The 121,774-nt window shown below is 35.6% G+C and overlaps 3 protein-coding genes across 4 annotated transcripts; 1 reads left to right on the top strand and 2 right to left on the bottom strand.

The window, feature by feature from the left end:
• The first annotated feature begins 4,361 nt into the window (after nt 1-4,361).
• Nucleotides 4,362-5,520, top strand: LOC135693537 (heme-binding protein 1). Its single transcript, XM_065212065.2, has 2 exons — nt 4,362-4,629; nt 4,956-5,520. The coding sequence occupies exons 1-2, from the start codon at nt 4,362-4,364 to the stop codon at nt 5,381-5,383; spliced, it is 696 nt and encodes a 231-aa protein (XP_065068137.1). The 3' UTR covers nt 5,384-5,520.
• On the bottom strand, nt 4,981-31,047 carry LOC135693531 (putative N-acetylated-alpha-linked acidic dipeptidase). Its single transcript, XM_065212053.2, has 19 exons — nt 30,899-31,047; nt 29,511-29,579; nt 27,930-28,041; nt 24,337-24,622; nt 23,371-23,493; nt 22,179-22,356; nt 21,510-21,603; nt 20,985-21,059; nt 20,621-20,706; nt 19,784-19,903; nt 19,252-19,334; nt 18,606-18,669; nt 17,126-17,193; nt 16,546-16,628; nt 13,522-13,612; nt 11,561-11,816; nt 9,721-9,802; nt 8,381-8,473; nt 4,981-8,216 (listed from the first exon to the last, which is right to left on the bottom strand). Exons 1-19 carry the CDS (start codon nt 30,906-30,908, stop codon nt 8,027-8,029), a joined length of 2,163 nt encoding a protein of 720 aa, XP_065068125.2. The 5' UTR covers nt 30,909-31,047; the 3' UTR covers nt 4,981-8,026.
• Nucleotides 31,048-33,203: 2,156 nt separating this feature from the next.
• Nucleotides 33,204-115,728, bottom strand: LOC135693530 (E3 ubiquitin-protein ligase rnf213-alpha). Of its 2 annotated transcripts, none has more exons than XM_089111385.1 (85): nt 114,853-115,728; nt 102,289-103,466; nt 101,712-101,789; nt 100,898-101,142; nt 100,473-100,676; nt 99,507-99,709; nt 98,184-98,467; nt 97,523-97,779; nt 95,794-95,964; nt 95,411-95,591; nt 94,918-95,003; nt 94,482-94,734; nt 93,554-93,652; nt 91,111-91,242; nt 90,734-90,899; nt 88,745-89,062; nt 87,760-88,334; nt 87,471-87,630; nt 86,298-86,515; nt 85,484-85,837; nt 84,039-84,715; nt 82,737-82,861; nt 81,887-81,961; nt 81,477-81,580; nt 80,713-80,851; nt 80,280-80,493; nt 79,351-79,621; nt 78,671-78,814; nt 78,186-78,297; nt 77,349-77,520; nt 76,711-76,882; nt 76,409-76,491; nt 75,675-75,869; nt 74,734-74,856; nt 74,055-74,172; nt 72,525-72,766; nt 71,434-71,516; nt 70,485-70,618; nt 69,521-69,613; nt 68,984-69,166; nt 68,263-68,429; nt 66,899-67,121; nt 66,257-66,618; nt 65,786-65,944; nt 64,913-65,066; nt 64,564-64,652; nt 63,801-63,936; nt 63,520-63,627; nt 62,346-62,431; nt 61,202-61,375; nt 60,923-61,031; nt 60,289-60,483; nt 59,933-60,066; nt 58,387-58,946; nt 57,012-57,452; nt 56,259-56,410; nt 55,773-55,973; nt 55,230-55,429; nt 54,790-54,898; nt 54,112-54,221; nt 52,453-52,638; nt 51,591-51,833; nt 50,550-50,673; nt 49,189-49,584; nt 48,752-48,871; nt 48,434-48,541; nt 47,114-47,167; nt 46,697-46,894; nt 46,119-46,197; nt 45,339-45,373; nt 44,513-44,610; nt 43,040-43,193; nt 42,165-42,351; nt 41,758-41,846; nt 41,425-41,482; nt 40,528-40,727; nt 39,837-39,978; nt 39,580-39,663; nt 38,968-39,139; nt 38,045-38,249; nt 37,314-37,388; nt 36,135-36,332; nt 35,856-35,945; nt 35,267-35,421; nt 33,204-34,035 (listed from the first exon to the last, which is right to left on the bottom strand). In XM_089111385.1, exons 1-85 carry the CDS (start codon nt 114,968-114,970, stop codon nt 33,882-33,884), a joined length of 16,212 nt encoding a protein of 5,403 aa, XP_088967511.1. In that variant the 5' UTR covers nt 114,971-115,728; the 3' UTR covers nt 33,204-33,881. The 2 variants fall into 2 exon arrangements, with proteins under 2 accessions (XP_088967511.1, XP_065068124.2); XM_065212052.2 differs by lacking the exon at nt 114,853-115,728 and adding an exon at nt 109,273-110,817.
• Between the last annotated feature and the right edge of the window lie 6,046 nt (nt 115,729-121,774).

Genomic DNA, 121,774 nt, shown 5'->3' with positions numbered 1-121,774 from the left:
ATGCAGCGTAAATTGCTGGGGATTCCAAGTACTTTTGGCAGGCATTGTACTTCATGGAGAAGGTTATGTCGGAAAAGGGAAAGGGGAATCAGCAACGGGATTTGTTTTATAGTAGTCTGATGTGAAATGTAGACTGCACATGACGATGAAAAATGAAGGATGTTTGAAGTCTCGTCTTGTCACCTGGACGAACTTCGTCCTCAGTTTGCGTATGTTCTCATCCTTAGGAAATTTGTGAAGCGATAGACAATTACTGTTCACGGCCCCACATTTTCCAACTACGCATCGTTATGGCATCAAGAGCCCAAAAGTCTTTGGTGAATGTTTAGAACGATGCGAAATAGCATGAAATCAGCTGATACGAAGTTAGGCCAGGAGCAATGAGGTGGCCAGGAGGGCCAGGAGTGATGTGTTCATCCCGTGACGTCACGAGCAAGTGGCGTTCCGCGCGAAATGTTCCGGCCTTGACTGAACTTTAGAATTTAATTTCACTGTTAAGACCTGTGTTTTACGAAACAAAGTTGATCAACGTACTTACAACGGTCATTTCAAATGTTAGAAAGGTAAAACAGATCGTGTTACGCGCTATTGTTAAGTCAGTACATTTGGCAGCCCAGCCTCCCTGCTCCGCGGTGCCCAAGCATCTCCCTTCTAGTATCTTTTCCCAAATTACGCAATAAATATCATGTTGCCACAGAAATCATGGACGATACGCGTGAGAGTACCGAAGTTTATTATTTGCACCCGACAGATTTGGATCACATGTTAAGCAAGCGAGGCCTCACTGTTATGCAACAAACAAAATAGTCGACTGCAGAGAGATCGCTTTGCGTTTCGTTAAATATTTTCTTTTCATATGATTAATTCATTACATGTAATATTATATTATGTTGTATATTATTGATAAATTATAGGTGATATGAAAATGACTTGAAACATGAGAAGCAAATGTAAGTAAGATCTTTGAAAGGCTCAAATCAAATATCGGGTACAATAGGAGAAATGGAGGAATCTCCATTCTAGCAGTTAATCTAGATATCCCCTAACTACTTGCAACTATATAAAAAGCTTGCAGGGCAAAGTTTGACAGAGTTGAAGTTAACAGGGTAGGACCACAACATACTCGAGGTGAGTCTACTGAGAGTAAGTTTGATTGAATATATGGTCTTATTGGACAACGCTTAATTTAGTTTACTGTTACTTGATTTATATATTTCTTTAGTCTGTAGTATAAATCTAATCAGGAGTTACATAATACCAAGATTGTGATTTCTCCTCAAGTTTCGCAGGTTTGTCGTGGTATTCGATCTACCGAGTGTTGATTCTAAAAAGTCGTGAATATATTTACACTTACTTAGGCTAGCCCTTACCAGACCTGTCAACCTTAAATTTTAATACCTTGGGATTTTAGATTTTTCCTAAAGAAAAACAGGGAGATTTGGTCAAAAACAGGGAGATCATAGAAATTTGTTAAGGGAATAAACATACCTTTTAAAGTGTTGTGCTCCGCAAACAGTTTATGACACAAGTGATCAAGAGAAGTATCTTCATAATAACTTTTAGTGCTTTTTTGTTAATCAGTAAGCACTAACAAAAAAATTGTTGTCATGTGGAAGTCAATGTGACCATTATATCTTAATTATACCTCTGTAAAAAGAAAACATACACAATGGACCTGTCTTTGAAGCATGAGATGCGCAATTCATTCAAAATATTCGGTGAAGAATCTTCCTAGACATTCTGCTAGACACTTTTGAAACCGGGAGAAAAATTTTAAAAAACGGGAGACCGGAAGAAAGCAGTCAAAACCGGGAATTTTCCCGGCTGAACCGGGAGGGTTGACAGGTCTGCCTTACTTTTCTTGCATGTTCTTTAGCTTACCCGGGCGCACATTGCTGTTAGGATACAGGCCACACTGTTTTTCGAATGCTAGACCACGAAGAAACAGGTCAGAAGAATCAAGTACATTACAAACAAAAAATTTCGTCAGATATTTTTTCGGCGGATAAACTTCGTCGACAAAAATTGCGGACAACTTTTCAGAAGTCCGTCGTGACAAAACATCGTCGTGGATTTCAACACAAACAAAGCAACATATTACCAAAATCTTAAGAGGCAAAACCATACAGGTAGCTTTATATTCGATCCCATTGGTACCGGCTTTGTGGAGACTTGGGGGCTTGAGCACCCTTTAGGAATGGCTTATTTAAAAAGGGCGTGGCTTAATTTGTTTGGTTTGTCCCCCCCCCCCAGAGCTTAGTGGCTGGCGCCGCCAATGCACATGTTGATGTAACTGTGACTGCAGGGATGGTGCCATTTTATCATCTGTGAATCAGTGCTGCAAACATGTCGCTGCGCAGACGATGCACGGTGATGGAAATGTTGGATGAAATGTTGGGTGAAATGTTGGATGCGTTTGACCACCCGCTTAAAAATAACCACGAACTTTCTAATTTTTTGGGAATAAATATTGGATAAAATGTTGGATGCGTTTGACCGGGGCTTAAGAAACTGGCTATAAGAAAAGAGTACTGGACAGTCAGAAAAAATTAAGAAACTTCAGTACTCGAAGGAAAAAAATTTTCCTATGATTTTCAAACTGCCAATTTTCAAACAAAAGTTAGTCATAGGCGTTCCCTTCGGATAAAATTGGCGTTTTTGCGCCATTGTTGCGAACGATAGATGGTCGAAATTATATTATAGCGATTTATTAATGTATGTTTTGAGACCCTACAGTGGCTCTAAAGCTTACATTAACTACAAAAAATTTCGTTTTAAAAAAAATTCGGACAAATATTTTGATGAAATTTTCTTCGGCTAAATTCTAAAGGAGACGAAATTTTGTCACGACGAAATTTTTTGCATTTAAGATTTTGAGAATTCGCATAGAAAACCTATTACATGAGGTCAAGAATCAAATTTATCCGTTTGATGTATCCGTTTAATCCATTCAATGTCAATTACGTCATGCTACTCATTTACACCATCTTCATTATTATCTTTATTGTAGGCATCATAATCATCATTGTCAGTTTCTGAACTAACTTCTTTTCACCATCGTTCGATAAAAATAGTTCTAACTCAGTGACGTAGCGAGGGGGCGGACACCACCCCCAATGGCGAAAAATCTCTTTGGTTTGGTTGAAAAAGTGCGTTATCTTGTGTCCAAAAGGGTGAGGACCCCAATGTTCCTTGCACAAATAGCCCTTGTCCAACCCACCCCCCCCCTCCCAATTTTACTTCTCTAGCAATGCTAGTGTTCTAACTGTGTTTTCTCCACGGTTTCAAAGGATTTCACCTTTGTCTTTTTATACTTAAACTGTGCATTTTCTTTCATTATTTCAAGGTATTTGCACTTTTCAGCCCAAATTTTGAACCTACAGGAAGCACAATTACGAGAACAACTTCTCGTGCTGGTCTTATGCTTTCTGAATCTTATACTTTTATTCACACTTATACTTTTAATTATACTCTTTGAATGTTAAAAGCACCATTATTTACCCCAACCTTCATAGCCTATTCCAAGGTAAATAAGCTGCGGGGGCAAACCTCTGTTTACTTTAGGAGCAGTGGCGGCGCCAGGCATCAGAAAACGCCCTTTTACTAACAAGGTAAGCTAATTATATCTGAAGAGGACGCCTATGACTACCTTTTGGCTATGAAAATCATAGGATTACATCATAAAAAGTACTTTGCCAAAATATTACCCCTCCGCCCTCCCCCAAAATTTTCTCATCGGAACTGACGAATACAAAATTGATTCTGTTGAGAACTGGGGGGACGTGTCCCCCAATCCCCCCAATTGCCCCCCCCCCCCGTGGTGCCGCTAATGGCCGCAAAAATACTTCCCCAGCAAATTTTGGCAAGTGATTTTGACAACCCTGTTTCATTTTGACTATGTACCATGATTGTATCTAAGTCGACCTACAAAACTGGAGCAAGGCAATCTTTACCTTTCAGCTGTAAAATGTCAGGGAAATTGAAGTAAATCTTGAAACTGCCACATCCAAAATAAAAGGCTGACCATAGTCTTAATATTTAAAATTAAATATTAAGAAATTAAAAAATTAAATAAACTAAATATTTAAAAATTAATGACAACACGATGCACAAACACATAACATTATATCTTGGCATCAAAGGCTAACATTTTCCTTGTTTTTGTGCTAGAATCGAATCATTATTATACTCTTCAAATGAAGCATATCCCAAACACAGTTATATTGAATAATATCCAGGAATTAAACTGCAAAACAAAGTATTTTATCAAACCTGTTATTCCTAGGTATTATCTATTGTATTGCACAACACACAAGCTTGTATTGTATTTTTTTTACAGTCTTTCAAAAAGAAAAGGAAAAATGAGATTGATCTTTTTCACTTTACTGGCCTCGCTAGCTTTGGTCAAAGGAGACATATTTGGAATCAGCAAAAACATTTTGGGCAACATATTAAATACTGCAAACAAGCTTTTGGAAGGCTTTAAAGATGAAAAGCTATTGGATTCTATTTGCGGAAAATATGAATGCCCAACATACACTGTGAAGTTTAAAAAGCCAAAGTATGAATTGAGGTGCTATGAAAATGCCCATTGGGTGTCAGTTAAAAGTGACCACAGTCTCTCAAGAGGTAAGCAAGCTAGTTCTATGAAATGGTCAACAGCCCCTGTTGATTGATGAAACAAAACACAAATGTCTGTCTATTTACTCTATTTTATACTTTTCATACCAAAGTGATGCAAGATCTAGGGAAAATCTTACCCACGAGGTTATATGGCCAGCTATTAGGATGGCTTGGGATGTGCAATGCAGTTTAAAACTTAGTTCTTCTGATATGATATAAAAATAGACCATTCTTGAAATGTTCTATGTAAAAAAGTTTTTCTTTTTTATTACAACAATAGACATTTGCTTTACATTCAAAACAGTGTAAATTTACTATCTTACTTTTTGAAGGTGCTACACTTTTTGGAGGTGGCAGAAAAATGTTTAAACAGTTGTTTTCATACATTGATGGAGCAAACAGCTTGGGTGCAAAAATTAACATGACGGTCCCAGTTCTGCAGCAAATAAAGGATGATGGCACATCCTTTAAATTGAAAATGAGTTTCTACATTCCAAGAAAGTTTCAGACCAAGCCACCCAGCCCTACAAACCCAAATGTGATTGTAGAGTCAAACAAGTTTTGTGCATATGTTCACTCTTTTGGTGGCTATACCATACTGTATTCTCAGGTAGAGAAACATGTTGAAATGCTTGTGAAAGCTCTCAAAGAAGATGGATTGCAGGACACATATCAAAGCGGAACATACATATATGCAGGTTACAACAAGCCTACTACATTCTTCAGGAGACACAATGAAGTCATGCTTTTAAGAAAATAAGACATGAATTGAAGTTTTTCCTTGAAAAAGTTAATGAAACTGGATTATTTTTTAAAAATACTTTTGTAAGAATATAGTATGAACAGAAGTTTCACCTTTAAAAGTTAATAAAAGTTTTGTGATTTACTTTTTGTACATTTGACAATACTTTATTTGGCTGAATTCTTACTTTTTTAAATTTGATCAATTTATGGGAGTTTGGCTGATTTTAATTTCAATGGCAAGATGTTAAAATATCCGTGTCGCAGAATTTTATGTGAAACTATATGTTACTTAAATGCCAAAATGCAAAAAACCAATCATAGGCAGAGGGAGCCCGATTCATAAGGCTTAAGGGTGAAATATAATATTTTAGTCTATACCATTTATATTGTAGAAGATAGCCTTTCACCAACAACAAATGTCAGTCTTTCAAACAAGAATCACTAAAGGGCAAACTTTCAGTTGTAAATATGGAGATTCAAAATCATAGTATTTCATAACAAAAGGACTTTCCCAAATAATACTCCTACCCAAGTATTTTCTCATCAAATTTTAAACAAAATAAACCATGTCAAGAACTTGAGGATGTGTCCTCCCCGCATTCCTGTGAGGTAGTCATTGATCACTGATTATAGCTTGCAACTTATTTTCAAGTAATTCTGGTTGATATCAGTGCTTGACAGGGGGCTATTACAAGGGCCCAGAGGTGGATACCAAATGTCACTGATTGCATGAATGAATAGTCCTATATTAGATACAACTCTCATTAGGTGTACATGCTCTTCCTTAAACAATTATTTCAATATTTCTAAAACATTATTAATCAAAGTGAAATTGATCGCACATTTTCCTTAGTGTGATAAAGAAGGCTTGCTTTGCCCTGAAAAAGTTTGATCTTGTTCAAAATTCTGATAGTCATTCAACAATTTAGCCAAAGAACACTTGCAACACGTGTTGTGCTCATGATGCACAACAGGAAAGAAGAAAAATGCAAAACAAATGACAAGGTAAATCAAACGTTCCGGCGACCCTGGCTGAGACTCTTGAGTTGGGGTAGAAACGTTTAGGAGGGCAAGGTCTAAATCACCATTTAGCACCAGTCGTTAAAGGTGACTGAACCTAATGCAACTGCAAAATATAAATTTATATAAAGTGATTTCGATAATCAATTACTCATTTTAATTAAAAGATCACAGAAACCGTAATTTGAAATGTTATAAGCAACAAAATCAATACCTATTGACTGCTACTGCTTGCCTGTTTGAAAAATCTTCTAGTTACTTGATTTTCATGTTTAAAGGTTTTTCTTTGGCTATGTCAATAACATATTTATTGTTTTAATGTTTAACTGTGCCCCGTTCCGGCAATAAGACGTCTGAATCCATCAGCAGCTAACTACATAGTGACCAACTTTTCATGGCTTGAAATCAGTTTCACCTTCTGTGTTTTGGGTGCATGGTTTAATGAACAATCTGTCAACATCAGCAAACTTGCGCGCCAAAACGATAAAATTGAAGCCTCGTTTCCAGTGAGGATATACGTAGAATCTCGACACAAATCACGAGTACTCTACAACCCAGCACAAATATACTGGAACTGCAATTACTTTCAAGATAAGACAAAATTCTTCATATTTATTGCTTGATTCGGTTTATTTTTTCAGTGAAAAGTTTACCCCAGCCCCGGTGACTGTCCATTGCTTTAATAAATAGGGTATTTCCCCCCTCTTTATATAAACAAAGACTTGCCTCTGCAGCTAATTTACTTTCGAAATGCTATGACTGTTTAGCATAAAATGCTGGTTTGTGCTACTGACATGCAAATTTCAAATCCTGAAAAATATTTTACTTGAAAATGACAGGGAGTATATATATTTTTATGGAAAGCTCCTCCGATATATGCAAGCGTGAATTTCCCATCGGTTGTGGTCACAAAACATTTTCTTGCAAACTTTTCAATGTCCAATTTTTTTCCTATCAAGAGACATCAAGAGACATTAAAATTTGTCTACCCATTGCCAAAGCCAGATAAACAGTTCTCTATTCTTCTCGAGATTCCTCTTTATGCTTTAGATCATCGAGGCAGATCTTTGTGACTATTCCAAATTCTTTTTGATTCACTTTATAGGTTCTAATACAAAACATCGTGCCCTTTCCCACCCAATGCATAGATTCATGTCGCGCCCCTTTATCGAAAATGACATTCTTAGGAAATCTACTATTCTGTTTGTCGATTTAAATATGACAAATCGAATATCGGTTTTCTTACAAGCTGTATTCTCATAAAATAATGTAATAGCAAACATTTCGTAATTTCAATAAATCTTTAAAAAAAGCACAACAAGATAGCGTTTTGAAAAGAGTCAATAGGAGTTGTTGTATTCAGAAACCTCATCTTACTGATAAATTTGAAAGAATGGTCTGGAGGTGTTTGGCTATCATAAAATAAATAATCCTGAACATATTTCAACATGTCCTTTGCTTCAAACTTCAAAACATTGACTGCTAACAAAGCATGCTGTAAACTTTTCTACCGGACCAGGTCTTTGTTTACATATGTCTTTTCAAAACAACCAAAGATTCAAGACAAATGATTTTCTTGCTCAGCCTCCAGAAACTTTTTTTAAGCGATAACACCACACGAGCCGTTTAAATACAAGCGTTAAACTTTTGTGACATCCTGGACATGACGAACAGCCTGGTCTATCTTTGACATCAGTATGGACAACTGGATGTTGACACCGTCCCAATCAGGGTCAATCCCTTTGTATGCCCTGTAAATTGATTCTTTCAAGCCTGGAAATTTGTTGCTACCAACAATATAGAAGGCAGTTGTTCCAAGAATCATGTGTCTAGTAAAGATAAAGAAAAGATTCACTACTGCAATACAAATCTACAAACCAAATATTATCATACTAGTATTGACTGATAGCAAACCAAGACAAAACGTTGTTTCAAATTAGATTCAATTTAAAGCCAAATTGAAATAAAAACAGTTCGCTATTTTCCAACTAACCTGACATGTTTGTTTCCATGGTGACCAGGATCATGCAGAAACATTCTCTCAAAGTTCATCAGCTGGTCGTTGTAAATTCGAAGTTTCATAGCACTGCAATAGCAACATCTATTTAGCATGGCAATTTCGTAAAAATGCCCTTTATTGGGCAGCTAAAAGATTGGCACCAGTAGCGATTATGATTGTTATAATGATCATGTGATTAAATATAGCTTTCAGACAGTTCATTAATTGTTACATTCAATCATCTCAATTAGCTCGGATGAGACTCGAATGATGAACTAAGGTGTGCTCTTGTCTCTCTCTCCGTTGTATCCACGCAAACCGCATCTACACTTATTTGTTGAAAGAAACAAATATCGAAGTTGAGTATAACAATTTCTTGACGCTGTGGAAATTTCAATACTCGTTTTTTCTTAAGACTTTCTTAAACTTGACGTCATTAATTTTGACACTGACTCCCTACTTTCAATTTTTCACGCTAAGAAATTTCCCAAAAAATATGCTTGAAGGATTTTCGTCGCTGCAAATCGTCAATTTTTCTATTGTTTTCAAAGATATTCGCTTCCGTTCTTATGAACCCTGGGTACCCTGGGTACCCTGCATTCTTATTTCTGGTCTAGTGCGCCCCATTCTCGTTCGGGTGTGCTGATATTAACCAATCAGGAGCGAGTGTACAGATTTCTGTACGTTCAAAGGTCACAGCGAAACAATAAACGTAGCTCTGGTGTAAAGTTCTTTCAAATAAGTTCACCAGAACAAGAATGGGGCGCATTAGACCAAACTCTCTATTATATTACATAGTGAGTCGGGTACCCAGGGTAGTTCTTATGCTGTACATATATGAGGGAAGTGTATTTTTAGTCTCTGAGTCTCAAATTTTTTGCCAGCCAACCAATTATGATGATAAAATTTCACAAATTTACTTAAATTCTGGACTTTTTCACATTCCAATAGTTTGGTTTTTTTCGCATCGAGTATTGAAGTTTCTTAATTTTTTTCAGATTGCTCAGTACTTGTTTCTTTTAGTGAGTTTCTTATAGCGAGTTTCTTTAAAAGAAAATAAGTGCAAACACCACAGGTCTATTTTTACCGCTGGCATTTTTATAAGGTGGCATTTCAAAGAGAAAATACGATACTCGAGGGTTTTCGTCCCTATTTTCTACAGAAGGGAATTACCATCACGTGCATTGAATCGGAACTCGTGATCCCCATTCCCGCCATTTCTCTTGTGTAGAGCACAGCTCTTGGTTACATGAAACATAAAACCATATATCGTGACAGTATATAAAATCGAGACAATGACGTCAAGACTATAAACATTCATGCTACAGACTTACTCTGAGGTATCCAGGTTATCAAGACGTTTGTGGAAGTCCTTTGTTGCACTAACAAGCTGCTTGACTTTTTTTATAAGAAGATCTACAAAGATAGTTTGATATTTCAATGCAAATGTTCTTTATCAATATTCTAGTATTTTGCATAATTTGAGGGAGGGATGTTCTTAATATTGTTCTTATTTTAACATTAATTTCCAAATCTACATACTATTAATCGTTTATTAGAACTTTTCTTAACGCTCCGCGGTGCCTGCACTTCATAGCAGATTCGCATGTCATTTTTAGTAGCACGGATTATAAGCTGATAAAATCTGTTCTGAGTTTTTTTTACTGGATAGACAAATTTAAAACAACGTTGTTGTTTCCTCAAACTTTTCATTTTTATATCTGGGTATGTTTCTACGTGTCATTGTGTCGGGGCATGTTTTAGCAAATCGTTACTCTGTGATCTTCTAAAATATATTCTTATAAGTTAACGACTGTTTTTGCAACGTGACGTACAAGGACAAGCATGACCAGGCAGATTCTTCTCTACGTGGCAAAATGATTCTTATTCATACAACAAAGACCGCTATTTGACTAAAATAGTCATATAGAATTGCATAACGTGAAATTCAATAGTAGTAAGACACATAAATTTGTTTATATCCATATTGCATAACTATAATCGGAAGCCCCCGTAAAAGTGATGTAACAATTATGCAGTCGAAAGCCGCAATAACACCGACCAATCTGTTAACCATTGCCAAAAAAGATTTGTTTGAATTGAAAAAGGTGAAGTCATTGGGAAATAGAAATTGATTTCCAAATGTTACCGCTGTTCCCTACGTACCGAGATGCGTGTGCATGCGTGTTACAAAAGAAAAGAAAGTGCAACGATGAAGTGGCATAAATCTAATATATTCAAGAAGTAAAATTATAGATGAAAAAGGATTTGTTGTGAAACATGTAGGGGCCATATATGCATTCTTCAGATTTGTGCCGAAAAGTTTTGGCGTTAAATCTTCAAACAAAAAGACGACCTATTAGCTGCAATCGTCAAAATGCTCTGTTTTTTACTCATTTGCTTTAGACCTAACAAGAGATTATATGACTCATCTATGGAACAAAGGCGAGCTAGAGAGAGACTGAAATCTCCTCAGCTTGCTCGTGAAGGTTAAAGAGAAACGATTAACAATAATTTTTTCATCGTGTTTCAAATTGATTTTCAGTCTTCATCAACATGGAAAATATTGACTTTCCTCGTGCATATAGTTATAAAGAGACACTTGAAACGTTGATCTTATTATCATCTAAATATTGATATGATTTAATATAACTCGGAAATCAATTTCTTTAAAAAGGCACTTGCTGCCCCCTTGTCGCCCCCGCACCAACTACAATCCTTGCAAAAATTGTTGGAACACGTGCCCAAAGCTGATACCTTTTTAAAAAAAATCCTGCCCTACCCCCCATTACAATGTTGTTCAATTGGGCTATTTTGGTCCTGAAGGTAAAAATTTATTCGCTGAAAGCTGTATGAAAGTATTGAGAAAATAAATCAACATTGTACGGGGGGAGGGGTCGAAATTTTTTAAGCGGCATTGATATTTTGGTAAGGTGGTTTTAGACTTGCTTTGTTTATTTGCATCCTGCAATGGGAAGGCGTTCCAGTTATTTTTGGCAAGGATTGTAGGGCAACGGGGGCAGCTGTCCCCGCTGCCCTAGTGCAGCCTGTGGCTCCGGCGCCCCTGAGATACCTCCAAATACGTATTCGGCAAATTGTGAACAAATTAGCAGAAATTTTTATGCAGAAAATAGCTTTTTGCCAAAACAAAACCAGAAAGTTTTCAACTCATACCAAAATTGATTCCATGGGGATCCGTAATTGATGCGTGTGACTTCTTGAAAAATTTAGCAAATTCTAAAATTTTTTTTGCATAACGGTGGAGATTGAAAGGTAGAACTGTTGCATCAGCTAGCTTTAAGGCCATTTTTGCCCACATTCTTGCCACTGCCAAATGGTATTTGAAGTCTGGATCGATCCAAGTTGACATCAAATGGAAGTTATCGTGAATGGAATGGTAGGAAGAATATTGATCGGCTGTCATTTTTACCTAAAGTCAAACAATACTGTCATCTGTCAAAAGAGGTAATGCACTAAATCTTTGCATATAGAACCAAAGAAAATACAATAATCTAAAAGCTGTTTTTCTTAATTTATATTCATTTAATCAAGGGACTGTTCCGTTTAATAAAACACAATTTTCTTATTTCAATGGTTATGAAATCTTTTTTATGATCCTTATGGTCTCCCGAGCTCTTGAACAACAAAGAAAAATCAGGATAAAAGTTAAGTTGTACATATCAACATGATGCACGCACAGTTCAACTTCCAAATATTCTCTTAAGTAAATCCTAAGTTTAGTAAGAAATTAAAGCCAAGGAAACATTTATAAGCTGGAGGTAACAAAAAGCGTTATTTCACGGAGGGCACACCGGTAAGACATCTAAAGAGGGAACTTCTATGAAAAGGGGCATTTTGTCAAATTTTTATGGTACATGCTTCTAGTTCCCTCTCGTACATATGTCCTTATAAAAGACCTAAAGCAACAATTCATGTACTTTTTGTAATGTATATCTCCCTTTAAAAACGTGTTCTATACCCAGCACTGATCCTATTTGCTGTAATACAGTATGCTCTTATTGCCTATTTCCTAGTGTCCTAGACTAGATAGTTTTCGAGTTTTTTTGAAGAAAATACCAAATCAACGAATTAATCAACGTTTCAAGTCGTCGCCCCGACATACCTGTGACAAGCCTTTTGCTTACACGCTAATCTTAAGATTCAACATTCTACTTTAGTTAGTTACCTATATTATGCTAACCGCTTGTCCCCCGCGTTTCTATAGACCTGGCAAGAAAATGTATGAAAAACGAGGTATTTTTTGAATTGCGCGGGAATATGAACACTCTTTTTGAGTTCCAAGCATTTTGAAACTATCGTAAAGTGCGGGAGTTTGTACTTATAAGTATCTTTTGTGAAGATACTTGAATTTAAATTTTATGGAAAAGACTGTTTAGGTTGGTTTACGTTTGTTATCAATTTGGTTGAGGGGTTTTCCCGAGAAGGGACGAGAAGGCTGTTTCTATGAGAAAATTGGCATTTATCGGAAAAAAGATTGGAAATATCAGAAATTCTTTGCAAGCTTAATTACTTTCATGCTTAATTTTATAAAGATTACGTGCATTTTAAAGTCATCTGCTTGAACAAACATTTGAAACTGTCATTTATACGAACAGAAACAACAAAATACCATACGAAGAGAAACAATTCAGAGAATTTATTCAGAGATTACTGAGAAACAAGATTTTAGCCTGAGATGTGCAATGCCTTTTAGATAAAGATGTGATTTCACCATGCTAGCTAAAAATGACCCATCTTCCTTCCAAGCCACTATTGAGCTTCAAACGCACCAAATCTATTTAATGAGCAGGGAAATCGAAATCCCTTTTTTGTTGTCGCAGCTTCGTCTAAAATTGATAAAGTCATTCAAAAGCAAGGGCTTGTGGCCATTTGTGTAGTGCTATCAAAACATCAAGGGGCTCTTACACAAATGCCAAAAACAATAGCAAAAGTAGAAATTTGCCAATTTCCTGTTTTAACAAGGAGACTCTGACCCCTTGGGCCCCCTGGGCCCCCTGGGCCCCCTGGGCCCCCTGGGCCCCCTGAGCCCCCTGAGCTCCCTGAGCCCTTTAGCACTACTCTCCTGCTTGTGGCAAGTTTCATGACAAATAGGTTGGCTGGGCAAGCGTGCTTACCTTATCATAGAGGTATCGAATATCCAAGCATGGCACTCCCAGCATTTGCATGAATGGCTTGTAGTCACTTCCAGTCTGTACAACCGTGACGCTGTAAAACAGAATATAGACTGGTTTTTATTCAGAGTATCTCTTTAAGAGATTGATAATCAATTTAAAAAATCTTGGAAAAAACGAAGAATGATAACTCTGTACTGCAAAAGCTTGAAAAATTGATTATATGCACTGTAAAGGTTATGAGATTTGGTTCTTAAAATCTTTACAAAAATTCAGAGATTTGTAGAAAATAGCAAGAAATCCTATTCAAGAAATCTACTAACGAATAAAAAATCTCGAAGGAAAAATCCATATGACAAAAAATCCTAAGCAGAAATGAGTGGCAAATACTAATAAAAAAAGAAAAATGTATTTGTATTTCCTACTCATATCTGCTCAGGCATGGACAATAAATCAAAGCAATTTAAAGGTGTTGCTAAAATCCCAAGTTTCGCTTTTGGCATTGTGATTGCGTACATATACCTAATGGAACAAATATAAATTTGAGCTTCAAGCAACTGGGGCGAAATCAAAACAGACTGTTATCATCGACTACCGTAAATTCTCGTATTGCCCCCCTTCCCTCGAGAAATCCCCCCTCGAATTGCCCCCATCATTGCTTGAGCTACAGATTTTCAATAACCTTCCCTCGAATAAACCCCTACTAGTACCGTAAATTCTCGAATTGGCCCCCTCGATTTGTTGATTGTTGTCATCAGAGGTTGCCCTTGGTATTTTACTGAATTCCACAAAAATTTTTACTTTTGGTATTTACTAATTCAATGTTAATAAAGAAACTCCTACTAAAATATACGAGGTCTTTTAATGATGTCTTCTTGATGTCTACTATAATTTTATTTGCCCCCCTCAAATAACCACCATCCAAAAACATCAAAAGAAATAAGACCTCAAGGGGCTTTTTCAAGGATTTACGGTATACACTTTTGTATACCAACACAACTAACCTAGGTGCCAGAGCCTCATGAATCCGAAGATAAAGTATTATAAACAGCTACGGTGGCAAATTGCTCCCCGCTCAAAAAAATTTCAGTAACTATTTCTGTGACTATATGATGGAGACTGGTAACCGGGGTACGTAAAAACAAGTCCAGCCACATATAAAGAATAAAAGAAAATTACTCTCTACGTTAGAAAATTTTATCATCAAATTAGCGGTGCCACTAACAGTGTCATGTCGTTCTGTTTTTGTAGCTATGCAAAATTGAGAACAATCGAGATCAAATTATTAAAAAAATAAAGCAATTCTGCCCAGACAGAAGCTATCTTGCTATCATAAAAACAAATCTGCAATAAATAGGTTCAGCAGATAGTATGAAAAAAATCAATGAACGCTTAAATGTATTAATTAAGAAAGGGTAGCTTTTTCAAATATAGAGAATGTATCAGAGTATTTTAGGGCTAGAAATGATTGCATAGAAAAGATATGATTGTGTGATTGTCACCTCACAGAATATCCTGCCCTATACTACAAAATCAACAGAAAAATTGTCTCTTTGGTTATACAAAGTGTTACAGTAGAATGGAAAAGCCGTAACATCGCATCCTACAGTACCACCCATACGATACAATCAGCAATTGATAAAATTACCACAAAATCGACGTGAAATATAAAAATTAGAACTGATTTTTTGCGCGGGATGATTTCATTCTCGTGCTCATTTGCCAAACCATAGCTTTCAAACATAGTTTGAAGTTAATTTGAAGTGTTTCCCAATCTCTTTCTAATCGATGGCTGTCAACATTAAACAATCAGTAGAACAATAACGAAGAAAATGCTTTCTTGGATCTCTGGACCAAGATACCTGATCATGTTTGAGCTAAATTTTTATGAGAATGATTTTCTCAGATATGAATTTCAATTTTCATTATGAGACTTAATAAGGAATAAGGAAAACGATGCTAAGTAAAAGACTGTTCTTTTTCCCAGGAAAGATCACAAGATTCCAACATCTAATTCTAGGAAGAAAAGTTAAGAGGAAGACACGAAACAATCCTTGATTGTCTTAAATGCTTCAATGGTTGATATTCCATACTGATCCTTTGTCCGATTATTTGTGGTTTTGCGCACCGTCATTTAATATTGAAGACTTGTTATAAAATCTTTAAGAATGTTCAAGATCTCATATAGACTTCCCTTTTCTGCCACCATTAGCAATAATAGTACAGCAATTGTTTTCAGGGACCCAGGTTACTTTTTAAAATGTTTATAATGACCTTCTGGTTCGTATTCCAATCCCTCTCGTTCATTAGCGGAAGTCGTTGAATAAAAATTCTAATTATTTTTGCGATCTATATATTCAATATTTAAACTTGATGAAACTCCATTAGCTATTAGCACCCCTACTTATTAAAGCACACTTGATAATGAGCCATCCCTTCCTCTTATGCCTAACCTCCAAGCAAATCAGAATTTTCTTAGCAAAATTTACCAAATACCATACAAACAATTAAGTGCCTGAAATCACGGCCTTAAAGGAAAAGGTTATGTGTCCGGTTGATATCCACAGGCATCCCTATGCGTCGAAGCAACATATAGGCTATAGGCCAATGAATATTCCACATTAGTTGATGAATTTCAGAACTAAGATAGGTTGACTTTATTACTTATCTCAAAGCAAAATGTGTAAGGCTTTTTCATAGATTTTATGTCATTCTATCACTATCATATTTTTATTATGCTTTTTCTTTCGGCATAAGAATGTTACGTGTTATCTTGGCGATGTGGTTTTCTCTTTTGCGTGTGATTGTGTCATTGGCGTGGCGTGGAGTCAATTTGTTGTCTTGACGCCTTTATCCAGTAATTCTATAATTTAATTTAGTAATGTTTTGGCATTGAACGATTAAGATCAAGCTTGAGTCCATAAAAGTGTTATTCCTCTGCTCTAAGGCCTTGGGGCCTAAGCAAATGTATCTTGACGTGAAGTACTTGTACACGTTACAGAGCTAAAGAAGATTGAATCAACTTACTTGGGTTCGGAAGGATTAGTAAAACTTGGAAGTTTCTTTGTCCAGTCTGCATACAAGTCAAGTTCACTGTCTGGTGCAGGAAGCTGTAATGTCAGAATAGTTGGTTAGATAAAATTAAGGTCTAAGAGCTATGCTTCTTTAAGAAACACGGAAGTATGGTTTCTCGGAGGGCACTTGCTATTTAACTGTTAGAGTAAAATAGCATTGGCAAGACGGATACAGATAACTCTTCTCTTCCTATCATATTGACGTAATCTACAGATATTACATATGCTTATGTTTCGTGAATATTCAAAGGACGCAGTTCCTAGGTTACAATCCATAAAATCAACGAGTTTAAAAATATTGTGGCAGAGAAAGCATAGAAGGCATAGAAGGCAAAGCATTGAAGGCATAGTTGCAGAGAAAGTTTAAGTAGAGCAGTTACGTGAAATTGATTTTTATCCCAGTAAAAGCGAAAGAGCAAGCGTATTTCAAAATTTGAATAGATTAATAAAGATTCGCAATTTTGGCAGGCTACGCGTTTTGATTAAAAAAATATGTGAGAAAATTATAAATCGTGTAAAAGAATACTTAATACCTGTTTGGTGACGTCAAAAAAGGCATCTTCCATTTGAGGTGTGGTTTTGAATCGTACAGTGTAATTTCCTATCAAGAAGAAATAGGATTCAGTAAATGAACTACCTCATTCCCAAATTTACGCGTACAATCAAGTCAAGTAATCGCTTAGAGAAATTCTCCAACTCTCAAACAAGAAGCATTTTCAAATGCTATAAAAAAGATTCAAACAAATTTTTTATGTAATGTGAAATGTTGCTCTTTAATTGATGTTCACTTCTACAGACTTTCAATTCATTATTTTGCTCTTTGTAACTTGTACCATGGCTATTTCAAGACCTTCTGTGTCTACAACAGGCTGATAGTTGAAATAACACATGTCTTTGTCTTTCAATGAATGTAAATAAGGTTTTCCCTATATTTTAAGAATCAGAAATTTTATAAAAAGACGCTATTTACTAGACGAAACGTTGCCCAAATTATTTGATTAGTCAGATCCGGATCCTATCGTTCTTATTCAAGGATCCTACTAACCAGCGTAAGAAGCATGTTATCACCAAAGAGTTGTACAGAGACCAAAATTCAACTAAATCCGGCAATTCAGATACCCTTTATAGAACACTTTTTGTAAAATTAGCCTCTAGCCCTAAATGAGCAATCCCCCCCACCCCACCACCCAGTACACTCTAATTAGGGGTTTTACAAAAAGAACTAGTCCTTGATAAAATCTATTTCTTTTTATGATTAAATTCCTTCTGGTTTCTCGAAGACTTTATAGAGGACTTGCTGTATTTCACAAACTTGCTAATCTAAATATATATGTAAAGGACTTTGACCGACTGCTTCTGACGGCTGGGGCTTTCAAGCAAGTTGAGCAGTATAGGGTGCATGAGCAAATTAAAAGCTCTTGCAAGAAGCTCATTCTTTGTAAAAAAGGGCTGGGAACATTGCATGAACTTACGAGCTTGAAGCACAAGGGGCAAGTATCCCCCTCAATTTAAAAACAGGGGTAATGTACCTATTTGTACCAGTGGTGGCGCCAGGGGAGGGCCAAGGGGGCCTACAGCCCCTCCGTCGGAAGCATCTAGCCCCCCCCCCCATCGGATGAAATTTTAGGTTATTGTCAGAGCAAATTTGACAAAATATCGTACAAAAACTGCTTATTTTAGTCATTTTCGCCCCCCTGTCGGAAGCTCCAGCCCCTCTGTTGGAAGATTTCTGGCGCCACCACTGATTTGTACCTCATATTGGTTTTCTTTTTTAGCCTACAAATCGCCCTCAACTATTAGCATAGAATGCCACCCTTTCTATAGCTACGTGGGCCAGGATACGGTACTGGATTGCTGGTTGTATATTTCATGACTGGGTGTAGAAATAGGGATTTCGCTTTCGACAATCACCCTGCCGATTCATAGACAGAGGTATATTTGTGCCATTCGAAAATTTTGCAATAAACAAAAGATGTAAACATCTCTTTATGAAATATAAAAATCGTAACATACCTTCAACAGCAATATCTACGTTCAGATAGGCAATTGCTCTTTCTTTGATCATTTTCGCGTGATCCTAAAAATAGTCAGGCCATATCAACACCAGTATCGTATCCCTAGAGGCTAGAATGTTTTCCATTTAAACCCTATCCCGATGTTTAACCATAGCATCAGCAAGGTCGGCATGGCATCGTACGTAGACATCAGAACATTGGGCCGAAAACACGTAAGCCACTAAGCTGATACGGGAGATAACTTTACGCCAAAGGTATTCGGGCCTAGGTACATGGAATGTACACTAACCTATTTGGCATATGTGCACAGAAAGAACATACAGGTTAGCTTGAAATTTTTAAAGAATTATCGCAAAAACCTAGCACTTAGAGAGTTTTGTCCCAGAAAGACTCTTAATTTTCATGATGGAATGTTTAAAATAATATGGAAAAGAGATAATCATGCTTAAAGCTGCCTTTTCTGCCATTTGATCGAAAAAGCAAAAGAACAAACAAAAAATATTTAAATCTGTCAGAATGCCCGTCACCATATGGCTGTCGGCAAAAAGCTATGTCAAAGTCTTACCTATTTAACGAAATAAGAAGGAATTAGAGCGAGCTTGATTTAGGGGACATGCAATACACATGTATAAGTTTTCAATTACCTCTACCCACTCCCATGATCCCATCAGACCGTATTCTTCAGCATCCCAACTGCAAAGCATGATGGTTCTTCGTGGCCGCCAACCTATATGAATAGTAATTCAGCTGAATAATACTTGCAACATGCTGCAACATTTTGCTGCAACATGCTGCAACAACATGCTAACTCAGCTGCAACATGTTAGTAGTTTTCGATACTTCAAGTATAATAACATACCTTACATTAAATGTTGATCCAGATACAAGCTAACTAGATTTAGCAGAAGGTGTTTCTTTGAGACTGGAATACATATCTATTGAAAAGCTAATTTTCTAGCTGATAGCTAAGCATATCAAAAATGACGCTTACATGAAGTAATTCTGTTTTGCTTGAAAACAAGCTTTCCAGGCATAAGGTTCAGTTTTGAGATTTATATTACATCTCAGGCCTGAGGTAGGTTCCAGGGGCTGCTAAATGCAGCAGTAAAATTTAGAAGTAATTAATAAGTCAATTCTATATACGTCTGAAACATTCCGTTAAAACATATGAATGACCTCTTTTCAGCAAATCACCAAAGGCCCTTCCAATTTCCATCAGTGCAGCGCTACCGCTTGTGGCATCAGCAGCACCGAAATTCCATGAATCCCTGTGATTTCCCAGAATGACCAGACGGTCTGCAACAGAACAGTTTTTAATTAATGTTCCAATCATGAGGTTGCTCCAGCGTTCTATCTAGACATATTACCTCTAATTAGCCCCCTGAGGGCTTATTTATTTTTGATATTTTTGGACGGGGGCTTATTCGAGAGGGAGGCTTATACGAGGGGGAAGGCTTATGAAATTATTGTAGACAATAAGAAAATATTATTAAGAGAACTTGTTTATTTTAGTAGAAATTTCTTTATGAGCATTTAATTAATTACTACCAAAAGTACGAATTTGTCGTGGTTATTCAATAAAACGCCATAGGCAACCTCAGATGGCAAAAACCGTCAAACTTAGGGGTCCAATTCGAAAATATACGGTAGCAGTTGGGGCTTATTCGAGGAAGGGGATTATAGACAGTTTGTAGTTTTAGAGTGGGGGCTTATTCGAAGGGAGGGCTTTTTGAGGGGGGGGGGGCAGCAATTCGAGGATTTACGGTATAGAAATAATGATTTCCTTTTTTACAATGGGTTGAAATAATAGGTTGCTGTTGATACGTTGATGGAAAGCTTTTTCTTTAAATTGGCAATAAGTGTTTATTTTGATAATACGTATCATGCCGTTACGAGTATTGTAGTGACATATGTTAACTATCATTATGTGTTACCATAACAATATTCGAAAGCAATAATGCTTGACAACAAAGAAGCAATGAGCAATGAGATGAAATATCAAAAAAACTATACCAGGCTCAACATTTCCATAAATTTTTCCGCATACATTGAAAACTGGTTTTGTTACAAGTTTTGTGTGAACACTTAGTCTTACTCTCCTGAAACAAGGAAATTTAGGTGAGCTTAGTTAATCTGAAGGGTTTTGAGGAAAAATGGTTTGTAAATCATAAAAGCATATGGAGGAAAAAGATGGGGAAAAATATGGAGGCCATCTGCAAGTAGAAACGAGAAAAGCTAAGATGATGATTACAATAATAACACAAACAACAAAACTTACGAGTTATGGTATGAAGTTATTTTGTCTTGAAAAGGGTCCTTGTGTTACGGATCCTTTAGAACTGTTATCGTTACATGGAAACTACTTAGTGAAACTCACTTTGTTCCGTTTATGTTGTATTTGAAGTCAAATGATCCTTGCCATTCTTTAGGGGCAGCAACCCCATCCATTTCCCTAATAAAGATTTTAAAGAAGGTCACTTTGAAAGAAAATTTTAAACTGTTTTTTCCAATAAAGTGTTTAAAGCCTGCAAAGAGTTTTAAGGCAGGTTATTTGCTTAGAGACAGAATCAATATTGTGAATGTTTGAAAGGTGCTTCAGTCATATTGCATAGTACTATCTATGGTATCAGGATGCTAATAACATTTTGTATGTTTTCAAAGTCATAAAAAATGCCGAAGCAAAATCTTTAAGAGTACGCATCAAGTTGAGAGGAACCCCAAAATGTTATAACAAAAATTTCCGCAACTATCTCAGTTGTAATGACGTCATCTTGTGCTCCATCTTTCTTCTTGTTCCCACCAAAAAGGCATTAGAAATGCTCAGCAAGCTTGAAGAGAAAATCTTGGTTTAGCAGGGAAAAACTAAATGTTTGCTTATAGTTTTACGTAAAATTCAACATACCCAAGAATCTTTTTTGCATAGTTGAAAGGAATTGGTTGCGAGGGGATCTTTGGCAAAACTGTCGCTTTTGAAACGTTCATACGGAAGTAGCCCTCTGCAAATTATAAGAATCATGGTATAGGCTCATTTTGTTAGATATACTAAATGACAAGACGTGAGGATGAATGGCCATTTCAAAGGTTTGCGAAAAATTGAACATAGAATTATAGTTTAATGAGTTAAGATAGATAATTACAGAGTATTGAAGATGGCTGTTTAACTGTCTGTCGCAGGCTGCACAATGCTGTGTAAACAGAGCTACAAGTAACTTTGATGTGCATAGCAGGTCTGTTCAACTTATGGATGCCAATATTCCCCACCAAAAAATGTAATCAAATCAGAGGTTCCGAGGCTCGAACTAAGACAAGTACTAAAAGTAGGATAAGAATCAAGCTGTTAGAACGTCACCCATTTTTCCACATGAAGTGCTTTATAAGAATTTTCCACTCCTAAACATACTAAACTATATTAATATTATAAGTATTTTTGCCAAAGCAGAAATGTTCATCTAAAATTTTTACTGCTGTCATGCTCTTTACACCTAACAGTGTATAGTTCTGACCATGCAGTTATCTTTATTATATTCTCGCTAAATGCAGCATCTACTTAAATAAAAACAGCAAACTGTACCTTTAGAGGGATACTCTTCTGACAAGACATCCCCTTGATACCTAATGATAGTTCCGATCTGCAATCCGGTTCCGGGCAATTCCCAACCTTTAGGGTAAAACGCCTTGAACGGACTCCAGTCCACAGGGTCCGAATACAGGATCGCACCGAGAGCACCTCGCTGTTGAGCTCTTTCCACCTTGAAAATAGGTGCAAAAACTGACATATCTCATCAGACAGGTATTTTACATGGCACGTCCTAGAAGAGGCAGGGGCGGGGACCTTGCCCCAAACCATTTCGCTAAATATAAGGAATAAATAAGGCGAAAATTTTATATGGATAAATCTGTAGATTATTACAAATACAATGAACCAGGACTCGTAAGTAAACAGTGTCAGTAAAAACTAAGCAACAGCGGGAACCAATAGAACAGATGAAAATTTATCTACACTGCTGGCACCAAGTTCAGAATCAGTGACCTGGGCCTAGCTTGATTTTGCAACTGGTTTTCAGTCAGAAAAGTTGACTATTTTTGTATAGCAATGGGACCATCTCTAAAAGAAGAAAACCTCCTAAGAAATTTCATGATTTGGTTAAACATTAATTGGTGGACTTGAAATAATGAGAAAGTTTCCTGATGATCGCATTTCGCGTGAAACTCGGAGTTGCAACTTAGAATGACTTTCTTCTACACACCAAAACAAATACCCGCATATGTATTTTCAAAGATATCTAGCAAAAGTATTTTGTAATGTATCGAAATCTATCTTTTATTAAAGGTTTTCTTTAGATATGCTCGTTTTCAAAATGCCACTAGATATATTTTGAAACTGTATAATGCATCATGTTTGTTTGAATCAAGTTTGAAACTATTTTTTTTTACATCAAGCATGTTATAACGATAGTAAAAATAAATTTCTCAGTTGGATTTAACAGATAGATGCAATTCATTTTTGTAGAAAACAAAGTAGAAAACAAAAAACTAGAAGCCGCACACGATCTCATTATAAAGTCTAGCATTTTTCCTTATATGCATTAGCCACTTTGTTTCGGTAGAAAAGCTTTGTTACCTCTTGCTCCGATTTTTCTTGCAGGATACAAATAATTCAACATTGTTTCACCTAGTTAATAAATGTGAATAGCCAGGTAGCATAGAATGATAACAAATAACATCTTCTATACCTAACACTACATAATGCTGAATGTTTTTACCTTGGAGGATCGTGAGACTTTCGAATACCGCATGATTACAATAGCTCCGCTCACACTTATTCCCATTTTCTCAAGTAGGCCATAGTCCTCTTCGCGGCCATAATTGACATAAACCAATGGACCCTAGTACAAAAAGTTGAAAAATTTTCATTATGGACGCTTAAGATTCATCCGATGGACGCTAAAAAACATTTACCGGCAAGTTTTGGAAATAAAACACTTTTATCTTTATTCATTCACAATCTTAATGGCCTTAGCAATTATTTAAGATAAGCTAGTCATGATATTTCAGTTTATGTTTCGAGATTTCTTGATTATTGATGCCCTGAATTATAGAACACATAAACTGGATTTTAAGTTTTAATGCAACTTATTTATGAGATAATAGCGGGACAGTAAAGTTGGTAATATGAATGCACTAGCATACAGTGGCATAGATAGGAAAATTAATAAGAGAGTTAGAGAAGTTTAGATTTTCCGAAAAAATCTATAAACAATGTATTTTTTCATAAATTTGGATATAACATAGCATTATAAGAACATGCTTTCAATATGCAAAATGTTTGCAATAAAAAGTCACGAATTTGTCACCAAAATGCTTGCTGTCATCCTCTCGAAATAAGTGTACTCAGTTGACAAGTCTTTGCAAAAAGGTAAACTTTGAGTATTTTATGTCTTAGTTTTGGTCTAAAACTTCAGAGAGTGTATTTTTTCAGATTTGAAGGGTATGGTCAGGATTGTTAAGGTTTTACCAGTTAAGTTAGTCGATAGAAAGGAAATGTCCCTAGATCGGCCAAACAGTGGGTATTGTGATCTCAGCACTAGTTGTGCTGAGAATTTTATATATATTGCAAGAAAGACGGCTAAGGTGAAGTCAAAATCGATTAATTTTACTACGCAAAAAAGGAGTATTCTATCCACATAAATCATGACATCAGATTTATAGAAAATGTGTAAAGAGCTCACCTCAACTGTTCCCCCTGGTGAATATGCATTAAAAGGCAAAACAGTTCTTGGGTCCTTTGGATCTCCGTTTAAAAGAGGCTCTCTGTCTATTTCGAATTTTTTCACTCTGTCCCCCTCTTTGTCATACAAAGAAATTGTTCCAGGTTTCTTTGGAAGAGATAAGAGCACATCATAATCGTATCTCTTCACTTTGTCAAATCCAAAGTCTTGCCACATCTTTTTGGTCCATTCAGCTTGAATTTTCGCTTCTTTCAAACCGGCAGTTGATGGCATACTCGTTAGGAATCTTCAAAGCAATGAAAATTGTACTGGTCACCGCAGAACATAATTCCAATGCTAGTTAGACCAATGCTAACAGGGGCGAAGCCAAGAAAATTGTTTGGAGGGGTGAAGAGGCGATTTTTGCCGAAGAAATAGGATGTGTCTCACTCTTTAAGGGTGTGGTTAAGAGATAAATACTCTTACATGCTGCTGTTATGCGTGTCTGTGTCAAAGTTTATACTCAGTGGCATACTCTGAAAGTTCAACTACTCAGAAATGTTAATATGTTACAATTGTTGCAAAAAGGTTACAGAATGAGCACAAAAATTCCATTTTGCCCGGCAAAAATCCTTAATGTGCCGACGAACAAGATGTTGGGGGGGGGGGGGGGGTACCACACGAGCCCTTTGGCGACGCCCCTGAATCCTAATAGTATCTGTTATTTGCAGTCTTTGAGTAAATATGTATCGGGAACATCAAAATTAATCGATGGCATGATGAACTCATACACTGGCGTCAGTTTGGTTTAAGGTTCAGTGTACCGTGAAACCTCTGGCAAAATTTCTCCAGAAGAATTTCCTTGATTTGATCAAATTCAGGACCCGATTTAGTTTTGGATAAATCGTCGCGGTCGCTGGTTGGTAAAAAGCAAAAGAACCAATCAATCGCGTCTATCTTCATCTCACGTTACTTTCGATCCAACCCTGGATATAAATTTTCAACTTTACCCTACGTTTATACTCTAAACAATTTCGGATAATAAGAACAAAGCGGTACCAAGAATGTATTTAGTAAAAAAATATCCTAGGGGAGCAGGAGTGTTTCCAAAAAACATGGAAAAATTGTGAGACTAAAATAAAAAATTATGAATTCTCCTAGTTCGGAACGGGTCTTTTGTGTAGAATTGTTTGGTTGTAAAAAAACAATCAAAACAATAACAAATTACATTTTATAAGTTTCTGCGTTAAAAGCGATATATTTTAGATCATGTTTAAAAATATCTTGTCTCCAGAAGACAAGAAAGTAATAACTGTAGTTTTTGGAAAAGCTTTCAACAATTTGGATACTTCAAATCAGTCTTTCCATTAATTTCTCACTAATCAAAAATATTAAAGAACGTAAACAAGAAAGGTGATTTTCGACAATAGAGTTGACAAGCTAGAGAGCCCTTTGGCAATCAGCAAAGATAGTTAAAGTACAATGTATAACATCAATCCCTTTTAGGCCAGTTTATGGAAGTCTGCAAAACACGGCCAACGGTGCTGCTAGATTACAAATTAATTACTAAAACCCATGGATGCTGTCCTAAAATGATAGTAGTGTATAAGGAACACAGCAACGCGACGAGAATAACAACAACAAACACACAAACCAGTGATGGCTAATATTTTGCCCCGGCATACGGGGCTTCATCAGAGCAAAAGTAAACCAACTAAAAATTTACAAATTTCAAAGAGGCGATGGTGGTGTCGGATTGGTTGATGTGGAATGGCTTGAATGCAGCGCAGCGGAGAGGAATAGGTAATAGGTGTGAAAGAGGGAAGGATGGCGAGTGCGAGAGTGTGGGTGATTGTGGTGAAATGAAAGTGTAATGAGGGTGGGTAGTGGTGATAACAATAAAAAGTTATGAAAGTATTAAATAATGGTGATGATAGTGACAATGGGGAATGTAGAGAGTAATGATAATGATTGTAAAATAGTAATGTATAGGTAAACTCTTTTTTTGTAAGAATAATTTTATAAGAACACGAGCCTCAAAACTGGTCAAAAGTGAAGAACAAATTAAGAACAAGCTGAGGCTGAGCTTCTGCAAAATGCAATTTTGAACAACGTTTTTTCTCAAAATCGAAGATTTTGGCGATGTGTGGGGGCTTTTCGGTGGATATTCAAATTTGTCAGCAAATGAAGGCTGTCTCACTCACTTTGTTCGAAAATGAGGCCTGAACACCCCCTTAGAGCGATATCACTGCTTACACCCTCTTAATTTAAGAACAAATTAAGAACAATCCAGCCTCAGATTTTCGACAAAATTAAGAACAGTCAGCCTGAACTTAAATTTACTGGTTCTTATAAAAAAAATTGTAGTAGAAAAAGTGGCGATGATGATGGTGTGTTGCTGTAAGATTAACGGTCAGTGGTTCGGTTCATGCCGTTTGGTGTGAGAGTGTTTGCCAACCCAATGAGGTATTGCTCTTTAGCTCGTCGAACACACTCTCGTTTGTCGTTAAGTTGCTGTGATTGTGTTATTGTAAGGTCATTGATGGTATGTTCTGGGCTGCAAAAGTGGGCATACTGGAAAAACCAGACCCTATGACCCCAGGACCCCTATGACCCCTAGGACCATTAACAACGAAGAACAAAAAAGGACGCTTAACTACTACATGATTTGCGGCTCCCCAAGAGCCATGCCTTTCAACTCATGACGCACACACCAATCCTAACGGACCAATGACAATGTTAAATGTTTGAGCCAAAGTCGGAATGCTTCCAAAGCTGTCAATATGATAGCATTAAAAAGCATGGCTCTGGGGGAGCCGCAAATCATGTAGTAGTTAAGGGTCCTTTTTTGTTTTTCATAGTTAATGGTCCTAGGGGTCATAGGGGTCATAGGGGTCCTGGGGTCATAGGGTCCGGTTTTTCCAGTATGCCGCAAAAGTGTTCTGCAACACCAGACTTGTCTACTTTTTGCTGATAATGTCTCGTCTGTGTTCGTTAAATCTTTCTTTCAATCGTCTGCTTGTTTGTCCGATGTATTGGCATTTCTTGTTTCCGTTAATTAAACATTATTAGAGTTGCAGTCCAGGCATTGTTCTATGTCGTAGTTTTTGCCAGTGCTAGTAAAATTAAATGTAGTAGTTTGTCTGTGATGTGTTGGCATGTTATGCAGTTACATCGCGAGTGGCATTTGTAAGTGCCTCTGGGATTACTGGGTGTGCCACTTTTTTTTCTGGCACAAACCAGTATACTCCGGAGGTCTTTAGGTCTGCGTTAGCTAAGTACAGGTACGTCAGGGAAGACCACTTTGCATGCCTTGGAGTTCTGTAATATGTTGATGTTTTGTTTGAGAACGGTATATAGTTCCTTAACATTATTGTGAATTTTAAAAAAGGTTGCCGAGTCCCCCTCCACAGAACCAATGGTAAAATCTAATGTTTTCATTAAGATTTTGTACTTATTATGCAGATAAAATATCTGCCATAAAGCCTCTTAACATTTCTTACAAAGAAACAAACTGCAAAATCTAGCCAATCACTATTTAGCAAAGCCACAGAATATGTACATGGTCTTCGGAGACATTTACATGTATAGAAAAGGCTAGAAAATAGGCTCACTTTAGGTACTTCCTGATCATCTTGGGGTTAAGTACCTCAAGAACGTCATCGTGATAATTGAATCGTTGTTTTTCTTCATCCACCTTTTTTCCAAGCAAATTTCCAGTTTGCTCTGCAAGATTAATGATAAAATATAGTCAACAGTTAACAGTTGAAGACTTAAAAGCCCCTAAGGAACATGTAATATATTTTTGATTTATCCAATCTTTGGGCTAGGCCTATAGTATTAAATATCCTATTTCCTCTAAAAACGTTGCGGCGTTTATTACAAACTCCAAATTCTAGATGGAGCGTTGAATAGAGGACGGCGTTTATTAGAGGGCGGCGTTCATTAGGGGAAATACTGTATTACAGACGCAGTCACGCAATCACTTTTGTGGATGCACATGATGATGTTCTCAAGCGGCAAAAAAAGAAATGTAATGAAAATACTCTTCTAATATTGAGAAAAGCAATAGCTTAGGCTTTTAATTTAAGTACCGAATGCAATTTAAACAGATTACACTTTGCATTTTTACACCAAACTGTCTAACCTCTGCCCGCGCTATATATTCCCCCGGCAAAAGGCAGATTTATATGCTCATATTTCTGGTGTTACAAGCTTGTTCTCATGGAGCAAAATTAATCATGAAATGATGAAATTTCACAAAGTTCTCCCCACACATATTTATGGGAGCATTTGTATTTATTGTATTCATATTATGTTCTATCTTTGTAGTCATTGAACCAATACAAGAAAGAAAGCAACAAAAAATTCAAATTTTATATATGACTACGCAACATGTTTGTCATTTAATTGTCTTTTTGACACTTTTCTTTTTGGAAGTGTTCTCTGGAGACTACTCCTAAAGGAGATAGACAACTTTCATAAATCCAAAAAAAGTACCAATTAATACCAAATAATACCAATCACAAAGTCCTACACCAGATGTTGCATAGGTTGGCATAAGTGCATTACATAGGTTACTTTTAAGTGTTATGCCACTCCAAGCAGTCAGTGCACAGATGTGCATTTTGTACACGCTTAACAGATAGTAAGAGGGGTGTCCTTTTGGATCTCAAATTTCTTTAGACCGTTTCGGCATTGGCATTGAAAGCTGTTCTTATAGAAACAAACAAATGGACAGAATATGCAACATAGATGCTGTCACAAAACATCTGTTGTCATAAATTGCTGCTTCAAAAGCATTTATATTTTCGATTTGCCAGATCAAAATACGTAGATGTTTGTAAAATCTTTTATAGTACAACTGCCAACTTGTGGAGACTGATTTTTAGATCAGAGTATGCCGTAACAGAATGGATTAGACTTTGAGAAAAAATGCCGTGTTTGTTTGTATTCATTTGTTAAAATGATGATGGACTTTAAATAGTTTGCTGGATTTTTCAGTTTTCACTTGTTTATGTACTAAAATATATCGTATGAACTAAATCGCATTTAAAGCACTTAGCAGCACGTTAGGCCATTCTAGTCACCGCTGAGGTGCCCTGAAAAGTTGAAACAATTTGAAAAAAGTTTCAGTGCATAAGACTTTGAATTTAGGAGATTTTGATAAAATTGATGTCAAATCTATTACATACCTGGCGTTTCCGTGGAGAGGCTGTTGACCAGCAAAATTGCATGACTCAGAACGAGAAATAGGCCAGATGCTAAGAAATATCGGGCAAATTATTTATGATATGCTCACGTTAAATCTTGTTAAGCATTTGAAACGGTTTGCGTATTTCAAACTCGATTTACAGAACTGCTGGGAACTGCTTCACGCAACGAAACATAACAATGTAAGGACATGTTATGTTGGACTTGCTACTTCTTTTGGGGTTTCAGAATCATTTGGGGTTTGCCTAAAGCAGTTCATTTATTATTCCAATAAAAGGTTTATTCAACAAACCTGTACGAAGGCTTTCTGTTGATTACACCCCTTTATAAAAGCCTGACGAGCTTTTCAAATTCACTGGGGAGAGCAGCTAAGTATGACAGGACAGTAAAATTTGATTTGGACTAGCTGAGAATGAGTCGTGCCAAGGAGGAATTTTAGATTTTCTTGGGACAAAAGATGACAATCTGCAAGGGAGGTGGGAAATGAAAATAACCCTGATCGCTCAATTTCTTAAAAAAGGGACTCGCTGGTTGCGAAATAGCTCCCCGGTGACGATATCATAGGCTTTGTTACACAAGAGTGTTCTATATGCCAGCACGTTTCAAGTTTTACAAGATGCCCTGATGGAAATTTAAAAACCTTGTAATTGTGCGTAAACCGGCGAGAATATTTCGTTGTGAAGTTTTGTTTGTAGTTCCCTTCCTGTGATTATCTATTTGAGATCTTATTGATTAGTTGCACCGTTGGTGTCAAGTCAACCTTCCAAACTTTCTGTTTGGCTGATTCCTAGACACTGATTCGCTAAAATGTTTCCAGAAAGTCAATTTAGACTCGTAATGAACGCATCTTTATCCACATACGAAAGGCGATGTCTTTATTGTTATCTAGTGCTCGTGACATTCTGTCAAGAAGTTCACTTTATATTGATTCTCTGTGTCTTAATTTTCAAACATTCAGTGTCGGTAGGTCGTCGCGAAATTTCTGCAAAATCATTTGCCTTTTTCGAATTTCAATTGTTTCTTAATTTTTTTCTTTGAGTAATGAAGTTTCTCATCTTTTCAAATTACCAAGTACTCGTTTTTTAAAGCGAGTTTCTTATAAAAATGATCATCGAAACACGTGCATTTTGCTATTTCTTTCCAAGTGTGATGTTTCTATGGAACATCAAAGCACGTTTTGATTCAGTCATTATAAAGCAGGATTTTAAGGAGAATAAAATTGGTGAGTCCGCTCAAGTATTGTCTTTTATGAATATATCACCAACATATTAAATATATTCTTTGAACGATCATCAGTTAATTCTATCAGCATGTTTAATTCTGATTTAGATAGAGCGGAAAGATAACTAGAGCACGTACTCGTACATACCTGTTCCCATATTGTCAGAAACTTGATTTCGTACTTATATAGCGTACACTAAATTTGTTTTCTGTTTACTTTGATTTATTTCAATAAACAAATACCACAGTTAACAGGTCAGCAATGGGTAGATATTGTCGGCCAGGCACGACTGGGTGGTATTCAAGTGCACTGGTATATTACAATGCCGACATGTGGCACTCTTTATTCGAATCACATGCATCATTACTTGGTAATTATATCTTCAACACCAGAAATCAGGCAAACTGTTGCTTATTCGTTGAGATCGCCGATACCTATTCTATACGTATCAATTTCGACCTTGTAACCGGTGAGTCACATCCGAGCTGAATCCAGACCAGTTTTACATCGATTACATATTACTAATGACGTAGAACAGATTTTACTAGAAGAGCATGCAATATTCTTCTCTCCAGTGTTCTGAATCCTCTAGCTTGAATATGCCTTGTTACAAGCAACCATAGTTTACAAGAAGATGAGAATTTTCCAACAGAGCTCATAATTAGGTCGTAATAGATATATTTTTTAAATTACTTGTACTTTTAACTTGAAAAATACAACAAAATACCTCTAAAATTGCAAAAACAGTTAAAGCGATTGAAAATTGACTATAATATAGCAATGAAAAAATTGATTGAGAAATATTGCTAATGGATTGCGGATGTTTCGGCCTGATGCATAGCTTTTAGAACCCAAACCTAACTATAATGATTTGACGGAGAAACGGTATCTAAAGCAAAGTATAACACATGCAATTGATTGTTTACATTTAGAGGTATTCAATATGCGCTTTTTAAATCAAACGATTCTAAAAATAGTTCTCATGATATCATAACCTAGAAATTCCATAGAATGTTGCATTTGATATACAATAAACAAGCAAAGAAGTGTAATTGCCTCAACTCAACAGTGATCTTTTTCATCAATATATATTTTAGAGTAATTGCTAAAGTTTCAACCTTCTTTAAGGTCTTAGTTTAAGTATTAGGAGAATTTACAAAATGATGCGTATTTACGTTTCTTTAATCTAATTTTCTTGAGAACATGATGTAAGCTGAACAGCACGTTTTAGGACATTCATTCAAAAAGCATAAGATTTCAAAACAGTTATTAATGGCTTTGAAAAATTAAACTTTTTGATTCATACTTAAGCTTTTCTTTAAAGTATAAAACGTCAGAACTTAGATCAAAACACTGCGTTAGGAAATATACATACCCAGTTGTGGATCGAAAATGGTTGCTTTGTTCAAAGCCATTTTAAATTTTGTATAACAAAAAGATTGTTTGCACAAAACAGTTGTTCTTTAGTAACAATTTATTTTTCAAGCATATTACACTGTTGGAAGCAATTTTTTTGATAAACTTGTATGTATAATAGCTTGGTTCCTAACGTTTAAAAAAATTAGTTTTACGTATACAATGTAATTGTACTCCTGTAACAACGACTGTACACACCTCAGATCCAAAAATCCCTGAGGCAACGGTTATAAAGATTTGTCTCAAATCTCAATGATCTACAAAGATTACTATTATACATGGAAGATGAAAATCTGTAGCGAATGCCTGATGTTTAAAATAAGCAGCAATGAACTCGAGAGATAAGACCCGAACGCAAAACAATTAGTGCTTTGTGCTTAATCGATTGCCAACTTCCAATTTAAATTGACAGTTTTTTTGTTTCTTGGCTTGATTTTAATCATTTTACTCCTTCTTTTTCAGTTTTGTGATTATCATCAATATATCTTTTGAACTTTCATCAGTATCTTAGAACTTCTCGTTTTTTAGATATTTTCAATTTCTTTTCCAAAATATTACTTCTACTGCTCCCTTCCCCCTAGAATAATATCGATACTTGGGGCAAATTCATACTAGAAAAAATTACATTCTAATTGCCTTCGTCGTTTTATAGAAACCAACACTGTTCGCAGGGGCGAAGGAAATGACTGAATTTGCTCTTGAAAAATGACTTAATTTCTTCAAGATTTTGGTAGAGACGTTAGAAACGCATTTCAGATTACAAACATATAAATTATCTCATCTTTTACCAAGCATTCAAGTAAGTGTCAAAAAGACAAATCAGATTCTGAAATTTTATAGCAAATTCATAAACATTTACGATGAAGGTCAAAGAAACATTGAAAATGACTAATTCTTGAACTAGATATAATGCATTAAAGCACTATAGCTAATAAAAACATGTTTATTTAGCTTTTCAACCAGCAACTGGTGTTTTGCTTGGATAATATTTGATGCAAATATAATTTGAAAAAATTAGCAGGAAGATCTAGTAGAATTCAAGCCATGTTTTGCATCAATATAAAAATATTGTACAAAACCTGCTTGTTATTATATAACACGGTTCAACATTAAAATCGAAAATTGTACTAAAACAGCAAAATATGTCTTCTACAAAGAATGGGTATATCCAAACTAAATAAAACGCAATACCTAGGTGACTATAATGTCGCTATTTACGACCTCCCAAAAGCACCAAGTAAGCACCATAGTCAAATTTCATCCATTAAACGGGTATTAAATATTGTATACTAGCTAATCAATCAAATATTACAGGCAAACTGTGTAGTAAATTATGCCGAATATCCCAATAATTCAACGGTGTATGCTATATTTCTACTTTCAAATAGCTTATCACCAAAAGGTGTTCTTTCATGCTTATATTAGCAACTAATTTTCATGACCCATATTGTGACAATGTGGGCTTGTAATGGGTCTTTCTTGAATCAAAAAGGTCGATAATGGATTTATAAAGCATATAACCGTTTTTTAAATGTTAGGTAGAAGGAAAATGGGTGCCAAATTAAACTGGTGCCAAACACGAATATGAATTTAATGCTAAGTGATGAAATTGGATCAAAGCCTATACTGAAATGCAAAACTGGCAATACTTCTTGAGTATTTATCTAGATATAGAAATAATCAATTATAACCAATATACGAAGATAAAATGCATTCAATTTTTTTGTTCCCTTCTTGCATTCGCAATTAACTTCCAAAAGGAGAAAATATGCTTTAAACACAAATTTTCAGGCAGATGGTCGATGCCTTTGATATTGCGATTTGATGTCTTTTTCTTGTCCAAAAAGTCCTCCAAACAGTTTTGCAAACTATAAAGGAGAATAAAACAAAATCAAAAGAAGCCTTGCATAAAACTGATATTTTGGCTAGGTAATTTCGTTAGAAAAAAGCTGATGTTTTACTCCACCTCTTCTTAAGTTGATACTTCTGGTATCAACGAGCGTATTCTAGAGGTTTTGCAAAATTGCTGTGCGCAGAAAAAAAAGACATTCACTATATGATGAGTTTAATGATCTTCATTGCTATTTGTCTGTGTATCATTCTAGGTATCAAGTAGAGCTACCTCCACAAGTTGCTAGAACACGAGAAAAGACTTGTACAAAAACGTTGGTAAAATGCAACTAAAAACCGTGATTGGTAATCAAACAATTTTCGACTTCAAGTGAGACGCTCAGGTTTATAGGAGAACCCCAATCACTGCCTGGAGCATTAAAATTGAAGCAGGGGAAATGGCAAAGGAGAGCCCGAGCGGCTGCAAGGCAAGGCTTTGGTTGAAGAACATTACAACAGAAAGCAAGTCCATTATAAATCATTTGGTGCTAAAGAATCCAGCGTGGAATGCTGTTGATAATGCCATTCTTGTTTGGTGTCAACAGTCAATCCCACCATTTTGGAGTTTAGACACTGCAATAGTCTTGCAAAAAATCTTGCAACAGAGGTTTGCATTAAGTAAAATTAAGCTATAATGATACTTAATGGAAGATAATGTAATAAAAGGTAAGAAAAATATTTATTCTTTCAAAATAAACGTACGAATGAATTTTTTTCATTTAAACAGACTTAGGACTTCAATAACCGAATGTGGTGTAAAATGCGACAGACGCTCAGCAGAAAGCCGCGAAAACATTTCAAAGCAAAAGTGAAACTACGAGTGTCTACCTTAATTTTATTTTATTTAGCTAACGATGAGATAGATGAATAAGGATTTGAAGAGATATACTTTAAGATTAAAAGTCATGTTATTGTAAAATAATAACAAAATGTTGATTCCAACAATAATTTTTCAGAAAAATTGATATATTTTCTTATTTGTCTCATTTTTCCTCACATTGCCCTACACTTCCATTAGCAAATCCATTAGCAAAAGATAAACCTTACGTAAGATACACAAAACGATCGATGTCTTTATGGAATGATAGCAGCTTGCTCCGGTTCAAGCCATTGATTGATAGAAAGTTTTTCAATTGGTAACCTATTAGCATCGATTTTGAAGATAATTCAGTGTCGTATCAAGGAGTAATATTACATTAAATGACTCACGGGTAGTCTAGAGCACTTTCGTCCCGTAATGGAACTTCTAACACAATGTACTCCGTTAGCTCTGCCAGAAGATGCTCAATATCAATGTGTCTCAAAAGTTGTTGATCAAAATCCATCACTTCTTCTCTGAACATATCTTTCAGGTCAAATGGATCCTACATCGTATAAAAAATTGAAAATAGCGATATTGTTTTTTTAAAAAACTTCATGAACTACTATAAACTCTCAAAAAAATTTATTAAAGGCATCGAGTCATGGTAAATAGGCATTTTCTATAGTAGGTCATTTTGTTTCAGCGTGAACGTTTCAGATTCATGTGATATCGGCATCCGTTGCTGACAAATTGCTATTGATGGCAACTGTTTTTTTAACAGCGCTAGGTGCGTTCATGTGCTCAATTCCAGGTCAACCAATAGCATTGCAGCACGGAAATCACGATTCAGCGGATTTGGGTATGCTTGGGCTTCACCACGAATCAATGCTATTAAGGGAATTTTCTTTAAGAGGCTATAGCAAAGTTTTACTAAAATATGCAAAGCTAAAACTGTCAAAATAGTCAATAAAAATTGTCAAAATAGAAGCAACATACCTCACCACTGACGTGAAGTCGAAATGCCCTTTCGACAGTGAGCATAATCCAAATAGAGCGAATATGGGCAAGCCTACATACGCTTTGCATCTAAAATAACAATACAGAATCGATAATTTATTATCTAGTTCACATACACTTGGTCGACAAAAGCATACTGCATGTTAAATTGCTGACCTGATAAAAAGCTCCATCGCAAATTATAGATGTTTCTTAATTCCACAACGAGATTATGATAATGTGCCTAAGATGCTGACAGCTAAATTAAGCTTGGCCTACCTTTACACTGGTCAAAAACTTATCTGCAGGCATACGAAGTACATCTTCGAGGTATTTTTTGAAGAAAACATTCGAATCTGCACCAGTTGTCGATAGCAGTCCGATGGTAATCTCTGTTGCTCGCAAGGAATCGCAAACTTCAGGAAGGGATTGAATTTCACTAGCCATCTTACGTTGCTCCATGAAGGGAATGTCCCGCTAGTGAGCAAAGGTTATCATAATCATAATTATATTTTGCTGTGATAATTTAAGGAAAACAATTTGGGATATTTTTTCAATCATTGAAGAATAATCCTTTTATCAGTCAGCAGATGCACCACAACCTCCTTAGCCACAAATGTATGGCAAAGAGTGTCTCGTATGTGACACGATGAAATTATGCAAGCCACTAAAAAGACTCATCATATTTTGGCGCATCAATCTGTACATTTGTACAAGGCTTCGCCGAAATTCAAAGATCACATTTTTGCAGGTAGTTTATAGCACAATTAAGCACAAAATAAGCATGAATAAATTGTTAAGATTCGAAATAGTATGCATCAAATTTGCAAATGCAGGTTACAAATGATTAAGATTGTAGTACAAAACTTTGAAAATAAACCATAAAATATTGTAATTCAGAAAACGGTTAATATTTTTTCAGTTTTCATTGATTGGGTTATGGCCATTCAAGAAATAAATTATTTGCAAAAGTCATTTATTGATAAAAGTCATTTAGTTATCCGTTGCTTTCTATTCATCCTACGAAGTTTGGTCGCCTATTTTACAGCGTATGTTCCATAGCTCGGTGACTAATGTAGAATTTAAAAAATACATATGGACTAATGAAAGAAAATAATACACATCGACATGATCATACTATTTTAACAATATGATATCTGACAGGAAAATGCTTCTGGCAATCGGAACACATATCTATGAATTTAAGGCTGTTAAAAAAATGTTAAATAGATAATGAGACATCATTAGTCATATTTTCGCATATATTAACATAAATCTAATGAAGATAACTGTTTACTGGAGAGGCATAGTAATAGATGCCCCCCCCCCCCGACCAACGAGAAAGTATACGCAGTAAAACGTTTGTAAGTAAGCAAGTTAAAAACAAGAAGTACCGTACAAACTAAAAAGTGATCGTATAGGTTGATAACTAAAAAGTACAATACAACGGTTGTTCACCTGTTCCACCCTCCTTTCCAGTTCCTCAAACTTCTCTAAACTATTGACATCATCAGCATACTTTACTGTGGTGACCTAGAAGTGAGTTACGAAATGAGGCGCTGGTGAAAGTGGGTGTTGTGTTTTAGTTGGTGGCCAAATAACTATCCGTTTAAAAACGCTCAAATCCACATATACATGCAACATCTTCCTAGGCTTCGTGTTAGTACACAGTTTGCTAGTGCATCAAAGTTTTTATCTTCCAAACCTTATTTGTACATAATCAGAAGTTTATGAAGCTATGAATCATCTTTCAACCCTTTTCTTGCAAATATTTATACCAGTGGGGACTAGCCTTTTGCAAGGGAAAAACCTTTTTAATGTTGATAAATGACCACAGCTTTATCTCAAAGTCCTAAAATGGGTTAAAGTGACCTTGTAGCTATCTTTTGTTATAGTGTACATATAAGTCAAGCCAGTTTAATTCTGATCCAGAGACGCTAGAAGTATTTCACAGTTGCAATAGCACCGTTAAACTTTGTCTCAGAAAAGGGACACTTCCAAATCAATTCTTCAAAAGGAATTTTTCAAAATGTTACGTTGGGACCTTAACCTCGGTGCACTCCTAGTTCCAACATTCCGGGTCGAGTCTTTAAAAAAGCGTATTTAGGAAAGAAGTGTGCCTATTCTCTGTTGAGAAGCATGAGTTCATACTTCACGGAATTATTATCATGGAGTGATTTCCCACTTACCGCCATATCTATTACTGGTTTGCCACTGATAAAAGTGTTCACAATCTGTCGTTCTAGTGCAGGAAAATTATAATCGACGATGGTTCCTTTCCCAATCTCCAGGGAGTAGTCACAGTGGGCGTACATGATGGGTACAAGGTCTTTATCGTAGTCGTAGGCAATAAGATTAAATTGGTTCGCCTCTTGAATGGAGACACGTTTAAGCCTGAGGGAATTCAAAAAGGATATATTACATAACATCATTAGAAAAATTCGATATTTCTCAACACTAGATTTTCTATCGATAAGAACAGAATCAACATATTTCTTGCAGATGATCAGGGTAGAGAAAAATATTTTCACTTTTTTGTTCATCATATTCTCACTGAAATTGTGTTTATCTTAAAGGCGTCTCAATGAAAATGTTCTGCAGCTTCACAGGAGGTGGACATATCCATGTCACGCGTTCATATGCAAACTAACTGATTTTAACAGGACATAAAACTGGCTCAAGTAAGCAAATGCTGTATTTAATGGATTCGATTATCTTGTAAATTTGATTTTCATATGCAGTTGAGTAATTCCTGGAAGGAATATTAAGATTTTTAACTAATGACGGTAAAACCGGGACTGGATAAAAACAGGATGGGTTATATTAAACTTCATTCGGTACATTTATCCGGTATTATCTGGTTCAGAAGGACCCGGCATATTTTTTTCAGTACAGCAGCTGCTGTCGAGTTGATTCTCCTTATGTTTCCAATTGCTGTTGGAAATAAATTAGCAAATATCTCACTCTATTGTGTTGACCACAACAAATATGGCGTTTTTGTTCTGAATAAGGGACAAGGGAACAAATCGAGCGAACAAACCATTGAATTTCAGTGTGAATTCCTGATAGAAGGGAAAACAGAAGCAGAAAGAGAAGCATAAATTATACAAACTCAGTCTTGTCTCCCTGGACATCTCTGCATTCATTTACGAGCGAATTGTGAGCTTCAGCCAAGCACTTCAGCAGAAGCAAAGCACGTTTTCCAGTATTGTTTAGTGACGGAAGTATATAAGCAATCGGAGAGCTGCTTGATAGCTCGAAATCATCAATTTTAAGAATTTCCCCTAAAAGAAATTTGGCGTATTCGATTGAAGACGGCTGAAGCAAGACCTTTTCACCTTACAAATACGAAAATATAGCATAGCATCAGGATAGCAACATAATCAGAATCGATCTACTTTGAATCACAAAGTTGCAAAAATGCAAAAAAACACACAGGAAAAACCACTTATAAATACGAAAATTACAAAAAGACGACGCAACGACTTCCGACGACAGAAGCACTATTAACTCGATTGGATAACATCACTTTAGCAGATACCGTCAATATCATCCGTCATATTATCAAATGTTGCGTGCTTCAAGAAAATTATCCTTTAAATTTAATAACATAGAAGGGCAGAGATGACTAGCGCCTTGATATAGGAAGATGCCCCTTGATTTATGGTAAAATTATTTTTTAACAAAAATATCAGTCTCAACAAAATATATGAATTTTACTAACCATAAGACAATAACGTTGGCTTCAGGGCTTTCCATGTTGTGTAATATACCTTGAGAAGGCGATTTACTGTTTCTCTCAATTCTCCTATTAAAAAATCAGGTACAAATATAATTCCATTATAAATCACTGCCTAGATATTGAATTTTGCAACATATGTTGGGCATTGTACAAAAGACAAATAAAAAATATTCAAGATAAGGGTACGTTGTAGCTTTGATTGTTAATATCATACTGAGAATTATAGAAAACCTATTTACCTTTGAAATAACCTTTGACAATATCCTTGATCTTCTTTGTTTTCGCAGTTTCACTGTCGATGCGTCTGCTAAGATTGCTTGACAAAATTCTTTGCAAAAGCATGATATCTGGCAATGCTTTTACGAACCTCAAAACGTCTTCCTAAGGAGGAAGCAGAAAGCGTATAATAATAAAAGATATAAGACTATGCTTTCAGCATAAATCAAATGTATTTTCAATTGAATTAAGCTAAATATAATTTATACTCGAATAAAATTCATAGAATTATTAAAGAGTTGCCTAGAGATATAGTGAAAATCGCATTTCACAAATGCAGCAACGATTAGAACGCAATAACTGGCGACTGGCTGCAGTCAGGCAACATAGAAAGAAAAAGCAGTAAAAGGTTCTTTGTGAATCAATGCAAATGACTGACAAGAAGTTGCAGGGTCTAACTGAAACAATAACGTGTTTACTAACTACGTTTAAAACAAGCCAACAATGCAGAATTTTTACAAAACTCACCTCTCGTAACAATACTTTGTCAACCTTTTTCTCCACAGGACTGCTCACTTTATCAAAAAAATTCTTAACGTACTTTACAGAAAGATTCATTTTTTCCACTAGAATTAGACCGCTTACAATATCCTGAACTTTTCAACGTACTTTAAGTTCACAAACTGATTTAATTTTGTCTACTAGACAGCTTACCTTTTTAAGAAATTCTTGGAGTATTTTACAGACTGATTTTCCTTTTGTTGCAGTGAATTCACCCAGTGATAATTTTAGATGCGCAACTGTTATTGGTACCCTATACCTCCAGAAGCACTGGTAATCCAAGGCATTCCTTTCGATTGTCACCTCATTCGCCATGGCATCAATCTCATAAAGATTCCGTATAAAAGGCGCTCCTTGAATTTAAGAAACAATCTCATCTTACAATCACATTGACTTCACATCACATCAACTGTGCCAAAAATTAGCTACATTACAAGAAAATGCATTCGATACGTTGCATGGTTATGCAGGCTGTCAATTCGATGCAATGGCTGACGCTATTGCAATCTATATCTCGTGGGATCCCCCCACTGAGTTTTTATACTTATCTGAAAAAACAAATAGGAACTTTAGGCTATTGAAGAAAAGAGTTGTGAATTTGCATCAATAACTTATCAAATTCTGACTTCCAGCAAAGTCTTTTTTATCAAAATAGGACATTGAGTTAGAGTGAGTATTATGTGTGATCTGGGCTAGCCATGAGCCCGTTCTGGCCCCTTCAGTTACAACTAACTATAACCACATATACCGATGTCACCCTGAAAAGCAATTTGATCATTCTAAAGACGAGATAACATAGTTATGGAAAACAAGATTACATTAATTAAGGACTTTTTACACCAAACAAGGACTCCTAGATGCCAGACATTCCGTGAAACACGTAGATTCATTAAAGAAACATTAAGTTTGCCTTATCGTACCATGTAAAATCAGAGATATAAAATATGCCTAATTTAATATCATGTTATAATATAATATTCTATCATGCCTGATGAAAAAATATATTGACAATTGTAAACCATGTTAACTAATGAAGGCAGCATCGCTTACCTAATCGGTTGTCCTTTACAATCCTTTGTTGTTCTTCCTCCAGCAAAGTTGTCAATGCCTGTTGAGAAAAATAGAAAATCCGTTGGCATGAAAATATGGTAATTCTAATCATCTATCTAAATTCAACCCTTGTTGTACCCATGTTTACATGGGGACGTTTTCGTTCATTTGCATGACAATTTCTGCTTTTATGCTGAATTGAAATGAAAACAAGAAGATAAGAGATGCTTTTGGCTACTAAAGAACATCTAGTTAAAACGTGTATCTATTTCTCGTTCAATTTTTACGTATTTGAAATTGAAATAGGTAAACTAAACTCAGATTAGAACTTACTGCTAAACGAGGCTGAATGAACCTCATGTTGAATTTATCTTCCCATTCCGAACGACATTGCTTGCTTGCAATTGTACCGAAATCCTCAACTGTATTACAAAAAATACATTTTCAAAAATACAGTCACTGATGTTACTAAACTATCAGAATGAGAAAATCAATAACAAATATAGCAACATCGGTACTAAAACGCACCAGATAGAGCAAGTCAACGCCAATAAAGAGCATAATAAGAATGTGACACGCCTAGGAGGTTCTCTGCGGGAAACTATCCATTGAAGTCGCTGAGGTTTGGAGGGATTATTGCACACCAAAGGATAGAGGGGGAGACTGTTGAAAAGGAGCCATTGAAGTGGAAAATGGTTTTATTCTATAAACTTTGCTTGACAGAAGAAAAGGTTACTTACGCCCACTTTCTCCAGTATAGTCTTCCTTCAGCATGCTTTCCAAAACCAGGTGAACTGCAAGGACAGCTTCTTCTACGCTTCGACCAATGGCCTTCGCTAGAGTTTGCACACTTTTGCAAACATGCTGCCACATGAACGACTGAGTTTCATTAAGGGGTAGTCTTGGGTGAATCAAATCTGCCACACTCTATGTAAGAAATTCATAGACATTCTATAGAAAAACAGGTCTCTGCATGTCATTTTCTGTAAACTTCACCATTCCTTTCATTGCTGGCACAAGTGTGCATAGACAAAAGATAATAAGAGAGATAAAGAAGTTAAGACTATTACTAGGAAGGTGCAGAGGGCTTGGAGCAGAGAGCAGGGGCAAAGAGCGGGACACAGAGAGCAAAGAGAAGGGAGCAGGAAACGAGAGAAAGAGGACAAGGGGGTAGCGTATCAAACCCCGCTGTAGAACAAAAAAAATTCAACAAATTATTTTTTTATCAAGAGACGTTATTCGAACAAGTCTACAGAATATACTTCAGTTCAGAGTTCTGTTTAACACATATTACATTTAGTTAAGCATCTAAGTTACAAAAATTGTTGATTCTTGATAATGGATCGATTGAAGCAGACCATTTGCTTTAACGGTAACATTAGTACTGCACAGTTAATACCCAAAAAACATTTTATTACCACTGGTCAATATTTTCGCTGCTATTAAGCGATTCAGACTTACTGTTTGTATAAGCCACAAGGGTGGATTACCGCGACAGGTATGTGGGGAGAAGACAACTTCACTTCACAAAAAAAAACAACTTCACTGAACTACCTTTAAAAAGCTACAAAAACTGGAATTAGTAAGAGCTGCAGCGTGTGTGATTTATTCTTACATTGGGGTCCTCGCAAGCACCCAGCAACAGCGCTGAGTGTAATAAAACACTGAGCATAGAGTGGGAAGCAGTTGATAGGTTCCTTTCGGCCACAGCAAAAGTAAGTCGCTCTTGAGGATCGCCAAGGATATGCCCAGTTTGCGTCCTATCCACTCTACGTGAAAAAAAACAATTGAAGGTTAGGAAAATATAAGATTTTCTGTTTAAAAAATCACTGCACCATGTCCATTGGACTTTCACGAGTGGAGGTTTGATGTATAATAACTGTGGACATAGGTGACGCATCGTTCTTTTTTGATAGGTCAATACAACTGCATTAGTGGGTTAATCTTATTACTTTGGCAGATCAATAATATAGCTTTGGCAGACCAATATCATAGCTTTGGCAGATCAATATCATAGCTTTGGCAGATAAACATTATAGCCTTGACAGACCAATATTATACCTTTGGCATATCAATAATATAGCTTTGGCAGTTGAATACTATAGCTTTTGCAGACCAGTTCTATGGCATTGTCGGATCAATATTATAGCTTTGAGATTTCAATACTATAGCTTTGGCAGCTGAATACTATTGTTTTGGCAGACCAATAGTATAGCTATTACAGACCAATACTATAGCTTTGGCAAATCAATAATATAGCTTTGTTAGACCAATACTATAGCTTGGGCAGACCAATAATAGGGCTTTGGCAGATCGATAAAATAGCTTTGGCAGATCAATACTATTGTTTTGGTAAACCAAGACAATTTCTATGGCACAACATACTATAGTCTTGGTAGAGCAACACTATTATTTTTGTAAACCAATAATCTTGTGTAGGAAAACAAATACAATTTTTGGTATTCCAACTAGCAGCACGACAGTGTGCCTTTTACTGCAGAAATGTAATAGAAAACTAAGGAAATGTGATTTCTGTTGAAATCCATCAATGCCCCCTCTCGAATAAGCTTAAGAAAGATAAGGCTGTAAAAAAGCGCCTGCAATCCTGAAACCGTCACTGAACTGACAAATAAAGAACTGCAGCAGAATAACATACTTTAACAAAAACCAAGTGTAAAGAGGTAACAAGCCTGTTATAAAATATTTGTTTTGAGCCCAACAAAAAGCTTTGAGGAAACCTTAAATCAGAGAGAAGAAAAAATTGATTTTTTTAAAATGCAAAAAATACAATGGCTTTATAGCTTTATAATTTTGCACCTGTTGCTATCAATTGATATTGTTAAAAGTCCACTGTACTTTTAAAGGTCTTCCTAAAAACTGGTTCACTCCATTGATTATCCAAACGGTGCATCTTCTCAAAACATCAAATATTTTTCTCAATTGCATTGATTTTAATATATTCTTCATTTTCAACTGTACCCGTTTCTCATCGAATGTGTTGTATATGGTTCGGCTGAAATCTCAAGAAAATCAATGATGAGGTAAACTTTTTGGATTGGATTACTTGAGTGAACAAATCTTGACAAACCTTTGAGCTTCTACGTTTCCTGCAGTTGGTCTATGATCAATTCCACCAATTTCACCTCTGCAAACTGGACAAATGGATTTTTCAACGGGCATACCACACTAAAAAAATAAACCCGATTACTTGATAATGAGAAAAGACAAAGAAGTCTGAGTTGACGTTTCCTTGATAAATTTTGGAAATGCAACAAAGTCCTTAGGATCAAGGACCGCGAAGCATATTACAGAGGAAGAGGGCTAAAACATTTTGGGGGGCTGAACATGCTAAAAATTAAAAGCAAGGGTGACTTTTTGAATGGTTTCAAGTGCATTTTGAAATTATTTGGGGGAAATAGCCCCTTCAATCCCCCCCACTACCTTCCTCGGTCCCTGCTTAGGATATATTACAGAGATTTTATGGATATAAGTCCACAGTCTTTATATTAGGAAAAACAAAGGCTGTGTGAGTGGAGGGGAAGAAGTATGAAATTGCAACAATATCTAACTGTTCGTCCCGGTCAATAGTAGAAATTAAATTTCTTTAAAAATTACTCTTGAATACGTATTCTATATACGATGGCTAATGAGGAAAAGTATCCAAAATAACTTTTGATATGATGACTAGCAGATTGAATCTTAAAAGATAATACAATGTTTTTTATCATTTAATGCTTCGATTCCCCAGTGATAACTATCAGCCTATTACGTCAGACGTACTTAGAAAAACGACAAATTAAGGTTATTTGTGACTTTATCGCCATCTTAATGTATATGCTATATTCAATTATACAAATGTAAAACATTACAAAATACACACAAATACTCAAAGATCTATTGCAATCTAAACCAACCTGGGTGACGATATAGGGGTGTCGATTTGGGCAATCTAAAACGACAAACAACAAAGATAATGAATGGAAAAGCCTTGCGCTGTTAATAAGGCAATCGTTCGCAAGACGTAATGACTGAAAAAGTGATAAAATGACGCCATTGTGATACCCCCAACAAGAGATACATGCTATAACCAAAATGATTTTCTCTTCCAAATAAACCCACCAAAATCCCCTAAATACATATAAATATGAGGCAAAGTAATTGAACCTTTTATTTGCTATCATACAAAAAAAATATTTTTCTTTAATGTAATGTATTGTGAATCATCCAAATCTGTTTTAAATGAATTGTGTGAGTGATACTAACTCTTGAGATTTTATAAAAATAATAAATACATTACAGATTTTAAGCTTTAATGAAACCAATATATTATATTGTAGGGCCTAGTGTAGGGCCTATTATAGAGCTTGTTGGAGATTGCACTAAATATATATTTTTGTGCTGAAGGGGGCAAGTAGACAAGATAAAAAAGGTTTACAAATTATGCGAATTTATTAGTGGACATCGGATTCCTTGAGGGATACGGAAAACACTGTGAAGGGATAATCGCTGTTTATCCGAGACATTTCGAATCTATCTTAACACTTTTTGTTCTTGTTTCTTCAAAAAGTAGGATAAACAAGTTGGGCAACTAGCTTAGTGTACATTTTGCAGACTTCTCCCTTTTTACTAATAGAATGAGATCAGATTCTCCGTAACGAAAACAGAACAAGGACAATAAAAATGTTTGCACTTACAGTATGTTTTCCATGTTCCTTGAGCAGCATCAAAAACATCTGTTAAATGGTCGTCAGGCATTGTTGGTAGAAAAGAATTCTTCAAGAACAATAAATACATATAGGTATCTTGATATGTTTTTTCTAACTTACGAGACAAGTTTCCTCTTTAAACGTGAGACTTAATAAGTAGACAGTATTAGTTATTTAGTTCATCTGCATCCTTAAACTCACTTAGAACCTATTTACTCTAATGATTGTGATTCACCATTTTCATCCCATTTGTTAAGCTTAACAAATTTTATATAAATATCAAATTTACATTAAATATTTTAGTTTAAATCATAAGAATTGATTTTCTGACATTTGGCTTTAAAAATATCAATGTCTTGGTTTCCCAATTATAAACATCATAATGGCTTGAAATAATTCAGCTGGCTTTTGCCCAATCGAAACACACTTAACTGTATTGAATGATGAAAGAACATGGAAAATGAGAGAGGACAGGACTTATAGCAAATTAGCTGATGACACTGATTACACGAAGAAAATCTTGTCATAAACCAATAAAAGCAGAGAAGATAAAAAAGGTTACACACCATCATGTCTTGAGGGCGTAAAGAAATCAACGCAAGTGGTTGTAAGATAGGGGTAGTGGCTGATTTTAACGAAAGGACAATCATCGTATGAATGACAACTTCTGATATTTGACGCTCTTGGTCATCAAAGAAAGGAGTGCATTTCAACTTTTCAAATCCGTTTCCTTGCATGTTATTCAGCAGCAATTTTGCAAGATTCTGTGGAGATACGCGAAAGCTTGTTACAAAAAATCTTTATCGATCCGAGAAAAAGACAAGTTCAGTTTTGATAGATAAATTAATTAATAAGAAAGTAAAAGTATTGAATGATAAAACGTATGATGCTTTTGTTGAGAGGATTTGGCTGCTATCGAGCCTTTTAGATATTTTTTGGTTTAATTAACTGTTGTGTTTAAAAATACCAGTAAGAATCATTACCTCGTTTTGAACTAATCCTTTACTCTTGAGGCATTCCAGGATCTTGTCTAGCAACTGGAATTAAATAGAAAAAAGTTCTTGAGTGTGACGTCACAAAAACATATCTTTAAATTGTTTTAAATTTGAGAACATAACATAAAAAACACAAGATAATATTTTAAGAACACTCTTTGGGCAAGTTTAGCTTGCTGTGTTCCTAGTGGCAGAGCCAAGATAAAATATGAACTATGAGAGGGGGGAGAAAAATTGAGGTTCATTGAGAAAAATTTGGGAACAATAGATTGCTTTCACGAAATTGGTAGTTGAACTCTGGAACAGATTTTGCAAGAAGTATCAAGTCAAACAACTTCATCTTTTGGTAGACAATACTCAAATAGTTACTTTTTACAACTATAGAGAGAAAATACTTTTACCTACCTTAAATCTTTAAATATTGGAAGTTAAAATCAAAAAAGCTTATTAACAAAATCAGTTAATGTGTCAAAATTCGGGTGACGTATGGCCAATGAAAAATTTGAAGCTTGCTAATGAAGTACTGTAATTTTGGCTCTGTTCATAAAGTCATGTACAGAGACCAAAATGCAGAGGTTTCATCGGAAAAGAACCAGTGCTTGTGTGGCCATATTTCAGCCAATTCGTGACACAATTTACTGATTTAGCACATCTGGAGGTATTTCATGGTGCTATTTCTGTTAATGGGATCCAGAGATAAAAATTATAGAAATAGAGATTTTTGACGTCATAACTTGAGAACTTTATGGCGCTATTAAATGAAAAACATGCTGGTTCCTGTCAGCCTGAAATTAGACCGGAAAGTTGATTTAAGTTATTTGAGGAAACGCAGTTGGAAATCGAACGGAAACTAAAATGTTACGTTTAAAATCACTAAACGTGATGAGCAGGTCTTAATTTTGTGTTACATTTAGGAAACGCTCAAGGATCTAGGAGGTTAAGGAAATGCTTACCAAACTAAAGTGCTTTCAAGAGTTCATTGGTCTGATTACAACCTTCATAGGTTTTGCAATGTGTGATATTCTGGAAAACATATTCCATTCCACAGTCTACGATCTAGGTTGTTTCACGAAAGCGCTACTTGTATATGCTGTGTGTAAGGCCTGGCGTTATATTTATGTTTTCTTATTGATACAATGGTGGCAAGATCAATCCAAAATACCAGTGAGAAACATACCTTAATTACCCAAACATGGTAATAATAATTAATAAAACGGGTAAAAACCACACTTCATGTGACTTTGACATTGACAGAAATTGACAGAAAAAAACATACTTTAAAACAACCAGTGAAACCATGCAACTCACCTCTTTTTCAGGCTGCTTCGGCCTTACTGAGTAAGAGGTAGTAACCTCTCTGTAAACACTTAGTAATGCTAAGGCTTCTCTCAATGTGTCCGGAGAAGAAAGTTCTTCCTAACAATCAGAAAATAAATTACTTTAGACAAGTTGTCTTAAACATGGAAGTAAAGAAATATGGCAGTGATTAATACATCAAACTTCTTATGTTGTGTATCTTACAATTTCATACTTTAGTCACATAGCATAATTAATAACGATGAGGACTAAATCACTAAAAATAGCAAAAAGGTTTACTTAGTCAAAAGGAGGAATTGTTTTAGATACCTCGGGATGAAGCTCGAGATTATCAACTGATTCTCGCATTACAGCTTCTCCAATCTCTTCTCTTATTCTCCTGTATTCGTCGCCATACAAAATGAACCGATCCGGGGATGCATTCGTAAGCTATGAAATGATTCAAGTGCGTTACAAAATCAAAATAAAATAAAAGGTCTATTATGTGCAGTGCACAAAATAAATAGACAGTTAGTCTAAATGTCGGTCTCAGCGGCGCAATTGTAGCCGAATCCTATCTTTCTGACTACACCCGTTTTACGAGCAGTTTCCAATGCTATCAAAAGTCAGGATGCGAAACAAAATTCCCATCCTCAACATTATGAATGACCATAAAGAAAGATGCATGGGACTGTTCATTGCAAAACATTCTCAGCACAGCGACAATTGTTTTCTTACTTTTACTTTTGCTAAGACATATTTCTCACCTCTTCATCTTCATTGGATTCAAGCCACTTAAAATCTTCTGTAGCCAAAATTTTTCGTAACACTGCGATGCCGAATCTGCGCAGCAACTGTCGCATGAAAAACTTCTTCAAGTTGTTGCTGCTTTCCTCTAAGCAAATATTCTTAAGCAAGGTATACAGTTTACGTAGAGTTTGCTTGAAGTTACTACCAAAGTTGTTTTCGATGATATCGTTATAAGTAATCTCGGCAACGTTTGTTATTGTTGCTCGCAAATCTGCAATTGTCTGTAATGATTGCACATGACTAACTGGAAGGTAACTGGAACAAATGTTTCGTACCCTCTCGAGCCTCGAACAGAGCTGCTCAAGCAACACATCATCTGACTGAGTCTTACTAAATCCAGCAAGTCTGAAATCCTTCGGGAAAACATTTAAAATTTCAAAAGACTTCATTAAAACTTATAAAAGAAGATGACACAAAATCTTTTAGAATATCTCCCTCAGAATGGTTATGGGTCATGAATCATCTTGGAACTTCACGCTATCTTACAACAAATAAACAATCATAAATGCTATTATACTGAATAATCTAGAAACAACGCTGCATCTAAGAAAGCAGGCATTTTTTGAAAAAAGAAATCATGAAAAAAGAAATTACTGGCCGCGGTGTAATGAAGGATTAATCCCTTTCTATAAATATAATTGATCGTCAATTTAGATATAACACGAAAAACGGTGCAATATTTTGCTTTAGCAACACCAGAGTATACTTTGCAGACTGAACGAACACCCCCCCCCCCGTTCATTTTTTTTTGAAAATAATCCACGCGTTACATCATTATATTACAGTATTAAGAAACTGCAAAGTGTAAACAACAAAGCCCATCATAGCGTAAGCAAGCACATCGAAAATAGGAAGAAAGAGCGGCAAAATATGTAAAACTGAAAACTTCTAATAAATTTCTTTGTAATAAATACATGTTGCTTTTTTAAGAAACCAGCGTCTTGCTTGCACTTCTTCTGCTTCCAGTTTCAACGAACTGTTAACCATTAACAGTTAATGATTAACCTGTTTATTATTGTTTGGGGATTCCCCCGTCCCGTTAATTCCAATAATCCCCCACCCCCGTTTATTCTGATTTGGGAAATTTTCCACCCGCCCTGTTTATTCGGGAATGGAGTGTAATCAATATATGTCAACCTGCATTTCTGATTAGTCTCTTTCGATCCACAACTGGGTATATTTGTTTCCTAGCTTAACATTTTCGATCACTATTCTGGTGTACTCTGAAGAGTGTCAGGGGAAAAGGTTTATCAGTCTTGAAATGGTTGTTTTAAAAGCCATTTTTACATGTCCTAGTACAAAGAAGTTGCTTGCAAACCTCATAACATTGAACCAGCAAAAGGCAAAGTTCAAGACGTGCAGAAACGTCGTCCTCGCTTAGGAGATAGGCCTCATTCGCAAGGTAACGCTGCAGATAATGTTCAGATTGGGAGCTGAGATCCCTGTGATGAAAAATTTCAATTAGAAAAATAAAATTTCATTGATTGTTTATGGAAGAGAAAATAACTTTTTGACGACGCTAAGAATAATATCATATAGTTGTTTTAGCTATCAAAAATACTGTTGTTGAAACGTTTTATGCATTAATGTGTCAAAAATCTGGGCATGTGTCATATATGGGAAGCGATAAGGCCAGAATAATGCCATAAAAACATTTTTCAACTTAAAGTTTGTTGCCTTACAGATGCATTAACGAAAAAGACGCAGGAGTTTAAGCCCTATCTTAAGAAAAATGTTATCACTGCACAACCACTCTTTAATATTAAAAACACTGCATCTAGAGATTGTATTTGGGGGAGAAAATGCTTTTTAGTTACTTTTGTGAACTATAAATAATTGATTCAACAATGTATTCTTTATAGGTATTACCGCACATTTTGGTTGGATTTATCACTGAACAGATAGGTTCGCACTGAGCATAAAAAAGGGCCTACATGAATTGAAATTCAGATCTTGCGGTAAAGTTTTAGCATGTACTACACTCCCCTCCCAAAAGTATTCGAAGCATCGAGGGAGAGTAGGATTATTCAACAAGGACTTGCTTGATTGAGTCTAATGGTCGATTTCATTTTAGAAAGTCAAAAGTCCAGATCAAGCTGGCATAAGTCCAGACATATAAAGCTTTTTTGAAATTCTATTCAATTTGAGTTTATGATTCAACATTATTAAACAACATGATTTTATGGAACATCTGAAAATAAAGACACGATTTTTTTCTTGTTTCTAAATGTGAGCAAAGCCAGTTTTCCCAATTCTTCGTTTAAAAAAATTGCCAAAATCTTTGATAGTAAAAGAAATTTTTCTTAATAAATTTTTACTAAGATAGAGGACTAAATCATTATTATCAAGGTAGACATACTTAGCCTTCAAGAGCTGCTGAATAAGAAAAGACCGCACTGTTGGCGTCTGGTCGATACCAAAATCTGGAAAAGGTGACAACTGCTTTGTCTGGTGCTTTGCCGTCGTCACAAGAGTAATCATAAACTCAATGATTTCTTCATTTCTTACAGCGTTTTCCGAAGAAAAACAGAAAATGGACACTGCTTCCATGAAGAACCCAACGCAACGTTTTCTGAAGTTGCCAAGTTCATAAATTACTTCACTGTAATGCAAAATTGAAAAAAGAAAATTCAAGTTTGATAATACAAAAGGAACAAAAAAATTATATGTCATTCCTTCATAGCATTCTAACAAGTTAACAAGAAACATTTTATGCAAAAAATCTTAAGTTCGAAAAACAGCTATTGCTTAGACAAAAGGAGCTCGTGTTCACCTTTGGACTCCATTGGTAACATTCTCAATAGGAAAGTGGCATTGATCGGGCAACCTCAACAGTCATGTGCTTACGTTTCTGATTGGTCTATTTCTATCCACAACTGGGTAATTATGTTTCCAAGCGTAGAGTTTTCGATCTATGTTCTCAAGTTTTATACTCTGCAGAGTGTCAGACGAAAATCTTTAGTTTACTCAAATGTTTTTTTTTCAAAAGCTGTTATGTATTGAAACAGGTGGCCCCATCACCTCCCATCACAATTTTCTTGATGAGTGAAGCAGCTTTCAACGACAGCTATCAATATTTCAAACATATCTTTGAATCTAAAATCTGATGTTGGATTAAAAACGATTCGCTGAAACAAGCAAGAAACTCAGAATGATGTTTCACATCGAGAAAAGATTTCCATTGCTTTGGAAGGCAGCTTAAAGTAAAATAAAAATCATACTTCTTCTTTTTTTGTTCTTTGATTTTGAATTCAACTGGCACTTGTGCTTGGCAAACAAGGCATGTTTCTTTCCCATCTTTAACTAACCATTGATGAGCACATTTGAAACACGTCACATGGAGACAAGGAAACTGGATACGATCCTCCAAAGGCTCTTCACAAACTATGCATTCCAAAATCTCTTCACTGTAGATTGAGAAAATCGCATATTTACATCGACATATAGTAAAGAATATGAAGTGGAACAAAGTTTAAGTCAGCAACAAACAATCTCTTATCTTAAGTCGCTCAAAGGATCTTTTCAATTAAAGATATATATTACTTTACTGCTGCAAAAGCATCGAGTTACAAAGTTGCATTTGCTGATAATCTCCAACTTAAGACCATGTTTGTAGCAAATGATATATTGAATGATATGCATTAGAAAGGCAGAACTTCGAGTTAATACGGAAGCCACAACAAAATACACGATCTTGGCGTAGCCAATATTTTTAGAGGATTATGCAGGCTTGGCAAAGTGTTAGCATGGCTAAGTGGTAAAAGTCGTGGGCTTTGAACGGTGTGAAGATGGCTCAGTTGTCAAGGTCTCGGACACGGGAAGGTGTGAGGATGGCTCAGTGGTTATGGCCGCGGACAAGGCAAGTTAAGAGGGCAACTGAGTGGCTAGATCGCAAACAAGTCAAGGTGCGAGGACGGCTAAATGGTTAGGGTCATGAACTTGGGAAGGTGTGAGGATGGCTCGGTGGTTAGGGTTATGGGCTAGTCAAGGTGTATGGAGCGCTCAGTGGTTAAGGTCGTGGAACAGGGAAGGTGTGTGGATGGTTCAGTGGTTATTGTCACGGTCTAGGAATGGTACGGAAGGTATAAGGATGGCCTTGTTGACAGGTTCACAAGTTATAAAAGTTTGAGTGTTGTTCACTGGTTAGGGTTTCAAATTACAGTTCCAAGGGTTGTTGTTGCCACAGACATGATGAAACTCTCACTTAGGGGGCTATTTGATAACTACATCACGCAAAAATTACCTCTTTTGACCCATCCACTCCTCATCACCACGCTCTATCGCGTTTTTTCACAAGGCCCCCTTGCGTCACGTCACGCTGAGCACAACACCCCCCTTACAATAAGAAATGAAATTTTTGGATAATAAGAGGGATAGAAGTAGAAGTTATGAAATCCCATTCCTCTGTCAACTACAGGAAGTACCCGCAAATTAAAAACAAATTTTGTTCAAAAAACAGCCTATGCATAACATACTAGGCAAAAAACAGCCTAGTATGTCAACGTGTCAACGGCAAACAGCATGATGTTATTATTGCCAGTCGCTTGTTGGAACTGGTTCTATATCATCCAATACAGGGGTTACACTTTCATGAACAATTTCTGGAGTGTCACCTTTCTGGAATTGTTTTCAAGATTCAAGATTCAGTGGCTAGCAAAAATACTATTGTTGAGCAATCAAAGGTTCACCAGCCTTGTTCCACATAGAATACATTGAATTCTGCCTTTACCCTTCTCAATAAGTACATGTATTATGTACTGATGTGAATAAAATAGAAGCTTTAAGTCTTATCAGAAAGAGGGTATACATCAGAAGACAGAGTAAAAAGCAAGGCTTTTGAGAAACCTCGCAGTAAAAGTCTATTTTCTAAACATCCTTACAGCTTAGAGTCAAGAGAGCTCTCCCATCTACTGCTCAAAATCTGCAACTGCTCTTTCAGGAATATCCAGGATGATGCTGATGACATATCGTCGTTAATAGCCTTTAGAGCCTAAAAAGAGTATAAATTGTTAAAAAAAATCAATTGACTGAGAAAGAAGGTAAATTGAATGCGATTATTTGGCATATTCAAAGGTCATAAATAAATCTATACTGGTATAATGTCTCTGAATTTTCCATCTTGAACAATAATATAAGAAAAAAATAGCGCTTATAACAAAATATTAGACAATAAAACGCAGTATAATACTGAAAAATGTAATATTATGTAAGATAATCAAGTATAATATGATATAATATAAAAAACTGCTATAATATGATTCTAGTGTAATATAATATGATATAAATTAGAATATAGCATAAAATAAGTAATACTGTTCTATATAAAAATGTAATATAAAACTTTATTACATAAAGTGTTATAACACTGTAAAACACTTATAGCATAACATAAATAATATAACAAAACATAAACAAATAATATAATATAATATAATATAATATAATATAATATAATATAATATAATATAATATAATATAATATAATATAATATAATATAATATAATATGATATGATATGATATGATATGATTTGCAAGACAAGTTGTATTATGATATACCTCCCAAAGTTCTAAGGCAACTTCAACATCCTTTCCGCTACTTGCTTTTCCGGCCGGGCAAATGTGTTCAACGAATTCTTTGATCAAAAGGAGCCTTGTCCACATAACTCTGAACAAGAAAATGAAATGCATACCACAGAAAAAATTCCATTCTAATGATGAGTTTAAAAGGAGCTTTCTAAAAGATTTCCAAAAAACTTGCTTTTGTTAGCTCAAAAGAATAAAGCGTTTCATCTTAGCGTTTTAATACTTTGAACTTTAATAATTCAAACCTAATACTTTGAATTGTTCACGTTTTAGGTTTTAGGCAGATTTAAGGTTAAATAGGGAAAGCAGGAATGAAAAGAACTTTCTTTGAATTTCGGAACATATGGAAAATTTGGTTAAAACATTCAAGAGATGGTTAGGTTCAAAAAACATGTTACAGTTTCAATGATAACCTTGCATCCTCAAAGACATCTTTTGCCACAGCGATAAACTCTTCAGGCTTAGAATAAAATAAATGGAATATTTGATCGGTAGGCAGTCTTAGTGCTTGCACATCTTTGCACCATTTAAAACGCATTTGTTGGTCCAGCAAGTGTTCGATTTCAGGATACAATCTCTCAATGCTTTGCTTTAAGCAGATCACGTCGACAACCTAGAGATTTCAAAAGTACATGAAAATTTAGATCCCTATTGAAAAAAATTCTAAGCAATATTTTGAAAGAAGCAAATTAAAAATGGCTATCAAGAACTTACTTCGTGCAATTTGATAACCTTAAAAATAAAAAATATTGATTGCAAAAATGACAGAAATTCATTAAAATAAAATATTGAACCGAAAGTGATCCACATACAAAAATTTTTATATTACCATACAAACTTTAGGTTAGAGCTTGTTTAAAGACAGCAAAAAGCAGAAAATTTAAGCATGTATTTTTAAAAAGGATTCAACATTTTTGATAACATATGACCATGTCTTTTCATCAAAATGCACTTACAACGTCTTCTGCATCAGAAACCATTCTTCCTAAAGCCAAAATTTCTTCTTTTGACATTTGCTTCGACAATAGCAGCAAGCATTGCATACGTTGTTGAAAGACCGCACAACTTGAAACCAGATGCATATCAATAATATCGACTGCTGCCTTATTGTTGCCTCGTTGTTTACTTGCACGAGCAATGATTGACATCGCTACAAGCTAAAAAAGATACTTCATTTATCGATATGTACAAACACAAATATTCTGAGTTGGCATCTCTGTTAGCAACGAACTTTAACAACAGAGACCTCCAAGCTAAGGAGCGATCACTTGGTAACGAAACCCTCTAATGCAATCAAAGACTTTAGGAGGTAGCCTGTAAAAATAGTTTCTGTTCTCATAAGGTGATCCCATCTTTTTTTTTCTACAAGAAAAGAGACAAGAATGTTACTTTATATATGTACACAGCTCACCATTGAAATCGAAAACCAATAAAATAATTACCTCATGTTCTTCTTCGTTGACATCATATTCAATATAAACAAGATCACGAAGGTAACTTTTCAAAATTCTGTGTGAAAACTTCAGTAGATGATGTCCATAAGACGTGTGTTGCAGCATTTTTTGCAAGATATTTTTTGAATTACCTGTCGTTTCTAAAATGAATACAGTATAGGAAATTGAATTCACTATTAAAAATATCTTATGCGCAGGTCTTAAAGCTAAGTTTTCTCGACTGACATATCTTATTTTTACCTAGCTACTCTGATGGCAATATTAAATATGATTTTGTCCAATGATTATAAAACTGAAAAAAATGATTCTATTGGCTATTCAAAAACATGAGTCATCTCAAAAAGCAAATTATTACTTAGAATTCAAGAGATTATCTGATCGATCGATATTGCGCGGCGCGGAGATTCGACTTTTTGTTTCGTCCCGGGTTAAGTTTCAGCTTAACAACTAGAAAATCAATTTTTAAGCAATCATTTCTCAATCTAGGTTGATTGTTCCCATTGAGAGAGTCTCTACGTGAATGGAAAAAAACTCGAGCAAGGGGTGTGTTGATGAATTCGCGGTCATCAAATATTCAGTTGATGAAAGTCAAATTATCAATAAATATTAAATTTTTCTCGATCCAGAATGAAACCAACCCGGGTTGAATTTCCTCGTTTGTTCGACCACAAGAAATTTATTTATCCCCAATCACGCTTACTCTATATATAACAATATTTGGAAAAAGACAGATAGGCATACCTTGATGCTCTTTGATAAAAGAACTGATTTTCTCTTTGATGGCTATTGAAAATGGAACCCAGTTTACAAGTTCACGTAGATTTAGGCTAGGTGTATCGGGCTTTGGCTGCTTCAAAAACATTTCTTCATAATCAAGGCTCATGAACTCTTCGCAAGCAAATAAATTCAACCACAGGTCTTGGTTTCTCTCATCTAACAGTATGTCCAAGTTACAGTTTTTATCAATTTGATTTATGATGTGTGAGAGGATAGGAACGATTTCTTTTTCGATGCGATAGGACAATGCACGTCGGAATGTTCCACATTCTTGGATATTGTGGCCAGTAACAGCTTCATCTAAGAACCAGTCTTTCTGCTCAATCGCCTGGGATTCTTTGTATTTTAGAACTTTATAAATGATTTTCAGCAGTATACAGGCAAATTTCTGTGCAAGTTTAGGATCTATAACAAAAACAATACTATCAAAAACAACATTTTGCATGAATAAATGGAAAATGAGTACAAACGAATGCAGTTCTAATCATTTTTAATTGTTCGTCATATAATTTTTGCGATTACGATTAAAGGTTAAGGAATCAGCATTACAATCTTTTGGTGGTACAAAACTTGTAAATAGCTTTGAAAAAAGCAAACATTTAGTAAACTAAAGCTTTTCGTCTGACACTCTTCAGAGTTTAAAACGTCAGATCATAGATCGAAAACTCTACGCTAAGAAATATATATACCCAGTTGTGGATCGAAATAGGCCAATCAGAAACACGAGCACATGACTGTAAAGGTTGACCAATCAGTGCCGCTTGCCTATTAGAATGTTACCAATGGAGTCCTAAGGTGAAAACGAACTCCTTTTGTCTACACAGTAGCGGTTTTTTCGTGCTTATGTAGATAGATTCTAAAACTGCTAGGTGGAACGACGATCGGGCTTTACCAATAATCCGAAACATGTCGCCATTATAGTTTTTAGCACAATCTGGGTTTTCTAGCAAATGCTGCCCGATAGCAGAATCGCAGGTTTTATTAGTAATTTTGGATTTGCAAGACCGTGGTGGCTGTTCTTTTCTCTTTGATGGCTATTGAAAATGGAACCCAGTTTACTAGTTCACGTAGATTTAGGCTAGGTATATCGGGCTTTGGCTGCTTCAAAAACATTTCTTCATAATCAGCATTACGTAGTTCCGTTTTAGATATAAAAAACCCAAGATCAAATAGAAAAAAATTGGCAAACCTCTCCTGATCCTCGTACAGTTTGAAATATAAACAACAAATTCACAAACTCTTTTGATAATTTTTAGAAAAATTTGTTCAATATAAATTTATCAAATTTGTTCAATATAAATGTATCAACCTGCCCAAAAGGAATTTTTGTTGCACATACCAATTGAGCAGTCTTGAGAGAGAATTTCGGTCAGTGTGTGAATTCTTTTAGTGACACGGGAAGCGCTATAAATGTCATCACTGGTGTTAACACAAGAAGCTTGGATACATCTTCTGAGTAATCCAAGCTGCAAAGAAAACATTTTCCTGCCGTCGTCTTCATCGTTCTCTGATTCTTCTCTTTGGGTTGACTGGTGATCGTCAGTAGTCGTTGCCGACTGGCTTTCGTTTTCCAAAAGTGGCTGAAACATAAAACTCAATTTTTTCCCAGCAAATTGAACCAAAGAAGGCAAGTCATCGTTAGGAGGTCGAAGCTCGTCAATATGAACAGAAAGCCAGTTGACACCATGAAAACTCCCCAAATTTCGACAGCCTTTTGCAACTCTTTTTAAATTGACAATAAAGACGATATGCAAGGGTAGATTTGAATCTTTTCCGTGAAGGTTTTTCGATTGATGACAGAGATGTCTAGCCGATGCAATCAAATCGCTGTTCTCATCGCCATTACTGCACTGGACTATAAGAAGCTTTTTCTTTGGTAAATTTTCATTTACGTATCGCCTATAATGAAGATCGGTAAAGCGGGATTCAGTTAACAAAGAATTTTTACAAAATATCACGACAGGCTCTTTCGTTACCGCCATTTTGAGTTTGCGGAAAGGCCACCGTAATGAAACTTTCAGGTCTTCATTGACATAGAAATAACGGATAAGGGAGGCAAAAAGATGAAAATAAAAGATGAAGATGAAGAAAGGAGGCAAAAAGCAACTAAAAAAATAGAGGACATGTAGAAAGAAAAAAAAAAGAAAAGGAGTGTAAGGGTACTAAGTGAAAAAGCAAAGACCGAATAGAAAACAATTTACCTAACAAAACGAAAAGTAGGAACGAAAAACAGTTAACAACGAACGAAAATAAAAAGGATAAATAAATTTAGAGAGAGAAATAGAGAGGTAAAAATGGGGAAATGGTAGAGAGAAGGAGAGAATAATGAATGAATTGACTTCAGGTGGAAGAAACATTAAAGGAAGAAATGATAGAAAGATAGGAAAAAGAAAAAAATGAATGAAGGAATGAAGAAAAATTAAAGAAAGAAATGTAGAGGAAAAAGGTGGAAGAAAAGAAGGAAAAAAGAATGTATGAAAGGAAAGAGAAGGAAGAAGATAAAAAGATGAAATTTGGGAATAAGGCAGAAGAAGGGAGATGGAAAAAAGAGAGAATGAATTGAAGGGAAACGATGGCAGACAGACTACAGCACAAAATGAGAAAAATATAAGAAAGAAAGAATGAAAAAAGGGGGAATTTGAGAACCAATAGCTTTCATAGGGTCCATCAAATCAACGCTAAACCGTTTAAGCTTTGTTCAAAATTCAGGCCGGGGAATGCAACACTGTTTAGAAATGTATCGAATAAATGTACGAATAAATGAAACTAATTCTTTGTTAATTCACTATCACGAAGTTAAATTTCGGCAAGAGCGTCAAATGATAATAAGGTGGTAAAAATATTATTTGTTTTGAATATATCAGCTCAATAGAAAAAATGGTTACCTCAACTCCTCGGAAAACTGTTGCTCTGTTTGGAACTTATTGAGAGATATGCATTTCAAATCATATGCATGTTCCAATGTTTCGTTAAGAGCATTTTGATCACGGGGAGATAGAAGTCTTGAGAATGTGGTTACCTGTAGGCAATGAAAGAACATAGCCAGGATCATTCGGAAAATCAGAGCAAATGATAAAAATTTTTCACCCTAGCATAGATTACTTAAATTTTATGAAGAAGAAGTTTAAAACCATGATAATAACGAATTATTTTATCTTAATGTATGTTCAATTATTATGACTGGTATTGAAATTCGTAATGCAAAAGATGTAAGATATTTTTGTTTATAAAAGAAACTTACTTGTACAGAATGTTCAGCATCTCCAGCCTGCATCAATACTGTCTTCAGAAAAGAGCAGAGCGAACTGTGCAACTGCTCGTTGTAGTAAACCTCCGAAAAGAATTCTGCATCTTGGCGCAGTGGAGTGTTGTTCAATCTAGCAACGGATTCAGGTGCTGCAACAGCTAGCAATTTCTTTTTACTGTCCTCTAAAATCTAAAACGTAAAAATTGAAATTGAAGAGATTGGAATGTAAAATAAGTTAGCATTTTGGACCAATCATTAACAAAGAACAACGGGTGCAAAAATTAGCTGTTTTTACAACAGAAAAAGACCAGTTGAGCCAAAATAAGCTGGTTGTAAATCCAAGCTTCCAATTCAACAAACTTCCAAGCCAACCTACAATCGTCTTGAAAACATTAATGTCATATTACAAGAGCAAATTCAGGCATGATTTTACTATAAAACAACGTAAATTAGAAAATTAATTTGGTCTTGTGACTTGTATGATATTTGCCTAAAGTCTCAAGATTGTCCAGGTGATTGAGTAGTAATATTTTGGATAAACATTGAAAAATAAAATACAAGACGATTAGCTTTGTGTTCCAAGTAATGTTGGCAAACAATGCATCTTAGCTTGAAAAACATAGCTTACGTGATTGTCAGGAGTGTCCTCTCCACATTTGTGCATTGTTTCGAGTATAACTGAAGCAGAAGTGTCACTATTGTATCCAACAAAAGCATCCCCAAGAGAATATTGTTTTCTAAAGTCATGATGAAAAGATAATCTAATTTGGTTAGGGCAGTAGGTTTCTTCTGCTTAATATTCAAAATTGTACATCAAAGCATATGAAAAAGCATATGAAAAAGTCGAATTAAACGGAGACTCTTTTTCACTTGAGATCCCTTAGACAAAATGTGTTGTGTACGTTACCTTTCGTGATTGATAACGGAAAAATCAGCTGCCCATTGGCTAATAACTTCACACAATTGTATCTGCCTGTCACTCAAACAGGTTGAAATCACAAGGAAGTGCTTCTCAAGTCTGTTGATCAGGGGAATTGGGAAGCAATCATAGACTGTACTTTTTTCAGCTACCACGATCAGCCTATATGGAAGATGATGCCAGTTCGTATAAATGCTGAAGTATTTACATAAAAATTTAAATGCCATCTATAATGCGTTCTTTCATAAAAACAGAATAACTAGAAGCAATGTACTGCTATCAAAAAGGTACTTTATTTCCAATTTTAAGATTACGGTTTTTGTAGCAATTGCTTGATAAATTCTAACTCAGTGTAAGCTCTATTTGCATCAAATGGAAATTGGTATGACCACGAAAATAAATGATTGTTGTTGGATAAGCACGGCAACTAGATCATTGATTATCAACTTCTTTGAGGATAATGAGTATCTCTTCCTGCACTGTTCTCTGTTTGCTTATATGTGCGATGATCTCCTTGGCCAGACTTCATACCTTCCAAAACTGGATTCAAACAGCATCGATCCAAAAGCCTTGCTTTGTTTCTTAATTTTCCTTAATTTTTTTCTAAACCTTAGCCCAACACTTGATGAAAGTGACAATCGAATGGTTCTATTGGCATCTATAGCATATATTAAAGCAACTAGCAGACTTAACTGAAGTAGAAACTTGAGGATTAGCTACCTTGTGAGTCATGACATCAGCATCAGTAACCCAGGGCATAGCTCCCTGCAACAACTTGCCTACCCTAACAAACCTATCTTGTTATCTAATGCTGTCATTAATATGCCTGTACTAAATCCATGATTTGCCTGCCCTAAACTGGCGGATGCTAGTGCCTGTCAAATGAAATAGTGCCATGGTTCACAAAGGTTTTGTTTTATAAGCTTATTGTAAAAGTATTTGTTAAGTGCCATGCATAGCCAGAACCAGATGACGTCATGTCTTTTTCTGCTGTGGAAGGCGCAGAATATTGCATTTTGTTTTTTGTGATTTTACCGTGAGAAAAAAACTTCTTTGCAAAAGCTGTACTAGGCCATTTCCATAGATAGGTTAGTGCAGTTTCGTATGGCGTGCCAGATAAAGACATACTCACTTAAACTCCTCGTGGACACGACATTTCACTCGGTGACTACCCAAACCAAGGTCCACATATCTCTGACCGCCAAGGTACACGTAGTACTAAATGAAAATGATAACATTGAGGTTATACCAAACACAAAGGCCTATTGATTTTCACAGTTTAACGAAATTACCTGAAAGAGCATGATAGAAAAGTTAATATAAAAAAAAGATGCAGCTACCCGGAAGTGGTCGAGTTATAGCCACGTGAGCATAGGGCTTCTTCTCTTATTGCAGTCGTTTTCTAGGTTCTTCCTTTAACGGGATTTTTCGTTCATTTCAAAAATGCACCCAAAACCTTTGGAATCAGTTGAAAATCTTTACTAACAAACCGAATTTCAAAAAACAGAAAACTGTGTATCACAAGAAAACGCCCTTTTCGATGCCATTCCAACGAAAAAGAAGATAAGCTCTTGAAGAGGACACTTGCGATAACCACGAGAGCTTCCTACAATGCCAGTATCAATAATATACATGGAAGATATCATCGATTAAAAATAAGACCTTTATTTTATAAAACATATAAAACATATAAAATATAAAGCTAAGTTACTATAAATGTCCATATAGTAATTTCTAATGATAATATTTTGATAGGAAAATGGCAAAAGATGGCCCAAAATATGAGTCAGGGTTTTTTCATATTGGCGGAAGGATTCTAACTTCCAGAGTTTTGTTTACTACAGCAGTTTCGTTGAAGGCACCACTAAGCTTTACCTGTAATCAACTGGAGTCCGCTGATAGCTTAAAGTTGTAATGTTGTATATGTTTCTACCTAGCACATCGAGAAGCTTATGCTTATTGAGCAGTGTCCTGATCCTTCCTCTCGATGTGGCCACACCTCGTGATTCCTATGTTTGGAAATAAAGAGAGCTTGCGACTCTTCTCAATCTGAGAGAAGGTTTGGTCATGTCAGGGGCTCGAGCCACGGACCCTTGGGTCTATAGTTAGCGCCTCTAGTAACTGAGTCATCCTACTAACCTCTAGTAATTCTAGAGCCTCTACTAACTAGCTTGAAGTGAGATTACAAACCTTGGTCAGAAAAATTCCTAGTGCAACGCAAACCAATACGCGGGCTAATACTCGTGGAAGCGCAGGCAAATAGAAAAATTGATAATTAGAGTCTTTGACATAGTTGAATCCCTCACCTGGTTCAAAGCATCATAAAGACTCTCGTATAGGTTTTCCATATTTAACAGGATAACAGTCATGCCAGTTTCCATGCAAACTTTAATTTTGTTTATGTCTCTGCAAACCTAACCGAAAGACAAGGAGATGAGAATTTTACCAGCAAAGAAGTTTTGAATGCAACCATTGAATCTGAATTAACAGAAAGCTCACGTGACTTGATATTTTAAATGATATAAAAGAATAACATCATTTCTGTGCCTTACGATTTCTTTCTAAGGACTGTTGCAACAAGGCTTACTTGAGTAAACTCTTGATCTTTAGGAAAACTGCTGCCGAAAATCACGCTGGCTCCAGCATTTTCTTCAGGAAATACCTTCTCTAGGACTCGCAAGGCTGCATAATTTTCTGTCATTAATAGAAGATAACGCGTATCCCTGAAAAAGATTGAATAAGTGTTCATACTTTTTACAGCAAACTTCAAAAACCTCAACTTCAAAAACCTGCTTTGAAAATGAAAACAAGATATTGTCTGGGTACGGTTTGTTAACACAATTTCACTTTTAGGAAATCTTTTGGCATTAATCAGCAACATGATCGTTTCCACTCTATACAATCAATATAAACAGTTGAGTTCACCATGAAATCTAACTATATCACAAAACCGCAATAAAAATGAAGTAAAATGATTCAAAATAACTATAAGTGAAAGAGAAAGAACATCACTCTGAAAAGACGACGAGTTAGTGTTTAACAGTTACATAGACAAAAACAAAACAATTTGAAGAAGGAAGGTCTTTGAAGAAGAAATATGGACATTTTCAGAAAGAAACTAACATTTTTCCCGGCATCAGTGAATTTAATATGCATGCATGAGATTGTTGGTTGCTGGCTGTAAAAAGTGGGCAGTGATAAGCAGAAGAGATCGGACAGTGATAATAAAAGAAGTGTTTAGGGATGATTGATGTGAAAAATTAGAGGGGCTAAGCGTGTACAGAAAAACTTTTACGACAATACTGTGGTGCTTAGGGCGAAATGATTAGAAAAAAATTTAGGCAACTCACTTCTTTGTGTCATCAGGTTGGAGATATGATCTCAAAAGTCCAACAGGACTAATATCCACCTTTTCATTGGCATTATCGTCATTTCCCTCCTACAGTAGTACGGTAGCAATAAGAAATTATTAAATGACAATTTGATAAAAGATTCTACTTCAACAAAAGCAATCACTTCTTTTGATACCTATAAATTGCCCAATTTCGCATCAAGATTGTTTTTAAAGATACCCGTACAATTCTAAAACATCTCATTCTGCTTCTTTCAAAACTGACATGACTTTCCTTTCCCTCAAAAAGATTCATCGTAAAATCTTCGGAAGTAATCTTCTAAAGAAAGATTTTTCTTTCATCTTACCCGAAGAGATGATCCTTTTAACTCTTGCCTAAAATACTCCCAGGTATCAAAGTCCTCAAGACCACCAAAATTTCGCTTTACTGCATGCTCAATCTCAATAAAAGTTGGTAATCTTTGCGCCTTTTTGGCTTTGTTGAAAATCATCTTTATAAGACTAAAATAAAATAAAATAATCAATTCGTAGAGAATACATCAAGAGTGTTGACATGGATGTTCGAGAAACTAGATTTAGTAGAAGAGAAGACTGTTTATGATTAGGTTGAATAAACGAGGAAAAATTCCGAATAAATAAGCTAAAAAATCACAGGCCAGCGATAAAGAAATATTTGAAAAGAATTTTGATTTTGTTAAGGAAAGGTACGAAATTTAAGCTGGTGAAAATGAAATATTGAAATATGTAAACAACCATCATTGCGCCTATAAACCGTTTTGTGACTTCAGCCCGTTTGCATATTCACAAATTAGTATGATGCGTCCAAATAAGTGGTTAAAATGACATTCAAATGAAGCAAAGAAATAAAAACATTATAAGACTTTCGTATAAAGCCCCTCAGAATATAAAACGTTCGAATAATGATCAAACATTCTAAGCGAGGAAGCAAAACAAAAATTAATTATTTGACAACAAATAAAACTTAGCTATGAAATAAAATAAAACAAATAAAAGTTATGAAAGGTACATATCATAATAATATCAAATGGAAAACGCTAACAGTAAATTAGTTATGCAGCTTATTGTGAAAGAAAGACCACAGTTATTGATAAGCATTAAAGCTATGATTTAGCAGAATTGGTCTTAAGAGCAATATTCTAAGTTTTTATACTATAAACATTGAATGAAAATGTAAGAAATAATAAAAATGCAGAATTTACCAGTAGTAGTCTCTCAGCCCAAAAAACTCCTCCTTTTTCGACTGCTTTAGCTTAACACAATTCGTTTGTTCTTTGTATATACGCAAGTATGCCCTTGCAAGTGGAGGGAACAAACCAGATATAGTCTGCTTGATCAGCAAATCGGAATTGCAAATGCCACTTTATATGGAAAAGAAATATTTTTGCAATTAATTTTGAAAAAATAAAAACTTACGTCTGACAAGGTTACAGCACGTTACAGAAACCAAAAGAAATTGCACCTTTTGCAAATCAAGATGTAATAACTAAACACCATAACCTTACAGCATATTAAATAGAGGTTAAGGCTACTCTAAAACCAGTGGCGTTTTTAAAGGTTACCTAAAAAATGTTATGTAATAAATTCAATCTCAAGAAAAACCGCTACTGAAATGCCTCTAGAAACATGTTTAAATGATGAGACTTGTAGCTCTATTGCAAGCAATATCTTACTCTGCACTAGTAACAAGCTCTTTTTCGTTTGGCTGTCCCCTTGTTAGCATAAGCCCTCTATTCATCTTGGCTGGATCCAATGCCCAATTGGATATCCCAATGAACGCGACACGTTTGGCCTTAGATTCGGCCCCTTCAACTGTCAGGTCCTCGGAACCATCAGTTCCATCCTCGAGCAGCGGATGCAAGGCCTTAAGTGGCATGCGCGGTGAATCTTCTGCTAGACCCACTTCGTCCAAGACAACAACAGACGCAAAAGTGTCCAATTCCTTGCCTTCTTGGAAACGACTGCATTGCCTAAATGTAGCAATGATGCCATCGGCAGTTGACAACGGACTGCACTGGTACGAGCACATCAGAATCTACAAATAAATTAAAGATCAACAATTATAGAACTAATTTAAGAACGAGAATTAACATTTTGAAAGACTCTACGCTTCATTGTCGAAAGTCTGGAAAATGAAAATGCTAATACCTATGTTCAGAAATTTTCAAGCAAATCTTAAGCATGTCTGGTTAACATTTCGAGTTCAAATTATATCCTGTCCTAACAAATCTGATTGCCCAAGTTTGTATTCGTTCTACCGTTTGCTTTACAATTTTGCAAAACAGCCAAGAATTATGTAAATTCAATGAAAATACCTGCTTGAATGTCTTGAAAAGATCTGAATGAGACAGTTTTCCTTGCATATTGTCTTGTATAATAGTTTTCGCAAGCGACTTTGAGCTGCCTGGTTTGCCCACCACGAAAAGGGGAATCCTCAATTCAATGCAAACGACCATCATAAAAATGTTCTCGCTTAAGGCTGTGTTCTTTGCAATATTTTCACCAAGCTGCAGTTCGTCTAGAAACATTTGTTGGCAGCTACATCAAAAGAAAAGTAGGATCATGAATTACCTGCTTGAACAGCGAAACTAACATGAAGCAATTTCAATAAGACATAAGACAGTTCATTTACTGCAAAACGAGCATGCGCACTTGTTTTCAAGGAAGTTTTAATTAAATTCTTGAATTTTCTAGTATTTTGTGCTGTCTTTATTTATCCCGGGAGTGAATTCCAGATTTTAGGCCCTTGAAATTTTGATGATCTGATACCATTATTGGTAGCTCTGGCTTTTGGAATGTGAAGGGGGTTTTTGAGTCGAAGGTTATGACCTGTTGTTTTGGGTACAAAATAATCTTTCATGAAAACAGGATTAAGGTTGTTAAGTGTTTAATAAACTTCGAGCGCTAAAATTCTAACTGATTGGACATGTAAGGTAGTTTCTTTTGAGTTAGCAAGTAAATCTTTGTACGAAGATGAATAGTCCGAATAGGCTACTCTTAAAGGTATTATATTCTCTGGTGAATTTAGTGCTAAAAATACGTAAACAGTAATTTAGTACTTAAAAGTAAACAGTTGGGAAACAACTAGAGCATACAGGCGAGTTAGTTTTCCCGGCCCTTAAAAAAATATGTGTGAAAACTTTGATACAAAATAGATGTAGAAACTGGGGCACAAGTGGCCCTAACTCCCCTCCCGACTGAAGTGTAGCACCTCTTTGCAGCTCATAGAGATTCCCCTTTTTGCCTACAGGTGAAACCTCCCCTTCCATTTGAAAAGCTTCCTACGTCAATGTAAAGAACATTGAAATACAAACAAACTAATGTTTTATTGACAAATCCGCTTTACTCCAAGAAAGCTACTTGAACAAAACAAGCATTCCAAAAAATCTTAATTGCTTGATTGAGGCAAACGTAGATTCAGACAAAAAACATTTAAGGAATAAAGCTGTAATTTTATCAAAGCATTCGTCTTCTTCATGAATGCAAACACGAATGAAATGCTCTCAAAAAGCCTTGAAAAAGGATGCACTCATCAAACGCAAGGAAATAATGAATCAAAAAAACATATTTGTTGGAAATTAGAAGTTTTAAAACATTTTTTTACATAAATTGGTCATCACTTAAAACTAATATACTCCGTGGTTTTTCACTTGAAAAGAAAATGAAAATAAATACTCACTAATGTGCATCGTCCTTAAGTTCTTTGTAGCCATTTATCAGCCTGTAGTTTCCGGTGAAATGTCGAGCAACTTGCCGATAATACCGGTCCCGCTTTTCCAATCGCACAGCGTAACAAACAGTGAGTGCAAGAGATAAAGACAATATAACCATCTCTGCTGTGTTTTCCTAAAAAAACAGTGTTATAGGTGACTAAGTTTTTTTCAAATTTTCACCACAGAGATTTTCTAGGAATCAGAGGTCAGAAAACTCCTTGATAATCCTCCGGATGTAACTTTGTTGGATTGGCCTTCCTCAGAATTGACCTGGTATCTTTTGAAAAAAGTCTCCAAGAAATGGAATTTGATTACAAGTATCGATGCATTGGTCTTAACGCTTTGTCAAAAATTAAGAAAAGTTAAAGCACGGTGGTAAATTCCTCCAATTTTATATCAACATGTCAAGTCTTTTTGCCTTCCTCAAAACTACTGCAACGTGGGGGTAACCTTCCTCCGGTTCACAGCCGTGAAACCGTAATGTTTCCTGGGCTCTGCTAGGAATCAACGATTTTGCAGCAATATTTGCAGATTTTATAGAGAAAACGAAGAACAAATGCAACAAAGAAAGTCCTAATGGAACATTATGCCGTTTAGATCATCACTGCTGGAAGTTTGAGATTTTTTTCATCTTCATACCGCAGCTTCATACAGGATAGAAACAGTATTAAATAAAGTTAAAAAAACCTCTTCGTCAAAGAAATCATCATTGCTTTCATTGTCTGTGTCATCTTCTTTCTCGTCAACATGCAACAACTTGTTCTTCGTATCTTTTATCAAAGGTAAAAACTCAGGCATTTTTGAATAAAACCAAGCAAGAACTTGGACGGCTCTCTCTACGTCACGCAGACTAACAAAACTGCATTCATTCTACAAGATAAAAAGATCTCAAGAAAGAAATCATAAACGGCATATTTTGATCATACGATTTCAGGTATCTCCTTTTCGATGAGCAGCTGACAAAAGAACAAAATCGTCAGTCTAAACCTTTATAATAATGAGGTTTATTAGCTATATTTCCTAAAGATAGAACAAAATGAATTTTTACCTTAAAGAAATGAAAGTTAACCAACAAACACCTAATTTTATGAGGTTTCAGACCTTTCATTAGTGTTGAAATTTGCAAACAGATTTCTGGTATATTGTTAATTACTGCTGGCTTCTCTTAATTAACGATTAATGGAAATAATAAATACATGTGGCGCTGTAAAATCAATTAAGTACCTGTTGCTCTCTCATGAAAAACTGTGAAGCCCCTAATGTATGTGCCACAACATCTAAAAACTCACGATCATTGGGTATTTCTCCTTTCCTTGCCTACACATAATATGTAGAAAAATTTGATCATTACAATTTTTTCATAAAAAATTCTAGGTGGAGTCATGTGAAAACATAGTGAAATATTATCAAATTATAATCTGATATTATTTCATGATTACCTCGGACTTTCACTAAGTCGGGTTGTTTTACATTACCATTTAGTTCCTAGCCTATTTAAGTCAAAAGTCGAGCCTCGGAAAAGTCGTAAAGCCGGACCATTTATTTACCTCCCTTGAAGGCCCGATTAAATGGCACTCAACTGTATAAAAAACAAAATAAAAGATGCTATGCAAATGGGCGGGTTAGATGTCTGGATATGAGATAAAGTTTTGTGAAGTTGTTGGTTAGTTAAAAGAGAATCGCTCATATTCGCGCATACATTATAGGAATTATTGAAAATGCTACAGGAATTAAAAGAAAAATATAATATAATCAAGACAGAATAAAAATTATTGCTTTACCGGTCTGACATTTGGTACTCGATGCCTTAAAGACAGAGATTTATAACATTTGGTGCAATGAAAAAGACAGTTCTAAGCAACAACTGTGAGTTTCACGCCTAATACGATCACCAACAGCTATTAATCGTGATAAATGTTACTATATGTCTGTAGTTCTTGTTTTCTTGAAACATATGTGTTGCAAGAGCTTCCAAAGAAACTGAAATAAAGCAAAGGCCAAGGCGAACTATCCTCCCTGTTTTCACTGATAGTAACGGAATTGACATCTGCATTAACAGACTTTTAAGACTTTGAAAGAGAAAGAAAATAAGTTAAAACAGAGATCCGATGTCATATGACAATTTTTGCTGGCTAAGCAATTCACAACTGGCAACACGGTAAGTGAAAGTTTCGACTAAACTACTTACATAGCGATTTACTATTTGCATTGTGTACAAAATTTCAGCTTCAGGTGACAACTGACCAAAATCCCATACAAGAGGTAACATGCTATCAGGAAGGCGATGCACACGATAAACAAGTTGTCTCAAGGGTATTTTCCCTAAAGAAAAAATAATTAAATAACTTCACAAATGCGTAGATATTTCATTTGAAGTTTCCAATCAAGTGAGCTTTACAATCGCAACCGTTATCCATATCCTTGCAGTCAAACATCACCTGCTTTAGACAAAATTTGTGTTCCTATTTGACTGCAAAACGTTGCAAAGAGCTAATTACCATCATGACTTTTATTTGTTGCCTCTACAGCTTCGTTTACTTTTCTGTCTTTAAAGAAGTTTCGTTAAGGACATATGCTTCAAATGTTTCAAACTCCGTTTGAAAGATGGCTTCGAGGAGCGGAAACATAAAATCTATAATACTTTTCGCCTGAACCCTAATGTATAAAGGTCGGATTATGACCAAAGGTAAGCAGAAAAATTAAATCTAGATGCGGATCTAAAATAGATACATAGAAGTAGAATGGCATGTTTGATTGGTTCCATGGTTTTGACCACTCGGTGGCCACAATACTCTTACCTTGTTTTAGAGTTCCTAGAACTATTCCGTGCTATCGTCAAATTTTGCGCTTATTTGATTAACTTCGTTGGTGCAGCATGATAGGCAATTAGCATTGTATTTATTCAATTTAAACTATATGCTTTAAAGGCAATCTGTCTCGTTGTTGATTGGTTAACGAGAACAATAGCTGGAACAAAAGACTAAACACGATTCCAGCGCTCCACCATATTTTTTACAATGCGATAAATTAAAGGGGGACTGGAAACAATAAAAATCCCTTTGTTCTTATAACCAATCAACGTCGTGACAGATTGCCTTTAATGCTTCAACTGATGCGTACACAAGCAGCAAACAAACCTAGTTTCTCGGTTGCGTCTTCAGCTTTGACGCGATAGCCAAGACCTGCAGACTCGAGCTTTGCTATCATATCGTCGGTATGCCTAAAATGACAAAAAGACCCTTGTTATCAGTTTAAAGGCGAGCAGATATAAACTTAAGTGAATAGTCAAGAGAAACGTAGAGGAAAATTACAATAAACGCTTTTTAAAATGATTCCGATTCGTCTTGGAAAAGGGAAAAAATTATTATACCAAAATAACTATAAGTAAAGATATATTTTGGAACCACGCTAGTTCAGAGGCACAAGAGAGAGCATTGCCACCTGAGAAGGGACTTTGTCCAAAAGCTGGGATAAAGCCTACGAATGTCTATGAATAGTCCAAGTTCAATTTCCGATGCTTGTTTAGCAAAAATATCATCTCCAATGGACCTAGAGTAGCAATGCTGTCAGTTCTGGGGTTTACGACTTAGGGGAAGAGATAAAAATTAAGGCAACTGGGTTTGGGGAAAGGTTTCAATGTTTACTCTATAAAATTTCCTTTTTATCTCTATTTTGCTTTTGTCAGGTATATTTCAACCTAGATGCATGTTTGAGTTTTGTTTATATAATCGTCACAGAAATACAAACTTGTATCATTTGAAAATTTCTAAAAATAGGTGCAAATCATCAGACAAAGATATTAAACCGGAAATTTTCTGAACCAAATATACCCTAGGACCAAATCTTTGCAGCATTTGCAATTTTATATAGTTCCTTGAGCCGAAAGTTCCATTGAATTTTACCCTTTGTTTCGAATGTGCTAGACAGCTATAAATTCAAATAAAGGCGTCCCTGGTAAATCTTTATACATGTTATTTTTCAAATGTAATTCGTTACGTATGCAGTTAAAAGATTTTTGGCAAATTTAACACTAAAGTACAGGCATACTCTGCTTGGCTAAAAATTCTATATTTTGCACTGTTTGATATCGAAGAAGTCAAATCTGTCTCTTTTCCCAAGGTTTTTAAGAAAGGGAAACTTTGAAGTTGTAGTTCTGACATTCACAATGAGATTCCATTATAGAAAGATGACAATAGTTAAAATCCTATGGCTCAGTTTTTTAACTTACTTGCGGTATGGATTGCATGCAGCAATAACTTGTAAACCACATGATGCCATGTCCAACGGCTTTCCACCCATTCTCATGTCGCACATTATTTCTTTGATCATCCCTATTGCAGTGGTTGTGTTTGCTTCGTCAAAAAACAGAACAGTTTCGAGATCCCTTCGTTTCGCTCTGTTTGCCTGCGCTAACTCGATAGCTTTCTGCACTTTTTTCTTTATATCATTTTCAGTTACTCCACCATGTACCTAAAATACCAAAAAAACTAGACTGATCTAAGCGTCTATAGATCTCCAATAGTTTATTGGAAAGACGAACCAGCATTTGTCTGAAGGACCGTGGCCTTCTCAAAATTTCGCATATGCATATGCGTAGTTTAAATCGTTGTTATTTTCACTCCGTATAATATATTCTGTGTTAGGAACATTCTTGGAAGTTATGGAATTGGCGAATTCGAATAAAAAATTCGAGGAAATAGAGAATAGGGTATCATGAGATGAGTGAGAATAAAACCCTGTTTTGTATATGCAACCATGATTTATAATAGTTTTGATTAAATGCTGTGAGGCGCCATTAAATTTAAATTTTTGCCTTCATCCTAATGCGCATGCCCATAAGATGTGTTTTCTCATTGGTTCAGACAAATGGATAGAATAATGACCATAAACAATTGGAATTCAGACTTGTCTCCCTAACAAGAGTTCTATTTAAGCGATAAGCGATTATTCTGTACTGTTATGAATTCTTCAGATCATGAGTAATTGTCATGTCATTGAACGTAATCCTCTCAACACCGTCCTGCTCATAAACCAAAGCATGTTACACCTTAGTCGGCAAAAAGCATTGCTCACAGCAGAAAAAGTCTTCGTTCTATTAAATTTATTTTGAAAATTTATCTTATTGGATTCTCGTCACGGTTTTGCTTTGTTCTATAATCTTGTCTTTAAAAAGAAGCATACTTTTTACTTCTGATAATTTGAAAAAGTTATAAGAGTAAAATCTTTATTTCGAATCATGGATACCGAGGAGAATTAGCCTAACTATCAATAGCACTACAGACAGTGGCAAGTTCAACTGTATACGTAGTTTAACTATGGAGTATAATGAGGCTGTTGACTACGTTCTGGAAGCTTAGCTACCAATTTTACCTTAACACATTCTTAGCAAGATAACATCAGAAAAAAATTTTCTAAGCCATTGCTACAAACATTTGCCACAAGATCTTCTTTCAGTTCAGTTTCATTTTTTTCCACTTCATACAATTTATCACAATAATTAAACAAAAAAATAGCTAAACTACAAGAAAATAAGACAATGTTACAGAAAAATAATACATCGGTTAGTGAACTTATTATACAATATACATTTAAGAAAACAAAGAAAATAAGATAAATTGTATTGAGATAACTTCTTAAGAAGGAGCTCTTTCAGTAGTCAAACGAATCGAGAAGTGAGCTCCTCCTATCTCAATAACAGGATGTCATGCGTTTGTGCATAGCCGTGAATTCCTTAGAGTCATAAATCTCGAACACACACCTTAACAAGGACCATATTTTGTAGATTGGATTGTCCAGCTTTGAGTCTGCACATAAAACGAATCAATCTTGTTTTCCCACAGCCTGTTTCACCCATTATAATAACCGGAATACCTGACCTAAAAGTAATCAGAGACCAAATGTAGATAACAATTCAAACAGACAAAAACTCTTATCAAAATTCCCATATTGCTAAAATTCCACTTTAAACCACATACAGTATACTATATAATCATAATCAGATATTAAATGCATGACACGAACATGTTACCATTTCATGCCATTTTCAAATTTTGCATTTAACAAAAAACTTGTTTGACAACCAAATAAATATGCTAATTACGCAACTTAATGGATATTTGCAAATAGGAAGACAAGAGAGATTGATGTCTAATACTTAAACTACGTTTTTTAATTCAGGCATCATCTTTCTGCAGATTGCTTTGTTTCATCATATTTCCAAACTGTTTTTGACAGCCAGTACCTGGAAACATGCTTGCGTCAAACACGAGTCTTAATAGCAAGAAAAATGTTCTTTCACAGCCATTTTCTTAAATTCTTCAAAACCCTTGGTACAACATCACTACAAACTCATCTTAACTTTTGACAAATTTTATCAGTAACGTCTGGTGAAATAATTATTTTAATTTCTTTTCTAAACATCACAATAATGACGAAACCTGAATCGCATGTGTATAGCCAATATCTTCATCACATTGTCCATTGTCAGTTCATACGTTTGATCTGGATCGTACACCACTTTAACCCCCATCACCGAACAAAGCATTTCCAGTTTTTTTCGTCTGTTAAGCAAGGTAGTTTTATGATAAACAAATAGATAAATATATCGATAAATAAACAAGCTTATCTATTATCAATATATAACACATATATTTTAAAGGTAGCAGAGCAATGAAAATAGATTCAGAGACCCAAAACAAAATAAAGAAACAACGAGTATTCACAAATCTAAAATTGCCAGAAATCGATTCCGCATGTAGATTTGTAACACGGGTGTCAGCCAGTTCAACAAACCGATTCATATAGATTCACACGAGATTCATATATTAATAAAGACTTATTGGGCCTACACATACCATTTTAATAAAAACAGCTAGGTAGAGAAAAAACCTTACAGGTTCTATTTCCGTTGAAGTTTAAACGTAAGTTGGGAATCCAAGATGAACAACACCAAGTGTTTACTTTTGGAAAAAAATCCAGTTTGTTAAAACTTTACATTTTAATTATAGCTATATAACATACATCGAAAATAAAGTCACATTTTTACGGAAAGATTTATTGTGGCTTTGTTAATTCTTTCTATTTACAGGGCATTTCGCGACAGGCACTTCTCGTCATCTTCGATTAATACAAAATATAGAATCGATTTGTTCTACAAATCAATGCTTAATCGAGAATAGAAATTATATATTTGGAGAATAGAAAACAGCAAATTTCATTAGAAGCCACTTTCAATAGTGCATGTGACTAAACAGCGATTCAATTAGGCAGTTATGAGATATAGAATTTAGTAGTTAACTAATGTGACCTCGTATTTACAAATTCAATTGTTCTACGCATTTTTATGCTCATTCGGATTATAGAAGAACTGCATACAGACCTGCTCCAATTATCAAAAGACGAGGAAAGGTCGACTCCATTATGTTTCAATCCAGCTATGAGCTGTTGCGACATTATTTTTCTCTCAATAACATTTCTGCTCAATTTGTCCAACAAATCACCATGCGAGTTAACAACAAAACCCAGAAATGAAACGGAAACATGATCTTGATTGAAGAACAAATATGGATGCTCGCTGTTGGTATGAAACATATGTTCCTTGTCAAGCAGCATAGAATAAACTTTTGGGAAGTAATAACAAAAACCCTAGCTTTGGACCTTTCGCACAGCTCTGAGCGCTTTCTAAAACCTAAATAAACTAGCAAATTGCATATTCCAATGAAAGCCACTTAAATTAAAACATGGCACATGAAGTAAGGATTAACGAATACTGGAAAATTCATCCTGCTTTTGAGTTTCTCTATGCAATAAGTATATCTATGTAAAAGTAGAGAGCTATTTGTTGCTATAAATGAGTTCAACCATAAAAGAAGATGGCGGTAAAAAAAGTATGCATTATTTAGTTTCAATACGATTTACAAGTCTACATTATGTATGATAAACTGACTTTTGCCGTTTATTCAACATTTTCAAATTTCAAAATAAATTCGCATTCAATGAAAATCGTCGCCTAACCTGTAGCAAATGATGTTTAAAGACCAGCGTATTTGTAATTCGTATAAAATTTGTAATTCTGCTCTGATCACAATAATTGAGCCAGGCGGCTCTTCTTACCTCCTTTCCCAAGTCCTTCTGAGACTAACGAGGCTCCCTTGCTGGGGCTGTGAAGTAGCATCAACCGACGGAGTCGCAAAGTCCTAAATTGAAAACAAAAGAAGTTTTATCTTTTATACCAGGCAGTTGGATAGGCTTACGAGTGAAATCAACTGGCTTACGACTGAAATCAACTGGCCTACGACTGAAATCAACTGGCTTCCGACTGAAGCGTAAGAAATTACAAAATTAGCTTCCTATCTCGAAAGTGCACAACACGCAGCATGGTCTGTTTGTCACAAGATTGATGAAAGCATACTTACTTTCGACATCATTAGCATGAACGTTATCACAAATTTTCTGAACCCTGGCATCGTGTCACCAACCAAAGATGGATTGCAAAAAACACTTGTTTCGCAGTCATAGAGCTGACTGTTAAAGAAATGCACGAAATGACTGAGCTGCCTCCATGACGGATGATCGACTCCACAATACCTTGGGATTACAGATTATAGATTTTAGGAGATTACATTCAATTTTAGTTTTTGAATTCAATATGTAACTGCAACTGTTTAAAATCATAAATATCATTATTTCATTGTTAAATATTGATTTTATGAGTATTCTATGGCTGTGGTAGTGAAAAAGACATGATGTCATCAAGATTTAACTATGATGTCCAGTTACAAAATTTACAAGTCTACATTTCACTGGGAATGATTTAACTCAACAACTCTAAGAAATTAAAATAAAGGAAATGGACTTACTTACATACAAGGCATTAGGCAAAAGAATTACAAGTAAGAAAGAAATGCTGCAGCTTTTCTGTACCTTTAATTAAATCTTCAATTTTTTTCGTAATTTGAAAGGAAGAAAACATTGCTTCAAGTATGATTCTATTGGTTATTTGAAACGGGCCGTCTTACAAATGCAGAATGCAACTAATGTAAAGGTTTATTACCTTAGCAACACTTCGAGGCATTCTCTCTGACTGCCAAGATCATTCTTGGCTTTAAATAAAAAGTGCTCGAGCAAAGTCGGTCTTGAAGTGAACTGATTCAGATATTGATACACACGTTGGTACGAATCACTTTCAAATTCTTCGGAATCAAATCCAGGCTTAATATTTTGGCCTGAAAGAAAGGAAAAACCCGAACTAAAACTCATACTTTATAGGCTAGAGTAAAGACATCGCAATTGTGCGTATTCAAATCTTGCTCTTTAATGATTGTCTTCGAGGCTTTAGGCCATTTAAATTACTTTTATGGTATCGTTGACCTGGAATTCTTTTGCATGGCTAGCAATGTACTGTAGACTTGGCTAGCATGTTAAGAGCCAAGTTAGATTACGATAAGCTACGAAGGGACATCAAGGTTTTTTAAAGTGACTGTCCTGATTTGAAAGGCCGGTTCTTCAAATAACCTTAAGTTCATTGCAATCTAAGCATAACAGCATGTGCTGTGAAAGAAACAACATGTAACTGGCGAAACAGACTCTAGCACACGTGTTGTTTCTCAAATTTTGATTCGATGATTATAATATCTATTTTTGGTAAGCCAAACACGCTCTGGGATTTTCCAGCACGGCCGATAAATGCTATGCTGGAAGGAAAAACTTGCAAACAAGATAATGCCAGAATGGGTAAAGATGCAATTCGACAGGAAGTGCTATTTTTTGAAAATTTTAAAAACGCTATGGCGTGAAAACAAAAATCCATCCAGCATAGCATATATCGGTATATTAGTTTTCCGTTATTTCAAGAGATGCACAGTTATAAACAAGGACTCAAGGCCCTTACCGCCTTTCAAGAACTCTAACGTCTCTTCAGGAGCTCGGCATAACGTTGTTGGCAAAAGTGGTATTATAATTCCAATGTTTGATTTCACCTTTTTCGTAGCAGTCTCATTATTCTGCATGGATGTGGATAAAATTGGTATAAAATAAAAACCGGTGGAAGAAAATTCCTTGAAAATTGAAAACTGTTTCTAAACGTGTGAATTCTGATTGAAGACACAATTTTAAAAGAAACTGTAATATCTGATGCCTAATGTCTAATTAAGTATCAATAAAGAACAAAATTGGATTGATATTGTCGGGTAAATTATATTCTTTCTCTGCAGGTAATAGTCTTAAGCATCAAAATAAAATATTGAATTGAAAACAATATCCAGGATCAGTTAACTTTTAGAGCCAAATAGTAAACAAAATCAACGATTTGTTGAGGTAGATAACTCAGCCTGGAATAACAAAGCAAAAAAATGTCAACAAAAGTAATGCGAATACCGTGTCTCCTTCCCTCTGAAAAACAGATTCCGTAATTTCAAGCATGTAAAGATCGGCTGGTTTCTTCTTCCAAACACTTCCAGTTGTAGTGCTCAGGGATCCGAGAATTAAGAGTTCAAAAATGAACCTGTCCAGGTTTTGCATCTAATACGGAAATATGGTAAAGCTTTTCAACGGCTAAAAACTCAAGACAATTCCACGCGCTAACTATTTGGAAAAATTCGAGACAAATAGCAGCAAAAATTTAGGTGTATTTATTTACAAAATGTTAAACAGCAGCAACTATAGTAACAACTTTAAGTTAGTGAAATAATTTATTTCTAAACTCTTATGAATATAGCGGAATAATAAGAACAAGCTTTAAGGAACTTCTATCCTTGATCTGATAAATACATGCATGTTCTTCAGAAAACTTTTATCCAAATTTGCCAAAATTAAAAAAAATGTTGAGATGAAAGGGGTTGCTGTCTACTCGATAAGTTTACCTACTGAGAAAGCTCTTCCTTTTAACAACTCCCTACATACAAAATTTTTGTTATTGTCCTGTTTCAGTTTCATTGCATTCGCATTTCTGTTTATAATACTTACTGGTTTACTTCAGGGCAAAAAATCCGCAACATCAGGTGCGCCTGATGCAAGCCACTCTCTTCCAACAAATATAAACTGAATGCAAAGCTTACCGATGAGGCTATGTCAAAATGAAATATTCTTGGAAATGCATCGTTTTTCTTCTTGTCAAACGGAAGAAGCTCTTTAACCACATCGTCTTGATCAACTATTGTTCCTTGCAGAGATGTTGTAATAATTGGTTCAGTGTCGACAGATCTGAAGATTTGATTTGAAGCTACCTTTGAATTTTTCAATATCTCGCCGAGCTTATCTCCAACTTTTTTAATGCAAAAGGACTTTCCTGTTCCTGCCTCATATGATTTGACGACACGCACAGTTGAGCTGAAATAAATAGAGAAAATAAAGACGAATTTGAGCACGGCGAGATTGAATTTGTGCACGAAATTATCTAACTGATTCAATGCCAATAACCAGATTGATAGAAAACAATCGATAAAGACAGTCACAGGTCACAGTCGAAGAAAACGTTAAAAGCTAAGGCAAAACGCGGATAAATTTTAAAAGTAGCAATGTCACGAGGAATCATCCTTGAGGATTTCTTATAACTTCCAACAAAGAGAGGCCATGTTATGGAACTTCAAAATCAGAGAAGCAGAAGTTGAAATTACAAATGTCTTGCAATTGCAAATAAGAAATGCTAAAAAATTGACTCTCGAGAATTTATGACAATTGCCAGATAACTGTATCTAACGAAAAAGATGATCCTTAAGGAAATCTGATAGCACATCCTTATTTTACATTCCCCTTAGCTGCAACTAGTAGGATCACGGCACATTTTATACCGATTCATTTAACTGCAGACAAAAAACTTTTGGAGAATGACCACACTCCTGAATCCATTATGATAATAAGTATGAGTTTAGTCGCTTCTGATAACAAAAAGCTTTACAGATCACAGGAACTTTATTACTATTAAGAACTCACATGGCAATTCTGTGTCACAAAGGAGCAAAGTCATGGATTCAATAAAGTCGTTTACCTATCTTCATCTGCAGCAGCAGCGTAAGGAGAATCTGTCCCGGAAGTCGCTGACACGTACTTAAACTGACTAAACAAAAATTTTCTTGTTTCTTCTTGACTCGGACAGCGATGGGCAACAATATGGTACTCGTCCCATGCAGATGCGAGATACGATCCATCTTCCTTCTCGCTTGCACACATTAGCAATAGGTTGTAGTTAGCATCTCCCATGACTTTTAAACAGTAAAATACAATTAGAAATTTGATTAGCGATCACCGTAGATTTTCAATAATGTTAGACAACTATTAGTTAGTTCTTCCCATGAACTAAAATATACTTTGCTGAATGAAGTATTTTCTAAATCTGTTGTTGGAAGGCTGGTTCAATTCAGTTCAATTAAATACGGAAAATACTTAATACCTTTCTTTTTGCCTTTTCTACCAAAGCTTACCTTTTTCAACGCGTTCTTGCAAAAGTAGAGTTAATGTTTTGAATGCCTGTTCGCTGACATTGTAATCTAACTCGTCGATAAAAGCCACAGTATAGATACTGTCTGGGTCCAAAAGTGCTCTTCGAAGCAAAAGCTCGATCTACAAGGAGATTTTAAGTCAAAATAAGTCGTCTCAATAATATTTCTCGCAGTATCCGAAGATGCAGGCAAGATTTTGCTGCTAATTTGCTTAAAAGTGCACAAGATTTTTTGAAATTTAATTCAAAGAAGATGCTCAAAGAATTTGTGCATGAAAAATATGTGCTTTACAGAAATGAAAAGATACTTAGTCAAGGACTAGACGCGGCGAAGAGTTTGGGATGAACAAACGTTTTGATGTTTGATTCTATTATAAAACTAAGAAATAAATGATCAGCTATTTTTAAAACCAAATTCACCTTTCTACAGAATCAAGAGAATTCGAAAAGAAAGGATATCATCATGACATCTTGTGTGCAGAAAAGGTCGAAGAGACTGTAGGGAAAGAGTGGACACTCGAAAATGGGTCACAGACTACAAGACAAGGAGGAACAAAATCTTGAATTAACAGTTAACAAAAAGCCAGTGAATTTCATTGTTGAATCGCCTGCCGCATCATGATTGCGACGCTAGAACTGTTAACCCTGAATCTTGGCACATGAAGTAATACCTTGCTAGTGCATCAGCCAATATGAGTCTACTTTACAAATAGATGGTGTTAAAAAATTTCTTTATCATAAAATTACCTTTTCATGGGATGTAGTGCTGTTGCAAATTACAACTTCTTTTGGTAAGGGTAGCCGATCACAAGCTTGTTTGTATATGTCAATAATAATACACAGAAGATCATCTAAATCAAAAGAAATAGTTTCGCACATTATATTTTCAATAGCGCAAAGTAAATAATGTACCATTAGTATGATACTAGCACGCATGTTTATTTTTAGTGTTTGTGTAATAGAGAACCGAAGTATTCTTTGTAAGTACTTAATTCAGCGATTTATTCATGATTTAAGGATATAAAAGGTGAAACAATCTACTTTTAAAAGGACAAACAAAAGCAAAAATAATTCAAAAATGGAATCAACTGCTAATGAAAAATTTGCGTAGTCTTGTTGATAAAGAATAAATAAATTTAATAACCATCCCTGACTACCTTTTGGAACGACCATTAGGCTTGGATGCTTCTTTTTCATAGTTTCAATGATTTGCAGCTTTTTTGTTCTTTTCTCTGCAAGGAAAAACAAATATATAACGGTCCGATAGGTTTCTTGGTACAAAGTTTTCTTGGTTCAAAATTCGTTAAAATAGCAGCATAAATAGAATGGCCAAAAAGCCAAATACAGAATAAATATTTCACGATGCCACGTGAGAGTGGCAAAAACAAGCATTTGTCTTCATGAAAAAAAGGGAGACTAATTATCAACGGACGAAAAGGTATTTTGAAATTTGTAATCTGGACCCTAAAATATGAAAGAAAAACAATGGCTTATTTGACTTGACCCTCCTCTAACCAATCAGCGACCACTGAACACTAACGAGGTTGAAGAGCCCCCTCTGTCTTCACAAATCTTGTTCTTTTATTTTACGCAGCTTTGAAAGCAGCTCAACAAAAAAGAAGGTCTTGTCTGTCAAATGATTTGGAAACTTCAATGTTTTGATCAGTATCTACAGTCTTACGCAAGTGTTTTTGCGAAAAGCTGCAATTCTAGAATATTGTGAAAGGCCTATTTGGAGCATTGAACATAGTCTGAAAGAACTATAAAAATAGCCATTCATGTGAAAATAAATTTGAATCTATTGAGAGCAAGTTGCATTGCCAAACGAGAGCATGCTTCTTCCCTTTCAGTTGGCCCGAATTTGGTCTTGGCTCTAAATTTCTGAACCAAACAAACATAATAGAAGCCGTTTATTGGCCAAAATTAAGCTGATTATGCATAATTATACGTATTTTTTCATATCCTACAGCTCAATTTAAAAAAATTCTTTAAATTTATCATACGTACTCCTGTATTTTGCCAAGGCCATCAAAAATTTCCCAAGCTCGTCTATTTTGAGGAAATCGCTGTTTTCTTCATGTTCCTCCAAGCTTATTTCGGGCGCCTCGTCAGATTGCTCGTCCATATGTGAACTTAAATTGCAAAAGAGAAAATAATCAAGCTGATGATAGATCATAATCAAAAGTGTAAAAAAACATTAAATATTTATAATCTAATAATTCTAATCTAGAACCGGTCATCGTTGAAAGATATTGCCAGACGCTGTGCGAAGTCCTACTTACTCTGGTTGTTTTCTTTCAGAAAAGAAAGAATGACAAGGATTGGTAAGAGCTTCAGATATTTTGAGAAAACAATTAATATTAAACTTTCTTTTTTAAATGATACTGTAGCAAGGTATAATTAACACTAATTCTCGATCCAGCAACTTGGATCTTAAATCATCTGATGTAAGTAGATTATCAATATAAGTTCAAGCATAAAATCCTAGTATATGTATCAAACAATGCGGTCTCAAAATGAGCTGAAAATATTAAAGGCAATCTGTCTCGTTGTAGATTGGTTAACGAGAACAATAGTTGGAACAATAGCCTAAACACAATTCCAGCGCTCCGCCATATTTTTTACAATGCGATAAATTAAAGGGGGACTGGAAACAATAAAAAATCCCTTTGTTCTTATAATCAATCAATGTCGTGACAGATTGCCTTTAAGCTTATTAATGGCTTTGAAAAGAGCAAACACTTAGTAAACTAAAGCTTTTCGTCTGGCACTCTTCAGAGTTTTAAACGTCAGAACATAGATCGAAAACTCTACGCTAGGAAATATATATACCCAGTTGTGGATGGAAATAGGCCAATCAGAAACACGAGCACATGACAGTTGAGGTTGACCAATCAGTGCCGTTTACCTATTGAGAATGTTACCAATGGAGTCCTAAGGTGAAAACGAGCTCCTTTTGTCTACACAGTAGCGGTTTTTTCGTGCTTATGTAGATAGATTCCATAACTGCTAGATGGAACAACGATCGGGCTTTACCAATAATCCGAAACATGTCGCCATTATAGCTTTTGCACAATCTGGGTTTTCCAGTAAATGCTGCCCGATAGCAGAAACGCAGGTTTTGGTTGAAATTTTAGATTTGCAAGACCGAGAAATTAGCTGGCAGAAATTAAGCTTATTAGAAATTCTCTATGATGTAAAAATTCGATTTTTTCATTCCATCTTTCAATTGTTTACCGTATTAGAATTTATGATCACAAGAAAACAAAAACAAACAAGAGGCTATTAAAACGAGACTGCAAAACCTACGAGTTCGAGCCTTGAGCCTCCTTTTCTTCCATAATGGCAGTCATTTTAGATGCTAGCTCTTCAATTTTCTTTTCGTCATCAGCATTGTCAAATGCCCAGGCTGATGCTTTCGCTCTCTCTGTTATTCCACAATGAAACGTCGCCGCTTTTGCAACGTCTTCATCGTGGCCTTCCTTTTCGAGTTCCTCCACAAATCTTTCCAACGTTTCAAAGGCTATTCCAAAAAATCTATCTTCTTCTCTGTGGACTTTTTGCCAGTTTTCATTTTCAGACTTTTGCTTCCCATAGCGACGATCATAAGATGACTTGTAGAGAACGTTTCTGAAAATATCCTGGTTTATTTCGGGGTGTATTTCTTCTAGCAAGGTGAATACCTGTGCTGGTAGATTCCTCAACACATTAATGTCTTCCTTTATGAGAACGTCTTTCAACTCCTTTTGCAAAAACATCAACTGCCGAACCGTGAAACAGTTCAGTGGAGGAAATTCCCAGCGTTTCTGGTGCAGCTTTAACTGCCACTCCTCTAGGTCTTTCTCAAGCTCTTTACATTGCTCTTCTATATGCGAATCGGCGGCACTGCTACAATCAAACCTCTTCCACCATGAAAGATAAGGATAGCATCCATAATTGCACAGATCAACGTATAAATTTGCCACTCTCGTCATAGACTCGAAGACCTAAGAATAAATTGTATGCCAAAAACTAATTTTTGCTTCTAATACTAAACTTATCAGTGTTGTCATGTGTTAACAGAAATAAGAAATTGAAATAAGCAAAAAAGGTTTCCACGGACCATGGATGATGATTTTTACTGTCCTTTCACGCAGGGCAAGAAGTGTAACATGAAAAATCTCGAATGGCTGCCACTGCAAACTACAATATGACTTTTATTAATAGTTTTTAAAGAAGGTCTTGGTCTAATATTCAACAAAAGTAGGAGCACTAAACACAACTTGAGTCCTTATACCTAGCCTTTAGTGCAAATACACATTTAGTATTTGAGCGATCCATATCAAAAACCCCTGTCTCCTACCCCAATATTTGCTTGCCTATTTGCCTCCAGGCAAAACAAGCCACTGGAAAATACAATAATAAAAACCAGTGAGAGGAAAAAAATAGAAGGAAAGTGTAGGATTGAAATTGATGGGTTGTCTAGCTGAATGTCGTGGCTATAACTTTGCGATAAAAGGTTCTTGCGCAGCAACTAAGGAATCGTGGAGGCAAGACTTCATGTTTGCTTTTCTTGTTAGGAGAATCACGAGGGAACAATAAGGATATCGACAACAGCTTGCATGTTCCGCAATTTTTCAGCGGAAAAACGTGCCATATAAAGACGAGAGCCAAGCCCTTCACTACCATATTCCAACAAGAGGCTGCAATTCTTAAAGTTATTAATCTAATTTTGAATGTCAATTTTAGTTAAATAGGAGTGGTTGATGGATCACCTGCAAAAAATGGTCTTTTTCAAACTGACCAATCTCTCTTTCCTTCACTTTTCCGCCTATCAATACCAGTTTTGATTGCAAATCGCCAATTTCATCCAAATTGTATTCTTTGAAGCATGCTTCCGAGTTCACATCTTCAGAGCCATCTTTATTCGGTTCCTGAGGCACCCGCAGTCTTAAAGAGTTTTCCAAAGTAACAACAGTAGTTTGAATGTCAAAATTCTGTTCAGAGCAACCAATGATGTAATATCCCCGCGTATTTGCTGCCTCGGCCTCTATCATGCAGGACTTCGCTACAGAGCCGTAGGACTCGTGTTCTCGTTTGAACCATTCCAAATATCGATTGCTGTCTGTCTAAAAAATTAAATAAGAATTTCAGATTGCGCAAAAAAGTAGGATCCGTTAACAGCACACTTGTGGCTGTGTAAATGGAATTTTTCTAATTTACTGTTCAGTTGCATACAATTTAATCATGTTTGAAAAAAAGAATAGACCGTCTGCAGGATTTTGTAATCTTGCGAAGAAATCAAGGACAAAAAATAAGCAGGAGGGCTATAAATTGATGAAGAATGATACAATGTTTAGAGAAAATGACAACTATACTAGAGTAAAAAAGGAAAACCTTGTAAGGACATAACAAACTATGACCTGGCATAACTGTAGCAATGTCTTAATATTGGTTCATATTTAGCAAAAAAAGGGGAATGCAGCTTAATAATAGAGCAGGTGTGAAAATGTCAGTAAAATTACACGAATGTAGACTAGCATACATAGAAATATAAAATCAAATTAAGGGATTGTGTTGATTGCTTACTAGTTTCTTCAAAAGTGTTGGGTCCCTTGCAGTCTTGTCAAGAATCCCCTTAAAACATTCAACAAGTTCAACAGGTCCCCACTGCAAGTCAAGTTGAAAAATAATTGGTTCGAGGTCGAGGCAGACAGTGTGCAAGCACGAAACGCGATCAGCCTCATAATCAGATTCACCAGCTGATATACTTAGCAACTCCACGAATGTTTTAACATCTCTGACACCTTAAGGAAAAGTTTCATTACAGCTACAAACAAGCAATAATCATCAGCTTGGATGATATAAATTAGATTCACATTCATAGCGATTAACATTAAACATGTTTCAAACTCCATATAAAACAACGTCTTTTATCAGAAGAAATAACACAAAACAAAATCCTAAAAATGGAGGTTGCAGTTTTGATTTCGATGTCAGTTTAGATTATATTTCTAAAAACAAGCAAAAAATTATATTTCTAAAAACAGTATTTATATTTCTTAGAATGAAGAACAGACCAAATTTAATGCTTTTGCCTGATGATAAACAACAATACTGTAGAAATTAAGAACCGAACTAAGGATCTTCTTAGCCTAAACTGTCATTAATTACCCCATAATACAAGAACCTCTAATCCTAAACCCTGAGAAAGTAGGTTATAACACGCGGGTTTTTACTGTATAAGAAATAAAACAAAAAAGACAGGGATTGATAAGACGACTTTAAAGCTCCTTCAATCCTTACCAAAAATAGTTGAAATGCATTCCCCCTGACTGCATGCAAACAGACAAAGCGAGTCTAAAACTACCTTACCAATATATATCATTGTTGCTCCTAAAATATTGATCCTTCCCTCCCGTACAATGGTGACTTTTTTTCAATACTTTCGTACAGTTCACAGTAAAGAAATGTTCACCTTCACCATAAAATAGCGAAATTAAAAAACGATAAATGGGGGGATAGGGGGGCTGGGGAATTTAGAAAAATCTTCGTAAATATTCCAAAACTTTTGGCAAGGATTGTAGTTCCAAAGAATGTATATAATATTATCGAGGACATGACAAGTACAGTTATAGTATACAAGTACACAGTTATGACAAGTACACAAACGACAACTACAACAAAGAGTTCTTTCTTAAGCAAACAGCATACGTAATGCAGAAGGAACATATGAGGAAAACAATTTAAAAATGAAATTACTTTTAAGCTTGTTGCGGAGCCACGTAATCAAATTCATGCTACGCAATACACAGTCGATGCACTCTTCCATGCTATCGTCCACATTTCGCATAGCATTTGCAGCTGAAAAATGGGTTTGGTTTAATGACCTCAGTTGGGTTTCCTTCATATTACTAAGTGCCTAAAACAGAACAAAATCATAACCATAATCTTCATCACCACCACAATCGCTAACATTGACAACTCTCAGTGCTTGCCGAATTTACATAAAACTCTCCAAGAAGGTCATAGATTTAAGTAGAAACAATACCTTTTCTTGCACGTCTTTAAATATTTCAAAGTTTCCTTGCAGTCCAAATGCCTCGCCAAGCTTAATAACTTTTGCTGCTTTATCTACGTTGATGTTGAGTTTGAAGAACTGGACAATTTTATCTGCTATATGCTCGATTTCGTCCTTGCTGTACTCCATCATTGCTCCATCTTTATCAACAAGCACAGACAAAAGTATTTTTAATTCTTTTACAATTTCCTTGGATTCTTGACACTTAGTAAAATCTTTCAGGAATTGCTTCAGCTTTGACAATGTTATAGACTCTTCGAACAGACTGTTAACTGTTTTGATTAGCTTTCTAGTGACAGGTTTGTACAATTCTTCAGCTACTTGCTCCAGGGTCAAATCTCCAAGATTCTGTCCACACTCTTCCCAAGTACGGTTGAATATGGTACTTGAGCTTGCAAAGCAAATAGCTCCAAATTCCTCTAGGATGTTAGAAGGCAAACGAAAGTGTGTCACTGTCACTACCCCATTCTCTGAAGTACAGAGTTTTGACAGTGGAATGCTTTCAGTGTTTTCCTCTAAAGCTGCCTTTAGTTCCATCAGTTCCACTAAAACATAGAAATAATTTGAAAAACGATAAAGAAATTTTTTTTATTCAAAAAGCAAAATACATATAAGGGTTTTCAAGTATACTAAGTTATAGTAGAGGTTGGGAAAGAAAAAGGCGTGAATTTGTCAAATTTCATTGCAACAATTGAAAGTTACTTTACAAAAACCTGCTTTAATTAATAACATGAGCAACTCTTTGTGGCTTAATAAATAACAGAATATCGGTTGATAACGGCTTTGAAATTTAACAAAAAATTTTATTTGAATGGTCGAAAAAGATAAATTAAAAAATGGAATTTTACTACTTAATCAAGATATTTTTGTTTACTCCAGAGTTTAGAAATAAAATACAAACAAAGATAAATTCATGACTTGATGGGCAAAGGGGAAAGAACGAAGAATGATATACCTTCAAGACCTCTTGGTTTTTCACACATCTGTACCAAAATCGACGCTTTCTTTTTCCAAAACGTAAATTCTTTCCATTCCTTTGCCCTCAAGGCGATCATAATATCAACATTATCTTTGTGCTCATTCCCTCCACTAGGAACCATCTTCAAAGCATCTGAAATTTCGCAAAATTCCTTCCTTTTATTGCAAATTACTTCAAGCACTTTTGGTATGACCTCACCAGAAAACAGTTGGCTCTCAAAAGATCGAAAATGATCCAAGGCAGCCTTTAACTTTCCTTCACCAGAGCTCTCAGCTTCTTTTTTTGACATATTTCCTGCAAACAAAAACTTGCTTTTAAAGATAAGCTCTTGAAACGACCAAGGACGTACCTTTATATTGTTTTAACGATCCCTAAATTAACAACAATCATAATGTTCAACTATTTAGGTACTACTTAGGTAAGATGGGGGCTGTTTTGAGTTTGGGCCTTACAAAAATCAGTTACAGTTTCCATTCAAATTGCTCGTTTCGTAGCTTTATCACAATTTTTAAGCTCATTTCGTTTGTAATTATACTTCGTAACTCTTTCAATGATATCATACCAAAGGATAAATCATTGCTAAAAAGATATTTCAGTCCATAATATTGATATTTTCATTGGTTTTGGCGATGAAGGTTTTACGGTGTAAATTAGATAATTCCATTATTCAAAATAGTGTACTGCGTAGAATTCGTAAAAAATAGCATTTAGAATCAATTGACCAATTTAATTGGGCTAACTTTCAGAAATTTGTCGGTAGAAAACTTTCCTTTTATCTTTAGCCTTTTATTTGACGTTGAACCGTTAAGAAATGCACAGTACAGTTCAGTACAGTTCAGTACAGTTCAGTACAGTTCAGCAAAAAACAAAGAACTAGGATTACAATACGCTTTCTAATACTAGAGGTGATAAAGATTTTACAGCTGCAGGTTCTGCTTGCTAGGTAGAAATGTTGAAACGAGACAAAATGTGCCAAGGCTCAAATTGTACCATGTGGTTAGGAATATGGAATTCCGTTACAGATGTCGACTTTTGATAAGAGACAAGTAATTTAACAGGAGATTTAACTGATTAGTTATGTTCCTAATCCTTGAATTTCGCTCTTTCCGCAAGGATATTGAAAATGCATTTTCAAATTATCAGGCCAAGATTTCCACGCTAAAAACTCAAGGCAGAGATTGGACGTCTCTAAAGCAAACTTTTTTTTAACAAAGAGGTGATCTTCCTTTATTAAAAAACAAACAAAAAGCTTTATATGCAGCAAAAAATATTACTCAAACTTTACATTCACCATCATCATCAAATGTTCATGCATAATTTCTAATAGTCGGGAGATTATTGCAATAATCAACATATTGTAAAAAACAAGAGAGATAGAGAGAGCAAATGTTATTAAGATAGAGAGAACAAAAAGTAACTTTAAACTTCATAGAATCTATCCTGTTCTAGCGACAATCTTTCAGCTGAATATGAAGAATTATTAACACAGATAACAATTCAAACTACATCCTTTATACCAGAAAACTTTAAAAAAACACAAGCATCAAAATTGGTTAAAAGTAAACAACATATTAAGAACAAGCCTTGGCTGAGCTATTGTTAAATGTGATTTTCAACAATGCACTTGAAAAATTCAACTCAACAACGGGAAATATTTTACCATCTACGGGTGCTTTTGCGGTGAACTTTCAAACTTATTGGCCTGTCGTCAAATAAAGGTCTCACTTACTTTGTTGGAAAATGAGGTCTGAACATCCCCCTCAACACACACTAGCTAGAAATTGCATTGATTACATTAAAAACACCTCGACAATTAAAGAACAACTGAAGAACAATCTAGACTCAAATTTACTAAAAAAAATTAGCCAATCTGAAATTTAATTTACTGGTTCTTGTAAGTGCACTATCTGACGAATGGTTAAATCGATGTGAGATAAATTCTTTAAATTTGAAAATAAGACTCACCAATTGATAATTTTATCAAAGCGAGTGAAGGTGGCCAGCATAGCAGCTTCCTGAGCATAGAGAAGCCATCATTGACAGTTGTAAGTTCTTTATCACAGAGTCGCCATAAGAACCTCAATTTTTCTTTGTCCATGAACAATGTAACGAGGCGGTGGCTGTTTATTTCCTTGTGAAAAAAAGAATGAAAGAAAAACCTGAGCGATAGGTAGCAAATTACATTTGTAAAGTTTTGAACAACTATATGCTAAAGTAGCGAAGAAGCATTCAATATTTAAGAAACAACAAAGTTATTATCACTTGTTGTTACACATATATCTTTACATTAATTAAGATGTACTTTAACACTAACTAAAATCATAGTTACAAAAAAACCTTACTTGAGAGCTATCAATGAAATTGATCGCTGTGTTGTGAAACAACTTCATCATCTGCGGGGAGGTTGTTTCTTCATTCACTGAACAGATCACTTCAAAAACTTTTTCCTGCCCTAAAGAACTGCTCTTCGCTTCCTGGCAAAAATTAAATGATGAGAAAGATTAATATTTGGATGAAACCTTTACCTTACAGTACCTTATTACTGTAAGACTTTCATAATATACTTGCAGAGTTTTTTAACTCCCACAGTAGACATTTCACTTCTTCGTGTAGAATGCAATGCATTCAGCAGGAAAATTAGAAGTATTTGCCCGAATTAAGCTGTTGGAAAGATAGTTTCCAAGGGTCGTATATTTGAAATATATGGAAAACCTTGAGAAAATGAAAATATTTTCACGAAGAAAGCAAAAGTAAAAAGCAAAGTGGAAGTTGAGTCTCTAGAAATATAAGCGAAGTTTCGGCTCTTATAGCAGAATTCTAATAAAACAAAATTAGAGAAAATACAATAACAAAATTTCATGAAAATTGCATTGAAAACAATTGAAATTCAAATGCACACAAAGCAGTAGCCACGATCATTCATGACAGCGATAACAGTGGGCCAAGAAAAGAGTGATTAAAGGGCTGTATGTTTGAATATTCCTGCAGGCCTGCTGCTGAATTTGGAATCCTTATCAAAAGAGGATCTAGGTGACCTTATCCACGTGGATATTCTTTGCTCCTTTCAATGCGTTGCTGCAAGAAGATGCCACATACGGATTCCTCAAGATTCAAAATTCTAGATCAACTTTGTTTGCTCGTATTTCTTGTGTCACTGTAAGTCTTTTTATAGAAGCATGAAACATTCAAAATTGTTAAATGAAGGATTCTAATAATGAATAAAGAGGTCGTAAAAAATCGTCTGCGGGAAGGGTTAACGATTCATTTCTAATTTGTATGAACGTGTGTTCCTGAGTTGCTATATTTCTTTCTTATGATTCAGAGAAAGTCCGTAATGTTTGACTGCCCATTGACTTATCGCAGTACTTGTGAGATTGTGAATACTTAACGAGAAATTCAAGATAAATGGTAAAATTAATATTAACTGTTTATGCTGCGTAGCTATAGTAGGTTGTAGGTCAAAGCTGAGCGTACGATTGGTTGCTGATTGTACGCATTGTGTTAAAGGCATTGAGTCATGATTAAAGTATAAACAGGAGAGAGTATAAGGAGTAAGGAGAGAGTATAAACAAACTTACCTAAACTCAAACTCAAAACATTTCATTCACAGCAATAATTAACTACTACATTTCTATTTAATACTTGAACCACAAATAACAATTATTTTTTACAAAAAAGATAAACTACAAACAGTAGATAGTTCAAAGTTTGGTATGTTTGCTGTCGGACATATGAAAAGAACTCACAAGGAGCTATCTAGGTCATATGCCCGATTGGACGTTTATAGGTGTAGGTGTTCCATTTCAAAAGAAGAATGTGAATGAAAAATAAAAAGGAGGAATATCAAGATAATATAGGGTTAGTATAATAAGATATGTTAATTGGTTATACTAAAAACACAATAATTGGTTATACTAAAAACACAATAGTAAATTATGCTGCGTCATCAGTTTCGTGCTGCAGTTCTGTTGGCTAGCCAGAAGCTTATCAAATAAACCCTTACTGACTTACAAAACAGTTGTTGTCAATAGCAGGTTGTCAAAAGCCGATACATGACATGAAACCATTGCGATCACGCCGATAGAAAACGACCCTCTACAGGGAAAGCCTATTTACAATGACTCAATGCCTTTTACGCTACGTTCACACTGGTCCCTATTCATTTCTGTCCGTGTTCGTTGAAGAAAACGATGTCCGTCCACATTGATCAGTTTCAAAATGCATACGATACGAACACGTTAGGGGTTCACACAGCTTCAATAAAGAGCTGTTGGTAGCCTCATCTTTAAACAAAGAATTGCAGAAATCCTCGCCAAATTGGCATAAGAATGAAATAAAAATTAGAGGAAATTGAATAATGGATAACTTTTTAAAATTGCGACCCGTCCATTGTGAAACCTAAATTTTAACGTGAGTTTCGGCGTGCCAGAAAGCGTGTTGTTGCTGTTGTTAACGTATTCATATGTATCCGTTTTCGGGGTTCACTCTGAAAACGGAGCGTATTCAATAGGCACCGAATTGAAAAGTATCCGTATTCATTTGCGTCTTCAAATGACTTTGTTTAAATAGCAGAGCAGTGTAAACGCGAAGCAACAACGGATAGGTTTTACTCCGTTTCATATGGAAATGGAGCAGTGCTAATGCGGCCTGCCGGACTCATACATGCGAAGGGAAAAGGTATCTTGGGATCTCTGTCAGCAGTTTTGAGATGGAGAAAAAGGGTCTTCTGTAACATAATGCTTCTGGGATGAAGCGAAGAAGTATTTGAAATAATAGAAAACAAACTTTTTCGATGAAAAACTGCATGGCATCTTCAACTTTATCATCCAACAACTTCTTCATGCAGTCAATCTCCAAAGGCAGTTTGAAGAAAAGATCCATGAACTGTTGAAAAAAATCAAAGAATCAAATCTGAGAATGAAATATGAGAAACTATATCAATATGATTCAAAACCTTGCAAAATTGGAATACTTGTTAAGTTATGCTTCTTCAAAGCCTTGTCATTTTAAACAGTATCTTATTGTATACTTGGAACTTTGATGCAAAGAAAGATACTGAAAAATGAAGATAATATGAAAAAACTATTTTTTCTTTATTTATAAACGTTAAACCGGAGTTTTTATTTGTATTTGTTTTTTATTTTTATATAGCATCGCAAGGTAGTTGTTTGAGGACACTGAAAAGCTCCGCTTATCGAGAAGTACCCTGATCCTTTCTCTCTTTGTGGCAACATCTCGTGATTCGTACGCCTAGAAATACAGGGAGCTTGTACTTGCATAACTTTAAGTGCTTTGGGTCTGTTGTCCGCGACCCTAACCAGTGAGCAATTCACATACCTGGATTTATTAATACTTACTTACTGTTGACCATTAAATAATGAGCTAACTGACTGACGAAAGAATGCATGAATTTTCATCATGTGTTTTGTAATAACATTTTCATCTCAAAAGTTCCGGTTCATCTCAAATTTTTTTTGCGCGATATGCACGCCAAGGTGGTCATGGGCCATCATCGACTTCAACTGTTCCAACAATTTGTAAAACACAAATGGTTCGTAAAAATTGGCAAAAATATTGAGTCGTATCTACAAATTAAAAGCACCGTAACTGGCACGAAAATACTGACATCATTATGGTGCTTTGTAATAAAAACAAGCATCAAAACAAATAAGAGAAACCTGTTCAAAACAAACCACTGATATGTAAGACAAACCTTCGATATCTTGGAGAATCTATCAGTTGTGAAACTGAAAAGTTCCGTTTTAATCCCAGTTAGTAGCTTTGCAATTCTCTTTTCAAATGTTTTCAAAACCTCCTCTAATATTCCAGGTTCTGATGCTGCTTCTTTAGTGAAAGCTTGAAGAAGATTCAGCAAGCAGCTATAAAATTCCATGTTTTCGGAATATTTGATTGAAAGAAAGTTTCTCGAAAACAAAGTAGAACAAACGTCAATCCCAGAGCTGATCCTAAAAAATGGATAAAGAATATTAGGAAAAAAATGGTTTCTAGGTGGATTTTGTGGATAGCATAAACCTTTATGTTCTATTTAGTTTTTCAAAAAACGTGGTCAATTCATAGAAATGATACAATTTCTAAAAGATACTCATGGAAATGTAAGGCGTGAAACTGCAGCATAATTTCGTTCATACCTTTTTGGATCCTTTGGAGCATTTATCTCAACCTTTGACAGCAAAACTGTCAACAAGATGTTGACTTTTTCAATTTCTGATTGCAGCTAAAGATGAAACAATGAACTTTTAAATAATGGACAAATGCTAAGACACACAATACATACATACGGATATACTTGTATTTCAAAGTACTCTCCACTGTTGTCAAAATTCCGTATAAGTTGAAATGTAACGTAATTAAGTTCCATTCATGATATTTTCATTCTAAAGGCCAAAAATAATTACTAACTCTATTAATATAATTGCGAAAAATCGCATTGTAATTGAAACTGTATAGTCCAAAAGTGGTCTCTAAACTCGTAGATAAAACCTTTGAAATTGTTTCAAAGCGAGGCTGAAAATTATGCGTCAGGATCTACATTTGATATCCAACCATTGTGATGACAACCATTGTGAGGAATAATGGTATGTAGAATCATCTAATAGAAACGTCTGACAAAAGCGTACTTACGATCCGTCGCTTCCCATGTAGATGATTTCCCAAAGTGGTTAGCAGATCAAAGTAGTCGATGGCAGGCATCAAAAGGTAAAACTCGTGATTTTTCAAATTGAAAAAAGACATCATCAATTTCTTTAGTTTAGGAGAAAAGTGCAGCGCTGCATTGATTTCATTCAAATTTTGGTCATTGTTCCTGGAAAGCAATTCCAAGAGAATGAGGAACTTTTAATATGAGCGAAGAAAAAAGCAAAGTCATCTTGTGATTTTTCTTTCTTCCGACAATCCATCTGAATCCGGTCGGATAATAAAATATTAAAAAACATTGTCAAATTTCGGTTTTTCTAGCATAAACAAGTAACCCGTAAAATTATAGAAAAAAATGCCACAAAACTTACTCAAACGACTTTTCGATGAGATAATGTCGAGTCCCTGAAAATTCTTGGATTGGAAAGTCAGGATCAAGCAGTGATATTATGCTGAAAAGACTCCAATAGGCAGCCGTACTTCCCAAAAGTTCTCGGTGATCGAGCACAACATTAATGAATTTGACCAGGTCTTGAACAAGACTGAAAATATATTGCAAGGGCAATCAAAGCTTTGCTAAACGATTAACATGACATTCAGATATACGTAAAAGCACTGTTTCTATCATATACCCCGCATCGGCTCCACAATATAAGGCTGAAGAATTGGAAAATCATTTTTCTCTCAGAGAATTTTCAAATGCAGATTTTAAGCTAATGTTAGCTGATACTGATTAAAAGGACAATTTGGGTTACACAGAAAAAAACAGATTTAGAAAAAGAACAAGAACTGGAGGAGTAAAGGGATTGTGTGAACTGTCCTAATAGCTAAAAAAGCAAGAGAGAGGATTAAAAAATTCCTTCAAAACAGCCAATGCCTGAAAGAGATGCTTCCTAGCACTGCTAGCCCCTTTTATGAAAGAAGCAAAAAAATATGCACATTTCATTGTAAAGCGTGCAAATTTAAAACATTCACTCGAGCCTAATTCGAATTGCTGTGCTTTGACTTTGATCCTTGAACTCTTTCTTATACAATAAACAGTTATTGTCGTTAAAATAATTCATGCTATTTGTATTTCGTGCATCGCTCGTTGCTATAAAGTCCCTGCAAGCCTTTCTACGGGGTAAATACAGCACACCTACTACTACAACAGCTGCTTCGAGATAAAAGGGTTCTTTTAGTTTGGCCAAAGTTTCTAGTTCCTTGACTTAGGCCAGTATATTTTCTACTTTCGGCAAGGAACATGGCTACGAGGATATTTAGACTGTAAGAAACTGCTATTAAAGTACTTATTTTCTATTCTCCTTATGCTATCTTTGTTATAAGCCTTGTTATGCGCATCAAGCTAGCATTTCTGAAATGGATTGTGAAATAAGCCTTGTTATGATAATTCTATATTTGTCTGTTTTAAACCCACTATATTTTATTCAGAATTCAATTTTCTCTCAGTCTGCAATTTGAAGAAATCAGGTTTCTTCAATAGTGGACCATTAAATTATCATCATCGAGCAACCTAGCATTTGTGTCTTATGTCGGTTTGGAAACCTGCGTAGTGAGTTTGGGGTATTTTGTCCAATAGACCATTTTGTCGGATAGACATTGTAAAAATTGCCGCAATTGAAGCTAGCATAGCTTTATTTGCTTGGAATGGGTGAAAAAGTAAGTCGTCACTTGTCGGAAAATTTTTTGCATTGCTAGTTTTCCTTTTCATTTGTATGGTTTATAATTATCTTAACGTACTTTGGGGGTAAAGAATATGAAGGTTCTTAGTTACAACTATCATCATTAGGCAATTGTCTTAACTTGTAAGTTTTACACAAATATCGAGCAAAAGTGAAGAAAAGTCAGCATAAATTTATCAAAAACACATTAAACCCAGTCATGTAAATGAAAGAAGCTGAAAAATTTGTAAGATGTAATTCATTCAAACATGGTAAAAATCCTCGTTCTCATGAAATTATCATCATCGTCACATAATATTAGTTAGAAAGAGCCTCTAATCAATCATCTTAAAGAGCGCACTTTTGAGATCTCGATTTGCAACTAAATACGATGACTAGCTAAATAAGCAAACATACTTAATCCAGATAATTCACAAACCTGTTTCCGAACTCAGATTCCAATCGCATCTTCAAGTCCTCAGGACTGTAATCATCGTGATACAATCCTTTCAGTGAAATACATTCAAGCAGTTTTTGCAACAATGAATGACTGCCAGTTGGAAGAAAGTCGACTTTCAAAAATGGGAACATCACCAATATTGAAATGCTTGACAAAAAACTGTTCTGCCATTTCTTAGTATCCTGCAACATCTTGTAGTTTTCTTCGATCTTATCTTTAAATAATTCCTCAAAAATCTGAAATCGTAAAAAAGAGTCATCAGTATCATTTTCATCATTATCGTTAAAGTGTATTTTTTATTATCAACAGCATAAAAAGAGCTCATTTAATGCTATTTTGTTGACAATTTATAGAGGCTAACGACAGGTTGATTAATTTACAAAGCTCTAAGACAAAATAATTTTATGATCATTGGCCATACATATGTTGGAGCAAACAGTGGAATTCTCCTTTGCAAATTTTTGTTTTTAGCTACGTGTCATGACCCTTATAATTAGCTATGTGTCAAATACCAAGACTCACGCTTTTTAGTTGAAATACCAAGTTACAAATGCTTTTTAGTTCAGTTTAATTCCCCCATCAACTTGCGGTCAAGATATCAAATCTCAAATGATTGTTTGACATTTAACACATTGTATACCTGATATCTCTCCATAGAATTCGGTTCGAATTTGTGTTTTTTGTTTTTCCCAGTTCCATCACATACCAGTTGTGAACTCAGGAAGTTGATAATTTCTTTTAAATTTCTGACGTTTAGCTGACTGGGATTCTTGTGACTAAACGCTTTCACGCATAAAATAAATTCATCTTTATCCTCTAATGTTTTAGACAACGAAACGGTGTTTGTTTTCCAAAATAAGAATCGTTCAAAAAAGGATTTGTCGCATTCCGGAGAGACAATGCCGTCAAGTTTGTTGAACTTTCCTAAGGAGGGAAGTTATTATCTTGAAAAAGAAGAACGAATGATTACATACAGTGAAACAAAATTAAAGTAATTCTATTTTGAGATAGAAAGGTATGGATTACATTTAAGATCTATTGCAATAAACAGCCAAGTTTCTGAAAACACGAATGTTGTGTAAATGCCTTACCATAGGCTCCAAGAGCTACAAAGTGAATCTGAAATTCTGCCTTATTAAAGATTTGACTCTACGTATAATGAAAAAATCTGTAAATCTTTTAATAAAAAACTTCGAAGTTGGTGAAAAGAATTTCCTGCAATAAGTAAATATTCGAGCCCTATTCTTTAAAATTACAAAATTATCTACGAAACAATGAAAAAGGTTACGAGTATTCATTATAGACAATGGCACCTTTGCTGGTTGCTACCTGGTAACTAAGCAATACCCCGTTAGTTTATTAGCGGTCATATTTACTTGAAACGGAGGGGTATAGAATAGCTGGAGGTTGCAGACAAGCACGTCTACTTAGGTACAAGGGATAAAAACATTCAAGGTGCCTAACATAATATTAAAGGTAAGGACCTAGAAAGGTTTAGGTTATTTATTCCTCATAAGTGTGCCATGAGACTGATAGGCGTTTATGTTTCTAATCAATCTAATTAACAAAGTTAGAAGACAAACAATCGATTAGAAATTCACTGACTGCCAACCATCTTTACAAGCACAACGAGACCATTTAAAATGGTGATGGCATGAAACGTGTAGTTTTCCGGGAGAAATCCGTCTGGACATCATTTATAAATTGTGTATCCATGAATGAATGAGATTTACTTTGAGCAAGTAATTTTCACTGGTAACAATTAAAACTGGCCAGAATCTTCAGGCAGCAATAGTTATTTCCGGCTAAGGCATCTTACCGACATAACATAGCCAAATGATACAATGATTTGTCCTCTCCTTTCACAGGAAAGTGATCTTTATTTCCCCGCCAATTATCAATAAAATGTTCCTTAAAAAGTACAAAATGAACACGCAGACGAAGGAACCGCTGAATTGATTACCTCGCCAGTCAGAAGCCAGCACAAGTAGACATCTGTTTACGACACCCTGTTCTGTACTTGGGATAAATGGCCTTGAAATAAACTCAAAAATGAAATTTTTACCATCAGCTCTCCCATATTTATAAGGAACAATCAGCTTGTCTTTTTTGTAAAAAGAAGAAATGAACATTTTCCCATGCAGGATAACAAGTTCTCCAAATCTCCTGTAAGAATAACATTCATAAGTAATTTAAAAAAGTAGTTGAAAAAACCAAGATCTACTTGCTTCAAGACTCGATGCCTGTTGTAATAACACACGGAAAAAGGTGTGGAGTGTCATTCGTTTGGAAAGGAGCTCATGCAGGTTTTAGAAAGGAACCTGGCAATACATTTTTTAATAAGAAAGACTTCAATTACCAAAATCAGCATAAAGCTATACACACAATTTCTCACTGCTTTCAAATTGCAGAAGGTGTTTTCAATTTTTTGTTTTTTAACATTTCTGCCCATTGTATTTAAGTGGTTTTTCAGAAAATCTAGTATTGCATTGTCTACTAGATTTCCTACCAGATTTCCTACCAGATTTCCTAGCAGATTTTCAAAACAGTGAAAGAAAAAGACAGAAAAAGACAACTTTTTGTTTGAACAACAAAATTTCACCGGCCAAGTAAATTGAATTTTCCTGCTTTAAACTTTGAGAGAAACTTTAAAACGACAAAGTTAAATTTCATAGTCTATCAAGATTTTAAACTGCAAGTTTTGTGTTGATGGTAACAACAACGACTGCTTCAGATCAAAAACATATTTTAGGAAGGCATAGACTCATAGAAACGTTAAGCAATTCTTTATATTGTTAGTTGAAAATAGATGATTTCTGGAACGGTTCAAGTGCTTTAGCATGCTATGATTCCGCTATTTGGTGACATCTTCGAATTTTGCGGTACCAAAATCTTATTTAGCAACTTAGAATTGCGTTCAAATACTAACCCGATTGCTTCGACAGGTATTATAGGTCCTTTTAACCAATCACCAATTGGATAACCCATAACTATGAACATATTCTTGGCGTCACCAAATGCTGGATCTAAAAGGGCATAAAAATGCACCACGAGTTCATTTGATTCACCTGTTCCTTTAAGCATTTTTTCATGGTTTGCTTTGTTTGTTTGGGACCTTGTTTGTCGTTGTGGGCTAAAACAAAGAAAATGGGACGTCAGATAAACATAATTTGCTAACACTTTCAAAAACTGTTACTGACCAATAACAGCAGAAACGATGTACAACTTGACGAAACAGTCTTCTTGATCTACAAGGAGATGCACAGCTGTCCTTAATCCCTGCGGTAAATGATAGAAAGGTCAAAGAGACCTAGCCATTTACAGTGCGTAAAAACTGAATAAAATGTTTGTTACACTTCTTGATGATCCTTGACCGGAGCAGCTTGTTTTTCACTTATTGGTGCTGTTTCTTTTTCTGCTTTGAGATCTGGTTTTGTTGCCTTCGGAGCTTTTGCTACTTCGGTATGATCCTTAACCAGACCAGCTTGTTTTTCATTATTTGATTTCGTATCTTTTCCTGATTCGAGATCTGACATGCTTGCCTTTTTCGCTTTTGCGAAATCAGTATTTTCATCGCTTGCATTCGAATCTTTTGCAGCCTGTTTTAGGAAAATTTTGTAAGGGAATGGTGTTAACTGCAATTACAGTGGTGCATGGATATATTTACATAGAAAATTGTTCAAGAAAACCGGTGCAATAGAAATGGTGCGGGGAAAATGGTGCAAGAAATCTCTGACAGGGAAATGGTGCAATGAACATGGTTCAGCTAAATTGGTGCAAAGGAAATGATGCAAAGATGTTGGAGAAATTTTATGGAAATAGAGGATGCAAGAGGGCAATACAAGAACTTCACATCATTAAAGATTCAGAGATATGAAATAAGATATCAATAAGCAGTCTGTTTTCCTGCGAAAAATGAAAACTGCTATAAGAAAGTAGGCGCAACCTTAAAGAAAAGATTTAACCAGTTTTAGCTAAATATTTAAAATGCATCCCCCGAAAACACTATTTCTAAGAACAAAAGAGGTAGTACTGCATTTGGGTTCCACTAAGCAACAATACATTGAATCAGTAATCATGTTATAAATGATTTTTGTTTAAGTCCTTTCCCCCTTTCGTTTCCCTTACATATCAAGCTCTAAGCCAACATAAAACTTTAGGCCTTCACCTGAGCACCTAATGGATCACCAGTTCTCTTCCTTTCTTCCGCTCTCTCTTTCCTTTCTTGTTTCTTTTTACGATCCGTCTGGAAAATGAGAAAATTTGTTTACACTTGTAACTCAGGACATTGGGATATTTGCTTATTAACTGATCTATTTGAAGATATGTTACTGGAAATAAAACACTGATTATGAATTTCAGGAAGGAGTTGTTAATAGCATCTGCCATCTATCAAAACTGATAGGGCAGCTACCGATGAATCCTTTTAACACCCCTTACTGCAAGCATTTTCTAGTGAAACCAAAATTTCAGCATGTGTTTTGCCTAGCCAGAACAATTAAATTCTGTTAGCGTGAAAGAAATTATCTTATACAGATTGAATAATACAAGTGAGAAATTTGCAATAAAACTATATATTTTCATCTTGCTGCCCTTCTTGAGAAACAAATCTCTAAATACCATACAGGCATTAGTTATGTAGTTAAGGTATAAATCCATTATATCTACGCTTTAGCAGAAACAGCAAGCTTTTTATTACAACAACCATAAGACAACTAAAGTTTGAATACAAAGTTAATACTGACCTTTGCTTTGCTTTGAGTTTTACGTTTCTTTTTGTTATCGCCAGGTTGGTTTTCCTGCTGAGAACTAATATTTTCGCTTGAATCTGAATCATTATACTCAGCCTGATCATGCATTTCAACTCCTTCTTCAACATGAAACTGTTCTGCCTGGGAAAGAAGAGTTTCCGGTTTTCCAGTGCTCAGAATAGAATTCGATGACTTGATTTGTCTTTGCGATTCAACTTCAGCATGTGCACAGTTTTTATTATCTTGCATTAACTTGCAACCTCCTTGTTCTCCAACCATATCTCCTTGCAATGCATCGTTAGTTGTTTGCTCTCTATCCCCTTTTCCTTTCACGGAATCAACACTTACTTGCACTGCATTGTCGTCTCCCTCCATTGCATCACTTCTTTCCTTTATGGCATCAATATTTTCTGCGGCATTATTTCTATTCGCTTTGGTTGCAAGCACTTTCCCTTGCGTAGCATTGTCCTTTTCTTGCACTACCTCCTCTTCCCCTTTTGTTGCTTCAATACTTTCCAATGCTACACTGCAACTTATGTCCTTACTTCCTTCTGTTCCGTTGAATTTCTCTTGTATTGGACTATTAACCTTCTGTGGTACAGCACTATTATCTTGCAAAGCTTTGGTCTTCTCCTGTGTTTCATCTCTTATGAATTGTTTTCCATCACTTACTCCTTCTACTTTACTCTGATTTCCTTGCAATTGTTTATCCACTCCTTCTGCCCTACTTATATTTCCTTGCATCCCATCACTACAATCTGGCATTTTAGCTTTTTTTCCTTGTGGTGAATCGTTTACTTTTTCTGCTGCACGCTTATTTCCTAGAATTTCGTCTTCCACTCCACCCTTACTTTCAGGCATCGTAGCGCTACATTCTGACATTTTAGCCCTTTTACCTTGCATCATGTTGCTTTTTCCCTGCAGTGCATCATTATTGTCTTCTGCATCACCTTCACTTCCTTGCACTGCGATCCTTTTCAAACAAGATTCGCTTTTACCATTGTCCGATACCTTGATACTCCCCTGCTTTGCAACGTCCTTCGGTGTTTGAATGGGTGGTTGAACATCTTTTCTTCCACCGTTCGAGTTCTCTGATTGGGTACCCACGTCACCTTTTTTGTCGCATGAGACATTGGCTTGAGTTGTTTGGCCGTGTTCTAATTGTGCAGGAACTGTAATGAAAGAGGGAGCTCCTTTAACTATGCAAGTTCTAAAGAGCAAAACTTGTTGCAGAAAAACTTCGTGTTCAACTTTCTGCTTGATTCTACTATTAAACAGAAGGACAGGAAGAACAGCATCATCAAGGTTTTCATAACGCTTATGTAAGGACCTGTTCTATATCATTTATGTACAATCCTATAATATTTTCAAATATATCTAGTATATTTACTATACAGATTCTATCAAAGGTAGTTTGTGTCGCTTTTAATGATCTTAGAGAAAAAAGACATCTTCTTTTTCTGAACACTTTATTTCAGCTAATTCAATAGCAGATTGTTTCTAAAATGATAATTTTGTCTTCAATACCACCAGGCATCAGCGCAGTCACAACCTGGGATGCAGTATCCCTCTCTGAAAAGTCGAATCTTATCAGAAAAGTGGAAAAATTTTCATTCTGGCTGCCCCTTCAAAGTAATATTGTTCTGAACTGAAATTTTATGCAATTTAATATCAACATGTAGAAAATTTAGTGGGAAATGGGCAAAGAGAGATTTCAATTCTGCTGACAGATTACTTTTATTTTGTATTGATTCAAATATTGGCTTCAGACAGAGGTCAAGTCACAGTATTTGATGGGGAAGGGGCCCTTTGCTTATTTTATCATATCTCAGCAAATCTTTGAAATATTCAACTGAATTTGCAAAATTCACGCTATTACATGATTTTCTTTTAGGTAATTTGGCTAAAATTAAAAAATCCTCAAAATAGATTTTTGCCGTCACCATTTAATTACTCTATTATGCCGGGAAGAGAGTACGGCAGCAAAGCAATTACCCAAAAGCCCTCTGCAATACAAACTTGCACCAATGGCACTTTTAAAAGGCAGCTAAGTTCAAAACAGGGAAGGCTACTGGTGACCAAAATTTTGCATGTGATAGAAGAATAATTTCTCAAATTTTTAAAAAAATTTGACAGTTAAAACTTTGGACTTATGTTGACCATAATACTTAGTAAATAAAATTTTCAACTATGAAATGATGAATTTTAAAATCACCCTTAAAAACTCATTTGATGCACAGAAAAATGCACCTATAAGTACACCGAAAAAGCAAAACAAGTAGAAGATAGGTAGAACAAAAGTGTCAGCTAGGCATTGCCTGCAACTCTATTCAGGGACGGATTCAGCGGGGGGGGGTGTTGGGGGTGCGACATCCCCCCAATAATTCTGTGTCTTTTGGTAAACATTATTTCAAGACCGTTGTCGCAAAAAATTTCTGCTCGTTTCGCTCTAAGGAGACCCTCTATATCTCTACACGATGTTCAACATTTTCCTCTCGTTTTTGGATTTGTAAAAAAAAGTCCTCCACGTTCTTGAGACATTCCCAATAAAATATAAACTAAAATGCTATAGCAATCCAATCCATAAAAAAACTGGATTCTGAAACGCTTCTCGTGGATTTTACTCCAAGGAGAACGGACTTGGTTTAAAAATTTCGAATACTGTTTACTATGTCTAGATATTTGATAACAACTTTGGAAAATCACATCTTACACGTAGTTCTTCCTCGCCTTACACAATTCAGGATATAAACATTAGAGGAATGGTGAAGGAAATAGACAGTTGTAGAATATGGTCGGCCACAAAACGCTACATATGACATTGTATAAAATGAAATTGCCACGTAAAAATTTCATAGCTTTTCCAAATGCATTTCCAAAATGGGTGTTTTCCCAAATTCTAAGAGGTCTGGTCAGCAAAAACTTTTTCCTCTTTGCCCTAATCAATCTTCCAACCCTGGCTACGCCACTGCTTTTTGTCATCTTTACCTTAAAGTTGAAAACCAAATTTTAAAAATGGGCGTTTCCATCATTAACAAGTGATCTGAAGGGTGTGGCACCAAAATTAATGTCTAATACCCCCCCCCCCCCCAATCATTGTTGCTTAAATCCGCCCCTGAACCTATTTACAGGTTTCTTAATAAAGTTTCAGGTACGTTTTGAACCTTTGGCAGGTGATGTTAATGAGAGAGGAATTCTGAAATATTTTGTAGAATTTTGAAAGACGATAGGGAATTGGTAAGAAATGAACGGTTGTTCCCCAGCCTTGTGAATTGCGTCATTTTCTTTTCAACATGCGGGCTATCATCTATTAGAGCATTTTTTCAAGAAAACATGGGAATCCTTAATCCAACAATGTTACAATATCAACACACACACTTCCTGTATTTTATTGACAACAAAACTATTTTTCTGCTTTGATGCTTGGCAATTTTTCTCCATGATAAAGTGTTTCTTGTGGTAATAAATTTTCCCACTACCCATATATACTGGCTGAAAGTATTTTTAGATTTTGATGAATAATGTTCACCATATCTAAATGAAAAAATCCAAGAAGGTGTCCTTAGATTTTTATATAATGATCGATTCACCTCTTATAGTGACTTACTTGTGAATTCAGAAAATTTTACAATGCATGTTTCCCGTATGAGAGCAGTTTGCATTGAAATTTTCAAGACATTGAAAATCTAAACCCGTCTTTCATGAAAAAACTTTTAAAATATAGATCCTCAACTTACTCATCAACAAATTCAAATGATTTACAACATTATAGAACAAACCAAATTTGGAATGGGCTACCAAACAAAATAAAATCGGCAGAAGATTTAAATATCTTCAAATGCTAGATAAAAAAGTGGAATGGCCCATACTGTAAACGCAACGCATGTCAGCATGTATTTTACATTTTATCTTTTATATATCATTTTAAGTATAATACTGTAAAAATATTTATTCATGTTAATTTAAGTATTTATTCATCCATCCATATTTAGTAATTTATCAATTCGGATTAGTTTGCTTTGTACAAGTAAAATTGTATATAGTGCACTAGAATTAAACAATCAATGTAAAACAAGTAAATACACACACATTCAAATGCCACATCAAAGACCATTACATTACCAGCAAAGCCTAATTTTGATGGTAAATTATAGGCTGACATCCCTTAGGGAATTTGTTAAGCCACAAAGTTACACACTCAGATCTAAAACTCAAAATCTGTTTTATAGTTCATTAGTAGCTTGAGCAATTGCAGCAAGGGGTATCGTGGCAAATGAATTCTAGAGTGGAGAAGAAAGAAAGATTTTTTGACAAAATTTCTTTGATTTATTTTACTCAAATAGAAGCATTTGCAGAGTCAGGGCAGAAAGACTCTTAACTTTTGCCTTGGCTGGAAAGATATTTAAAATGCATTTTTTGTCTTGTCGCTGTTTCTTCATACTGACAGTGAATGTTCTCTCATCTGTAGCTTAAGACAAGGGTAGAAGAAGTTGATACCTGAAGCGGCCACATGGTTGCTGTGGAAGGTGAATCTTTTTCATAACCTATTGCTTCAAATTTGCCAGAAATTGCAGTATTTGAAGCAAATTTTGATGATCAAATTTTATTCTTAAATTGAATATCCACCGTGGGTAAGCGATGGTTTTGATCTACTTCTTCCTGCTTTACCTTAGACGACAAAACTGCATAAATTTTCAAATCTAGGACAAAATTTTCACAAACCAGCGCTGTCCCAGTCTTCAATATCAAATAAAGATATGATTTATGACAAATATTGACCAATTTCTTTAACCAAAATTGGCCCTTGAAGATTTGTATTTTATCTGACAAAATCCAAGCAGCAAATCACTCTATGGTAGAAATCTGTAAAACCTGAGAAATCATTTTTATGTTGCCAAAAGTTTGAGAATTACCCAGAGCTCAAGCTGAGAATTTTCTGACAAAACAACAATTTTTCCAAAAATCCCTCAAATTTTGAAAGCAGAGGGGGCCATGGCCCCCCTGCCCCCTGGCCACACAGCCCCTGATTAAAGCAGAAACATCTGAACCACAAAAACTTTGTTGCTTCCCCCCCCCCTCTCACCTGAAAAATGAATATCAGCTTTTGGCATTTACATTTGCATTGGTGGCAATATGATTTCTTATCACCTGCATATGGATCCTGGCAAAGCCTTCCAATGTGTGAAGAAATGCATATGTGCCATGTATTCCAGTGACAAGTCTTAAGAAAGCAATCTTTAGTTACATAATAAAAAAAACAATGTCACTGTGTAGCCCTTTCACATGAAGTGTCAATCCACATTGCTATATTGCACAGAAGTTGATCTCTTAACAAAAACTTGTTTATGTATTTTCGCATGTTTGTAGTTGGTAGTTAGTTGAGTTAAAGACTGTTTGTAAAATTGTGTTTGATATTATGATATGGAACTCATTACAAAAAATTGGGAAATCCTTAATGTTTGGAGCAAAATGATTGAAAAATGTTGCAAAAATTGCTAACGATGTCCAGAGTGCAAAAGGAAGATATCATAATTGTTTCCTTTAGACATTTGGAAAGTTCAACCTGTGCCATCAATTGTTTTTGGAATTTTTTTGTAAAATTCTACAGTCACAGAAAAGTTTTGAAAAATACAAGGCTCCATAAATCAATAACTTTTGTATGCTGTTCTGCAGGTGTGCTATTGTATCAAGAGAAGTTAAATATACAGTAACAGAAGGCCAAAGTTTAAAGCTTGATGGTGACTCCAAAGATCAATTCTTAGTAAATCACTAGGGACAGTGGTAATGTTGTCAATTTTAGTTGTCAATGAACTTGAAGGTTGACTAGAAGACAATATTTTTGCAACCTTTTAGTCTGTCAAACCCACCAGTATTCTATTTATTGTTAATCAATGTTCTCCTTTGTATCCCACCATTCCTTATCCCACCAAAAGATTATCTCATCAACTACCAACTCTTCTTATCAATTTTTCTCAAGACATCGACCACATCCTTCTCGTGCACCCCAGCCCCCCCCCATCCTGAAGCAAGTATAGTTGTTTGCCAGCACATCACTGATGAATTTGCTGGCTTAAAATTTTTTAGCACATGATTGATTGTTTAACTTTGGAGACAAAGAAAATGGAATAATTATGGTATGCAGTCTCCATTAAGAGGGAAAGTCCCTTTTTGCGGTCCCCTTGCATGGTCAAGTGAACATTTGTTTTCGAAACCTTTTCGGAACCTGAGTTTACACAAAGGAAAAAATCAAAAAATAATTCCATTTCATTAAAAGATTGGCAACATGCAAGAAAAATATGCATTGAACTGGGAGGCTATGTAACAGATAGGCTTGAAGACTTCAAGTTGAAGTGGGAGCCCCATGTGTTCATGGCCGCTGAGAGTCGATTGGCCTGGAGGCTCGAGGTTTAGGGTGTCTCGTAAAGTAACGAATTCTATTTAATTTTGAGAATGTAGTTAATCAAAAACAACAAAAGTGTGCGTATTAAATAGTAAAACATTTTAAACGATTGGAAGAAAATAACATCAAGTAATATTCAGAAAAGTATTTTAAACTAAACTAATCTAATGGGTATGTATGGTTGCAACTTGCAAGAACTGCCTGATCTTTTAGTTTTGCCCGTCCCTCACTCAGAAACCCCTCAGCGGCCTTGTCTGCACGCACCCCGATTGTTCAGGTCGGGACATGAGACTATATTTGAAATTTGAGACGAAGCGCTGAAGCAGTCGTGTTTATTGTTTCAAAAATATCATAAGAAGTAAAAAACACTGTCAATTGGCACCAAAAGCTACATAAAACTATGCAAAAAGAAACACTTTAATGCCTTGCAACGGAAGGCCATACATGTTTTAAAGCCGGGACTGAATATGAATGTTGTACAGTGAAAATTATCAAGCATCAGTTGTCCTATTTCGAAGCCTTTTAAAAATTGCCAAGGGAAATTCTGTAGATAAATTCTCAGGGAAATAAATTCTCACCATTTGCTGCTGCCTTTGGTTGTGTATTCAAAGGGGCACCGCATAGGTGACAAAATCTGGATCCCTCAGCCAGAACGGTCTCACATTGCGGACATTGAGAGCCGCCTGCCCCAGTCATTCTGTCGTGCCGAGACGACCGTCTGAAAAATTCCACTTCAGCCCCAACAAAAACTATATTTCTTTTTCGCAAAATTAACGGTTATTCCTTACAGTTCTTGCTTTCTTTCTTCCGTGCCTGCTACTTCCCCAGATCCGAGTCTTGCACGAATACTTCGCAGATAAGGGCAGGAGCGCATCATAATCTCACTTCGCATGCGCCCGTATCAAGCAAGAGAATTGATTGGTTAAGATAGAAAATGGGGAATCCACAAAATGATTTCTTAGAAGTATTTTAGAAAGATAATAGGAAGATTCCAGCTTGCGACTTCCTTCTGTCTATAAATAAAAATTACACAACACCATTCAGGGACGCCGGAAGCACTGCAGGGCGATAAGAAAATAGGCAAAACAAAGGCAAAATACATAAAAAACTGCTACTTTTCGCAAGGACAAGGAATTCTCCAGAGTCTCTTATCCAGGTGAATAAAAGTTCCTGAGGACTTACTTACGTCCTTTACAATTCTTGTAATTTTCAACCCGTTTTAATCGTTTAGATCAGCCGCCATTTTTGCCCGCGGGCCGGCTTGCAGCACGTTTTTATCCGGCCCGCCAAGCGCTTCATCTCAAAAAAATATTTTTGGCTTACACTTTGAAAATTTTGAACTCGAATTAGTTTTATTTTTAAACCCCCTGGATCCCTAGATCCGACTTCAAGTGCACTAAATCGACCTTAACGAATATTAATGTTGTAGCCTAAAGATGGCACAACTGTCTTCTGAATCAGGTAGAACAAAAGTGTCAGCTAGGCGTTGCCTGCAACTCTATTCAGGGACGGATTTAGCGGGGGGGGGGGTGTTGGGGGTGCGACATCCCCCCAATAATTCTGTGTCTTTTGGTAAACATTATTTCAAGACCGTTGTCGCAAAAAATTTCTGCTCGTTTCGCTCTAAGGAGACCCTCTATATCTCAACACGATGTTCAACATTTTCCTCTCGTTTTTGGATTTGTAAAAAAAAGTCCTCCACGTTCTTGAGACATTCCCAATAAAATATAAACTAAAATGCTATAGCAATCCAATCCATAAAAAAACTGGATTCTGAAACGCTTCTCGTGGATTTTACTCCAAGGAGAACGGACTTGGTTTAAAAATTTCGAATACTGTTTACTTTGTCTAGATATTTGATAACAACTTTGGAAAATCACATCTTACACGTAGTTCTTCCTCGCCTTACCCAATTCAGGATATAAACATTAGAGGAATGGTGAAGGAAATAGACAGTTGTAGAATATGGTCAGCCACAAAACGCTACATATGACATTGTATAAAGGGAAATTGCCACGTAAAAATTTCATAGCTTTTCCAAATGCATTTCCAAAATGGGTGTTTTCCCAAATTCTTAGAGGCCTGGTCAGCAAAAATTTTCTCCTCTTTGCCCTAATCAATCTTCCAACCCTGGCTACGCCACTGCTTTTTGTCATCTTTATGTCATCATCAACCTTAAAGTTGAAAACCAAATTTTAAAAATGGGCGTTTCCATCATTTACAAGTGATCTGAAGGGTGTGGCACCAAAATTAATGTCTAATACCCCCCCCCAATCATTGTTGCTTAAATCCGCCCCTGAACCTATTTACAGGTTTCTTAATAAAGTTTCAGGTACGTTTTGAACCTTTGGCAGGTGATGTTAATGAGAGAGGAATTCTGAAATATTTTGTAGAATTTTGAAAGACGATAGGGAATTGGTAAGAAATGAACGGTTGTTCCCCAGCCTTGTGAATTGCGTCATTTTCTTTTTAACATGCGGGCTATCATCTATTAGAGCATTTTTTTCAAGAAAACATGGGAATCCTTAATCCAACAATGTTACAATATCAACACACACACACTTCCTGTATCTTATTGACAACAAAACTATTTTTCTGCTTTGATGCTTGGCAATTTTTCTCCATGATAAAGTGTTTCTTGTGGTAATAAATTTTCCCACTACCCTTATATACTGGCTGAAAGTATTTTTAGATTTTGATGAATAATGTTCACCATATCTAAATGAAAAAATCCAAGAAGGTGTCCTTAGATTTTTATATAATGATCGATTCACCTCTTATAGTGACTTACTTGTGAATTCAGAAAATTTTACAATGCATGTTTCCCGTATGAGAGCAGTTTGCATTGAAATTTTCAAGACTTTGAAAATCTAAACCTGTCTTTCATGAAAAACCTTTTAAAATATAGATCCTCAACTTACTCATCAACAAATTCAAATGATTTACAACATTATAGAACAAACCAAATTTGGAATGGGCTACCAAACAAAATAAAATCGGCAGAAGATTTAAATATCTTCAAATGCTTGATAAAAAAGTGGAATGGCCCAAACTGTAAACGCAACGCATGTCAGCATGTATTTTACATTTTATCTTTTATATATCATTTTAAGTATAATACTGTAAAAATATTTATTCATGTTAATTTAAGTATTTACTCATCCATCCATATTTAGTAATTTATCAATTCGGATTAGTTTGCTTTGTACAAGTAAAATTGTATATAGTGCACTAGAATTAAACAATCAATGTAAAACAAGTAAATACACACACATTCAAATGCCACATCAAAGACCATTACATTACCAGCAAAGCCTAATTTTGATGGTAAATTATTGGCTGACATCCCTTAGGGAATTTGTTAAGCCACAAAGTTACACACTCAGATCTAAAACTCAAAATCTGTTTTATAGTTCATTAGTAGCTTGAGCAATTGCAGCAAGGGGTATCGTGGCAAATGAATTCTAGAGTGGAGAAGAAAGAAAGATTTTTTGACAAAATTTCTTTGATTTATTTTACTCAAATAGAAGCATTTGCAGAGTCAGGGCAGAAAGACTCTTAACTTTTGCCTTGGCTGGAAAGATATTTAAAATGCATTTTTTTGTCTTGTCGCTGTTTCTTCATACTGACAGTGAATGTTCTCTCATCTGTAGCTTAAGACAAGGGTAGAAGAAGTTGATACCTGAAGCGGCCACATGGTTGCTGTGGAAGTTGAAACTTTTTCATAACCTATTGCTTCAAATTTGCCAGAAATTGCAGTATTTGAAGCAAATTTTGATGATCAAATTTTATTCTTAAATTGAATATCCACCGTGGGTAAGCGATGGTTTTGATCTACTTCTTCCTGCTTTACCTTAGACGACAAAACTGCATAAATTTTCAAATCTAGGACAAAATTTTCACAAACCAGCGCTGTCCCAGTCTTCAATATCAAATAAAGATATGATTTATGACAAATATTGACCAATTTCTTTAACCAAAATTGGCCCTTGAAGATTTGTATTTTATCTGACAAAATCCAAGCAGCAAATCACTCTATGGTAGAAATCTGTAAAACCTGAGAAATCATTTTTATGTTGCCAAAAGTTTGAGAATTACCCAGAGCTCAAGCTGAGAATTTTCTGACAAAACAACAATTTTTCCAAAAATCCCTCAAATTTTGAAAGCAGAGGGGGCCATGGCCCCCCTGCCCCCTGGCCACACAGCCCCTGATTAAAGCAGAAACATCTGAACCACAAAAACTTTGTTGCTTCCCCCCCCCCCTCTCACCTGAAAAATGAATATCAGCTTTTGGCATTTACATTTGCATTGGTGGCAATATGATTTCTTATCACCTGCATATGGATCCTGGCAAAGCCTTCCAATGTGTGAAGAAATGCATATGTGCCATGTATTCCAGTGACAAGTCTTAAGAAAGCAATCTTTAGTTACATAATAAAAAAAACAATGTCACTGTGTAGCCCTTTCACATGAAGTGTCAATCCACATTGCTATATTGCACAGAAGTTGATCTCTTAACAAAAACTTGTTTATGTATTTTCGCATGTTTGTAGTTGGTAGTTAGTTGAGTTAAAGACTGTTTGTAAAATTGTGTTTGATATTATGATATGGAACTCAGTACAAAAAATTGGGAAATTCTTAATGTTTGGAGCAAAATGATTGAAAAATGTTGCAAAAATTGCTAACGATGTCCAGAGTGCAAAAGGAAGATATCATAATTGTTTCCTTTAGACATTTGGAAAGTTCAACCTGTGCCATCAATTGTTTTTGGAATTTTTTTGTAAAATTCTACAGTCACAGAAAAGTTTTGAGAAAAATACAAGGCTCCATAAATCAATAACTTTTATATGCTGTTCTGCAGGTGTGCTATTGTATCAAGAGAAGTTAAATATACAGTAACAGAAGGCCAATGTTTAAAGCTTGATGGTGACTCCAAAGATCAATTCTTAGTAAATCACTAGGGACAGTGGTAATGTTGTCAATTTTAGTTGTCAATGAACTTGAAGGTTGACTAGAAGACAATATTTTTGCAACCTTTTAGTCTGTCAAACCCACCAGTATTCTATTTATTGTTAATCAATGTTCTCCTTTGTATCCCACCATTCCTTATCCCACCAAAAGATTATCTCATCAACTACTAACTCTTCTTATCAATTTTTCTCAAGACATCGACCACATCCTTCTCGTGCACCCCAGCCCCCCCCCACCCTGAAGCAAGTATAGTTGTTTGCCAGCACATCACTGATGAATTTGCTGGCTTAAAATTTTTTAGCACATGATTGATTGTTTAACTTTGGAGACAAAGAAAATGGAATAGTTATGGTATGCAGTCTCCATTAAGAGGGAAAGTCCCTTTTTGCGGTCCCCTTGCATGGTCAAGTGAACATTTGTTTTCGAAACCTTTTCGGAACCTGAGTTTACACAAAGGAAAAAATCAAAAAATAATTCAATTTCATTAAAAAATTGGCAACATGCAAGAAAAATATGCATTGAACTGGGAGGCTATGTAACAGATAGGCTTGAAGACTTCAAGTTGAAGTGGGAGCCCCATGTGTTCATGGCCGGTGAGAGTCGATTGGCCTGGAGGCTCGAGGTTTAGGGTGTCTCGTAAAGTAACGAATTATATTTAATTTTGAGAATGTAGTTAATCAAAAACAACAAAAGTGTGCGTATTAAATAGTAAAACATTTTAAACGATTGGAAGAAAATAACATCAAGTAATATTCAGAAAAGTATTTTAAACTAAACTAATCTAATGGGTATGTATGGTTGCAAGAACTGCCTGATCTTTTAGTTTTGCCCGTCCCTCACTCAGAAACCCCTCAGCGGCCTTGTCTGCACGCACCCCGATTGTTCAGGTCGGGACATGAGACTATATTTGAAATTTGAGACGAAGCGCTGAAGCAGTCGTGTTTATTGTTTCAAAAATATCATAAGAAGTAAAAACACTGTCAATTGGCACCAAAAGCTACATAAAACTATGCAAAAAGAAACACTTTAATGCCTTGCAACGGAAGGCCATACATGTTTTAAAGCCGGGACTGAATATGAATGTTGTACAGTGAAAATTATCAAGCATCAGTTGTCCTATTTCGAAGCCTTTTAAAAATTGCCAAGGGAAATTCTGTAGATAAATTCTCAGGGAAATAAATTCTCACCATTTGCTGTTGCCTTTGGTTGTGTATTCAAAGGGGCACCGCATAGGTGACAAAATCTGGATCCCTCAGCCAGAACGGTCTCACATTGCGGACATTGAGAGCCGCCCGCCCCAGTCATTCTGTCGTGCCGAGACGACCGTCTGAAAAATTCCACTTCAGCCCCAACAAAAACTATATTTCTTTTTCGCAAAATTAACGGTTATTCCTTACAGTTCTTGCTTTCTTTCTTCCGTGCCTGCTACTTCCCCAGATCCGAGTCTTGCACGAATACTTCGCAGATAAGGGCAGGAGCGCATCATAATCTCACTTCGCATGCGCCCGTATCAAGCAAGAGAATTGATTGGTTAAGATAGAAAATGGGGAATCCACAAAATGATTTCTTAGAAGTATTTTAGAAAGATAATAGGAAGATTCCAGCTTGCGACTTCCTTCTGTCTATAAATAAAAATTACACAACACCATTCAGGGACGCCGGAAGCACTGCAGGGCGATAAGAAAATAGGCAAAACAAAGGCAAAATACATAAAAAACTGCTACTTTTCGCAAGGACAAGGAATTCTCCAGAGTCTCTTATCCAGGTGAATAAAAGTTCCTGAGGACTTACTTACGTCCTTTACAATTCTTGTAATTTTCAACCCGTTTTAATCGTTTAGATCAGCCGCCATTTTTGCCCGCGGGCCGGCTTGCAGCACGTTTTTATCCGGCCCGCCAAGCGCTTCATCTCAAAAAAATATTTTTGGCTTACACTTTGAAAATTTTGAACTCGAATTAGTTTTATTTTTAAACCCCCTGGATCCCTAGATCCGACTTCAAGTGCACTAAATCGACCTTAACGAATATTAATGTTGTAGCCTAAAGATGGCACAACTGTCTTCTGAATCAGGTAGAACAAAAGTGTCAGCTCGGCGTTGCCTGCAACTCTATTCAGGGACGGATTTAGCGGGGGGGGGTGTTCGGGGTGCGACATCCCCCCAATAATTCTGTGTCTTTTGGTAAACATTGTTTCAAGACCGTCGTCGCAAAAAATTTCTGCTCGCTTCGCTCTCAGAAGACCCTCTATATCTCTACACGATGTTCAACATTTTCCTCTCGTTTTTGGATTTGTAAAAAAAAGTCCTCCACGTTCTTGAGATATTCCCAATAAAATATAAACTAAAATGCTATAGCAATCCAATCCATAAAAAAACTGGATTCTGAAACGCTTCTCGTGGATTTTACTCCAAGGAGAACGGACTTGGTTTAAAAATTTCGAATACTGTTTACTATGTCTAGATATTTGATAACAACTTTGGAAAATCACATCTTACACGTAGTTCTTCCTCGCCTTACACAATTCAGGATATAAACATTAGAGGAATGGTGAAGGAAATAGACAGTTGTAGAATATGGTCGGCCACAAAACGCTACATATGACATTGTATAAAATGAAATTGCCACGTAAAAATTTCATAGCTTTTCCAAATGCATTTCCAAAATGGGTGTTTTCCCAAATTCTAAGAGGTCTGGTCAGCAAAAAAACTTTTTCCTCTTTGCCCTAATCAATCTTCCAACCCTGGCTACGCCACTGCTTTTTGTCATCTTTACCTTAAAGTTGAAAACCAAATTTTAAAAATGGGCGTTTCCATCATTAACAAGTGATCTGAAGGGTGTGGCACCAAAATAAGTGTCTAATACTCCCCCCCCCCCCAATCATTGTTGCTTAAATCCGCCCCTGAACCTATTTACAGGTTTCTTAATAAAGTTTCAGGTACGTTTTGAACCTTTGGCAGGTGATGTTAATGAGAGAGGAATTCTGAAATATTTTGTAGAAATTTGAAAGACGATAGGGAATTGGTAAGAAATGAACGGTTGTTCCCCAGCCTTGTGAATTGCGTCATTTTCTTTTCAACATGCGGGCTATCATCTATTAGAGCATTTTTTTCAAGAAAACATGGGAATCCTTAACCCAACAATGTTACAATATCAACACACACACTTCCTGTATTTTATTGACAACAAAACTATTTTTCTGCTTTGATGCTTGGCAATTTTTCTCCATGATAAAGTGTTTCTTGTGGTAATATATTTTCCCACTACCCTTATATACTGGCTGAAAGTATTTTTAGATTTTGATGAATAATGTTCACCATATCTAAATGAAAAAATCCAAGAAGGTGTCCTCAGATTTTTATATAATGATCGATTCACCTCTTATAGTGACTTACTTATGAATTCAGAAAATTGTACAATGCATGTTTCCCGTATGAGAGCAGTTTGCATTGAAATTTTCAAGACTTTGAAAATCTAAACCCGTCTTTCATGAAAAACCTTTTAAAATATAGATCCTCAACTTACTCATCAACAAATTCAAATGATTTACAACATTATAGAACAAACCAAATTTGGAATGGGCTACCAAACAAAATAAAATCAGCAGAAGATTTAAATATCTTCAAATGCTAGATAAAAAAGTGGAATGGTCCAAACTGTAAACGCAACGCATGTCAGCATGTATTTTACATTTTATCTTTTATATATCATTTTAAGTATAATACTGTAAAAATATTTATTCATGTTAATTTAAGTATTTATTCATCCATCCATATTTAGTAATTTATCAATTCGGATTAGTTTGCTTTGTACAAGTAAAATTGTATATAGTGCACTAGAATTAAACAATCAATGTAAAACAAGTAAATACACACACATTCAAATGCCACATCAAAGACCATTACATTACCAGCAAAGCCTAATTTTGATGGTAAATTATTGGCTGACATCCCTTAGGGAATTTGTTAAGCCACAAAGTTACACACTCAGATCTAAAACTCAAAATCTGTTTTATAGTTCATTAGTAGCTTGAGCAATCGCAGCAAGGGGTATCGTGGCAAATGAATTCTAGAGTGGAGAAGAAAGAAAGATTTTTTGACAAAATTTCTTTGATTTATTTTACTCAAATAGAAGCATTTGCAGAGTCAGGGCAGAAAGACTCTTAACTTTTGCCTTGGCTGGAAAGATATTTAAAATGCATTTTTTTTGTCTTGTCGCTGTTTCTTCATACTGACAGTGAATGTTCTCTCATCTGTAGCTTAAGACAAGGGTAGAAGAAGTTGATACCTGAAGCGACCACATGGTTGCTGTGGAAGGTGAAACTTTTTCATAACCTATTGCTTCAAATTTGCCAGAAATTGCAGTATTTGAAGCAAATTTTGATGATCAAATTTTATTCTTAAATTGAATATCCACCGTGGGTAAGCGATGGTTTTGATCAACTTCTTCCTGCTTTACCTTACACGACAAAACTGCATAAATTTTCAAATCTAGGACAAAATTTTCACAAACCAGCGCTGTCCCAGTCTTCAATATCAAATAAAGATATGATTTATGACAAATATTGACCAATTTCTATAACCAAAATTGGCCCTTGAAGATTTGTATTTTATCTGACAAAATCCAAGCAGCAAATCACTCTATGGTAGAAATCTGTAAAACCTGAGAAATCATTTTTATGTTGCCAAAAGTTTGAGAATTACCCAGAGCTCAAGCTGAGAATTTTCTGACAAAACAACAATTTTTCCAAAAATCCCTCAAATTTTGAAAACAGAGGGGGCCATGGCCCCCCTGCCCCCTGGCCACACAGCCCCTGATTGAAGCAGAAACATCTGAACCATAAAAACTTTGTTGCTTCCCCCCCCCCCTCTCACCTGAAAAATGAATATCAGCTTTTGGCATTTACATTTGCATTGGTGACAATATGATTTCTTATCACCTGCATATGGATCCTGGCAAAGCCTTCCAATGTGTGAAGAAATGCATATGTGCCATGTATTCCAGTGACAAGTCTTAAGAAAGCAATCTTTAGTAACATAATAAAAAAAACAATGTCACTGTGTAGCCCTTTCACATGAAGTGTCAATCCACATTGCTATATTGCACAGAAGTTGATCTCTTAACAAAAACTTGTTTATGTATTTTCGCATGTTTGTAGTTGGTAGTTAGTTGAGTTAAAGACTGTTTGTAAAATTGTGTTTGATATTATGATATGGAACTCATTACAAAAAATTGGGAAATCCTTAATGTTTGGAGCAAAATGATTGAAAAATGTTGCAAAAATTGCTAACGATGTCCAGAGTGCAAAAGGAAGATATCATAATTGTTTCCTTTAGACATTTGGAAAGTTCAACCTGTGCCATCAATTGTTTTTGGAATTTTTTTGTAAAATTCTACAGTCACAGAAAAGTTTTGAAAAATACAAGGCTCCATAAATCAATAACTTTTGTATGCTGTTCTGCAGGTGTGCTATTGTATCAAGAGAAGTTAAATATACAGTAACAGAAGGCCAAAGTTTAAAGCTTGATGGCGACTCCAAAGATCAATTCTTAGTAAATCACTAGGGACAGTGGTAATGTTGTCAATTTTAGTTGTCAATGAACTTGAAGGTTGACTAGAAGACAATATTTTTGCAACCTTTTAGTCTGTCAAACCCACCAGTATTCTATTTATTGTTAATCAATGTTCTCCTTTGTATCCCACCATTCCTTATCCCACCAAAAGATTATCTCATCAACTACCAACTCTTCTTATCAATTTTTCTCAAGACATCGACCACATCCTTCTCGTGCACCCCAGCCCCCCCCCCATCCTGAAGCAAGTATAGTTGTTTGCCAGCACATCACTGATGAATTTGCTGGCTTAAAATTTTTTAGCACATGATTGATTGTTTAACTTTGGAGACAAAGAAAATGGAATAATTATGGTATGCAGTCTCCATTAAGAGGGAAAGTCCCTTTTTGCGGTCCCCTTGCATGGTCAAGTGAACATTTGTTTTCGAAACCTTTTCGGAACCTGAGTTTACACAAAGGAAAAAAACAAAAAATAATTCCATTTCATTAAAAGATTGGCAACATGCAAGAAAAATATGCATTGAACTGGGAGGCTATGTAACAGATAGGCTTGAAGACTTCAAGTTGAAGTGGGAGCCCCATGTGTTCATGGCCGCTGAGAGTCGATTGGCCTGGAGGCTCGAGGTTTAGGATGTCTCGTAAAGTAACGAATTCTATTTAATTTTGAGAATGTAGTTAATCAAAAACAACAAAAGTGTGCGTATTAAATAGTAAAACATTTTAAACGATTGGAAGAAAATAACATCAAGTAATATTCAGAAAAGTATTTTAAACTAAACTAATCTAATGGGTATGTATGGTTGCAAGCAGGGTTGCCAGGTGGCCTGGGACCAAAGATGCCAAATTCTGTTTGAAAAGTTGCCAAAAGTTGCCAAACAGGTTACGCATGCGTACTTAGGCCCAAAGTTAACTATCATGTCCGAGAATCAAGATCGGCAATGTTGATAGAGACATAAAAAATCATTGTTCTATTGAAATATTTACACATTGTTTCCTATCACCGACACCACACCTTAACATTAGCAAAGTTGCCGACATCACAGGGTCACACCAAGATGTAAGTACTTTGTTCCGGTCACCCAAGTCAAGTGAATGAAACTTCGAGAAGTGTCAGGGAGAGGCACAGGGTGTCATTAACGGAATATTATCGAATTTGAAGGGAGAATGTCACGAAAAGATACTAAGAAAATGTCACAAACTCGTGAAGAGAAAATGTTCAAAAAGTGCCAAAAAATTGCCAAACTTTAGACAGTTGCCAAATCTAAATTTTTAGTTGCCAAACAACATGAAAAAGTGCCAACATTGCCAATTTTGGCAACCAAATTGCCAAATTGGCAACCCTGGTTGCAAGAACTGCCTGATCTTTTAGTTTTGCCCGTCCCTCACTCAGAAACCCCTCAGCGGCCTTGTCTGCACGCACCCTGATTGTTCAGGTCGGGACATGAGACTATATTTGAAATTTGAGACGAAGCGCTGAAGCAGTCGTGTTTATTGTTTCAAAAATATCATAAGAAGTAAAAAACACTGTCAATTGGCACCAAAAGCTACATAAAACTATGCAAAAAGAAACACTTTAATGCCTTGCAACGGAAGGCCATACATGTTTTAAAGCCGGGACTGAATATGAATGTTGTACAGTGAAAATTATCAAGCATCAGTTGTCCTATTTCGAAGCCTTTTAAAAATTGCCAAGGGAAATTCTGTAGATAAATTCTCAGGGAAATAAATTCTCACCATTTGCTGCTGCCTTTGGTTGTGTATTCAAAGGGGCACCGCATAGGTGACAAAATCTGGATCCCTCAGCCAGAACGGTCTCACATTGCGGACATTGAGAGCCGCCCGCCCCAGTCATTCTGTCGTGCCGAGACGACCGTCTGAAAAATTCCACTTCGGCCCCAACAAAAACTATATTTCTTTTTCGCAAAATTAACGGTTATTCCTTACAGTTCTTGCTTTCTTTCTTCCGTGCCTGCTACTTCCCCAGATCCGAGTCTTGCACGAATACTTCGCAGATAAGGGCAGGAGCGCATCATAATCTCACTTCGCATGCGCCCGTATCAAGCAAGAGAATTGATTGGTTAAGATAGAAAATGGGGAATCCACAAAATGATTTCTTAGAAGTATTTTAGAAAGATAATAGGAAGATTCCAGCTTGCGACTTCCTTCTGTCTATAAATAAAAATTACACAACACCATTCAGGGACGCCGGAAGCACTGCAGGGCGATAAGAAAATAGGCAAAACAAAGGCAAAATACATAAAAAACTGCTACTTTTCGCAAGGACAAGGAATTCTCCAGAGTCTCTTATCCAGGTGAATAAAAGTTCCTGAGGACTTACTTACGTCCTTTACAATTCTTGTAATTTTCAACCCGTTTTAATCGTTTAGATCAGCCGCCATTTTTGCCCGCGGGCCGGCTTGCAGCACGTTTTTATCCGGCCCGCCAAGCGCTTTATCTCAAAAAAATATTTTTGGCTTACACTTTGAAAATTTTGAACTCGAATTAGTTTTATTTTTAAAACCCCTGGATCCCTAGATCCG

Source organism: Rhopilema esculentum, chromosome 11 (genome assembly GCF_057945365.1).
Source record: "Rhopilema esculentum isolate cy_ngs chromosome 11, ASM5794536v1, whole genome shotgun sequence".
Classification (NCBI taxonomy): domain Eukaryota; kingdom Metazoa; phylum Cnidaria; class Scyphozoa; order Rhizostomeae; family Rhizostomatidae; genus Rhopilema; species Rhopilema esculentum.
This window is presented reverse-complemented; position numbering and strand designations above follow the sequence as displayed.

What these genes read in the sequence shown, in the direction of transcription:
- LOC135693537 (XM_065212065.2), top strand. Translation starts at nt 4,362, where the DNA reads ATGAGATTGATCTTTTTCACTTTACTGGCCTCGCTAGCTTTGGTCAAA. An exon ending in TGACCACAGTCTCTCAAGAG is followed by an intron (nt 4,630 to 4,955) that starts GTAAGCAAGCTA and finishes TACTTTTTGAAG; the next exon opens with GTGCTACACTTTTTGGAGGT.
- LOC135693531 (XM_065212053.2), bottom strand. An exon ending in ATGATCAGGAAGTACCTAAA is followed by an intron (nt 24,623 to 27,929) that starts GTGAGCCTATTT and finishes ATTGCTTTGAAG; the next exon opens with ATTCCTAACGAGTATGCCAT. An exon ending in CATGGAAACAAACATGTCAG is followed by an intron (nt 8,217 to 8,380) that starts GTTAGTTGGAAA and finishes TATCTTTACTAG; the next exon opens with ACACATGATTCTTGGAACAA.
- LOC135693530 (XM_089111385.1), bottom strand. Translation starts at nt 114,970, where the DNA reads ATGACTGGGGCGGGCGGCTCTCAATGTCCGCAATGTGAGACCGTTCTG. An exon ending in AGAAGGACTTGGGAAAGGAG is followed by an intron (nt 75,870 to 76,408) that starts GTAAGAAGAGCC and finishes TCATACCAACAG; the next exon opens with CGAGCATCCATATTTGTTCT. An exon ending in TCATTCAGCCTCGTTTAGCA is followed by an intron (nt 41,483 to 41,757) that starts GTAAGTTCTAAT and finishes TTTTCTCAACAG; the next exon opens with GCATTGACAACTTTGCTGGA.